Here is a 103,056-nt window from a genome sequence, read left to right as displayed (position 1 = left end):
ATGTCATCTTTGCTTTTAACTACTACTGTCCCACAGTAGTTATCTTACTTGGTGGTAAAATTGCATTGCCTTCTAATTCAACTGTCCACCTAATACTTTTCAAGGTTGTCTTTTGATACAATACTACCCAAGTACTTGAACATTAGAACACTGTCCAGTTTAGTGTCATTTATTCTGATTTGTGGTTTGTCATCTCCCCTCTGTAACATCATCTCCACCGTCTTAGCCTTGTAGATATTTAAATCATACATCTTAAACTCTTGACTCCATTTCTGCAGCTATTTCTCCACATCATTTTCGGTTTCACCCCAGATGACCACGTCGTCTGCAAAGATGAAAGTTTGCAAGTCTGCTGCTCCTTCCTTTTTAAAGCCTTTATTCTGTGCCCAGCAGACGAGATAATGTGTTATGGTGCTGTATTGAATACCCTCCTATATAGAAGATCTGTGCTGTATTTGTGACTTTATTTTGAGTGCCAAGTTTGTGATAGTGTTATCTAGTGAATTTACTCAAATTTCATAGTATTTTTGGTTCATACGTATTATTAATTTTTATGCCGTAAGTCTCAGCCATCTTATTCATTGCTTCAATTATTCCATAGATAACACAATTTAGAGAGTCACTTGACATAATTGACTAAACTACTTGCCTTGTTAACTGGCACCCATTGTGTTTCTTTGCCTTCGCTACCATAGAAACCACAAAGAAGATATGCATTCTACTTTTAATTCTTGGCATTGTTTAAATCAAAGAGTCGGCCCATAATGTCAGTCATCTTTAAGACGAGCAGTGTGAGGCGCCTATCCTCCAGAGGTGTGGCCGTAAACATACTCCAGGAACAAAGCAGGGGTTAGACATGATGTTACATAAGATATTGGGATGGGGGGGCCTCAACCCCGACACGGCGCGTCCCCATGGCTAATTGGGGAGGTTCCTGTAGATATGCAAGACAGGTGTGAATAAGGTTCGTTCAAATAAACACCCGTGGATCAATTGAAGCAAAAGAAAAGGGTCAATGGTCTCTAAAGCAGAAGAGAAAGATTCCCAATGGTTTAGAGGGCGGAAGAACCAAACTCTGGGGCAGGCAATGCCTACCCTTCCAACTAACTTCAACGTAAAGCATGATGGAAACACCTTCAGACTACTCCAGGGGGCAACCATAAACGGAAATCCCCCACCACCGTTAGCAGTGCAACCAGGCCTTTGGATTCTGGATAGCCTGGAACGTCATGCAGGGAAGATTCGAAGCTTCCCAGAACCTCCTCAAGAAAGATACAAACCAAGCAAAAACATCTGCATCTGCTCGGAACATTGAACATCAATACGCTCCTAAAAGTTGGAAAATTAAAACAACTTGCTGATGTTTTGAGAGAAAGAGGTATTTACATACTTGCACTTCAGGAGACAAGATACCTTGATGAAAATCACATGGAATCTAGTGGTTATAGAATTTACAAAGGAAAACTGGCAATAAAAAACAACGCAAATATAACAATCGTAGGTATGGCCTTTATGGTTAAAAGTAACATTCTGGAGTACATCATCAATTTCACCTCACCAGCAGAGATGATCTCATTTCTGTCCTTTAGATCTGGCAATAAAGCATACGCGATTATCAATGCACATGCGCCGATAAATGACAATAACAAGAAAAACCTGGAGAAGGATATAAAATCAGTAATTCTTGGATGCCTATCATTCATAGTTTAAGACATAAAGACCACAACATAAACACGCAGGCCGAAACTCCAATTACATAATAGCGCGGGCAAGCCCCCACTACCTGGCTGTGACACATACCTTCCAGAATTCTCACGAGACAGCCAGGGGCTTTATGTCAGCCAGAAAGGCTAGGATATAAAAGATCAGGGTCAGGGCCTCTCTTGTATTGTGACTGCTGCCTGGGAAAATGACTACCTCGGATCGAGTAGGGGTATTTTAGTCACCTTGACAAAGAATACTGCAATGTATTCGAAACGTCGGCAAACTGTACGTGATGTACAGACGACAACAACAACAACACGGTTCAACCCAGAAAATAAACTAAATAATTCTTCACACCGTGGAAGCTTCAACTCTAAGATACATATACTTTCTTAAGGATGTTGACTGTATGAGTGAGGCACAGTGATGCTCAGCAGACAGATCAGTATTATTACAAGATATTGGAATCATTCCATATTGACGGTTTTCACTTTACAATGTTTTGTATAGAATTAGGAGGATACATTTAATTTTTCCTTTGTAAAGCAGATCAGTATTACTCATAGTGGAAAAACCTTGCTCCTTTATCAGATTAGATAAAGAAATTTATTTGTTAAACTCAGGGGTTTAACTGAAATAATCTTAAACTTAGTACATGACTGGAGGAAACTTTTTGAGTCTGTATACCATTAATGGTACCTACGAAGTAGTCTTGCACACGTTGAACGTCTAATTTTTAAAGATTTGAACCTCTCAAATTACTAATCAAATTCCACAAGATTAATATGTATACTAGGCCTAAATAATATGTCCTTATAGGACAAAAATAGGGTTATGACACCTCTGTGACATAAGTCGTACAAATATTATTATGGATTTATTATGGATTTTGTCTAGCCTTAGAAACCAATCCCTGCGCAGCACAAGTGCACTCCACAATGCCCATTCCATGAAAGGCGCATTATAGGAATGCAAAGCACTAGAGGCAAAAGAGGGATGCCTCTGCCTCACTCTTAATAGGCAGAAATGCAGGGTCATAATTCCCAGAGCTGGATATATCTGCAAAATATGACATGATGGTGTGCAGTTACTGAAGGAATAGTAACTATATATCCATTAATCGAGATTCTGGGTACTGTTGGCGATCATAGGTAATACATTTCATATTAATCCATACTGAAGAGCAATATAGTGTAAAACAAAAGCTAAAGGTTTTCCACCTATTCAATACTGTTTGTTGTAACTTTATCCACTGATCTGTCTGCTGAGCATCACCGTGCCTTACTCATATAGTCAATACCCTTACGAAAGTATATGTACTCTGCTGTATACTATAGCGTTGTAATCATGTGTATCCCCAAAGGGGTATAGGTCCTAGTGTAGTGACTGTTATTTATTAGCCCAACTTTACTACAGCAATGGACCCCATGAAGATAAAAAGCAGTAAGAAGATGATTATGGTGAAAGTTAAGGGGAAAGTCTTCGAGAAGTATGGACAAGGTATACGTGTGTCTGACATCACAATATTTTACAAAAATTCTGCATAACTAATTGCACAATATTGAAGAAGAAAGAACTGAAGGGTCTGAATGGAGCAAATGGAGTCATGAGAGTATCAAGGCAATGGCCACTTGTTCTAGAAGATACAAGAAAGTTGCTTCTAGTATTGTTCTGTATATTGATACATATTTTTGGGTTGTGGAATGAATCATCTGAGTTTCAATTATTTATTATGGGAAAATTTGCTTTGATATACAATATTTTGGATTACAAGCATGTTTACAGAACAAATTGTTCTCACTGGTGATGAAAAATGTTTGCTCACATAAGCAGTTTCTGAAAAAATGTTTTTAACTGAACATTGCATGCAGGTGTATGTGTCAACATACCTTGGTTGTAAAGCCACTGATGTGAAACTATCTGAAGTTGAAGTACTCATTTAAAGAGGGCTTATACACAGTCATTGCACAGGTACTGGTAGCATTCACAAACTCCCCACAATCCTACTCGTAGCACGGAAACCCTGAGTGGGCTGTATGATTTGCAGTTCCGTATGTACTACAAGGGCAACAGGTCTGGTGGAAGTAACTTATTGTACGTATGCTTCATAAAACTTTATTCATAGTAAATGCAAAACTTATACATATTTTATGGTATGTTTACAATTCTTTTGAGCAGGTCATCTTGAGTACCCAAACCCAGTCATTGGTTACCTTAGCTTTGTCTGGAAATGTTATTTTCATTTCAGACTCAGTTATTGACCACTGAAAAAGAAAAATTACATCAATAAATTTTATGAACAGTCATACAAATAAATAACAATCCAGAAAACATTCCGACATTCTTACAAAAATAAACAATATTTTGGCAAGCTTTGAAGAGTTAAATACAAGACTAATTTGTTGTTATTTTCTGATCATTTGTGAGGAAACAAGACATATCAACCACTGACCATATACTTGAGAAGACAGAGAGAAGTGGTTGTTTTAGGATTTAGAAATATGTGTTATTCTTATCCTGGAGTGAAAATCCTCACTCAGAATGGGCACTGAATGTTTAAATGGCCCATGGTCAAACCAACAAGCTGCAGTTTTTGAGCTCGTCCGTTATACAGGGTTATATGGTTAACACTTTGCTTTGATCTAGATTATCTACATCTGTAATAAATGTAATCATTTTCTTGGAGGTCATCCATTCTCTTGATTCATCATCAAGAAATAATTGCAAGTTATGGCAATAAGGAATAATGTTTAGGTCTCCTGAATGAATGAAACAAAATAGAGGGAGTACACTTGCTTGAAAAGTGGAAATAGCATCACATTTGATTTTGCCAGTAAAGATTAAAATAAATCTTTGTAAGTTCTATTCTGTTTACAAACAAACAGAATTAAAACTTGAAATTAAACTTCTGAATACGGTTGTAATAATAATATTAATGTTATTGGTTTTTACATCTCACGAATTACTTTTACGGTTTTCGAAGAAACTGAGATGTTGGAATTATGTCCTACAGAGATCTTTTATGTGCCCATAAATCTACTGACATGAGGTTGACGAATTTGAGCCCCTTCAAATACCACTGGACTGAGTTAGGATTAAAACCATCAAGTTGGGCTCAGAAGGCCAGTGTTCTACCGCCTGACCTACTCAGTGCAGCTAAGTCATAAATGAATATTTAAATAAAGAAGACACAGAGTATTTCAAGATGAAATCCGGATGTAGAAATCAAATCAACTTTGCAAGATTAATGTTTCTGAGTGTTAATAAACTTGTGTGCATTTATTTATTTATTTATTTAATTTATTTATTTATTTATTTATTTATTTAGTAGCCTCCGTGGCTCAGGCGGCAGCACGCCGGCCTCTCACCGCTGGGTTCCGTGGTTCAAATCCCGGTCACTCCATGTGAGATTTGTTCTGGACAAAGCAGAGGCGGGACAGGTTTTTCTCCGGGTACTCCGGTTTTCCCTGTCATATTTCATTCCAGCAACACTCTCCAATATCATTTCATTTCATCTGTCATTCATTAATCGTCGCCCCAGAGGAGTGCGACCGGCTTCAGCAGCCGGCACAATTCCTACCCTCGCCGCTAGATAGAGGCTTCATTCATTCCATCCCTGACCCGGTCGAATGACTGGAAAAAGGCTGTGGATTTTCATTTATTTATTTATTTATTTATTTATTTATTTATTTATTTATTTATTTATTTATTTATTTATTTAACATCATTGTCAATATATATGAAGTTAAAAATTTAACAAAAAAACAAGAAGAATTTCAAAGGGAAATGATACCCTTGGTACCCAGGACAGAGATGGCGAATGTTGAAGATGAATGGAAAAGATTTAACGAAGCATTGGTTGGATGTGCAGAAAAGGTATGTGGTAGAACATCAGGGAATGTGAAAGACAAAGAGACACACTGGTGTAATGATAGGGTAAAGAGTAAAAAGAAGGAAAGGAAAATGGCATGGAAAACATCAAAGAGTGAAGAAAGTAGAAGAAAATATGTGGAGGCAAAGAATTTGTCCAAGAAAGTAGTGGAGGAGGAAAAGAGGAAAAGCTGGGCCTTATTCACACAGAAATTGAGAGATGATATGCAGAGCAGCAAGAAATTATTGTATGGTATCTTAAGAAACAAAAAGAGAGATCAAGTAAACACCAGATTTGTGAAGGATGAAGACGGCATAATATTAACAAAGCCAGAAAAAATAAGAAATAAATGGAGAGAGTATTTTCAGAAGTTGCTAAACATGAGAAATAATGACAGTCATTCAATGGACGACCAAGAAAGGCAATTAGTTGATGAAGAAATGGATAAAGAAATTACAATGAATGAAATTGAAGGGGCAGTAAGAAAGATGAAGAATGGAAAAACTGCAGGAGGAGATGAAATTTCAATGGAGATGATAAAGGCAACTGGAGCTGTAGGCCTGCAGTGGACATATCGAGTTCTTAGGATTGGGAGAGTAAGGAGGTCCCTGAGGATTGGCAAAAAGGAATAATCATCCCAATTTTCAAGAAAGATGATAAGAAAGTATTGAAGAACTACAGGGGAATTACTCTGATATTCCATGTTGCTAAGATAATGAAGAGGATATTGGAAAGTAGGATAAGGTTGAGGGTTGAAAGTCAGATACAGGAAAATCAGTTTGGCTTCAGAAGTGGAAGGTCAACAATAGAGCCCATTTTCATTACAAGACAACTAATGGAAAAGCAATGGGAATGATATGGTGATGACATTCATTGACATTGAAAACTCATATGACAGTGTCCCCAGGACTAGAGTTTGGGACAGTCTGGTGCAAAAAGGAATTAGACAGGGATTAATAAAAACGATCATGGCAATGTACAAGGAATGTTGTAGTTGCATGCAAACACAAGTTGGAAGGACAAGTGGTTCAAAATCACTAGTGGGCTGAGACAGGGAAGTGTTCTATCACCAATCCTGTTTACAAAAGTAATGGATGACATCATGAAAACAGCAAAAGCAGCATATGGAGGAAGAGAAATGAACATATTGTTATTTGCAGATGATATTGTGATTTGGGGAGAAAATGACATGAAGGTTCAAGAACAGTTGGATGTGGTGAATCGGAAGATCGAAGTATGTGGATTGAAAATAACTGTAGAAAAAAGTAAAACTCTTATTATCACTAGAGGGGAGAAGTAAGGGAAAGGTCAGATTAGACTTGCAGACAAGCCCCTGGAAGTAGTGGAGACGTTCGAATACCTGGGGAGTGATTTTTTTTTTTTTTTTTTGCTAATTGCTTTACGTCGCACCGACACAGATAGGTCTTATGGTGACGATGGGATAGGGAAGGCCTAGGAATTGGAAGGAAGCGGCCATGGCCTTAATTAAGGTACAGCCCCGGCATTTGCCTGGTGTGAAAATGGGAAACCACGGAAGGGGAGTGAATTAATGGAGAATGCTCGACTGGATGCTGAAATTAGTAAGAGGATTCAAGCTGGAAGCTGTTGCTATCAGAATGTAAGAAATATGTTATGGGACAAAGAAGTGCCAATGGAAGCAAAGGAAACTATGTACAAGAAGGAAAATTCAGATGTACAAAGACTGTACTAGCTGTGTACAAATTGGGGAAGGTCGATCATCATGGTTTGAGACCAAGAGTGGAGTTCAGCAAGGAAGTGCACTGTCCCCACTATTCTTCATCACTGTTATGGACAATAGAATGAAGAACGTCAAGAAGTTAGGAGAACTGAATGCAGTGGCATTTGCTGATGATATCATGATTTGGGGTGAATCAGAAGAGGAAGTACAGACCAGACTGAATGTGTGGAAATCCCAGTTCTAGTAATATAACCTCAACATCAGCAAGACCAAGACAGTGGTGATGGCAGTCAACATAGAAGGGCGTCCAGCAAGTGTAAAACTAGAAGACCACCAGCTAGAGTGTGTGGATAGTTTTCCTTACCTTGGAAGTGTAATCTCCAGTGATAATTTGGTCAGAAAGGAAATTACAAACAGAGTGCAAAAGGGATCAGAATTCTACCAACAAGTAAGAACACTTTATGGGATGACATGATTCCAAAAATAGCCAAACTGATTATGTTAAACAGCTATTTCATACCAATATTGATGTATGGTATTGAAGCATGCACCCTCACAAAAAGAGATTCATCAAGACTGCAAGCATCAGGGATGAAATTTCTTAGATTCACCATCCAGAAGACCAAGATGGACAAGTTAAGAAATGAGGAGTTGAGGAAAGAAGCCGGAATAAAGACATCCCTATTAGACTGAATCGGCACATCCAGACTATGGTGGTACAGGCATGTGATGATGATGGAGCCTACAAGAACAGCCAGAATAAATTTGGAAAGACAGGTGGAGAGGAAAAGACCTACAGGAAGACCTAAAACCCGATGGATGAGAATCAGGTAGGACAAATATACCTGACAATATTAAATCTTGTTTGCTATGTTTGAATGTTGCATCTCAAATTCAATGATGATGATGATGATGCTTGTTGTTTAAAGGAGCCTAACATCTAGGTCATTGGCCCCTAATGGCACGAAATGAGACGAAATGTAAGGACAATTAAAAATCCATAATCCTCCACTGTCCAGAATTCAAAACGTTAGGACAAAGAATGAATGGATGAATATGATGTTAAAACAATCAGTGGATCTGACCCGCAATGTCCCACATTCCCATAAACTAGCGTTAAACAATAGTATTACTGACCAAAGGACTGCTTCTAAAGCACAATACTGAATCGATGATGCTTGGAGTCTAAACAGGTCCAAAATCCAGGTCATTGGCCCCTCATAATGGTACTTATCGCTAGGAAAGTAGTATATATCTTAAAATTTAGTATTTTCTGACTTAGTAAGAGTATATAATTGTCTGACTCCTTGGCTGAATGGTCAACAGTGAGGCCTTCGGTTCAGAGGGTACCGGGTTTAATTCCCAGCTGCATCAGGGATTCTAATTGCATCTGATTAATTCTTCTGTCTCGGGGACTGGGAGTTTGGTTTGTCCCAACCCTTTCCTCTTCATATTCAGACAACACAACACACCACATTACATTACCAACCACCACAGAAACACACAATAGTGATTACACCCCTCCAAAGGGTTGGCATCAGGAAGGGCATCCAAACATAAAATAGGACCAAATCTACATCTATGCACCTGCGATCCCACAGGTGTGGGTAAAAGCTGTAGAAGAAGAAGAAGGAAGTGTATAATTACCTCCAATGGTCCATCATTCCCAAGCATAGTAACCTCTGATCCCTCAAGAGGTTTGGGAACTCCCAAAGTCAGCTCCCCTGAGGTTGGCCAGTTCAAAACATGTGCATACACGAAACATTCAACTGCATTTTCAGCTGTTGTTGTATACCTGTAAGGAAACAGAAAAATAATTTAACATATTTAAAGTATTTTATTAGAAAATTGAACTGTTTAAAAATATGCACAGGAGGGATCTACTGTGTTTCTAAGATTTCAGTTCAATGAATCTGAGTTGCAAGATACAAACCAGATCAAAAGGATTTAAATTTATCAAACAAATTTTTTGTACTTGAATCTGAAGGGATAGACAAGGAAGAGGGAAGTAAGCAGTTGTAGGAAACCACAAAAAATCACGTTGAGGATGGCTGAGGTGGGAATCGAACCCCCTCCTACTCAGTTGACCTCCCGAGGCTGAGTGGACCCAGTTTCAGTCCTCGTACTATGTTTCAAATTTCATGGCAGAGCCGGGAATCAAACCTGGGGCTCCGGTGGGGGGCAGCTAATCACACTAACCACTACACCACAGACGCAGACTATTAAGTTATATTTTAAATATATGAAATCCTGATCATAAAGAACAAACCTTTGTCGTTCTTTGAGAACGGTGACTTGGCGGAAACCTGTGTGAATACTGACAAGCGATGCTAAGAGAGTTATGTTACACATATGAGAAACAAAATGGTTGTGCCTTTGTGTGTAAAGATAAAATTACTGAATACTTAGTGACCAAAAACTTCAAGAAGTCTCTAGATGAGAAAGGAAGTAAAAGCAAGATAATGGTGGGAAAAAGTGTTGCTATATTGCATTTTCAAAACTGGCAAATGAGTCAGCCATAAAGGTCTATAAACAAAAGGAAAAACAAGTGATATGCTATGTGTGTTCGTAAGTACACGATATTAAAGCGGAGAGTATGAAATGTAAGCGAAACGATGATTTTTTTTATTAGTATTTCAGCAAATAATTCAAAAAAACTAAAGGTTACAATTGGCAATTGTGTAAAGTGCAAATAACATGTGAAATGTCGGGATATTATAAATAAACAGAGGAAAAGTAACTATAGAAAAATCTGAGTGGTGAAAGATATGTGGAAAGCAGTATCAAGAAAAGGTAAAACAAATACTTTAATTTTCAGATCAGCAAATGTACCTTGCTAAAAAGAAGTTATCATTTAAAATACAGTATATCCTACAGTAATTGAACAACAAAAGTTAAATGGTGCACTGACTGATAATGTGCTTCACTCTGACCATGCATGCCAAAATATTAATTTTATAACAGAAGAATAGACAAAAATATGTTGTTCAGTTTATTATTGAATTGGGTACAAACTTAAGCAGCATCATCATCTGCAGTTTCCAGCTATTGGCCGGGTCTGTTTAAGTATCATTATATGGAAAATTAATACAGTTTGTAATACAATCCACTTAACAAAAATCACTTATATATACATACTAGCATGTACCCGCGACTTCAGCTGCGTTGAATTTTCTTTTTTGACTTATAAAGCTTCCTTGTCAACTTCTTAAGTTTTTCTTTTTCTGTTTGCCTTTTGACTTGTTGATTGTTATTGTTGTATGTCCTCTGCTCTCTTCGCTCAGCGCCAGCCAGCCGCACACACGCAAGCGTGGATCATTCGAGACTCGACGCGCAGTCTTCGGTGCGCATGTCTGTTACGTCGTGTGCAGTATATAAGGAGCTCCCTGTCTGTCACTCATGAGAATTCTCCCCAGTGTCCTGCTCCAGAATACACTGAACGTCAAACACGGAGGCTACTCCTCTTAATAATGTGTCTCGACCAGGTGGACGGAATTCTGGTAGTATGAGGTTTCACCTTAGGTCACTACTCCACTTTCGCATTCCTTCATCCATGTCGAGCCCCGATGTTGTATGCCACACATCCCCAAGCTCACTCAAGCTCCGACACACACATTAGATTCTCTAATTGTGAACATAGCTTTCATTTAGTACAAGCCTATGAACTCTGACACTTCAAGTTAGAAGGAACTCTCTTAGCTAATCTATGCTAGTGCAAATGATAGTTTTCAACTATCACGAACTATATCTTTCCTAAGAACTATCTTTTCAAGATAACAGTGAGTGTAAATACATTCAGAGTGTACATAGTGTATAGAAACAGAAACTCTCTCAAGATTAATCATCTACTTGCTTCAAGACAATTTTATGTTTTATTCCTGTACATACAGTAGAATTCTGTGTGAAGCAAATAAATAAGTTGTGTTCTTGTAAACCTTATCTTGTTTACAACACAACTCATTGGCGACGAGGTAAAAAAAAAAAAAAAAAACTACGTGCCATCTGCCACCAACACATTTGCGACGAAGTCAAACAGTGGTCAGTGTGTTGCCCACTCATTCGAAACGAGGTAAAAAACTGATTACATTCTGTCGTCAACTCATTCGCGACAGGGCCACAAAGTCTTACAGGATATCGTCCACTCATTGGCACAGTGACACTATACTCCGTAACTATCACCACTCCACATTGGAACCTGTACGGCCTCTACCAGCAGTTAGCCTTTTCTACAGTGCAACTATTAGCCTCCGTCGAACTACGGACAGTCAGCCGACATTCCAAGGCTCTCTCTCGCTCGCAGCACCTGTTCGGCACGCTTCAGCTTGCTTGCTCTCTCACACACTCCCAGCTGTTCCGGTGAAGGTCTCGCCTACAGCCAGCTTAGTACACGCTGCTAGACAAATTCTTTTCTCTCACGCATCTCAACATGGCTACAGCCGAGCAGCTAGCCGCTGTATTGCAAGCTCTACAGCAGCAACAACAGCAATTCATGCAGCAACAACAAGCGGCATTGCTCACAGCTATGCAAACTCTTTCTGTTTCTACACAGCCCTCAGCAATTCCTCCGTTCTCTGCTTTTGATCCGGCTAAGGAAGAATGGTCAGTCTATTTCGCCCACCTACAGCAACATTTCATATGCCATTCCGTCACGGATGACAAGCGCCAACGTGCACTATTTCTCAGTTCGGTTGGCAATGCTACGTGCGAATTACTACAATAATTAAGTCCAGAGGAGCAACTCTCTGAAGTGCCGTTCGCACAGCTCTTGGCCCGTATCACTCAACACTATGCTAAAGCCCCGCACATAGTGGCCGCTCGCTACAAATTTTTTCAGAGCAGGAAGCAACTGCATCAGACTCGTGCTGAATGGATAGCGGAATTGCGAGGTCTAGCTAAACCCTGCCAGTTTATATGTTCCAAGGACGGTTGTGGTACGCCCTATACCGATTCCCTCATTCGGGATATGGTCATTCTGCATACTCCTGAGGACAAAGTTCGTTTTGACGCTGTCAAGAAGAGTAACCCTTCTTTAGAAGACGTCCAGCGTATTGCTACGGTATACGAACTTACTACCAAGACTGCGGCAGAAATGGCTTCTAAACACGAAGTTGCTCAAGTCTCTACTCCAGCCCGCCAGTCCTCTGCTACCTTGAACCGCGCAGCCAAGTCGCTCTCTGCTAAGCATTCTCGCCCGGTTCCCTCTCGTTCTTCTCCAAGGAAGCCCACTTCTAAGAGTAAGTCGCAACTCCTGCCTTCCTGCAGAGGATGTTTCAAACATCATGAACGTCGTGGCTGTCGTTTTTTCAAAGCCACTTGTGAACGATGTAATAAAGTAGGACACATCAAGACTGTATGTCAGAGTTCGCTCCGCCCTGCTAAGACTCCTGCAGCACGCCCGAAGCATATACAGCCCCGACAGGACATGGAAGTTGATCAGATAAATCTTATTCTTCCCACCAAGAATTCTCACAAGATCATCGTTCCTCTATCATTCTCTGATCGCTCTGTCGATTTTCAATTAGACACTGGATCACCTGTCTCTATCATTAACCTGGCTACATATCACGACTTAGGTTCACCTTCATGCTCTCCAGCTGACATCCAGCTTGTTACATTACAAACGGAAGATTGACATTAAAGGCCAAATCACGCTTCCAGCCAGCTATAAAGGAATTTGGAAGGTCATTCCACTCCTCGTAGTCAACAACTACACCGCATCGAACATTATGGGCATGGATCTCTTTAATTTCTTCGGCTTCCAGATTCATGACAATATCAACGTGGTATCTACTTTGCAACCTACTTCTCATATTATGGCTCTCCTCGAGCAGTTTCCTGAAGTCTTTGACTCTACGCTCGGAACCGCCAAAAACTATACAGCTCACATACAGCTGAAATCAGGAGCTAAACCGCGCTTTTTCAAAGCATGTCCAGTACCCCTGGCACTTCAAGACCAGGTCACTAAGGAGTTAGAAAGATGGGTAGAAGCTGGAATAGTGGTACCAGTCAATTCCAGTCAATGGGCCACTCCACTAATTGTAATCAAGAAACCTGATGGCAATGTACGACTTTGTGGTGATTTCCGATCTACGATCAACGCACAAATCGACACAGATATATTTCCAATTCCCCGTCCAGAGGACTTATTCCGTCGTCTAGCTGGCAGACAATTCTTCTCTAGAGTGGATCTTAAAGAAGCCTATCTACAGTTACTTTTAGACGAAGAATCCAAGCAATTTCTCACACTCAACACTCCTATCGGACTGCTCCAGCTCCAGCGTCTCCCGTTCGGCGTCTCTTCCTCAGCGGCTATTTTTCAGCGCTATTTAGCTCAACTCACCGCCTCCATTCCCGGTTGTGCTAACTACCTTGATGATATTATTGTGACCGGCGCAGATCATCAAGAACATCTCCATAATCTGCGCCTCCTTCTCACGAAGTTGAAAGACAATGGCCTACGAGCGAATCTCGCTAAATGCACTTTCTTTCAGCCGCAAGTTCACAACCTGGGACACATCCTCGATAAAAACGGCATTCAACCTAGTGAACGGAATGTCTCGGCGATTGTAAACATGCCTGTACCACAGAACATCAAGCAGCTCCAATCCTTCCTAGGCAAAGCAAACTACTATAACAAGTTCATTCCCCGCTTCACTTCAGTTACAGCTCCATTAAACGCCTTACGCAAAAAAGGTGTTAAATTTCAATGGTCTCCGCAAGGCCTGGCAAACGATCAACAAAGCCCTTGTTCAAGCTGTTCAACTCACTCATTTTCAGCCTGGCAAGCTCATCACACTAGCTACTGACGCATCAGATTACGGCGTCGGCGCCGTTCTCTCCCAGAAGGATTGTCACGGACAAGAACGCCCCATCGCCTTTGCTTCGAAGACACTTAATGAGCATCAACGTCGGTACTCCCAGATAGAAAAAGAAGCTTTAGCAATCATCTTTGGTATTCGCCGTTTCAATGAATATCTCTATGGCAACCATTTCCTGATCATTACTGATCACAAGCCTCTAGTACACTTATTCCATCCTGGTAATAAGATCCCTGAGCATTCCCTCAGAAAGCTTCAAAGATGGTCCATGTTCCTTTCGGATTATTCCTATCAGATCGCCTATCGTGTCACATCCCAGCATTGTAATGCTGATGCCCTCTCTCGCTTACCTTTCGGTCCTGATACCGCCTTCGATTCTCAAGAATCCGAATGTCTTCAGTTAGACATAGAACTTGAAGACACCGTATCCACTTTTCCTATTGACGCTACCTGCATTGCTAAAGCTACGGATAAGGACAGTACACTTGCTACGGTACGTACTTACATCCGCAATGGTTGGCCCCTTCAGAACAAACTTCCTGCCCACCTTGCGCCTTATCATCGTATTCAGCATCGTCTTACGACTCGTGCCGGAGTTATACTCCTCGAAACCGGCACCACCTTCCGAGTGGTTATCCCACCTAGTCTACAGACACAAGTTCTCGACTTGTTACACCAAAGTCATTGGGGTATATCCCGCACTAAGCAACTGGCATGTCAACACTGCTACTGGCCTGGTATTGATGCCGCCATCGAAAACCTCATCCGCCATTGTGAACAATGTCAAATTAATCAGAATGCCCCGTCTTCTGATCTAGCTTCATGGCCTCCTGCTACTTCTCCATGGGAACAAGTTCACATCGATTTCGCAGGTCCTTTCCTCAATTCCGTGTGGCTCATCGTCATAGATTCTCTATCGAACTTTCCCTATGTAGTGGATATGCATTCGACTACTACTACAGAAGCTACCATTCGTGCTCTTCAGAAAATATTTACAACTGAAGGCTTACCTCAAGTCCTAATTTCTGACAATGGACCGCAATTTACAGCTACTGCTTTTAAGAACTTCTGTACATATAATGGCATTCGCCATATTCTAGCACCGCCTTTTCACCCTCAATCTAATGGTGAAGCTGAACGCTTTGTACAAACTTTTAAGAAAAGTATGAAAAAAGCTGTCTCTTCAGGCTTAACTAAAGACCAAGCATTGTTACAACTCTTAAGCAACTACAGAACTCTGCCCGGCGCTGATAATGTCACTCCCGCACAAAAGCTCCATGGACGACCTCACAGAACTTTACTTTCTCTGTTGCAGCCTCTTCCGGCCCAGCCTAAAACCTCGCCAACAAAGTTCACCGTCAATAACAGGGTCTACATAAGGATATTCAAGTCAAACCCGCTCTGGTTACCTGGTGTCATCCGCAGATCTTTGGGCCATCGTCTCTACGAGATTCAGACTGCTGAGAAACGCATTTGCCCCCACCAGGACCAGATACGCCTGCGCTACCGTCCATATCCGGCTATTGATTCTCTTGTTAAGCCAGATAAATCTATTGCTGAACGAGCTTTAGACCATTTAATAACCATGGGTTCCTTTCAGGACGATGCAGCGCCACTCCGCCCAGTCACAGCTCCGGACAATACAACAGAGACGTCAGAAGCTCCTGCCCAGCATCGTAGCCGCCGCTTCACGCCGTATCGGCGTATTTAGGAGGGGAGGGTGTTGTATGTCCTCTGCTCTCTTCACTCAGCGCCAGCCAGCCGCACGCACGCAAGCGTGGATCATTCGAGACTCGACGCGCAGTCTTCAGTGCGCGTGTCTGTTACGTCGTGTGCAGTATATAACGAGCTCCCTGTCTGTCACTCATGATGATTCTCCCCAGTGTCCTGCTCCAGAATACACTGAACGTCGAACACGGAGGCTACTCCTCTTAAAAATGTGTCTTGACCAGGTGGACGGAATTCTGGTAGTATGAGGTTTCACCTCAGGTCACTACTCCACTTTCCCGTTCCTTCATCCATGTCGAGCCCCGATGTTGTATGCCACACATCCCCAAGCTCACTCAAGCTCCGACACACACATTAGATTCTCTAATTGTGAACATAGCTTTCATTTAGTACAAGCCTATGACTCAGACACTTCAAGTTAGAAGGAACTCTCTTAGCTAATCTATGCTAGTGCAAATGATAGTTTTCAACTATCATGAACTATATCTTTCCCAAGAACTATCTTTTCAAGATAACAGTGAGTGTAAATACATTCAGAGTGTACATAGTGTATAGAAACAGAAACTCTCTCAAGATTAATCATCTACTTGCTTCAAGACAATTTTATGTTTTATTCCTGTACATACTGTAGAATTCTGTGTGAAGCAAATAAATAAGTTGTGTTCTTGTAAACCTTATCTTGTTTACAACAGTTATAGCAAAGCTAATATTGATAGGAAATTGCAGTCTTTTGAAACCAAAGGGAAAATTCAACGGTATGATGGGAATCCATGGTATAAATACCGTCTCACCTTTTCTGCATCCGGATATAATCCGACCTTCTATAACGTTTCTTTGCAATGACACTACTCGCAATCTTTTTCTATATGCTGTTCTGTAGACTTCTGAGATTCTTGACTCATTAACAATGGATGACGGATTTTATCTAACTGTAATCATTCGTTCCTCTCAAAACTACTTTCATTCGACATACAGAAAGGAAGACAGATGGTTCGGACATGTAAAAAGAATGGGAAAGAAACAGGTAGCAAGAAATGAATTGGAAAGAGAAGTTAAGGGAAAGAGACCAGTTAGAAGACTGAGAAGAAGGTGAATGGATCAGATTTGGAAGGACATTAGAGAAGCTAGATTGGATGTAACAGAAGTAATGGAGCAGGAAAAGTGGAAGGACAGAAAGGAGTGGAGGAGGTTTGTTAACCACACCCGGGCGACTGTAGTGGGACATTGCTGATGATCATCATCATCATTTCCCCTTATTCAGCTCCTGCTGGGTAGGGGTATTTATGGCACTTCTCCATCTTCCTCTTACCTTCCACCATTTCTCTTCCATGATCTTGTCCCAGTCTAAATTTTTTTTTTTTTTTTTCAATTGGCTTTGTGTCACACCAACACAAATAGGTCTTATGGCAATGATAGGATAGGAAAGGGCTAGGAATGAGAAGGAAGCGGTCATGGCCTTAACTGAGGTACAGTCCCAGCAATTTCATCTTCTTATGCTGCTCTTTACTGATTCAATCCACCTTGTACTAGGTCTTCCTCTTGCTCTCTTGCCCTCGCACTTTGCCTCCAGCATCTCTTTACATGTCCAAATCATCTTAGTTACTTCTTTTAAATTCTCTCATTTATATTCCTATCCCAACTTCCTTCCTAACATCTTCATTTCTCACTCTCTCTTTCCTTGTCTTTCCTATCAAACTTCTTAGGAATTTCATCTCACTGGCTTGAATTCTTCTCTCTTGCCTGTTAGTCAAAGTCCAAGTCTCAGCTGCATAAGTCAGTATGGGTGCATAGTATATTTTGTACATTATCTCTTTACTTTTCTTTGGTAATTCTTTGCTCCAAACAAGTTTTCTTAGACTTTGGTAGAATGCATTGCCCTGCTGTACCCTCCTGCTAATCTCCATGTTCACCCTAGCATTCTGCCTTAATTCACTTCCTAGGTATTTAAAGCTGTCCACAATTTCCAGACACTGACTTTCAATTTTCACAGTGCCCTTTCTTTGCCTTTCCCCTCTCGACATCACCATAGTCTCTCTTTTTTCTTTCTTTTTTTTCTCTCTGTACTGATTTTCATGCCATACTTCTCAATTTGTTTGTTCAGTACATCTAGTTGTTGTTGCACTTCTTTGCTATTCTTTCCCCAGATCACATCATCATCTGCAAATAACAGTATCTTCATCTCTTTATCTCCATAGGCTTCCTTGTTTCCTTTACAATTTTGTCTATGACCATAATAAACAAAAGAGGTGACAGCACACTCCCCTGTTTTAGTCCAGTCTTATTCCTAAACCATTCTGTCTTTCCAACTGGGGTCAATACCCTGCCAACACAGTTGTATATTGCTTGCACCATTTTTAACATTTCTTTTCCAAGTCTCTTTTTAACCATGGTTTCCCAAACCTTCTCTCTGGGGACACTATCATACGCCTTTTCTATATCTATGAAAGTCATGACCAGATCCTTTCCATATTCCCAGTTCTTTTCCATCACCTGTCTCATGCTAAAGATTGGGTCCAATCTGAGTAAATCTGGGTAAAGATTGGGTCCATTGTAGATCTTCCACTCTTGAAGCTATATTGTTCCTCTTGTAACTCTCCTTCAATCTTTCTTCTCATTCTTCTTTCTAATACCCTTTCCAGTATTTTAACTACCTGCGATATAAGTGTGATTCCCCTAGAGTTACCACAAACTTTCTTGTCCCCTTTCTCAAACATTGATATTACTATCCCCTTTTCTCCAGTCTTCTGGTACACAGTTGTGTTTCCATATACACGTTAGTAGTCAGTACAACAATTATTGCATACCAACAGGTCCAGCAGCCTTGAGCATTTCCACACTGATTTCATCCATCCCTGTTGCTTTTCCCATCTTCATCTTTTGTACTGCTAACTCCATCTCCAGCATTGTTATATCATCCTCTGTTGTTGAGTCCTCACACTGAATTTCTTCTGTCTCCCCTGTACAGTTGTTCACATTCAATAACTTATCAAAATACTTCTTCCATCTTCTCTTTATCTCTTCTGGGTGTGTCAGCAATTCCCCATCTTCCTTTTCACTAGCTTTGTGATAACTCTTTCTGTCTTCTTACTTCTTATAAGTCCATACAGCATCCTTTTATTGCCACTTACATCCACTTCCACTTTTTGTGTAAATTCTTCCCAACTCTTCTTCTTTTCTTCTTCTACCACCTTCTTACATCTCCCTTTGCTGTTGAGATTCTTCCTTTTGCTTTCTTCTGTTTGATCTTGGTTCCATTCTCTCCAGGATGTCTTCTTTTCTTTCACCACTTTCCTCACTTCCTCATTCCACCACAGTGTCTCCTTTTCTTTCACTCTTGTAGATGTCCTGCCACAAGCACTCTCTGCTGCACTAACAAATGCCTTTTTAAAATTGGCCCACTCCTCTTAAACATTTTCCACTTCAGTAACTAGGATTTTTTGCTTCAATCTCTCCTGAAAATCTTCCTGTACATTTCCATACTTTTATTTTACTTTCTCTTATCTCTTCTAGTTTTTCCACCCTCGGGGGAGCCTGTTAACTCCTAGAGGGTGTGTCCCCAGGTGGCAGGTAGGGGGACCCTACCAATTTAGTAGGGCTGGTTGAAATACCCAATACAACCCACGGACCAACAGTCAGCCCAGTTCCTGGGGGCTTTAAAATACTGGGACACCCTCTCTCCAGGGATCACAAATATAGAAGGCCCAAGCCCAGGGTACGGGTGAAGATCCCAACGGCATCAGTGACAGAGAAGGTGGACTTCGGTGCGGCATCGGTGGCAGAAGAGGGAAACTTGTAGCGTCTGTACTCCAGACGAGCAGCTACAGAAGGCATCTATACTCCAGTGGAGCGGCCTAGAATAACACCTGGCAGTAAGTATAAAATGCCTTTGGAAGTGGCGACCCCATCGTAATAATAGCCTATACATGATATGGTACTGGTAGATCTGCATTGGAAAAGGTTAGGGCGTCCCCTGCAGGCAACGTGCATTTCTCAGGGTACTGGGGTAACTGTGAGAAATGGGTGACCAGTAACCAACATTAAGAGAGGGATAGTAAATCTTATGACCCTGACAGGAAAGGTGGAAGAAGTAGTAGACTTCATGGAGAAGGAGAAGGTGGAAATGATGGGGCTGAGTGAAGTGAAATGGAAAGGTAACAAAAGGAAGAAATTGAGGAAAGGATACACATTATACTGGAGTGGTGGTGGCCAAGAGACAATAAACGGAGTGGGACTAATCATTTCGAAGCAATTGGAGGAGTATGCTGAAGTGGTAGAATGTGTGAGTGACAGAAAAATTAAGATTAGACTAAATATGAAGAATGAAGTGATGGACTTCATACAAGTGTATGCACCACATACAGGAAACAGGGAAGAAGATATTGAAGGATTCTTGGAGAAAGTAGAAAGAGAAATTTCAAGTGTGGAGGTGATTATTATGGGAGATCTGAATGCACAGGTAGGAAACGAGAGACAAGGAAATGAAGAAGTCATTGGACCGTATGAATATGGGAAAAAGAATCGTGAAGGAGAGGAACTAGTGAACGTCTGTGACAGGAATGGACTAATAGTGGGGAATACATGGTTCCGAAAGAAAAACAGTAGGAAAATTATGAGATATGGGTGGGGTGACAGAAGAAGTAATCAGTAATTGACTACTTTTTGGTGGAAAGGAAAAATCATAGGAAGTTGAGGGATGTGAGTGACAGCTTCACCAGGAGAAGCATTTGATGGGAACCGTAGAGTTGTGGTGGCAACATTACGGTTGAAAAAAGGGAATTGTGCAGGGTAGTATAATCGGTCCATTACTTTTCTTACCAGTAATATACACATACAATTAGGGAACAATATAACATCAAAAATAAGATTGTATGCAGATGACATAATTGTTTATAGGGAAATAAATATGTAACCGTTACTTCAGCGGCTATAACAAACACAGTAAAGGGAGGAAAGTAAGTACAATTACACGGTACCTAAGACACTACACACCCAAGAAAACAGCTGATGAACTACGCGGAACTCCACCGATAACAACACTGGTAAATATCAGTAGGGGCAACTTGACGATAAAAACCCAGGAACGTGAAAGTAGCTGGGAACCTACCAAGGGCATGGAGATGGCTTAGGTTGCAGATTCCGGAAAATCAACCCTGATCCTTGATTTTCAAAATATATTATTTACCAAAATATTGTTTACAAAGGACTTTGCAAACGAATTCCGAACAATTTCAGTCATACCGAACTTGTGAACTACAAATTTCATGTTCCTTGAGACACACAAATTGCATGTTCCTTGACAATAGCTTCCTATAAGTTCAAAGAGTCAAGCAAATACCATACATCTAATTACAACCCAAGTCGTACAATACAATTTAGAGTGATTTACATGTTTAGTGAAACAAGGAAAGGGAATGCCTCGGAAACAAACAGGCAAGCCCAGCTGAAAAGCTAAGGCATTCGAAATAATTGTGTGGCGAGTCTGGGTGAGGTTAGAGCAAACTCCTATATGAAAAAGGAAGCGAACATTAAATGAAATTTAAGGTGGAACAGAAATCAAGAGTGCTTACCCCAAAGTGACCCATCCCGGTAGCGAAACGGCGTCAAAACTTTGGACAGTCAAGAGATAGAAGACGGACAGCCAGACAGACCACAAAATGCTGCCTCGCTCTCTTTAAAAAGGGAACCCTGGCCTTGGAGTAGCCAATCAGAACGTAGGAGCCCGCCTATCGCCACCCACATTCACAAATCACAACTCCTACTTCAGTCGCGAAGTTTAAATAATTTTCTCGAATACGCACGATCGCGAATCTTCCATTTCCAGAAGTCAGAACATACTTTCTAGAATACATAACTAACAAAGGCCAATACACCCTGTTCAAAAGTTCAAGTTACTACTTTCTGGATAGTTCCAGTAAATATAGAAATGAAATCTAGTTGTTACAAATACCATATGTTACCAAAATATTTACACTGTACAGGTTAGGTAGTTACATGGAATACAAATAAAATATTTTATCACCACACTTCAGATCATACAGTAAGTACTACTTAACAAGGTTTACAAATAAAACTTTTATTTGTTTGCTAGGGGATTTTATTTGTTTGCTAAAGCCCCAAGCCCCTAGCAAACAAATAAAACTTCAATAAACACTTTCCACTTCCAATATATTCTACACCTGTGACAAAATAACATTGAGGATTGTTCAGAATTACAAAGGGACCTTGACAGAATCCAACAATGGGTTGAAGAGAATAATATGAAGATTAATGGAGGCAAATCAACTGATACAACATTTACAAACAGGAGCTTAAAAACTAAATTTAAATATACTTTGGATGAGGTAATTGTCCTACAAGATAACAAGTGCAAATAATTAGGTGTGAGATTTGAAAGTAATTTGTACTGGAAGGGTCATGTTGATGACATTGTTGGGAAAGCATACAGCTCGTTACGTGTCATAATGAGGCTACTAAAAGGATGCAACAAAAAATTAAAAGAGAAAAGATACTTAAGTCTGGTTTGTCCATTATTGGAATATGTGAACAGTGTTTGGGATCCTCACCAGGAATACCTAATAAAAGAAATAGATGGCGTGCAGAGGAAAGCGGCAAGATTTGTAACAGGGGATTTCAGGAGAAAGAGTAATATATCAGAAATGTTAGAGAAACTTGGGTGGGAAACTTTAAGTAAGAGAAGGAAGAAAACTAGACTTATAGGATTATATAGAGGTTATACAGGAAAGGAAGCATGGGGAGAAATCCGTGAGAGGCATCAGTTGGAAAATAATTATATTGGCAGGGCTGACCACAAGTATAAAATTAGAAGGGATTTTAGGCAGAAGCAATTGGGGTAAACTTTCATTCATTGGCAGGGGTGTGAAGGAGTGGAACAGTTTACCAGGGGTAGTGTTTAATCCTTTTCCAAAATCTGTACAGATATTCAAGAAAAGAATAAACCGCAAGAGAGAAAAGAAATGTAGGAGGGCATCCGACCTGCGCAGGTTGTATATAAAGATCTTTTGTGAATAAATTAATTACATTCTCTGGTCTATGGAGATTGGACAGCCGAAGTAAGGGACTGCCTGTAGGGGTGAAGTACAGTGGAGACTTCGAAGGCCCTGGGACCGCTACGGTAGCTGTGAAGGCCCTTCAGGAACTCTGAAAGGCGGTGGCAAAAGGGGCTCTGGTTAAGACGCAGAAGGTTGTTATGCTCGTTAGGTTCCAAAATGGGTAATCCAATGTAAATTTTAATATTATAGCAGTTGTATAGTATTATTTGAAGTAATTCCACATACTGTATATGAGTTGATTATGTTTGTAAATACAGAAGATATTATGAGTAGAATTACGTAAACCATATAAATTTACTAAGGGTGAGCTGTGTGATTAATAGAAAAATTGTTAGTGTAAACTGTATAATATTGTATTTTAAGAAAATGTCTTCTCTTGTTAATTTAAAATTTAGTGCTTGATAATAATGTATTTTTGTGTACCATTTGCCACTGAGGTGACACCTCATTTGCAAATAAAGTGCTTTTGATTTGATTTTCCCTAACACCAAAATATCTTGAAGAATTCCTGATCTTCTCATGACCTAAATATGTACCACTCCATGAGCAACTGCAGTGAAGGAGGATCTGGCCTGTATCTCTGAGCCACTGGTTTAAGAAAGAAGTACTCAGGATCTGGATATGCAGGCTAAAGGATCTTCCAGAAGGAGTGTGAAGAAAACATGGTACGAAGCACCAAAAAACTGTATTCTGCATTAAGATAAAGGAGTATTGGAAATCTGGAAAGGGTGACAAGTACTAACCATGATCCTAAGAGTCTGAAACAATATGTTAAAAACATAAAGATAATAATAATAATAATAATGCAGATATTGCATGCTAAGAAAATTGGAAATCCTTTTACCATACTCCCTCAGTTATGGTGTCATTTTGTGCTTTCCAAGGTCTAGTGGCATATATTGCCTCTCCATTCACTTTCAACCAGGATCCTACATCCCGCAAACGTTCCTCGAATATGACAGGTATCATACCATCCTTCGTAGGCCCAACATTCATCAAGAGATTGCCTGAAAAAAGAAAGTCATTATGTAGTCAGCTGAAAGCAGGGAAGGTAAAAGAACATACCAGTTTCAGGGGAGTAAGATCAGTGAATAAGCTCTGCTATCCAGAACAAATCTGCTGCTTTCCTTTGGATCTTTACCAGTTCTCTTATCAAGCAGTCCCCATGTGAGTCCCACACAGTGCAACCATACTCTAATTGGGATCTTACCAGAGGCTTATATGCCTCTCCATTACATCCTTACTACAACCCCTAAATACCCAGATGACCATGTGAGGAGATCTATATCCTATCCTTAGAACTTTGTTAATGCTTATTCCCCAATAATGATGATTCCTTATATTAACACCTACGTACCTACAATGATCACCATGAGGTACTATCACCCCATCAACTGTACGGCTCCATGGCTAAATGGTTAGCGTGCTGGCCTTTGGTCACAGGGGTCCCGGGTTCGATTCCTGGCAGGGTCAGGAATTTTAACCATCATTGGTTAATTTCACTGGCAAGGGGCTGGGTGTATGTGTTGTCTTCATCATCATTTCATCCTCATCACGATGCGCAGGTCGCCTACAAGCGCCAAATCAAAAGACCTGCATCTGGCAAGCCGAACTTGTCCTCGTACACTCCCAGCATTAAAAGCCATACACCATTTCATTTACCCCCTCAACACAGTAATTAAAACATTGCTTGCACACTTGGAGCACAATGGAGAACAGAGGCCATTGAATATTACCACTGCACAGGTACCGGTAAGCAGATCTAAGAAGATACGTTCCTCCAACAACTGTAGTGAAATTCTACTCAAAGCAAACCTGGGAAAAAATCCTAGACAAGAAGCAAAAGCAGAAATTAAGCAGCAAGGATGTCAATTATTCTGCCAATTTTCCTATTTACTGTATATAAATGAACATTTCACCAAACACAACCAGAATCTCTTCTGGTTAGCCCGTAGCGTGAACAATGTCCTAGAATATAAATATGTGTGGACAAGGAATGGCAAAATATTCATTTGAATGAATACTCAAATGGTGGTGGAAGGTAAGAATAACATTACATAACGCATGTCAACATTTGGCCAAACTGACCAAAGAAGTTATTGAAGGGAACTTAGCTAGGAAACTGTTCCACATCCCCCCTATTTCCCGACCTTGAACCTACTGATTTTTACTTGATCTGCTTATGAACTTCAACTATATTTGTTTTCGGCGCAAGATAGTGATGTTCTGTTTACTCTCTTGACTGTGATTATTGTGTTTTGAACATTAACTGAATTGCTACGATATGATACAATGTTAATTTTTTGCCTGTGTTAAATATATTAGTTGTTTTAAGATCTTCGCTAATTGGCTGATGATGACACTTGAAATGTGTTGAAACCGGTCCCAATAAACAGGTTGTAACTACTTTTTAGTTCAACTTACTACGGAGTATTGAAAGGTGGATCCTTCCCTATAATATTGTACATCTTCTTACTGATTTCACCTTTGCCCCAACCCCCCCAAACCCTCTTTCTCTCTCTCTTTCCATTCAAGGAGAAGTCTTTCCTGATGATGATGTTCTTGAAACTTGGCTCAATGATACATTCAACTCAAAACTGCAGCAGTTCTATAGGCGCAGAATAAAACTACTCTTGCAACATTAGCATTCTCTCACTGAGTGATGGTCGTAGTGTAAATCAATCAACTGTGCTTGTGTTGTTATTGTTATTATTATCATTATTGTATTATTTTAATGTACATGAATAAAGATATGCTGATTTGCGAAAAACTATTAACGTGTACTCCGATCCGATAGTAATACAAATAAAATAGGAATTCTAAAAACCATAAAAGTAGTTAGTGGAATGTAAAGCCAATAACATTATTTATTAGAATAAAAATTTTGTCTGTAATTCAATCAAATTTTGTTAAAATGATATCTTTATGTCAGAGTAAGAAGGAAATGCAATTTTCAAATTTTCGTTGCGTGCGTGCATGTCACAATAAAATGGCAGAAGAGAATTTAATGATACATTCAACTCAATTAAATTGAAATAATAAATATGGTAGTTCAGCCTATTCAATACAAGTAAATAAGAGATGCAGAGATTACATTCTTATTTCATTAAAAGTGGAAATGGTACTGGTTTCGACCCCAGTCTGGGTCATCATCAGCCGATTATAACTTGAAAAACAATGCATAAGTAAGAAAGAAGTTAACGGTCAAGTCAACTCAAAACTGCAGCAGTTCTATAGGCGCAGCATAAAACTACTCTTGCAACATTAGCATTCTCTCACTGAGTGATGGTCGTGGTGTAAATCAATCAACTGTGCTAGTGCTGTTATTGTTATTATTATCATTATTGTATTATTTTAAATGTACGTGAATTGATATTGAAATTGATATTTAAGGTCAAGGGAGAAGGCTCTTCTATCTAGGCTATAAATAATTTTATTTGTCCTGGGTGGATATAAAAAAAAAGGAATTCATAAATATCTCTGTCAGTACTGATCCAATTAATAAATGCTAAATAACAAAAGTTGTAGTAAATAAAATTTCTGATCTTTTGCACTGTACAAATTCATCCTACAATGAATAATAATGGAAACATTTACAAGTTTATATTTCTTGCATCCTACCGTTGTTAACGTCAATCTTATCAAAGAATCGTTCAAAACAAAGAAAAGAATATTAAATTCTGATCTTCCATGTTTCATAAATTTTTATCAAAGTAGAAAGGTTAGTAGTCCTGATACTTTAATGTACAGTTTGTCTCAGTGAGGGCTGTGAGTGGACATCTACATGACGCGCAGTCTGTGGAACAGCCTCCGTCTTGATATTGCCATGGAGGAGCTGGGGAGATTTATAACTTTCTTTCTTTCTTCTTCTTTTTTTTTTTTTTTTTTTAATCTTGCCTGCATCATACATTTTCTGATAACTACTGGTACTTGACACATGGGTCCATCATAGTATTTGAGCTATTTGATTCATGCTATGGTATGAAAAATAATATAAAATATAAAACAAAAGCTAAAAGGTTTCCACCTATTCAATACTATTTATTGTAACCTAAAAAAGAGTTACATAAATTTGATGAAACTAGTTGTTTTATATTATATTGTCCTTCAATATGGAATAATATTAAATTTATTACCTATGACCATGCTATGGTGGCGATGATGAAAATAGGGAGTTTGCATACAGAACATAACACACATTCTTCACCATTGTGCGTTGCCAGGTCATTCCATCTTTCGCAGATCACAAGCATATAGTAGTACTGTTCATGAAAGGTGATAATCTGTGTCACTTTACATTTGATCAAGCATTCCATATGATAGCATCGGTTTTAACTACAACATTTGACTTGGAATTATATTCCGACAAGAATAGCAACATCTTTTTTATCTGAAACATCAATGCACCTGACCTGTGAAAGACAGGTACCGGTACAATAGCTAGTTTTTAATATAAATCGAAATGTAATAATTTGTATTCATGAATAATGAGTTCCTAACAAGACAATACAGTGAAATCTTATTAATGCATTCCTCATTAACAAGTTTTCTCACTTAGCACATCATAAATTCGAAGTCCCGATTCTCACTGTATTAAATCTACACTGACTGACAGAGCAAATGCAACACCAAGGAGGAGTGGTTCGAAAGGGATGCAAGTTGGGGAAAAAACAGAGACGGCACGGACGAATAATTGATGTTTATTTCAAACCGATATGCAGGTTACACAATGCGCACGGCATCGACTCAGTAGGATGTAGGACCACCGCGAGCGGCGATGCACGCAGAAACACGTCGAGGTACAGAGTCAATAAGAGTGCGGATGGTGTCCTGAGGGATGGTTCTCCATTCTCTGTCAACCATTTGCCACAGTTGGTCGTCCGTACGAGGCTGGGGCAGAGTTTGCAAACGGCGTCCAATGAGATCCCACACGTGTTCCATTGGTGAGAGATCCGGAGAGTACGCTGGCCACGGAAGCATCTGTACACCTCGTAGAGCCTGTTGGGAGATGCGAGCAGTGTGTGGGCGGGCATTATCCTGCTGAAACAGAGCATTGGGCAGCCCCTGAAGGTACGGGAGTGCCACCGGCCGCAGCACATGCTGCACGTAGCGGTGGGCATTTAACGTGCCTTGAATACGCACTAGAGGTGACGTGGAATCATACGCAATAGCGCCCCAAACCATGATGCCGCGTTGTCTAGCGGTAGGGCGCTCCACAGTTACTGCCGGATTTGACCTTTCTCCACGCCGACGCCACACTCGTCTGCGGTGACTATCACTGACAGAACAGAAGCGTGACTCATCGGAGAACACGACGTTCCGCCATTCCCTCATCCAAGTCGCTCTAGCCCGGCACCATGCCAGGCGTGCACGTCTATGCTGTGGAGTCAATGGTAGTCTTCTGAGCGGACGCCGGGAGTGCAGGCCTCCTTCAACCAATCGACGGGAAATTGCTCTGGTCGATATTGGAACAGCCAGGGTGTCTTGCACATGCTGAAGAATGGCGGTTGACGTGGCGTGCGGGGCTGCCACCGCTTGGCGGCGGATGCGCCGATCCTCGCGTGCTGACGTCACTCGGGCTGCGCCTGGACCCCTCGCACGTGCCACATGTCCCTGCGCCAACCATCTTCGCCACAGGCGCTGCACCGTGGACACATCCCTATGGGTATCGGCTGCAATTTGACGAAGCGACCAACCTGCCCTTCTCAGCCCGATCACCATACCCCTCGTAAAGTCGTCTGTCTGCTGGAAATGCCTCCGTTGACGGCGGCCTGGCATTCTTAGCTATACACGTGTCCTGTGGCACAAGACAACACGTTCTACAATGACTGTTGGCTGAGAAATCACGGTACGAAGTGGGCCATTCGCCAACGCCGTGTCCTATTTATCGTTCGCTACGTGCGCAGCACAGCAGCGCATTTCACATCATGAGCATACCTCAGTGACGTCAGTCTACCCTGCAATTGGCATAAAGTTCTGACCACTCCTTCTTGGTGTTGCATTTGCTCTGTCAGTCAGTGTATATAAAAATACCTCACTTATCGCATCATGAATTTTTGCTATTACCATTTAGTACGATCACATTTTTCCTAGGCCTGAAAATGTTACTTGTCATCCCTTGTGAAAAGAACGTGATTTTCAACTCAGGTAAGAAAGAGCCCTTGTTACAGTTGCGTGATAACGGGAAGGACCTTGAATTCCTGAACTTCATAGGATAAGTTGCACCTTCGGGGAGCAAGCCTCAGGAATGTTCAGTTTTGCTTGCCTGTTAGCAGCCAGATTGTTGAACGACACAGTGAGCCTGTTTGTGTTTCACATTCCATTCAGAAATTAGAAACTGATTTGTATTGAGTGGTACAGTGTGAGTAGCGAATATTTGTCGCCTGATAGCCCACTTCTGGATTAGGAACATAATCGTGTGGTGTTGACTAGCTTGGTACATATTTGTCTTGTGACAGCCTGGTTGTAGATTCGGAAAAGGTCATGAAATTCCTTACTAATGAGGACAAAATTAAAATCTGTCAGAAAGTGGACTGGCACTTGCATTTTTAAGTATGCAGAGATAGCACAAATGTTGAAACTTGCTCCTTTGAGTTTCGTAACTACAATATAGGTTGTAGTTGGTCTTTAATCGAAGTTTTATCAGTTTCAAAATGGTGGCCAAAGTCGCAGTCACACATGGTTGGGTGTAACTTCCAATTCGTTGTCTAAGAGTGTGACCACCTTGACCGGAAAATACAACTACCTTTTGTTTTAGGAAGACTGTGATTTGCATTAATACTTGATATTTTCTTGCCCCCCCCCCCATGTTTTTCACACCTCTTAGTGCACTGTTGTTATTTTAGAATCCCCAGCAGAAAAGGTTTTCATATTTTTTCTCTCATGTTATTCATGTCTTTTAATATTCTCCTCTCATCTTTAGAAATGGTAGATATATGAAGGGCATACTATATTGTTTCACACTTTATTTTTTCCACCCAAATGAAGCACATTACACATCAGTTGTTACGTCCACCGTCTCAACATAATCTCCTTGTAACTGTATGCACTTTTACCATCGATGTGTCAGTCTCTCCAGACCTTCCTGAAACCATTCTTTTGGAGTGCTGCGTACCCATGCCTTGACAGCTGTGTCCAGTTCTGCAAAATCCGCAAAACGACAACCTCGCAGAGGTTCTTCATGCTCCCGAACATTCGCTTGCCAACTCGTGGCACTGTTCGACATGCTTCCACTGCATCGATTGTTGTTTCATTTGTGGCTCATGGCAATGGAGCCATGTCTCATCACCAGTCACAAGCCTAGGCATGAAGTCAGCTAGATCTTGATCATGGCGTTGCAAAATTTCTCTACACACGTCCACACGCCTCTGCTTTTCATCTGCAGACAAGAACCTAGGCACCCACATGGATGACACGTTCCCCAACTGTAAATGGCCGTGCATGATCCGCTGCAGGGTGTTTCAGCTAATTCCCGTGGCCGCCTCCTTTTTCGTAAATATGATTCATTTGTTTCCTTGGATAGCCTGTTCGACCCAGTAATGTTGGCCGATGTTGACACTGTCACATTCCTTCCAGAACTCTCCACCGATGTGTGCCCTCTTTTCCACCCAGTTATAAACTGTTTTCCATGATAGCGCATATTCTCCACAGACTGCCACCAAGCGCTGATGAATTTCTGAAGTGGTCTTGCCCTCTTTCCATAGGAACCAAGTCGTATAGCGCTGTCCCTGACAGTTGCTTTCCATGTTGTCTGCTCCTATACAGACAGAGTTGTTATGAAATGGCTATGAAGGGTGCATGCATTGGCCCCTGTGCGTGTGCTGCTACCAAACGGTGGAACAAGATACGTGTTACACGTCACCATCTTCAAAAGTGAAATGTGAACCATACCCAGACATACAAAAAATGAAGTGTAAAACAATATAGTTCGCTCCTCGTAGTTTTCATTGTACCTGAGGATACATGACGTAAAATGCCGTCGTGTCAGAAAAAATCGTATCTAGTGTTCCCATATCCCTGTTGTCTAATTTTTATTTGTGTATTCAGTAGTACGTTTTCTCGCTTAATACATTATTTTTTCTTGTCCCCTGTAGAACTGTCTTAACGAAGTTTTATTGTGTATGTTACACTGTCCTGTGGTGGTTTCATTGCTGCCATCCTGCACTGCTTTTTAGGAAGACTTCTGCATCCTGAATCAGGATCCGATGTTAATTTTTCCCCATCACATCACATTTTCTCAAAAATCCTATATTACGTTTATTTTATCATATCCACTAATGCACTTCTTACGTTGTTAGGAAGAGTCCTGCTTTAATTTAGATTTCCATAGTCTTTTATTAATTTATTTTATTATTTTATTAATTCGACGTCCTCCAGCCATGATATAGATGTTGATTCCCATAGGGAAACTGAAATATTTGTCCCGAATAAGTAAATTTATAATACCAATATAAATGGTCCGTTATTGGACATATAAATTTTCCAGCTAACTCATTCCTGGTTGCCAGCATTTCACCCCCGTGTGCTAGGTTGGGCTCATCAGTTGGTACCTAGCACAACTATTAAGACGCATGGCTAGTGCAAACCGTGGAGGCCACTGCATAGGCTAATTGGAGCCACCGGCTCTGAAATATTCCCTATGGGAATCAACATCTGTATCATCTGATGGCCAAGCAGGCATCAATTTTTGGTAATGAGACAAAGTCTCTCATAGTGCACTGGCACTGCCGGTGGCTCCAATTAGCCTATGCAGTGGCCTCCACGGTATGCACTAGCCATGTGTCTTAGTAGGTGTGCCAGGTACCAACTGATGAGCCCAACCTAGCACACGGGGGCGAAACGCTGGCAACCAGGAATGAGTTAGCTGGAAAATTTATAATGTCTTCCAGCCATCTCGTAGTCCTGTATTATCATGCTCAGAGTGTAGAGCCGGCAACTATGTACAACATAGCCGGCAACGTGCGGTTTTGGCTGAGTGGCGTCATTATCTCGTTGTGCTTCGTCCGCGACAGTCTGAGTTGTGTTTTGCTTGCTAGTGAAAATAGATTTTTGTCTTCGTAAGCGTTCTATATGTAAGTGACGTACTGTGTTAATATTTTTATTAAACTTACATCTATCAACATGCCACAGCGTGGCTGAAAGAACAATCCAGATACATTCTGCTATGTATGTGGAAGTTTCATGCCGATGAGACAGTGACACAATATAACCGAGTTCGTGAGAATCGCCAACTATGCCTAGTTTGGCTTGAAACTTGGAGACCAAGACAAGCCGTGGGTACCACATAAGGCTTGTAGAACCTGTATAGAGCAGTTATGGCAATGGATGAACAGTAAGCGAACTGCGTTACCATTCGGTATTCCAATGGTGTGGCGAAAAACCCCTGACCACAGTACTCATTGCTACTTCTGTTCTGTGAATGTGAAGGGATTTAACAGCAGCAACAAAGGTAACATTGTGTATCCAAGCAATATTCGATCTGCAATTTTACCCGTTCCTCATGGCCCTGATACACCAGTACCAAAGCGTCCAGAACATTTACAGGATTGTCCCTCTTCTGAATCTGATGCAGAAATGGTGGGCACTAACTCTGACTGTGATTTCTCCTCTGAATGTGTTGAAAAAGAACCGAGACTGTTCGAGAAAGAGGCATTAAATGACTTCATTCGAGATCTTGGCCTTACAAAGGAATCTGCCGAGTTACTCGGGTATAGACTTCATGAAACGAACATGTTGGCACCAAGGACGACGTACTACTGGTACAGACATCATGAACAAGAATTTACACCCTTCTTTTCTACAGAGGGAGCCTTGGTTTATTGCAACAACATTCCGGAGGTTATCTTAAAACTAGGAGCACCACAGTATGACACCATTGACTGGAGACTTTTCATCGATGCCTCCAAGCGTAGTTTGAAGTGCATCCTTCTTCACAATGAAAACAAACTTGCATCCATTCCCTTTATCCATTCAGTTATTATGCAAGAAACATGGAAATCTCAAAATGCTGTTGTATAAATTGAAGTACCAGGAACACAAGTGGCAAGTGTGTGGTGATTTCAAACTGATAGGTATTCTGTTAGGTTTACAAGGAGGTTACACAAAGCACCCCTGCTTTCTGTGTGAGTGGGACAGTCGAGCAAAGTTACATCACTGGACTCAAAAAGAATGGCCACATAGACAATGGATTATAGGCTTGAAAAACATAAAACAAGAAACTCTTGTTCACAAGAGCAAAATACTGTTACCTCTGCTTCATATCAAACTAGAGCTTATGTTAAGGCCCTAAACAACGAAGGCGAATGCTTTCAGTACCTGTGTCATCGATTCTCAGGCATCAGTAATTCCAAAATCAAGGAGGGTATTTTCACAGGTCCAGTTATCAGAAAACTTCTTTCTGATGCTAATTTTGAAGACATTATGTGTGCTCTAGAGCAATCAGCATGGACAGTATTCCCGAATGTAGTCAAAAACGTTTTTGGAAACACAAAGGATTCAGACTACAAATAAATGGTGGATAGATTGCTTGCTTCTTTCCAAGATTTAGGCTGCAAAATGAGCTTGAAAGTGCAGATGTTACATTCACATCTGGACTATTTCCCTGAAAACCTAGGAATGCTGAACGAAGAGCAAGGAGAAAGATTCCATTAGGATCTACAGGAAATGGAACGTGTATATCAAGGGAAATGGAACAAAAACATGCTGGCAGATTACTGCTGGTTACTAAAGAGAGAAGATCTAACTACTCCTCGCAGACCAAAAACAAGGTGAAGGCGTTTCTTATACTAAGGTAGGACATTATAAAATTGAAACCGTAGACTTACCATTCTCAGTACGTTATGAGGCTTAATGCGTGTTAAATTTTGGTCCATTTGGCTGTGTTTTTCTACAGATCTGTTAACACAATACACTACATATTTTTATACCCTCCCACACATGGCACTACAGCCCTTGAAGGGCCTTGGTCTATCAAGCGACCGCTGCTCAGCCCAAAGGCCTGCAGATTACGAGGTGTCGCGTGGTCAGCACGACGAATCCTCTTGACCGTTATTCTTGACTTTCTAGACCGGGGCCGCCATCTCACCGTCAGATAGCTCCTCAATTCTAATCACGTACATATCTTTATATTATGTTCATAAGTATACCAGTGAAAGATAGGAGTGTTCAGATGGGTGAAAATAATAAGAAAGAAGCGTTCTTTACATGTGATAATAGTAATCTTGCATGTGCACGTACTGCACATTTACCAAATTTTAATTTTGAATTTGCACAAAAACCTGATATGATAGGGGAAGACTGACTTCAGTTCCAGAATCAGCATGCCCGAAATATAAAAGATCACTATGTAAACTTCATGCAATGATTGGAAAGTTTGAATTTTCAGGTCAGTGTTATTATATCTGAGAAAGATATAATCAAATATATATTCATGGTATTGAGTTGTAAATGTAAATATCCACACTCACCTCCACAGCTTACTGTCACCACCAATTCCTCGAGGAGATCGTGAGTGCTTAGGTAATCTGATAGTTTTGCATTACGTCTGTAGCCCCATGATTCCTTATCAATTGTCATACAGTTCTCCCACTTATGAGGCTGGAGGACACCTATTAAACATCAGAAAATTCAATTAGTACAATGCATAATGTTGATATAGAATGTAAGAGGGAATACAAGCAGAAGGTACACTCTCTTAGCTCCTTTTGTGATCCCTGCTCTCTGCTGAATCTGTTCCACTCAGAAATAAAGTATAATAATGACAATTTAATTCTTCAGAAAACTAATACAAACATACTGGATGGAACATGGCAGAGCAGTCTTTACCACCATGTGTTGCCAGATCATTCCTATCATAGCTTGCAGATCTGCAGATCATAAACATGTAGTAGTATCATTCATGAAAAGTGAGAATCTGTGTCACTTTACATTTGATTAAGCGTTCCATTTATTTGCAAGTAACTGTACTGAAATTTAATACATTCAGTTATGATTAACAATAAGTATGAAGGATAGCATCAGTCAGCAAGATGGTGGTATGGTATGGACTGTTAACTGTAAGCTCGCATTTAGGAGATAGTGGATTTGAACACCATCATCAGTGTTTGTTTGTTTTTTTGCACTAGGCAAATATTCAGGCTGCACTTTAATTAGGGTCAAAGCCATTACCTTTGCCAACATAGCCCAAATTTTCCAAAAACTTCTATAAATAAATGCAGTATTAAACACACAAAAAATCTTCAGTGTGAATTTCAACTGTCTTCATCCACACAAAAGTATGCCATAACTCTCAAATTAGTTACAAGTGTAAACAAAGTAAGAGAGAAGATAATGACACAAAATAACTGTTGTTTCCTCCTTACGTTGTTTAGAGACACTCATGAATTAAGAAGTGAGAGTTAAGGGGTTTGTGTATAGACATTTGTAAAATTCTATTAACTGTTAATTCATAATGGTGAATGGGTAAGAACATAAAATCTAAGAAAATAAAAAAGACAACAGACCAAATACCCTGGTATTTGCTAATGATGTGCTGTTATGGGGAGAAACAGAAGTTGAAGAACAGGAAGAACTGACTGAATGGAACAATATGTTGAATAACTTTGAGCTGAAGATGAGTAAAACAAAGACAATAGAAATGATAATTAACAGGGAAGAAACAGACTCAAACCTGTTTTTGGAAGGAACCAAAATAGAATTAGTTTCTCACTTCAAGTACCTCAGAATCACAATTTGGAAAGGCAACACTGTCAAGCAGGAAATACTCAGCAGGACATAGAAAGCATCAAATTTTTACAATCAAATCATAAACCTACACTGGGACTGCAAAATACCACAAAAAGCAAAAACAATCAAGTACCACACCTACTTTGTACCAATTCTCATATATAGTTTAGAGGCATGTACTCTACTAAACAATGACTATAAAAGAATTCAGGCAACAGAAATGAGATTCATTAGAACTATGAATCAAACTGCTTGAAAGGGCAAAATCAGGAATGAAGTAAATGGGAAGGTAGCCGGCATTAAGGCCCCTATTACCATACATACATACATTATCATTATAGACTGTTATGCCTTTCAGCGTTCAGTCTGCAAGCCTCTGTGAATTTACTAAAAGTCGCCACAATCCTCAATTTGCAACTAATGCTGTGTCCTCATTTAGTTCTATACCTCTTATCTTTAAATCATCAGAAACTGAGTCTAACCATCGTCGTCTTGGTCTACCTCTACTTCCATTACCCTCCATAACAGAGTCCATTATTCTCCTAGGTAACCTATCCTCCTCCATTCGCCTCACATGACCCCACCACCGAAGCCGCTTTATGCGTACCTATTACCAGTATAACAAAAAAGCATAGATTCAATGGCATAGGCACATTTTGAGAATGAACAGCAAAAGACCTCCCAGAAAGGACTTTGATCTTACTGTCCAAGGGAAAAGATCAAGAGGAAAGCTGAGGAATGCTGGATAACAATAAAATCAGATGTGGATGAGAGAGGTCTCAGAGGGGAAAAGAAGAGGTATGAAGACAGGAGGAGATGGCGAGTGCTTGTACACCTCACCCGGGAAACTGGAGTTGGAAAATGATGATGATGATAAATTAATCACTCCAACTATATTTTTCATTTTATATTTATTGGGACACGGAAACTGAATAACATTTATATTTAGTTTAATGTTGATATAAGACAGATTCTATGCTAATTCAATTAATATTTTACAAATGCAATTTAATTCAGTATTTAAAAACATTAAATAAAATGTTTCCATGCTACTTCAGCTAAAATTTTATATATCAAAATTTAATTCATGTTTTAAAAAATAAATAAAATATTTCCAAGCTACCTCAGCTAATATTTTAGAAACATACGTTTAATTGAATACCCTATCTAAAACAATATGATTCTAAGCTATATCAGTTTCAAAACTCAACATATTGCATGAAATTATGTTTTTTCCTTATCTATCATGTTCTATACCTTTCTATCAATGTGTTTCTTTTACTTCATCTTCTCAGACAGATTTCTCTTCATCTGAGGAATGATTACTAATATCAATGACCTCCTGGAGCAAATTTTGTGTCTAGATTCAATGTATTGAAGAAGTGATTGGATATCTTTTTTTTTTTTCACTAGCCACTGAACATAATGCATTCTACCAGCTTCTTGCAATAACCCCCTGAACAGTGCCAGATCTGTAAGATTTTGGCCCCCTTGCCATCTTTTTTTTTTTTTTTTTTTTTTTTTTTGCTATTGGTTTTATGTTGCACCGACACCCTTGCCAAAATTAATAGTAGGCCCCTTACACTGGAAGAACTTTTTTCTGTGTTGTGAAATACTGTGTTTATTTTATCCCAACACAGGATTCCTCTAAAAGTTGGAGAACATTAACAAATACCTACCGGCAATAACGAAAATTTCAGCAAATATTATAATGAAACTCACTTCTACAGACAAAAGAAGTATCCTTGCACAGACCAGTCAAAATCATATTTTCTTGTTGAATTTCTTGATTTTTGACTCCTTTTATGTCTATTAACTGTCCCACTTTTTTTTTCTGATGTAGCTTTACAGAGATACACTTTTACTTATAACAAATACTACATGAAATTTCATAGAACAGGAATGAAAAATAGAGAAGTTTATTTTACATCCAGAATGGCCAGCATACAGCCTATTATCCAGGAAAAACAGTGAAACTATCACAAAACAATTGATGTGAACTCCAGAATGATCAACCTACCATCTGCCATCTGGAAAAACAGGCATTAAAAATTCAAGCTAATCAAAAGTCATTGATATTAACCTCCCATATTATGCGTTGGGGTCTCAAACACACCCACAACCATAGTGTAGTGTTTTGCAGTCCATAGATCCAGACTTGCTCGTAAATGATCAGCAACTATAATGTTCCATTCCACAATCTATATTATTAGTAGAATTGTATAGTTAAAAATATTTGTTTACATATATAGCAGCAATAAGAGGGGATCAATGATCAAAGGTATGGAAAAGCTCCTTAATCAGATCTTGCAGCAAATTCCTCAATTATAGTTACCTCCAACTTTCCCACACACCACAGTTTTTTTTTCAAACACATGTAAGTACATAGGACTGATGATTACTTAGGGCCTATACCTCTAGCTTTTAAAATTAATCAGCAATCAACAATTGAAATAAGCCATAGAGTTAGAACTCCCTTTGGCATTAGATACATTAATATTTAGTATGTCACATATTACCATGTCCCTTTGACGACCATCTATGGAAAGATTGGAAAAATAATCGATTCCGGTATCTTGGTGAATGGATCCACCCCATCTTAGACAGATGTGCCAGACTCAATGCAGCATACCAACTGTTGCAAAAATGTTACAACAAAAAGTGCATTTCGAAGAACGCCAAAATATGCCTTCACAAAATTGTTGTCAGAACCCAGTTCTTATATGCTGCTGAGACCTAACTAATTGACAGGAAAGGCACCATGGACGACCTGGAAAAAGTCAAAAGACATATCCTCCGGAAAATTCATGGGCCAAGAGTGCTCCTGGATGGAACCTACCGACTGGAAGTGAACTCTGAACTGGACCAACTAGCATGTGACATACGTGGCTGACGTTTTACAGGTACCTTCTGAGAATGGACAACAGCAGGCTTACAAAGAAAACCCTTTCACTCATCAAAAGCTACATGACCGGAAGTATGTAGCTACATGAAGTAAAAGAGACTTAGCTTCCTCTTTGATTTCTGTTACTGATGTCTCAGACCACCCCAAATTTTTTAAATTGGTAAATTTGGGTCTCCTCTACCAAAGGTTGTTAAATCTCACAAACCTCTTTCACAGGAAAGAAATGACAAATTAATGGTAGGACTCAAGAGGTATTGTGAACGAAAGTGAGCATCCAAAAAGAACTAGTCATATGTGCTCCCTAGTAGGCTTCAATCACTAATAAATAATAACCATGTCATATCATTTCAATGTTTCAATAAATTACCAACAAGGTGAACAACTCAATGTGGGTGAATGGTCTCCTTTTTAACAATCTAGTTTAAACAAATACTATATAACTATAATGCAAAGTTTGTTTCTTACCTGGATTGTAACGATCAGAGCAGGTAAAAAAGTCACCATGTTTACAGAGTATATTTTTTCCCCATCGATCATTTACAACAACTGTATCATTGACAGGACTCTCACTGTAAAGCCAAGCAAGGAATTCCTTAGCAGTCCAGTAATCATCATTTGCTTCCCATTCTCCATCTGACCAAATTACTTCTGGCTTGTATTCCATAACCTGTGAAAAATTAAGTTCCAATAACTAAGATAAACCAGTATATCCTTCCATAAAAATCAAAATTTGATTTCTTCACATTAAATTTCAAAAATTTACAATCAAAAAGAAAGAAAAAAGGAAGTAAAAGAGCATAAGAAGAAAAAGAAGATTAATAAACAAACCATCAAATACTTTTAAATATGAAACACATACAAACACAAAAATATCTGCTCTAATAAATAAACTCTTAACACATATTACTGGCAATAGAAACTATAATATTTTTTTTAAATTGAGAAGAAAATTAATATGATAAGGATTTCATTTCATCACCTAAACAATGACTTCAATTATTATAATTTACGATGTATATGTATAAGCTTGCCTTTGCTGGCAGGACCTAGTGTTTCCAGTGCACTATGTCTTCTGGTGTAGACTAGAGCAATTTTGTCACTTTATTTGATCTGTCTCTGTCTTATCCTTGGCTTTGACGACATGAAAGTGACTGAGGTATGAGCGATGCTAGTGATATCATTCCTTATGCAGCCAGTCCTTGCTATGAATGGTGTGAAAATGTTGCTCATAGGGTTGGTTGGTGCATGCATTTCAGTGGGATTGGCAGATTGATATGCAATAGCAACTTCTGGCTCAGTGAGGAAAACAATGGGAAACTACCACACTCCTCATTTCCTAGTATGTCTCTTCAGCGATGCCTAGGCTATCTATGACAGTTGATGGCAGAACTGTTGAGAATCCAACCACCTTAGAGCTGAGGACTGAAAATACATATGCATAAGCAGGCCTTTATTTAGGTACTTTTATACCTTTGGAGTAAAAAAAAACTTAAACTTGATGCTCCTCCCAAACAAAGGCACACGGAACTAAAATCAACTGATCCTTTTATGTATTCCTATACCCAGCGGAGTGGCCACGTCAATGCATTGTGGGTTAGGGTAAGCCTTCGCCTGCAATTACTGGAATGATCATTTAATGATTTCATTTTATGATTACTCAAAGTTGGCTGAACTTAGAGACCTATTAATGTCTCATGATTCACTGGCAGGTGATTCCAAAGAGAGTAAAACAAAAATGAAGCAAGCCAGTCCAGTAGAACGGACAGATGGATTTGCCAAAGCTGTTTTTAGTAAACTCATTTAATGTATAGATGTATCATCATAATCATGGACAAGTGGCTGATTTACAGTGGTAAAAAGCAATCCCAAGAAAGTATTTTGTTGGATACCTGTTTTCTCACGAAAATACGAAATAAAGAACAGGATGTGAATTTAGTCGTGTGTTTGCCTTCCATATCTACGTCAGCTCTCGCTGGTACGGTTAATGATTCAACAGCAACAACAACAACAACAACAACAAGCGCGCAAATATCTAGACAATTATCTAAAACTAGGTTTTGTAACATTCTTGTGCATAGTCAGGAATGACCACAGTATGTTCTTTGAATATTTTAGCCAATGATAGTTTGAAACCTATAAAACTTACAAGACACTTGCATACAAAACATCCATAATACGTGAGTAAACCCAATGGCTTTTTTAAGTGTCATGAGTAACTATTGAAAGTAAGTATCAAATTCTTAGAAAAGTATGCTGTAGTTCCTAAGAAAGCACTAACAGCATCCTTAGAGGTTTAAACTGGCATTATTTGCTGGAATTGATAAGGTTTCAGAGGATATACTAAAGACAATGAGTTGGGATATAGTACCATATCTGAAGTACTTATTTGATTTTCGTTTGCATGCAGGAACTTTACCAAATGAATGGAGAGTTGCTATATTAGCCCCTGTATATAAAGGAAAGGGTGATAGACATAAAGCTGAAAATTACAGGCCAGTCAGTTTGACATGCATTGTATGTAAGCTTTGGGAAAGCATTCTGTCTGATTATATAAGACATGTTTGCAAAGTTAATAAATGGTTTGACAGAAGGCAGTTTGGGTTTAGGAAAGGTTATTCCACTGAAGCCCAACTTGTACGATTCCAGCAAGATATAGCAGATATCCTGGATTCAGGAGGTCAATTGGACTGTATTGCGATTGACTAATCTAAGGCATTTGATAGGGTAGATCATGGGAGACTACTGGCAAAAATGAGTGCAATTGGACTTGACAAAAGAGTGACTGAATGGGTGGTTCTGTTTCTAGAAAATAGAACTCAGAGAATTAGAGTAGGTGAAGCTTTATCTGTCCCTGTAAAAATTAAGAGGGGAATTCCTCAAGGCAGTATTATTGGACCTTTATGTTTTCTTATATATATCAATGATATGTGTAAAGAAGTGAAATCAGAGATAAGGCTTTTTGCAGAATGATGTTATTCTGTACAGAGTAATAAATAAGTTACAAGATTGTGAGCAACTGCAAAATGACCTCGATAATGTTGTGAGATGGACAGTAGGCAATGGTATGATGATAAACAGGGATAAAAGTCAGGTTGTGAGTTTCACAAATAGGAAAGTCCTCTCAGTTTTAATTACTGCATTGATGGGGTGAAAGTTCCCTTTGGGGATCATTGTAAATACCTAGGTATAAATATAAGGAAAGATCTTCATTGGGGAAATCACATAAATATGATTGTAAATAAAGGGTACAGATCTCTGCACATGGTTATGAGAGTATTTAGGGGTTGTAGTAAGGATGTAAAGGAGAGAGCATATTTGTCTCTGGTGAGACCTCATCTTGAGTATGGTTCCAGTGTATGGGACCCTTACCAGGATTACTTGATTCAGGAACTGGAAAAAATCCAAAGAAAAGCAGCTCGATTTGTTCTGTGTGATTTCCAACAAAAGAGTAGCGTTACAAAAATGTTGCAAAGTTTGGGCTGGGAAGACTTGGGAGAAAAGAGATGAGCTGCTCGACTGAGTGGTATGTTCTGAGCTGTCAGTGGAGAGATGGCGTGGGAGGACATCAGTAGACGAATAAGTTTGGATGGTGTCTTTAAAAGTAGGAAAGATCACAATATGAAGATAAAGTTGGAATTCAAGAGGACAAATTGGCGCAAATATTCGTTTATAGGAAGGGGAGTTAGGGATTGGAATAACTTACCAAGGGAGATGTTCAATAAATTTCCAATTTCTTTGCAATCATTTAAGAAAAGGCTAGGAAAACAACAGATAGGGAATCTGCCACCAGGGCGACTGCCCTAAATGCAGATCAGTAGTGATTGAATTGAATTGAACAACAACAATAATAATAATATTAATGTATTATTAATTTATTAATAAATTATACTACATTATTGCATTTATTATTACAGTGGACTCTGGTTAATTTGACATTGAAAAATTTTAAAATTGGATAATTCAAATAAAAGTTTATTCCCCTTGAAATTCATATTGTAATCAGTGCAAGAAAATACCATTTAATTAGTATTTTTGAAGCTTAAATTTGGATAATTTGAAGTCAGGATTTTATCACAAGTTCATTCTGTAATAGTTCCACATATTGAAGCCATCAAATAATTCCCAGGATGTTTTAAAGCTGTTAAAAGTCTTCCAGTACAGTACACTACACTACACCAAAAGGCAAACAAAAAAGCCTGGATAACCCGTGAACTTTTAAAAATTAGCTTCTGGTGCTGGATAAAAAAATGTATATAGCTGACAAAAACATTTTGCTCTTTGCTGATCACTGCACAGCTCATAACAACACTCCTAAACTCAAGAGCATTAGGATAGTTGTGCAGCCAATGTATCAAGGAGTAATAAAAAATGTTAAACATTTTTATCAACGGCAGGTTGTTATGAAAATCCTGGATAATGTCACGAAGCAAACTAAAATTGCTCTGTTAGATGCTACTTGTACGTGAACAATGGAATTAGTGTATTTGTTACATCTGCTAAATTTTATGTAAATGCTGTAAATGCTGTTGTTTTACTAGTGTTTATACAATACATTTTCAGTTTCATGTGAAAACATTTATCTATGAACATGCTATGGCAGCTGTTAAAGTACAGTAGAATGCATAATACTTTAAATAATTGTTCTTTACAATGAATTAAATTTATGTAATTATACATTACTGTACTTACGATTAATTCTTTTTATGTACGAAGGTAATCCCAAAAATAAGGTCTCCTGTTTCTTTATAAAGACATAGACCTGTTTATTTCCACAATGGTTTACATCATTTTACAGCTTGAACATTTAGCTACTTTACTACATAATCACCATTTCGGTCGATGCATTTTTGTAGACCCTATGACAGTTTCTGTATGCCCATATCATACCAGCTTGCTGCCATGCTGTTCACCTCATCGTCGGTGCTGAATCCTTTTCCAGCCAAACGTTCTTAGGGAACAAATGATAGTCTCTGGGTGCCATGTTGGGACTATAGGGTGGGTGGGTGATGATGTTCCACTGAAATTGTTGCAGGAGAGCTAGGATTTGTCGGGCAACGTGCGGGCGAGCGTTGTCATGGTGAATGTTTACGCCCTTGCTTAACATTCCTCTTCTCCGGTTCTGAATTGCCCATCTGAGTTTTTTCAGGGTCTTACAGTACCTGTCAGCATTAATTGTGGCCCCAGCAGGCATAAAGTCAACCAACAATACCCCTTTTCGATCCCAAAACACAGTTGTCATGACTTTACAGGCAGACTGTGTTTGCTTAAATTTCCGTGGCTTTGGTGAAGAGGGATGCCGCCACTGGCGTGATTGTAGCTTGATCTCTGGTATAAAGTGGAACGCCTAGGTTTCGGCACCCATGACAAATAAGTCCAAAACCGTTGTCCTGTTAGGCTGAAAAGCGTTGAAGAAATGCGTGGGAAGAGTCAACTCGTTGCCGCATGTGGTCTTCAGTCAGCATGCGTGGCACTCATCTTGTGCACACCTTCCGGTATTTCAACTCTTGTTAAAATTCTGCGAGCGGCGCTTCGGGAAACCTCAGGAACTGAAGTGCAGAGATCATCCAGGGTGATCCGCCGACCCTCACGCATGATTTGCTCAACCTTCATGACTCTCTCAACGGAAATTGATGGTCTCCTGCTCCTTTGTTCATCGAGAATTTCAGTCCAAACGGCTGCAAACTCTCTACACCACTTATGAACATTTTTGAAATCCATGCAGGACGCACCATAAACTTCCGTCAATTGGCAATGGATTTCAATCAGTTCAGTACCTTTTGCATTAAAAAAAACGGAATAACTGCGCGCACTTTGCACTTGGCGGTAACATCCAACGGGAGCTCCATTCTCAACGGCTGCCAAGCCAAGACTGAGTGCTTCAGCGCAGCCTCTGTATGTTTATATGCGAGTGTGGGAAACACTCTTCACAATATTGTGACTAACAGCACACGAACAGAGTTCTGTATTTATAAAAAAATACGAGACTTTAATTATGAGATTACCGTCGTATTTATACAGTACTGTACTATATTTTCATTAAAATAGTCATTTTTAATTAATCTGAATCTTAGATAATTCAAACTTTATCCGATTCCCCTTGGAGTTCAAATTAAAAAGAGTCCACTGTATTATTATTATTATTATTATTATTATTATTGTTATTGTTATTGTTATTGTTATTATTATATTATTATTATTATTATTATTATTATTATTATTATTATTATTATTATTATTATTATTATTATTATTGATGTGAAGAATGCCTTCAATTCGGCAAGATGGAGCGACATGTTGGTAGCTCTTGAAGAAACTTTCAAGCTACCACAACATCTTATGCGCATAATGAGAGATAACTTCAAAGATCGCACTCTGTTGTATGATACGGAAGATGGGGAAAAGACAAAGCGTCTGACGGCTGGTGCAGCGCAGGGATCGATCCTTGGTCCAGATCTTTGGAACATAATGTATGATGGCTTGTTACGTTTGGAGATGCCAGAGGACACGAAGCTTGTGGGCTACGCTGATGATGTGGCCCCCTTGATAGTAGCTCGTAATGTTGAAATGGCTCAAATTAAACTGAACCAGGTGATGCGGCGCATAAAAGAATGGATGATGAGCCACAGTTTAACATTAGCCGAACACAAAACGGAGATAGTTCTTCTGACGAGGAAAAGGATCGAAACTCTTGTACCAATGACTGTTGGAGAGTTAGTGATAGAAACATCTGCGAGCACAAAATATCTAGGAGTGACACTTGACTCCAAGCTCACATTCTGGACTCATATTCAGAGAGTGACAGACAAGGCAGTAAAATACATGACTGCACTTAGCAGACTAATGGGAAATATTAAAGGTCCGAAATCCAGTAAACGACGTCTTCTCATGTCGACGGTTCAGTCAGTGCTTCTATATGGTTCTGAAATCTGGGCTGAATCCTTGAGATTTGCTTGGTATCGGAGAAGGATAGCTGCCGTACAACGAAGAGCGGCTTTACATATTGCATGTGCATACCGCACTGTTTCCGAACCGGCAATCCTCACGGTGGCAGCAATAGCCCCAATAGACCTACTTGCATTGGAGCGGCATGAAATCTGGCGTACCAAAGGAGAGCTGGGAAAGAAATGTGCAAAGAAGCGCGCCTTCAGTCAACTGATGAGGCGATGGCAACTCAGATGGGAAAGTGACCCTCGAGGCAAATGGACCAAGCGACTGATACCACGCTTGGATATCTGGGTTGAAAGGGTCCATGGTGAAGTAAATTACTACCTCACGCAGCTTCTAACAGGACATGGATATTTCCGGAAATTCCTGCATAAAGTGGGCAGAGCGAGTGACGCAGCATGCATATACTGCGATGATATTGACGACATATATCACACCTTTTTTGTATGCGGCCATTGGACAATTCAGAGAAGATGTGTGGAAACTGAACTAGGAGAATTGACAACAGATAATGTTATTTCGGTGATGCTGCGAAACCAGGAATCCTGGGATCGCGTGGCAGTACATGTGGAGGACATCCTTCGTCAGAAGAAGAAGGATTTGGAAGCATACGAACGTTCGTAAAGAAGAAATGAAGAAAGAAGACGTCTGAAAGACAAAGCACGATATCACCCTGAAGTAATGCGAGAGCGGTTCCGGGGTGATGACTCACATCGTGGGAAAAGGGTATGTGGTTTTTAGTGGGTAAGAATCCCACACACTTGTGGAGTGCGGACCCTTCACAAGTGTCTTTTTGAAGATTTTCCACAATCCCTCGTAAAAAAAATAAATATATATTATTATTATTATTATTATTATTATTATTATTATTATTATTATTATTATTATTATTATTATTATTATTATTATTATTATTATTATTATTATTATTATTATTATTCACACCAATGAATGGTAAGACTTATATGGATGTTTTGAGAGAAATCTGGAGTAAAGTGAAGCTGGAAGGACAGATATTCGGTCAATTCATGAAACAAGCGTGGGCGCTGTTCTTTTGGACTTTAATAAAACCACGCAAAATGAGAACAGGAACATCTTTAGTAAATCTTTGAGAGATGTCATTGGACAAGATGGTGAAGTGAAAGCTCTGATCCCCAAAAAAACACTGGAAATTTGGGATATGGATGATGTTACCACTGCTGTGGATGTAGTATATGCTGTAAGGTGGGATTTGGAGAATTTCAACGGAGAGATAAAAATTTTAAAGTCACAAAACTGAACAGCAGGGGGCAAAAAGTCGCCATGGTAGAGCTGGAAGACAAAGCAGCTATGAAACTTCTGGAAGCTGGTCTAATTAAAGTAGGATGGCTCTGATGCAGGATTCGAAAAAGAATCGTGTTACCCCATTGCTTTCGATGTCTTTCTTACGGGCATCATGCGTGTATCTACAAAGGCCCAGACAGAAGTAAACTTTGCTTCAAGTGTGGAGAAACTGGACACAAGGCAGCAGGCTGCAAAGCAAATCCACGATGTGTAATTTGTACAAACAGGAGCGTAGAAGAGAAGAAACAAAATCACATTCCTGGCTCAGGTGCCTGCATTGTATTTTGTCAAGCGATTGAGGAGGTTAAAATCAAAAACAAATGATACGAATTATTCAGGCAAATGTGCACAGAAGTTGGACAGCAAACAATCTTTTGACTCAGCTGACCTTTGAGGAAGGAGCAGATCTGCTATTACTCAGTGAACAGCATCATGACAGGGATCACCCAGGTTGGTTCGCAGACAACCTTGGGACAGCTGCAATTTGGATACCAGATCTGAGAAAATTTACGGTTAGAGATTATGGGTGTGGAGACGGATTTGTTTGGGTTCTGATTGGCAGGTTAACATTTGTTAGCTGTTACTTCACTCTGAAAACTAATGGGTGGTGGTGGTGATTATTGTTTTAATAGGAATTAAAATATTTTTCTTGCCATGTGGACAGTTAGGACAGGGCCTGGACAAGACCAGTGATATGGGGACAAGCAAAGGGAGTTTGGGGACATAAGCCCCCAGGTTAGAGCCGCGAAGTGGCCTTAGGCCTCTAGTTTCCTGTGGAAAGGCCTTTGGTCTGAACTGGTTAGGGTAGGGCCCGTTTTTTTTTTTGCCAAGAGGATGGTTAGCGTAGGGCCTGGACGAGTGTCTTGCCATGCAGACGGTTAAGATAGAGCCTGGACAAGACCAGTGATATAGAGACAAGCAAAGGGGGTCTGGAAGCGTAAGCCTCCAGGTTAGAGCCGCGAAGTGGCCTTATGTCTCTAGTTTCCTGTGGAAACACCATTGGTCTGGACTGGTTAGGGCAGGGCCATGGACAAGGACATATTCTATGTGGCCTAGTGGTTGGAATGGTGAATTACATTGTTTCCTTCCAATGTTCCTTTTACTTCTGCTTTTATTGTGCCGGGATTGGTGACAGAATCTCATTATCGTAATTGACGGGAATAATGTCCCTAGCCATATTACACTGGCCAATAGAAATGCAAGTAGCTACTTCAGCAATAAAAATGGCGTGTAATGCTCTTTATTGGGTTATAAAAGTAAATGTACCGCTGGGGGTGGTTTGGTGGGTTCCTGGACATTGCAATGAACACATTTCTCCTCTGAGTTGCATTCCAAGTAGGATTTCATTAATTTCCACTTACTTATAATGTTAGAAAAATCTTGTGACAAGATGTCAAATTTTACAGTATACAATGAAGCAAACTCTTGTACAAAGGTATTCCAGAGGTAATATAGTCCCCCAGTTAGATCTCTGGGTGGGGACTGTAGGGGATGTTGCCTTGGCAAAATTGAAGATGAGAACAAAAAGGAGAATTGGGACTTGAAATATCCAAACATTACTATAGTGTGGCAAACTCGGAAACCTCAAGATGGAGATGGAAAGAATTAAATTAGATGTGTTGGGAATGAGTGAGATGAGATGGCCTGACAATGGAGACTTCTGGATTGGGGATTACCGGGTAATCCGCACAAGCTGCATAGAGATGGACCGGGAATGGGAGAAGTGGGCATTGCTCTGAACTGAACAAAGAGTTTGGAAGAAGAGTGGAGTGGAGTGGAGTGGTATGTACAACTGAATGGATGTATCATTCTAGTCAAACTTAGTACCAAACCGAACAAGACTATCATAGTATAAGTGTACAATGATGATGAGGTAGAAAAAGTTTATGAGGATAATGATGCCCTTCTAAAAGGAATAAAGGGAGAGGATAACCTTATCATTATGGGTGACTGAAATGCTACGGCTGGAGAGGGAATTGACGGGCATGCAGCTGCTCCTTATGGACTTGGTGAAAGAAATAAGAGACAAGACTCTGTGGTACAATTCTGCACTCAGCATCATCTGATAGTGCATCAAACATGGTTCTAATACTATCCACAAAGGCAACGTACATGAAAAGCTCCAGGGGACCTCAGGCAATACCAGATAGACCATATTTTAGTCAAACAGAAGTTTAGAAATGATGTGAAGGACTGCAGAAGCTATCCCGGCCATGACATCGACAGTGATCACAATTTACTTTTAAGTGAATGCAAGAATTTGCATAAGAACGTCAAACAGAGATGGGATCTAAGGAAGCTGAAGATTGATTATGTTGAATTAGGTATACTAAGAAAGGACAAATTCAGCTACAATAGATCAATAATTGGAGAGCATTGAGGAAAAGTGGGGAGTTTTGGAAAAAGGACATTTGAGAGCTGGTGCAAGAAATACTCGGGAAGCAGAAAGCACAGAAAAGGAGATAATGGAGAACTGAAAAAATAATAGGAAAAATAGAAAGAAGAAATGATGCTCAAATTGGACATATCTGAAGATTTAAGAAGACAATACAAAGAACTTAGGAATGAGATCAACTCAGAATTAAAAAATAAAAATCCCAGAAACAAATTCCTGGATGATGCATGTAAAGAAGTAGATGACCTAATCATGGAATAGAAAATGGAAAGAGCCAACAAGGAAGTAAAAATGTTCTTTGGATGTCGCAAAATAATGTGCAATGGAATAGAGATCAAGGAAGGTTTGTTACTGTTTGAGCAAACTGATGTGGCAAACTGAGAAACTGTATGGTGAAAGACAGAACAGCAATCAAGAGTGGGATATGGAAAACGAGGAAGTGATGGATGTTAACGAAAGAGATGATTGCATACTTCAAGATGAATTTGAGTTGGCTATGAGATGGAAGGGCTTCAGGCATTGATGAGTTAGTAGTAGAACTCTTGAATTTTGCTGGTGACAAGGTTCATTAACAATTGTTCAACCTAGTGAAAAATATCTATGAAAAAGGACATCTTCTGTCAGACTACAAAAATGTGTTATAATCCCACTTCCCAAAAAGGTGACAGCAAATAAGTGTGATCATTACTGGACAACAAACCTTGTAACTCATGCATGCAAACTGCTTACTACAATAATTCTGTGAAGAATTGTAAAGAATGTAGTTGCAGTACTTATGGAAAATCAGGAAGGTAGGGAAACTTGAGAAGGAATTTTAGGTCTAAGAATGATTCTTGAAAAGTAACTGAGGAAAGATCAGGATACATACATTGCCTTTGTCAATCTGTAAAAAATGAAATGGCGTATGGCTTTTAGTGCCGGGAGTGCACAATGACAAGTTCGGCTCGCTTGGTGCAGGTCTTTTGATATGAAGCCCGTAGGCGACCCACACGCCATGATGAGGATGAAATTATGATGAAAACGACACATACACCCAGCCCCCATCCCAGTGGAATTAACCAATTATGTTTATAATTTCTGACCCTGCTGGATATTGAACCTGGGATCCCTGTGACCAAAGGCCAGCATGCCAACCATGGAGTCTGACAAAAGGCATTTGATTAAGTTAACTGGAAGGAGCTGTTCATGATTTTGAAGGGAGTGGGTGTAAAATACAAGGACAGGAGAATAATACAGGAGCTGTACAGGTATGAGGTAGCTGTGGTGAGGTGTGATGAATATTTAGGAGGAAGCCATCATAAAATAAGGAGTGGAACAAGGTTGCCCAGTCTCCCATTATTTGTTCAGTGATAAAATCCAAAAGGCCATGGCAGGGTAGACTGGGGGAAAGGGGAGGAGTGAGAAAGAAAGTACCTGACTGAGAACTGTAGATGACATCGCTGTGTTGACTGAAAGTGAACAGGAAGTGATAGCGATCCTATAGGAGATGGAGGCTTCCTTTAAAGTCTTTAACATGAAAATAAGCAAAACCAAGACCAAAATACAATTAGCCAAACAAGTTGGCCATGCAGTTAGGGGCGTGCAGCTGTGAGCTTGCATCTAGGAGATTGTGGGTTCGAACCCTACTGTCGGCAGTCCTGAAGATGGTTTTCCATGATTTCCCATTTTCACACCAGGCAAATACTAGGGCTCTACCTTAATTATGGCCATGGCCGCTTCCTTCCCACTCCTAGGCCTTTCCCATCCCATTGTCACCATAAGACCTATCTGTATCGGTGTGATGTAAAACAAATTGTAAAAAAAAAAAAAAAAAAAAAAAAAAATACTAACAGGAAGCAGACACAACACACACAGGAACTGCATGCTGGATAAGGAGCAGCTGGAGAATGTGGAGACTTTCACAAATCTCGGAAGCAGGGTGATATAAGATGGGATGTCAGACTGAAATTTAAGCTGAATACACCAGGCTAAGAATGCCTTTAATAGAGGTGTAACCTCTTCATCTCAAACAGCATAGACATTAGCCCAAGACAGAACAGTGGAGAGCTGCTTGCACCACCACAAACCAATTTTAGGATCGATAATTCAAGAAGAAGAATTAGCTGTTGAAAGGGAGCATGATGAAAAAAAGGTTTAAGAAAATCAAGAGAAAGACATATTTATGCTAGAATTACAGTAGAAGGTGCTGTGTGGATGATGAAGTTTGGCAAAGCATCTGGAATGGATGAGGTAACTACAGAGATGATAAAGGAAGCAGACCTAGTAAGAGTACAATGGTTGTATAGACTACTTAGAGCAGTACAGAAGAAAAGAACAAGCCCAGAAGATTGGGGTAAGGGTCTAATGAACCCTTTATTCAGGGAAGGTGATAAGAAGGAATGTAACAACTACAGAGGAACCACCTTTATTTCAATGTAGCCAAGATATTCAAGAGGATTTAGGAAGAAAGACTGAAATGAAATTGGAAATTAGAAAAGAAAATTGAAGAACAATATGACTTTAAGAAAACAGATCACCAAGCACAGATCTTCAAGCAAAGGATGGAAGTTTGAGAAAGATTTGCTGATGACATTTATAGAACTCGAGAAGTGTACCAAGGCAGTTGATTTGTGATGGAGAAAAGTACTGGTAGACAGAACAGAAGTGCAAACGGCAAAAGCTTCGTACAAAAATGTGTTAGTAGTGTAAAGACCAAGACAGGACAAACAAAATATTTGTTGGTTTCCTATTTTTACTATTTGCTTTATGTTCCATCAACACAGACAGATTTTATGGCAATGATGGGAGATAAAAGAGGGCTAGGATTGGGAAGAAAGCAACCATAACCTGAATTAAGGTACAGCCGCAGCATTTTCCTGTTGTGAAAATGACAGTGAGGTTCGAACCCACTATCTCCTGGATGCAAGCTCACAACTAAATGACCCAACCCACATAGTCACTGATTCAGTGAAACAACATGGTTTTTGATGTGGAAACAGGTCTTAGGCAGGGAAGTGTAATGTCCCCCACACATTGATGAAATCCACAAGTGTATACAGGAAAACAGAAGATAGGATGGCATAGCAAAGGCCCTACTGTTTGCAGATGACAGAGTGATACAGAGAGATCAGTTTCCACCTCATGTGGCCGGCCGCAAATGGAATGGTGAGAAATCTGCACTGTCAACTGGTAGGGGATGTTGGGGCCTTCCTTTTGGCACCCACGGATAGGGCCAGTCGTGTCATCACTGGAAGGGTGCCCTTTTTCTCACCAGGCATGATGACATGGCCAGACAGTAGTAGTAGGGCATATGATTAATTTTTTTAAATTTTTTAAATCTTATTTTCTTAATATCCAGTGGAGACGATGGACGTGGCATGCAGGGACTGAGGATGACTACTGTGGGGACCCTCCCGAGGAAGTGTCACATTTCCGGAGTATCTGATGGACCTCATGGCATGGCCAAGGAGTCTCGTGTTTTTCTTTTCGTTGTAAGTTGTTTTTGCATGTAACCGGGCATTGTGAACATGTATCTGGGCTAAATGCCTGTAAAGTTCAATAAATACTAAATACTAATAAACATAGAGAAGAGTAAAACAGTAGTGATGATAAGACGTACGAAGGAAGGACAATAGCGGTGATTGGGTGATTCCATTTCGGCTGGCTGAAACTAGGAATTATTAAGAAAAGCAAATTGTTTCCTTTATTTTCTTTAATTATTAACAACATTTTTAGTGGAAACACGCACAAAATGTCGTTTGTTGCCGCTAACCAATTTGTACAGTGCCACAGCAAGTAGTGGAGATTTTGCATGTGCTGTGAGGAAGGGTAGCAGGGGTATATTTTTTGCCAAGGTCATGGACACTGAGGTATGATTCATCCGCTTGTTACACGCATTCGTCAGTCTGGTAGTCTCTTTAGTATCTGTTAGTTCCTTAGTGTGTAGTCAAATACTAAATGATTTTTAATTGTACTGTATAATCACACCATAATTCCCAATTGTAATACATGTACAGTACGCGCACCTTTTACTGATACATGCACACCCTAGTGCTGAATCGGTCGACCTTGTTTATCTTCGAGATTCATATTGGCAACCATTGAAACACAAACTATAAATCGCTTATGCTTCACAGTGCGACATCTGGTGTACACTTTATGTACTAGGGCTGTTGTTGTTTACACAGCAAAGCCAAACTATAGAATTCATGCTAGGAACAAGGTTCGCATCAAAAAATGTTATATAATGTTAAATAATTTATGTGTGACACAGTTGTTGGCGTAAGATAATACATGTTTAGAAAATTCATAATGATCGATCATATTATCGATTCAATTCAGATTTCATTTCCATTCAGTTGGCAGTATACCCGGAACCGGGAGAGATCCCTCCTTACTCCTCAACCCCGTACAAAGTAACATCGCTAAAAGGTGTGCGGACTATACGTAGGTCGAGTCATAAGTCATGGCAACTATTTTTTTTCCTCGCGAACAGGAGATAACGTGGAAAATCTAAGATATGCATTTGGAAACGTATGGTATGTACCTGCGTATGATGCCACTAGATGGTGTGTGTAAACAACAGTGTGGGTCTAAGCATGCCCCCAAGTTCAGTGTGTGAGTGAGAGCATCACAAAATGGAAGTCAACAAGCAGGAGCAACGATCGTATATTAAAAGAGCAGTTCTCCATGGCAGAAATGCACACCAATCCCGAGCAGAGCTCAGGAAGTATTAGGTGTGAACAGTGGCAAGGTGGGTGGAGACATTCCTGGCATACAATGTTCAAGGTCTTAGAAGTGAAGCTTCCACGGTGTGAAGAATTATTTAATTTATTTTCCGGGTTGAACCGTGTTGTACTTGTACGCATATCACGTACAGTTTGCCGACGTTTCGAATACATTGCAGTATTCATTGTCAAGGCGACTGAAATACCCCTACTCGATCCGAGGTAATCAGTCTCCCAGGCAGAGTTACAATACTAGAGTGGCCTTGATCTTGGCCTTTTATATCCTAGCCTATCTGGCTGGCGTAAGCCCTGGCTGTCTCGCGAGGCTTCTGGAAAGTTTATGTCACAGCCAGGTAGTGGGGGCTTGCCCGCGCTGTTATGTAATGGGGTTGCGGCCCGTGTGTTTATGTTGTGGTCTGTATGTCTTAAGCTATGAATGATGGGCATCCAAGAATTACTGATTTTGTATCCTTCTTCTAAATTTATGTTATTCGGATGTTTCTTGATTTCGATAGCCTCGCGGATTTTTCTTTCCAGATTCCAAGGGATAGCTGCTAGGATCTTGGTCTTGTCAAATGATATTCCGTGCCTAGTTTCGTAGGAATGCTTGGCTATTGCTGAAATATCTGTGTTTTGGTTCTTGGTGTGACGGATATGTTCTTTTAGGCGGGTGGAGATCAGATGTTTTGTCTCACCTACATAACAAGCTCCGCAGCTACATTCAATGTGATACACTCCAGGGGCCTGTAATTCTATTGTGTCTTTTACTGGTGGTAGATAACGGGCTAGCTTACGGTGAGGTTTATAGATAGTTTTTATGTTGTATTTGTCCAGTATCTTGCCGATCCTGTCTGTAGTGTTTTTAATGTATGGCAGTATCGCTGTTTTCTGGCGGGTCAGTTCTTCTTTCCCGTTGTTTTCTCCTGCGGCGGTCTTTTCTTTCTTCTCTTCTGATTTTTTAAGGACTCGTCGGATGTTATTGAGCGAGTAGCCATTTTTCCTAAGGGTTTCCGTGAGGTGTTCTTTTTCTTCCTCGAGGTGCTCTGCGTCAGATATCGCTATGGCCCTGTTTACTAGTGATGTTAGGACAGCCTGCTTTTGTGATGGGTGATGATGAGACGAGGCGTGTAGGTACCTGTCTGTGTGAGTGGGTTTCCTGTATACTGCGCGACTCAGCGTCCCATTGGGGTTACGTATTACTAGCACATCCAGGAACGGTAGTTTTCCGTCTACTTCTATTTCCATGGTGAACTGAATATTTACGTGTATGGAGTTGAGATGGTCGAGAAATAGCTGTAGGTTATTGCTCCTGTGAGGCCAGATTACAAAAGTGTCGTCTACAAAACGGAGAAAACATTTCGGTTTCAGGGCAGATGTAGCTAAGGCTTTCTGTTCGAAGTGTTCCATATACATGTTTGCTATTATTGGAGAGAGTGGCGACCCCATCGCGGCCCCTTCAGTCTGTTCGTAGAACTCCCCGTTGAAATAGAAGTAAGTGGCGCTAAGGCATTCTTTAGCTAGTGTTGACAGGTCTTCTGGAAGTTTCTGATCTAATAGCGGAAATACTTCTGTTAGCGGCACCTTGGTGAAAAGTGACGTGACGTCAAAGCTTACTAATAGGTCCGTACTTTCAATTGATTGGTCCTTAAGGAGCTGGATGAAATGTCGGGAGTCCTTCACGTAGGTTTCAGTGTTTCCTGTATGTGGCTGAAGTAGTCCAGCTAGGTAGCGGGCGATCTCGTGCGTGGGAGAGCCTATAGCGCTCACGATAGGTCGCAGAGGTATGCCTTCTTTGTGGATTTTAGGCAGGCCATACAATTTTGGAGGTATCGGGTCCGAGGATATCAGTTTCTTCTGTATTTCGGCTGGGATACTGGAATTTTTTACTAGTGTGTGGAGTTTGTTCTTAATGCGGTTGGTAGGGTTCCTAATTTTCCTGTATGTAGAATCGGTGAGTAATTGTTCTATTTTCCGAGTGTAGTCTGTGCGTGTCATTATCACCGTAGCGTTGCCTTTATCTGCGGGTAGGATAATTGTTTCCGTATCTTGACGTAGTGTTTTTAGGGCATGAATTTCTTCTTTAGTCAAATTGGATGGGGGCGGCTTTGCGGATCTCAGTAGACATGATACATCCTGTCTGATCTCCTCTGCAGATTCGGTAGGAAGGTGCCGGATTGCAATTTCTACTTTGCTAATTATTTCTTCTACCGGTATACTATTCGGAGCTACTGCGTAGTTGAGTCCTTTTCTCAAGACCGAGGTAGTGGGTTCACTGAGTGGCTTATCTGTGAGGTTTACTATTACATTCTTCTTCAGTGGAGCAGGTAGTTTCGGTTTCTGTTTTTGTAAGAGGCGGTTGAATTTCTTGTTTTGCTTTGCAGTGGCTAGTTCCAGTGTACGCTGGGATTGTGTGTTGCTAATGCTGTCTAACGTGGTCCAATCATTGAGCGACAGAGTGCTGGCAAGTTGCAGGTGGAGATGAAATAATTTATTGTTGAGGTAGTCCAGAGTCTGTCTTGTGTCACTGATCCGTTCTCTGAGGAGTTTTATGCTGGTTTCGTGAAGAATACGGTCAGTCCGTCGGTTCTTGGTGTGATATTTCAGTCTCACACATGCTGGTATAATGCTGTTGTCCCTGCAGCGTTTCAGAAAGGCGAGTCGAGCCAGGTAGTTACTCATTTTCTTCCGAAGGTTGTCGAACTGCCTAGTAGCTTTGAGAATATCCTCCCCGTAAAGGTTTCGTATCTTAGAAGTGAAGCTTCCACGGTGTGAAGAATTATTTAATTTATTTTCCGGGTTGAACCGTGTTGTACTTGTACGCATATCACGTACAGTTTGCCGACGTTTCGAATACATTGCAGTATTCATTGTCAAGGCGACTGAAATACCCCTACTCGATCCGAGGTAATCAGTCTCCCAGGCAGAGTTACACTACTAGAGTGGCCTTGATCTTGGCCTTTTATATCCTAGCCTATCTGGCTGGCGTAAGCCCTGGCTGTCTCGCGAGGCTTCTGGAAAGTTTATGTCACAGCCAGGTAGTGGGGGCTTGCCCGCGCTTGCCGCTAACAGAAGTATTTCCGCTATTAGATCAGAAACTTCCAGAAGACCTGTCAACACTAGCTAAAGAATGCCTTAGCGCCACTTACTTCTATTTCAACAGGGAGTTCTACGAACAGACTGAAGGGGCCGCGATGGGGTCGCCACTCTCTCCAATAATAGCAAACATGTATATGGAACACTTCGAACAGAAAGCCTTAGCTACATCTGCCCTGAAACCGAAATGTTTTCTCCGTTTTGTAGACGACACTTTTGTAATCTGGCCTCACGGGAGCAATAACCTACAGCTATTTCTCGACCATCTCAACTCCATACACGTAAATATTCAGTTCACCATGGAAATAGAAGTAGACGGAAAACTACCGTTCCTGGATGTGCTAGTAATACGTAACCCCAATGGGACGCTGAGTCGCGCAGTATACAGGAAACCCACTCACACAGACAGGTACCTACACGCCTCGTCTCATCATCACCCATCACAAAAGCAGGCTGTCCTAACATCACTAGTAAACAGGGCCATAGCGATATCTGACGCAGAGCACCTCGAGGAAGAAAAAGAACACCTCACGGAAACCCTTAGGAAAAATGGCTACTCGCTCAATAACATCCGACGAGTCCTTAAAAAATCAGAAGAGAAGAAAGAAAAGACCGCCGCAGGAGAAAACAACGGGAAAGAAGAACTGACCCGCCAGAAAACAGCGATACTGCCATACATTAAAAACACTACAGACAGGATCGGCAAGATACTGGACAAATACAACATAAAAACTATCTATAAACCTCACCGTAAGCTAGCCCGTTATCTACCACCAGTAAAAGACACAATAGAATTACAGGCCCCTGGAGTGTATCACATTGAATGTAGCTGCGGAGCTTGTTATGTAGGTGAGACAAAACGTCTGATCTCCACCCGCCTAAAAGAACATATCCGTCACACCAAGAACCAAAACACAGATATTTCAGCAGTAGCCAAGCATTCCTACGAAACTAGGCACGGAATATCATTTGACAAGACCAAGATCCTAGCAGCTATCCCTTGGAATCTGGAAAGAAAAATCCGCGAGGCTATCGAAATCAAGAAACATCCGAATAACATAAATTTAGAAGAAGGATACAAAATCAGTAATTCTTGGATGCCCATCATTCATAGCTTAAGACATACAGACCACAACATAAACACACGGGCCGCAACCCCATTACATAACAGCGCGGGCAGACCCCACTACCTGGCTGTGACATAAACTTTCCAGAAGCCTCGCGAGACAGCCAGGGCTTACGCCAGCCAGATAGGCTAGGATATAAAAGGCCAAGATCAAGGCCACTCTAGTAGTGTAACTCTGCCTGGGAGACTGATTACCTCGGATCGAGTAGGGGTATTTCAGTCGCCTTGACAATGAATACTGCAATGTATTCGAAACGTCGGCAAACTGTACGTGATATGCGTACAAGTACAACACGGTTCAACCCGGAAAATAAATTAAATAATTCTTCACACCGTGGAAGCTTCACTTCTAAGATACGAAACCTTTACGGGGAGGATATTCTCAAAGCTACTAGGCAGTTCGACAACCTTCGGAAGAAAATGAGTAACTACCTGGCTCGACTCGCCTTTCTGAAACGCTGCAGGGACAACAGCATTATACCAGCATGTGTGAGACTGAAATATCACACCAAGAACCGACGGACTGACCGTATTCTTCACGAAACCAGCATAAAACTCCTCAGAGAACGGATCAGTGACACAAGACAGACTCTGGACTACCTCAACAATAAATTATTTCATCTCCACCTGCAACTTGCCAGCACTCTGTCGCTCAATGATTGGACCACGTTAGACAGCATTAGCAACACACAATCCCAGCGTACACTGGAACTAGCCACTGCCAAGCAAAACAAGAAATTCAACCGCCTCTTACAAAAACAGAAACCGAAACTACCTGCTCCACTGAAGAAGAATGTAATAGTAAACCTCACAGATAAGCCACTCAGTGAACCCACTACCTCGGTCTTGAGAAAAGGACTCAACTACGCAGTAGCTCCGAATAGTATACCGGTAGAAGAAATAATTAGCAAAGTAGAAATTGCAATCCGGCACCTTCCTACCGAATCTGCAGAGGAGATCAGACAGGATGTATCATGTCTACTGAGATCCGCAAAGCCGCCGCCATCCAATTTGACTAAAGAAGAAATTCATGCCCTAAAAACACTACGTCAAGATACGGAAACAATTATCCTACCCGCAGATAAAGGCAACGCTACGGTGATAATGACACGCACAGACTACACTCGGAAAATAGAACAATTACTCACCGATTCTACATACAGGAAAATTAGGAACCCTACCAACCGCATTAAGAACAAACTCCACACACTAGTAAAAAATTCCAGTATCCCAGCCGAAATACAGAAGAAACTGATATCCTCGGACCCGATACCTCCAAAATTGTATGGCCTGCCTAAAATCCACAAAGAAGGCATACCTCTGCGACCTATCGTGAGCGCTATAGGCTCTCCCACGCACGAGATCGCCCGCTACCTAGCTGGACTACTTCAGCCACATACAGGAAACACTGAAACGTACGTGAAGGACTCCCGACATTTCATCCAGCTCCTTAAGGACCAATCAATTGAAAGTACGGACCTATTAGTAAGCTTTGACGTCACGTCACTTTTCACCAAGGTGCCGCTAACAGAAGTATTTCCGCTATTAGATCAGAAACTTCCAGAAGACCTGTCAACACTAGCTAAAGAATGCCTTAGCGCCACTTACTTCTATTTCAACGGGGAGTTCTACGAACAGACTGAAGGGGCCGCGATGGGGTCGCCACTCTCTCCAATAATAGCAAACATGTATATGGAACACTTCGAACAGAAAGCCTTAGCTACATCTGCCCTGAAACCGAAATGTTTTCTCCGTTTTGTAGACGACACTTTTGTAATCTGGCCTCACGGGAGCAATAACCTACAGCTATTTCTCGACCATCTCAACTCCATACACGTAAATATTCAGTTCACCATGGAAATAGAAGTAGACGGAAAACTACCGTTCCTGGATGTGCTAGTAATACGTAACCCCAATGGGACGCTGAGTCGCGCAGTATACAGGAAACCCACTCACACAGACAGGTACCTACACGCCTCGTCTCATCATCACCCATCACAAAAGCAGGCTGTCCTAACATCACTAGTAAACAGGGCCATAGCGATATCTGACGCAGAGCACCTCGAGGAAGAAAAAGAACACCTCACGGAAACCCTTAGGAAAAATGGCTACTCGCTCAATAACATCCGACGAGTCCTTAAAAAATCAGAAGAGAAGAAAGAAAAGACCGCCGCAGGAGAAAACAACGGGAAAGAAGAACTGACCCGCCAGAAAACAGCGATACTGCCATACATTAAAAACACTACAGACAGGATCGGCAAGATACTGGACAAATACAACATAAAAACTATCTATAAACCTCACCGTAAGCTAGCCCGTTATCTACCACCAGTAAAAGACACAATAGAATTACAGGCCCCTGGAGTGTATCACATTGAATGTAGCTGCGGAGCTTGTTATGTAGGTGAGACAAAACATCTGATCTCCACCCGCCTAAAAGAACATATCCGTCACACCAAGAACCAAAACACAGATATTTCAGCAGTAGCCAAGCATTCCTACGAAACTAGGCACGGAATATCATTTGACAAGACCAAGATCCTAGCAGCTATCCCTTGGAATCTGGAAAGAAAAATCCGCGAGGCTATCGAAATCAAGAAACATCCGAATAACATAAATTTAGAAGAAGGATACAAAATCAGTAATTCTTGGATGCCCATCATTCATAGCTTAAGACATACAGACCACAACATAAACACACGGGCCGCAACCCCATTACATAACAGCGCGGGCAAGCCCCCACTACCTGGCTGTGACATAAACTTTCCAGAAGCCTCGCGAGACAGCCAGGGCTTACACCAGCCAGATAGGCTAGGATATAAAAGGCCAAGATCAAGGCCACTCTAGTAGTGTAACTCTGCCTGGGAGACTGATTACCTCGGATCGAGTAGGGGTATTTCAGTCGCCTTGACAATGAATACTGCAATGTATTCGAAACGTCGGCAAACTGTACGTGATATGCGTACAAGTACAACACGGTTCAACCCGGAAAATAAATTAGATGTTCAAGGTGTTCTTGTGTGTCATCCAGTGCGTGAGGGGCACACTGTCAATGCAGTTTATTACAATTCCTTTTTGTTGTATGAATTGCGCCGTGCAGTGCGAACCAAACATTCAGATCTTTTGGACAACGCCATAATCCTACACAATAACGTGACAGCCCATATGGCAGCCATCGTTCAGTGTCGCTTACAACAGTGGGGATGGGAGGTTCTTCCACAACCGCCTTATTCGCCTGATCTGAGCCCATGTGCCTATGATCTAGTCCCCAAAGTCAAGATGCCATTACGTGGACAATGGTTTGCTACCAAAGAGGACATCGTAACAGCATTTCAGAGAGAGGTAGCACGAGTTAGCGATACACATGCAGCAAATGGTATTCAGCACCTGCCCCACCACTGGCAACACACAGTGGAAACCTTGGGTGATTATATGAAGGTCTGTAACCAGTAGAGACCAGTCCTTTGTACGTAGTCTTGTGTATTTGCTGTCTATACCATGTTTACCAATTGCCCGTGTTCTGTCACTTTCCTACGAGAATCTCCTGAAGTCAGAATTTGCCTTCAGGCACTATGCATAAGTACATGTCCTAGATTTCCAAATGCATATCTTAGATTTTCTGTGTTGTCTCCTGTTCGCAAGAAAAAAAAAAAATTAGTTGCCATGACTTATGACTCGAACCTTGTATAATACTGTTCCTTTGGTGAAAGTTTTATTGTGTAATATTGAATCAAAATCTCAGAAGCTATTATTACTGCACTTAAGGTGGTAAACTGTAACCTTTCTCTCTCAGACAGCATCAAAAATTCACCATTCTTTAGCTTTTTTAAAATGAAAATTCTTCATATTCACGTTTATACTTTTTCTGAATAGATTCAGTAGTTCCCCTTTCATTTTTTATCATATATATTACCAAAATGTAGGTTTTCATAGAGACTAACTTACTAATTATTCAAGTCATTTTCATTCTCAAGTGAAATTAATATGAAAGATAATAATTTATTCTTACCAGTTCGTGAAGTTCAGGAATAGTCTTCTGCTTCACGAACAGTTGAGTTTCATAGTTATTCTCCTTATCATATAAATACAGAGGGTTAAACCACTCATATAAGGAATGATAGAGGCCAAATTTTAGATCTGTCTTCTCTCGAATTGCACGTGCTAGATCTCCTGTAAACAATCAAGAAGTGTTTTCAAAATACTAGTAAATGTTTTTCTATGGTTAAAAGAGTTCTCCCAGGATGGTAATATAGTAAGTGAGATTGAATCAAGGTGTAGTAAAACTAATACAGGGAGTTCACAGTTGCTATCAACAGTATTCTGTAAGAAGGAAGTCAGCTCCCGGACGAAACTATCTTTACATTGGTCTGTCTTCAGACCAACTTTGCTTTACGGGAGCGAAAGCTGGGTGGACTCAGGATATCTTATTCATAAGTTAGAAGTGACAGACATGAAAGTAGCAAGAATAATTGCTGGTACAAACAGGTGGGTACAATGGCAGGAGGGTACTCGGAATGAGGAGATAAAGGCTAAGTTAAGAATGAACTTGATGAAGCTGTACGCATAAACCGGCTTCGGTGGTGGAGTCATGTGAAGCAAATGGAGGAGGATAGATTACCTTGGAGAATAATGGACTCTGTTATGGAGGGTAAGAGAAGTAGAGGGAGATCAAGATGATGATGGTTAGACTCAGTTTCTAATGATTTAAAGATAAGAGGTATAGAACTAAATGAGGCCACAGCACTAGTTGCAAATAGAGGATAGTAAATTCACAGAGGCTTGCAGACTGAAAGCTGAAAGGCATAATGGTCTATAATGATAATGTATGTATGTAAAAGAGTCTTAACTTCCAGTGCAGGAGAGGGGGATAGAGTGGTCAGAATTTTACCTTGATCAGTCCTAACTCCCGAAGGAACCAACCAATGGAGGAAATACTTCCATACTCATTTGAGTAGCTGTTTGCGTTGAACAAGACTTGCCTAATAGATAAGTATAATTGATTTATATCCATTAAACTCAGTAGCGTAGTCAAGATCGGCCGATGGTGGGAGGGGTTATAGTTACAAAATGCTGATAGAACATAATGAGGGGAGGGGGGGGTTGTTTGTGTGTGTTTGTGGTGCACGACTTGTCATTAAAACAACACTGATACAAGTGAATTATGTTGATATTCAGATTGCAGCATACTAGAAAATCTTACATTAAAATACAGAACAAGAACAATATGGTCAAGGTCAACAGTTTTACAGCGAATTGTATGTTCAGTTTACAATCTAAAATCTAATTTTTGAGGCTTCATAGAAAATAGATTCAACAGATCTGTTGGTTTTACAATTATGTCTCTGAATGTTTGTTTAGTTTATTGTTAGTTTCTGTTTATTTCCTTTTTGTAAAAATTATATGGGTAGGTGGGGAGGGTTCTATTCCCAGGCCCTCCCTGGCTATGCCCCTGATTAAACTATGGATTAAACCTGATCTTTCCAGTTGGAAAGCTCAGTGATTAATACATTCACTCCCATAGACGCGTTGAAGCATTTAAGAGCAGCCTATTTGCAGGACCTTATCCGAGTTAAGGTGTTTAAGGTCGCACGATGTACACGTCGTTTCAAATTTAGCGCTAAATTTGTACAAAGACGTAGTTCATGTTAAAAATGATGGCTGGTACATAAATGAACAGTCCCTTGCCCTGGCTACCTGAACAGACGATACATTCCAATGTTTTCTTTCCTTTTTTCTTTGAGTAAACACAGACCTAAGCCAGTTGTGGCATTCTTGTGAGGGTGTGTAGTGAGGTAAGAAAGTAATTTATTGAACATTACAGACATTTAGCCCAGATAAATGTTCACAATTCCATTACATAAAACAAAGAACCATTAAACCCAGTGAAACTGAACAATTATAGACAGAACTAAAAACACACCAATTAAATTACTAGACGGATGACCAGTCCACATGTAAGGGCTAAGTGTAGTGAGATGAGTTATTGGTGTTTGTTTTCTTTTGCTTTACGTCACACTGACACAGATAGGTCTTATAGCGACAATGGGACAGGAAAGGCCTAGGAATAGGAAGGAAGCGGCCATGGCCTTAATTAAGGTATAGCCCCAGTATTTTCCTGGTGTGAAAAAGGGAAACCATGCCAGAAAACCGTCTTCAGGGCTGCCGACAGTTGGGTTTGAACCCACTATCTCCCGGATACGAGCTCATAGCTGAGCACCCCTAACCACAAGGCCAACTCGCCTGGTATGTGAGTTATTGTGTCGCGATAACATGATGAGTTACAAGCACAGTATATGAAGTGAGGAAATTGAAGACATACTTCTGAATGATGATTCGTGATGAATTCATCCCTGATTTCAGTGATAGCAAAAGCAATTCTGATGATGATATACCAGACTCTGGGCAAAGTGACATTCAGCCACATTCAAATAACCGATACACATTCGTCTTATTGCCCGTCTGCAATCAAGTTGACTGGCCGGGTAGGATTAAATGTTGACATCAGAAATAGCAACGAAATTATGTCTTTCATCAATTTATTTGTAAATGACAATTTTCTTGAATATGTATGCCATCAGACAAATCTTTACGGGGAACAAGTTATTAGTGCAGCACCGCATTCATTCACTAAATAGGCATATTCTATTTTTCAAGCGTGGAAACTGGTCGAAGTAAATGAGATGAAAAAGTTTATAGGACTAATGTTTGTAACTGGAATAATTCAAAAACCAGATCTGAAAATGTACTGGACAGAGGACACTATTTTCGGCTCGCAAACATTTTTCGAAAACCATGGCACGAACCCGGTTTGAAAACATATTGTCATTCTTGCACTTTAACGACAGCAGTCATTATGAGGGTAATCCTGATACGCTGTACAAAATTAGGCCAATTCTCAAAAGGCTCAGCGACCAGTATTCGTACAGTAACATTTGATGTAAAATAGTGCACTATATAGATGAGGGGATTTTAAAAGGCTAGGCTGGAGGTTTAAATCACCTTCTGAGGAACTGGTAGTCAACGTGTTAATTCAGGCCACGACCGCTTCCTTCCTACCCCTAGCCCTTTCCTATCCGATCGTCACCATAAGACCTATCTGTGTCGGTGCGACATAAAGCAGCTTGTGGAGAAATGAAAGAACCCTTGGTTCAAGTGTTCTGGCCACTACCAGAGGGTGTGAAAAGGGTCCATCCTCATCTAAGAAGATGTGAACGCTGCCCAGGAAATATTCCGCATGTGATTGGTTGATTGATTCCCCTGTTTTGGAAGGGTGCCATGTGCAGACTGGTAGTGGTGGGGTTAATATCCTAAGACAGGAGTTAGCATCTTGTATTCTGATCTTGATTCTCTGTCAAGGCAGATGTGTCCATTCTGAGTTCTTGTTCCACCCCAGGAGTTCCGGCCTAGGTAACAGGATAATGTAAATTGTACTTTCTTTAACATGTTTTCAGTTGCAGGAATTTTGTGGGGCAGTCTTGCATCTTCCATGAGCTGTACAAGGCCATAAAATGAATCAGAGGTGATGGGAACTTGTTTATCATGGAGAACTGGAATTCTGCTGTAGGAGATGGAGCTGATGAGAGTATGGTGGGCCATTTGAGACTTGGAACAACAAACAAGCATTGAGACTGTTAGTGGAGTGTGGCACCAGTAACCTGCTGGTGGTGGCAAACACTTGCTTCCTATACCATCATAGAAGATGATACACCTGGAAATCCTCTGGTGATCTCAGACATTACCAAACAGACTACATTCTTGCCATAAGTAGATTTAAAAATCAAATTAAGGACTGCAGGGCCTATTCAAGCTCTGACATAGGCTCAGACTACAACTTGGTGCTAAGTGAATGCCATCTTAAATTTAAGAAATTTTTAGAAAGATGAAAGGACAAAGAAAGGGACTTGGACAAATTAAAAGACATGCAGAAAAGAATGCTGTTTGTGGAGTTAATGGAAGAGAAAGTGATTGACATAGATGGTATAAAGATAGAGGAAAAATAGGCATGGATCAAAAAACGGACTAACCCAGGTGGTGGAAGATTTCTTGGGACTTCAGAAGAATGATAAGAAGAAGGACTGGATGACTGGTTAGCTGATTAAGATTATTGAGTGTAGAAGGGAACTAAATGTAATTGAGATGGAGGAAGGAAGAAAGCAGTGCAGAAAAATTAAGGAATGCCATAAACCAGAAAGCAAGGAAATGCAAGGAAAAAATCACTGTAGGATAGTTGCAAGGAATTCCAAGAGCTAATTATGGCTGGCAATCTGGAAATGGCCTACAAGAAGGTGAAGGGTAGTGAGTGGTGTGTAATGGCCTCCAGAAAGATGACAGCACCCAAGTGTATGAATAGGATGTGGTCACAGTGGTATGTTGTATGTAAGCCTTCCTACCTAATGCTTGTAAAACCTTCAATTATTTTTCTTAATGTATTTTAATTATCTTTTATTAAGTTCTAAGTATAATTATACCCTGTAAATACGTATTGTACATTTGTATAAATTCAAATATGTATTGTGAATATGTGTAACCTCAAAATCTGTGTAGTCAAAAACAGTAGAAAACTCTATAATATTCATTTATTGGGTATAATCCACCATCATTCTGATACATATTGAGATTTCTGGTAACTTACAGTAACGATTTGTTATCCAGACACATGTAGAAACGTTAGGAATGTTATACAAAGACTTAATAACAATAATGTTATAGACTTGTCCATATGTGTTAATTTTTTGCTAGTTGCTTTATTTCTCACTGACACAGATAGGTCTTATGGTGACGATGGGACAGGAAAGGGCTATGGGTAGGAAGGAAGTGGCCATGGCCTTAATTAAGGTACAGCAGGTAAGCAAGGAAATGCAAGGAAAAAATCCCTGTAGGATAGTTGCAAGGAATTCAAAGAGCTAATTATGGCTGGCAATCTGGAAATGGCCTACAAGAAGGTGAAGGGTAGTGAGTGGTGTGTGTGAGATGTATTATTTACAGTGTACTATGTCTTCTGGTATGGGCTATATCAAATTTGTTACTTTCATTGATCTGTCTCAGTCTCATCCTTGGCTTTGACAATATGAAAGTGACTCAGGTATGAGTGATGCTAGTAATACCATTGCTTATGCAGCCAGTCCCTGTTATGAATGGTGTGAATGGGAAACCATGGAAAACCATCCTCAGGGCTGCCGACAGTGGGGTTCGAACCTACTATCTCTCGAATACTGGATACTGGCTGCACTTAAGTGACTGCAGCTATCGAGCTCAGTTCCATATGTGTTTGTATGTTGTTGTATGTTGGGTATTCAGCCCGAAGGCTGGTGTGATCCTCTGCAGCTCCGCCAACAGTTGTCATAAATAGCCTAGGCGTCACTGAAAAGGCGTACTAGGGAAATGAGGAGTGAGGTAGTTTCCTGTTGCTTTCCTCACCAAGCCAGCCGTTGCTATTACATATCAGTCTGCCAAGCCCGTGCGTGTACCAACTGACCCTATGAGCGATATTTTCACACCATTCATAACAGGGACTGGCTGCATAAACAATGGTATTACTAGCATCACTCATACCTCAGTCACTTTCATATTGTCAAAGCCAAGGATGAGACTGAGACAGATCAATGAAAGTAACAAATTTGATATAGCCCATACCAGACGACATAGTGCACTGTAAACACTACATCTCACCAGCAAAGGCATCCATATGTGTTTGTAAACCATAATCGAACATTCAAGTTTGATCTACTCCAATCAAGAGGGCGGTTGATCGATTGTTCCTTGTATGTTTGGATGCGTTCCATTTAGAGTGTTGCAAGAACATTTCCAGAAGTCTATATTGCTAGACTGTTTGTTGAACAATATATATATCGAGCTGACAGGCCGAGAGGTCAGTCGGTCAATCAGTGAGACAGTGGAGTAAGAGAATGTACAGTGTGGGTTAGACTGAGTGTTACAGTGAGCTGAGTAGTTGGTTGATATCTGAAATTGTCAGAGTCAACTTCAGTAAAAGGGTAGTCAGTCTTGCCTTGTGATGGTAAAGTGAATAATTAGTGAGTGGCCTTGTGAATATCTGCACTTTTCAGAATCGACTATGTGATGGTGAAATGAATGACAGTGTGAGGATTTGTTGATATCTGTACTTGACAGAATTGACAGTAAATTGCTTCAGTGTGTTTCCTTTAATAATGTTGTGTATAATTGTATGTAACTGTGTGTTGTTAAGAAATAGATGAAGCGACAATAAAGTGGTTTTATGCACGGAAGTGAACCTATCTCGTGTGATATTTATTTACACCAAAATAGAATTGCGTTGAGAACGATACATATGGAAAGGGGCCATCCCACTCTGTATGGCAGTAAAGCAACCACAGGAGTAGTTAATATTGAAGATGAAGATTTAATTGATCCAGATGACCGATGATGCTTTTTGCTATTGGCTTTACATCGCACCGACACAGATAGGTCTTATGGCGACGATGGGACAGGAAAGGGCTAGGACAGGGAAGGAAGCGGCCATGGCCTTAATTAAGGTACAGCCCCAACATTTGCCTGGTGTGAAAATGGGAAACCACGCAAAACCATCTTCAGGGCTGCCGACAGTGGGATTCGAAACCACTATCTCCCAAATACTGGATACTGGCCGCACTTAAGCGACTGCAGCTATCGAGCTCGGTAGACAACATTTTATGTGTAGAAGTCATGCAGGCAGCTCAAGTGATGAAAGACAAGAAGGAGGTAGGAACTAATGGGCTTCCAACTGAGTTGATCAAAGCTGCAGGGAATGGAGTGAAGAACACCCTATTCAACTTGGTGTGGACCATCTATGAAACTAGACGGCTGCCTGAGGACTTTCATCGACGTTGAAAAAGCATGTGACAGAGTGGAGTTGTTTCAGGTGCAGATAGAGGAGTGAAATTTAAAGACAGGAGGTTAATTTAGCACCTCTACAAAGACGAAGGGGCTGTTAAAAAGAAAAAAAATGCAGTGAACATCAGGAAGAAGCAACAATAAAGCAACGGGTGAGACAGGGCTGCTCACTGCCTCCCAAGCTGTTCACTGTGTACATCCAACAAGCTATGGAGGAAGTAAAAGAGAAGTGAGGAGATGACGGCAGAGTTTGGGTTCAGGGTGAATAGCTGGACATGTTGTGCTTTTCAGGTGTCCTAGCAGTCCTAGCTGAGATTGACATGCAGTTAACATTCATGCCGAATGATCTGGAAGCCACACTCAGTACCAGATACAACATGACCATAAACAAGGGCAAAATCAAGACCCTCACAGTGAGCAGGCACAAAAATGGAAGAATTACAGTTTTAAAAAGGATTAAAGTTTAAAGTATTTCATAATGTTTAATTATTACCTAGAAGATCACGATGAGCACCTACATCTGCAGAATTCCAGCTGAATGAGTATTTGGAAGGCCACAAAGTGTATCCCTCATGATGCTTACTAGTCAGCACAACATACCTGAAAGTTATTGAAACACATTTATAATTTTAAAGGACAATACATTAAATATTCAAAAAACAATACAGAGATCTTGTACACTGTAAGTCAGTTTATCTCCACCTTACTAGAAAGAGTGATTAGGATACCCAACTTGTGCTGAAGAAGGGTTTTTATTTTTTTAAATGTATCTTATTTTTCCTATATAAACTGCTGTAATACTACACACTCTAATTTTACTTCCTGATATGTGGATTCTTAATTAGATTTATTTAAAATTGGAATTATTCTCCTTGTACAGAGGTATTTTCTTCAGTTACAAGAAGGACTATAGAAGAGTATTCAACAGTCTAGTATGATACTTGCCTTCCAAACTGTTCAAGTCTGCCCTGCTTTGCAGAACCTGATCAGCCCTAAACAGAATGCACAAGAATGCATCATTCTTAACTACGTTCTCCCTGCAAGCTGCATTATTCTTCACATTACCAATGCAGTTTGTTTCTTTTCCATGTCCAGATCATATTACGTGCTGTATTTCGAAGAAATGTTTGTACGAGCATGAGGCATTCTACTGGCTCTACTTTGGATAGAACCACAGCAGGTGTGGTGATATCCTCCTCAACTGGGAAAAAATATCATTGCCAAAATGTGACTGTGCAGCTGATAGGCAGACCATTCACCATCATGGTTTCGAGGGGACCGTAACCTATGGCTTTATTGGGAAGCAACTCCAATACAAAAGTGATATCTCTAGACAGCAGTAATATACAAATAACATTAATAAAGTACAGATGCGTTAGGGAACAGAGTCTTGTTTCTGGCTGTCCAGTATAGGGCTGGTTTGTGTGGTCCTGTGTATATACTTCTTTTTGTATGTGATTGTGTATTAAGTGTGTGCTAAATGTTTTGACCATAGCGTAACAGGTTTTTCTTTTTCCTTTTTTTTTTTTTTTGCTAGTTGCTTCACGTTGCACCGACACAGATAGGTCTTATAGCAACGATGGGACAGGGAAGGCCTAGAAATGGGAAGGGAGCGGCCAGGGTCTTAATTAAGGTACGGCTCCAGCATTTGCTCGATGTGAAAATGGGAAACCACGGAAAACCATCTTCAGGGCTGCCGACCGTGAGGTTCAAACCCACTATCTCCCGGATGAGAGCTCACAGCTGCGCGCTCCTAACCGCATGGCCAACTCACCCGGTTAGCGTAACAGTGAGCGCTATTAGCTGCCATCCTTGGGAGGATGGGTTTAATTCCCGGTATTGCTCGCAATTTAAGAATGGTCAACATATGGTTAAAATGGTACATGTGCCTGAAAAGAGCTGCACCACCTCGGAGTGAGGACAAGAGTTTACTGTTTAATTTAGACAATGTGTAATGATTCACTGTAGTAAGTTAGGTGCCATAGTTCAGTAGTTTAATTATTCTGCAGTCCTAAGAAAATAGTTATGAGCCTATGTGTGAACAGAGCACCAAAATAAATTTCCCTTGGTGTTATAATAGCCAATGGAAGAAAAATATTTTTACATCAGGTGAGAGGACAATGATTCTCTGTCATTTCCACAACAGAAGCAGCATGCCAAACTTCTGGAAGTTTGTTATGGTAGCAAGTCCATGTTCGATGTATTTTTGTATTTCTATGATTACTTTTCCATTCTCTTGTGACTTTATTTTCTAAGAGAATTTTGCAATGATCCTGAATATCGCATTGATACTTTCATAGATTACATATTTCTTAGGTGTCATGTGTATTAATAATGTTGAAATTTCCATTCTTAACTAAGTTTTCCCTGCATTATTCTTCAGATTACCAATGCAGTTTGTTTCTTTTCCATGTCCAAATCATATCCTGTGCTGAATATGGGATAAATGTTTGTACAAGCATGAGGCATTTTACTGGCTCTACTTTCGACATTATTTAACATATTTACCATTTGTTAGCTTGGGCACATTGTTTGTGTATTCTAAGGAATGTATACTATAGAAAATAGGCCTTTTTGAATGAATGTGGACATAAACTGAAGCAACACAAGCTGCTTTAATTTAGTTTGAGAAGTGTATTTAATGTCACAGTTACTGTGATGTCACCAGGGCCAAATTTAACTATTGCAATGCCTCTGGGCCTATATAATTTTGCCTCCCACCCCTCACTCTCCTTAAACTTGACAAGACAAAATTGCAATTACTATTATATTTATATAATGAATAAAATAATACAGTAGAATACCTACAAGGTAAAATATCAAGAGACGGGGAAGTGAGGAGGGGGAGGAGTAACAACCTCGTTAAAAAACCTGGGTCCATCTGGCTCCGGGTGGTAGCACCCAGTAAGGGCCCCTGCCTAGGGTTACAGGTGAAACCTGGCCAACGGTCTTGAAGGCGGAAGAGGAACTCTGCTTTAGTTCCGAACGGTAGAGAGAGCGGAAGAGCCTAGTGGAGTGAACCACGAACAAAAATCAAATTTCGGACTAACAATCCGATCTTATCCTGGAATCTAATTCCTCACTTTGTATTTTATACAATTTCAATTGCAGTATGGAAAGTCCGCTGAATGCAGGCACTACCCCAGGTGGTAACTCGAAAGAGAAATCCACCATTGCATCATGCAATGCATTGGGACTAAAGGTTCTGGGGAGTCCCAACAACTGCAATCAGAAGGTTGAGTCGGAGCAACCTTGGAATCCTTCTAAAATAAAATTCAAAAAGGAATCCTTTTTTGGCACTTTAAATGTAAATTCTCTACTCAAGACTGGTAAACAAAAAGAACTAGAAATACTTCTAGAGAAAAACAAAATTCAAATTTTGGCAGTTCAAGAAACTAGATTCCTAGATGAAAATGTAATAGACACTTGTAACTACAGGATCTTTAAAGGCAAACCAGCAATCAAACTTATGAAGGGGATGCCACTACTTGGTACAGCTTTCTACATTCATAAAAGTATAATAGGAAATGTAACAGAATTTAAATCCAACTCAGAAAGAATATCTCTCCTATCAATTAAATGCAAAAACAAAACGTACACACTTGTTAATTGCCATGCACCAATAAATGAAGACAATAGGAAAAACCCTCAAAAAACAGAGGAATTCTGGGTTCGTTTGGAAAATGAAATATCCAAAATTCCGAAAATGAACACCACATTACTATTAGGTGACTTCAATGCACAAATAGGTAGAGAAAAGAAATTTAGAAATGTAGTAGGACATTACCCAGCCCACAGAAGAACAAATACAAATGGTATTAGGCTAATCAGTTTGTGTCAAAGCTATCACCTGAAACTAATGTCAACCTTCTTTAGAAAACTCCCCAGAAAAGCTAAAACGTGGATATCTCCAAACCCAATGTTAGGAGAGTTTCAGTTAGATCATGTGGCTGTTTCAAAAAAAAGTACAAAAGAAATTATGAATGTGAAAGTAGTAAGGAATGGTGAATTTGATTCCGACCATTATCTCTCTAAAATTAAAGCCAAACTCCTACCTAATAAAGAACAAAGAAAGCCACAGATGTTAATAAAATATAATGTAGACAGACTTACTATAACAAAAGAATCAATTAAAAACTACCAAGATGAAATTAAAGTGGCTAAACAAGGCAACTGGCAAGAAATATCCAAAGCAATTAATTATGCAGCACAGAAAACATTTGGGCCAATAAAAAATAAAAGGAAAATATGGTGGAATGAAATATGTGAAGAAGCTTTAGCAGAGAGGGCTAAAACATGGAAAAAATGGAAATGCTCAAAGAAAATTGAAGATTTTGATCAGTTTAAACAACAAAGGAAGGAAACAGCAAGGATAATCAGAAGTACTAAACGAGCCTTTCAAAAGGAGAAACTTATAGAAATGGACAAAATCTTTATAAAAAATAACACCCGTGACTTTTATCAGACTTTTAAGAATGAATTAAAGGGGTACCAAACTACAAATGTTAGTTTCAAGGATGAAAACGGCAGAATTGGACTAAGCAATACTGAAAATTGTGAGATATTAGCAAGATATTTTGATCAACTTTTGAACTGTCCTGAACCAAGTCATAAATTAGAATTTCAAGATATTGATGAAAGTTTGGAAGAAGACATACCACCAACTATAAAAGAAATTGAAGAAGTAATTAAAACCCTCAAAAACAACAAAGCTAGCGGAGAAGATTCTATTAAAGCAGAACTTTTGAAGTGGTCCTTGCCAAATATAGCAAATGAGCTACAATTACTCTTTGAAGAAATCTGGAAAACTGAAAAAATTCCTGAGGAATGGAAAGTAGCCTTGATACATCCACTCCACAAAAAAGGTAATAAACAGGACGTTAATAACTACAGAGGAATATCTTTATTAGCAGTGGCATATAAAATATTTTCCAAGATTTTATTAAACAGAGTAGAAACAACACTAGACAATCATTTAGGTGAATATCAAGGTGGTTTCAGGAAAGGAAGATCATGCTCAGAATAAATATTTAATCTTAAGTCAATAATTCGCCACAGGTTACTTAATTCAAAGGACATTGTAGTCATGTTTGTAGATTTCAAAAAGGCTTTTGATTCTGTTGACAGAGAAACTATATATAAAATAATTCGAGAATTTGGCATAAAGTCTAAACTGGCAAATCTAATCCGTGAAACACTTACAGACACAGTCTCTAAAGTGAAATTTCTGGGAGAGATATCACAGCCTTTCAGAATAAAAACTGGTGTACGACAAGGCGACGGACTATCCCCAATTCTTTTTAATTGTGTCCTAGAGAAAATAGTGAGAATTTGGAACGAAAAACTTATTGAACTCAACATTTTACCGATAAGGTTAGGAAGAGGAAACAAAAGGACTGAAATAAATTGTCTTGCATTTGCAGATGACTTTGCAATACTTTCTGAAAATATGACATCTGCTGTAACCCAAGTAAATGTCTTGGAAAGAATTGCCAGCAGAACTGGCTTAAGAATTTCTGCAGAAAAAACAAAATTTTTAACAAATATTTGGGATGCACCAACATTTCTGAAAACAGATATTGGCCAAATAGAGAGGGTAAAAAAATTCAAATATCTAGGGGAAATAATCCAAGAAAATGGTTTAGAAAAATCTGCAGTAGAGGAGAGGGTACATAAAATAGAGAGAGCTTATGGTGTCACCAAAGATATCTACAATAAAAGATGCCTATCCAAAAGTGCAAAAATAAGGCATTACAACACAGTAGTGAAGCCAGAATGCCTATATGCAAGCGAGTGTCTGGCATTAAACTATAATTTAGATAAACTAGAAATACTACAAAGGCGAATCATGAGGAAAATATTAGGCCCACAAAACACAGCAGAAGGTTGGAAATTACGAAGTAATGCTGAAATATATCAAAAAATAGAAAATATATCAGATGTAATGAGGAAAAGGAGACTTATGTTTTTTGGACATTTATATCGAATGCAAGATAGTAGATTAACCAGTAAGATTTTCAGATATTTGTGGAGTAAGAAATCAACGACAAGCTGGGTCAATGAAGTAAGAAAGGATTTAGAAAAAAACAATATAACAACAGAAGAAATAAATAATAGAGAAGGCTTTCGGGAAAAAGTATTGAAAATAGAAGGATTCCAAGGTAGGAAAGTAAAAAAGACTGGTTCAAATTGGTCTGAAGACAGAAAGAAGAAACATAGTGAACAGATGAAAGCGTACTGGAAGAAAAGGAAAGAACAAAGAAGAAGGAATTGAAATTGGCACGTGGTCCTCTGGTGGCCCATTCGAAAGAATAATAATAATAATAATAATAATAATAATAATAATAATAATAATAATAATAATAATAATAATAATAATAATAATAATATCATCATCATCATCATCATCATCATCATCATCAAGACTGAAACCAGCTGGAAACTTTGGAACAACAATGAAGTCTACAAAAATGTGGAGAAAATTTCAGAGACCATGAAAAAGAGAAGCTTATCATTTCTCGGACAACTGTAAACCAGGCTAACCAAAAAGTTATTTGACTACCTGTGGAACAAAAAGACAATGATGGCATGGATTAAGGAAGTTTGTAAAGATCTAGAGAAGTTCAGATGTTAGGCAGGAGATAATTTTGGACCAAGATTCAAAATTTGGAAGGGTGTCAAGTCAAAATAACTGCCAAGACAGGAAGAGCCTGGACAGATGAACAGAAAAAACAGCATAGCACCCATATGAAGGAGTACTGGAGGAAGAGGAACCCTCAGACAAAGAAAAAATGAAATTGTAGCAGTCAATTCATAAATTTAAAAAAATAATAATATTTCAGCTGAGAGAGCAGACACCTGTCAACTCTGCACATTTCACTACCATGTCTTTTAAACAGTAACATGTAATCACAATGAGAGTGGAAATTCTCATGTTCTGATAACTGCTGATTTTCGTCCTTCCAATCGAAGACAGTTGTTGCAAATTGGGATGTCCCTCCAAAAAGTTTACAAGAAGCACAAAAACAGATAGTTGGTTGCACGAATAAACCAGATACGTTTCATAATGTCTCCATTTAAAAGCTTTCTTTGAAATGGCACTTTTGTCAGAAATCGCTATCTGTAGAGCATAGTAGTCTCTAGTAAAATTATCCATAAGCCAAAAATAAGGGTAATTGTTTGGTTTAAAAATATCTTCTCTTGGTACTAGATCGTCTTCACGAATTTCACTTACAGTTCCAACAGCAGATCAATGGAAACGCAATTAAACTGGGCGTACACTCGTCAAAGTTTTCTGTCAAAAACATATCAGATATAAAGCTTTTCAGGCGTTTGCTCTATTAACCAGCGTTTTGTCTTAGGTCTGACACTAGACTTATCAGAGTGGGATGTGTCAGACCCTACCCACTGACGCTGGAGTGTATGCAGATGAACCTATCAGAAGCCTTTATAAGAGGCACAGTCTGATAACTGCATATGGGAGATTAATCTCCACAATGGAATTATTGCCCGCCTAGCAATTCCGAATGGAAAATTCTAAATTCCCTCTCCCCTCGACTCCCCCCGTGGCTTGCTGCTGTATATTGGATAGGAGCAAGGTAGGAGCGGGGACCAGGGAGATAGCTGAGCTAGGCTTTGGTCCGTAACATCACCAATGCTATCAAGCAAGTGTTACTCACCATATATACTTCCTCACCTCATACTTCTGACTTAATTAATAGACAATAGAGTGCTGGTATTTCATTCCCGTTTACTTCAACATCCTTATAGGAAGACACTGCAGGGCTGCTGTTAAAGGAGCAAAATAGTTTTCTTTTTATTGGCAGATTTGCTAAAATGAAATGCAATATTTCAGGTTTAGTGTTCTCTTTTGTTGGTTGGAATCGAACCCATGATAATGGGTCGGACACCACCACTGATCTCCCGAGGAAGCTAATTAGTTAGTGAAGGGTGCGTACGACCGCTGTAAAATTCAACATGTTTGTGGGTTACTGTAGTCACGTCCTAGTTCGTGAACCATGGGCAACGGCTGAGTGGCCTAGTAAGTGGTCCTGAGAGTCGGGATACCAGTTGCTATGGAATGGGAGTGGGCATCTCGGACATATTCTGAGTCGTGGCCCTCCTTGTGCTCAGGCGGCTAGGACTATACAATTCACCGGTGGTCCATAACCCGTTAGAGGAGAGATCCTCACTTGGACTATGTGCAAGTAGGGCAGCATCCTGCTTCATGAATTTACCGAGCTCAGAACACTTTAAGCAAGCCTCGGACCTATGGGAGTAATGGAGTCCCACTCCCATTTGACAGGCGAGGGACTCCTTGGAAACAACTTGGCGAACGAAATGGAATTCGATGGGGAGCTATCAACATTAATGGGGCTTATGGAAGAAAGAAGGTAGAACTGGCTGAGTCAGCAAAGAGGATGCATCTGGATGTGCTAGGAGTAAGTGATATTCGGGTAAGGGGAGATAAGGAGGAAGAGATAGGAGATTATAAAGTGTACTTGACGGGTGTTAGAAAGGGAAGGGCAGAGTCTGGGGTAGGGCTCTTTATCAGGAATACCATTGCACGCAACATAGTTTCTGTTAGGCACGTAAATGAGCGAATGATGTGGGTAGATTTGTCAGTGGGAGGAATTAGGACAAGAATTGTGTCTGTGTTTTCACCATGTGAGGGTGCAGATGAGGATGAAGTTGACAAGTTTTATGAAGCATTGAGTGACATTGTGGTCAGGGTCAACAGCAAGGATAGAATAGTGCTAATGGGCGATTTCAATGCGAGAGTTGGGAATAGAACTGAAGGATACGAAAGGGTGATTGGTAAATGTGGGGAAGATATGGAAGCTAATGGGAATGGGAAGCGTTTGCTGGACTTCTGTGCTAGTATGGGTTTAGCTGTTACGAATACATTCTTCAAGCATAAGGCTATTCACCGCTACACATGGGAGGCTAGGGGTACCAGATCCATAATAGACTATATCTTAACCGACTTTGAATTCAGGAAATCTTTTAGGAATGTACGAGTTTTTCGGGGATTTTTCGATGATACAGACCACTATCTGATCTGTAGTGAACTAAGTATCTCTAGGCCTAGGGTAGAGAAAGTGAAATCTGTCTGCAAACGAATAAGGGTTCAAAATCTCCAGGACGAGGAAATTAGACAGAAGTACATGGATATGATTAGCGAGAAGTTTCAAACAGTAGACAGTAAGCAGGTTCAGGATATAGAAAATGAATGGGTGGCATACAGGGATGCTGTAGTAGAAACAGCAAAGGAATGCCTAGGAACAACTGTGTGTAAAGATGGGAAAAGGCGAACATCTTGGTGGAATGATGAAGTGAGAGCAGCCTGTAAACGTAAAAAGAAGGCTTATCAGAAATGGCTCCAAACAAGGGCCGAGGCAGACAGGGATTTGTACGTAGATGAAAGAAACAGAGCGAAACAAATAGTTGATGAATCCAAAAAGAAGTCATGGGAAGATTTTGGTAATAACCTGGAAAGGCTAGGTCAAGCAGCAGGGAAACCTTTCTGGACAGTAATAAAGAATCTTAGGAAGGGAGGGAAAAAGGAAATGAACAGTGTTTTGAGTAATTCAGGTGAACTCATAATACTGTAGATCCCAGGGAATCACTGGAGAGGTGGAGGGAATATTTTGAACATCTTCTCAATGTAAAAGGAAATCATCATGGTGGTGTTGCAAACAGCCAAGCTCATGGGGAGGAGGAAAATGATGTTGGTGAAATTATGCTTGAGGAAGTGGAAAGGATAGTAAATAAACTACATTGTCATAAGGCAGCAGGAATAGATGAAATTAGACCTGAAATGGTGAAGTATAGTGGGAAGGCAGGGATGAAATGGCTTCATAGCGTAGTCAAATTAGCGTGGAGTGTTGGTAAGGTACCTTCAGATTGGACAAAATCAGTAATTGCACCTATCTATAAGCAAGGGAACAGGAAGGATTGCAATAACTATCGAGGTATCTCATTGTTTAGTATACCAGGCAAAGTATTCACTGGCATCTTGGAAGGGAGGGTGCGATCAGTCGTTGAGAGGAAGTTGGATGAAAACCAGTGTGGTTTCAGACCACAGAGAGGCTGTCAGGATCAGATTTTCAGTATGCGCCAGGTAATTGAAAAATGCTACGAGAGGAATAGGCAGTTGTGTTTATGTTTCGTAGATCTAGAGAAAGCATATGACAGGGTACCGAGGGAAAAGATGTTCGCTATACTGGGGGACTATGGAATTAAAGGTAGATTATTAAAATCAATCAAAGGCATTTATGTTGACAATTGGGCTTCAGTGAGAATTGATGGTAGAATGAGTTCTTGGTTCAGGGTACTTACAGGAGTTAGACAAGGCTGTAATCTTTCACCTTTGCTGTTTGTAGTTTACATGGATCATATGCTGAAAGATTTAAAATGGCAGGGAGGGATTCAGTTAGGTGGAAATGTAGTAAATAGTTTGGCCTATGCTGACGACTTGGTCTTAATGGCAGACTGTGCCAAAAGCCTGCAGTCTAACATCCTGGAACTTGAAAATAGGTGCAATGAGTATGGTATGAAAATTAGCCTCCCGAAGACTAAATTGATGTCAGTAGGTAAGAAATTCAACAGAATTGAATGTCAGATCGGTGATACAAAGCTAGAACAGGTCGATCATTTCAAGTATTTAGGTTGTGTTTTTTCCCAGGATGGTAATATAGTAAGCGAGATTGAATCAAGGTGTAGTAAAGCTAATGCAGTGAGCTCGCAGTTGCGATCAGCAGTATTCTGTAAGAAGGAAGTCAGCTCCCAGACGAAACTATCTTTACATCGGTCTGTTTTCAGACCAACTTTGCTTTACGGGAGCGAAAGCTGGGTGGACTCAGGATATCTTATTCATAAGTTAGAAGTAACAGACATGAAAGTAGCAAGAATGATTGCTGGTACAAACAGGTGGGAACAATGGCAGGAGGGTACTCGGAATGAGGAGATAAAGGCTAATTTAGGAATGAACTCGATGGATGAAGCTGTACGCATAAACCGGCTTCGGTGGTGGGGTCATGTGAGGCGAATGGAGGAGGATAGGTTACCTAGGAGAATAATGGACTCTGTTATGGAGGGTAAGAGAAGTAGAGGGAGACCAAGACGACGATGGTTAGACTCTGTTTCTAACGATTTAAAGATAAGAGGTATAGAACTAAATGAGGCCACAACACTAGTTGCAAATCGAGGATTGTGGCGACGTTTAGTAAATTCTCAGAGGCTTGCAGACTGAACGCTGAAAGGCATAACAGTCTATAATGATAATGTATGTATGTATGTTATTTAATAATAATAATAATAATAATAATAATAATAATAATAATAATAATAATAATAATAATAATAATAATAATAATAATAATAATAATAATAATAACCGTGCCCGGTCAGCTTACGTGGGGGTTTAGCTCTGAATTTAGTAAGAGCTAGGCATAACCCTGCATAAGACACTGGGATGGGGGCCCTCAACCCCGACACGGCGCGTCCCAATGGCTGATAGGGGAAGTTCCTGTAGATATGCAGGACAGGTGCGAAAAAGGCTTCGCCAAATAAGCACCCGCGGATCAACTGAGGTGTCAGGAAAAATGGTCAACGGCTTCAACAGTGGAAGAGGACATATCCCAATGACGGAAAGGGCGGAAGAACCGACCCAAATCCACTTTGCGTCTGACTTGCAGCAAGCGGCAAAGTGGTCAGTGTCTGTCTCCAATGGAGCGGCTGAACATCACATCACCTGGCTGTAGGTTATAAAAAGCAAAAATCAGCTATGAAGAGTTCTAAAACTGTGCCTCGGAAAATGCCGCTGCCTGGGGTACGCCAGGGCGTCTATGGAGCCACCGCTAGAGATGACAGCGTGCGAGCCGGTGGTGGTGGGAGCATAAGCTGCTGGCCTCCCATCGGGTCACCCGAACAAGCTACAGTAGCTCAAGACGATCATGGCGGAACACAAGAACCTGATTATCATACCGCACCTGGTGCAAGTGCTTTTGTGCCAAGTACGACCTCTCGTATCAGTAAGCCCAAAAAACGCATTAAACGGAACAATGATATGAATGAATTTATCATGCAGGCATATCTTCGAATAACTCGTCTTGAAACTGAAATTGCAGGATATAGGCAACAACTACACACAGCCTTTACAAATCAGTACCCAACAATGAAAGTTACTGAACAGCGCATTGCAGATCAACGAAGATCAATCATCAAGAACAATTTGATCCCGGGTCCTGTTCTTAGTAGAATAAGACAAGAAGTAACACAAGAACTCTTTCCACATCTTGAAAGTACCAAGTCTGACTCAACGGTTAACAGTCCACCTGATACTGATATAACAGTACATACAAGTACTCCTGAAGTGATACTTTCAGATAACCCTGACCTCCATGACAAGACACATGTTGAATTCTACAAGGCCCTTCTAGAATATTCTGGTACTGATCCTACACAACAACCCATACTGCCAAGGCAGCAATCATCCAAAAAGTTTGGAAAAACCATTGAAGATCTTAATTCGATAGTCTTTTCCAGAATATCTGAAAGAGCATCAGACGTTCCCTGAAGTACATACTGCTATATACTGAGCAGCACTTGCCGCAGTACGACTGAACAATGGAAAGCCATTTTTGCCTAACAATAAGTCTGTCAAGAAAAAATTGAGAAAACCATCTTGGGCAAAACGCCTGAAAGAACGCATCATCCAAATCCGCCAGGACGTGAATCGCCTGCAGCAATACAAGAATGGAGTAAGAGGGAAACGCCTAAATAACAAAATTATTCGAATTCTGAAAATCAGTTCAAGGCAGAGTCTGGAGGAACCTGGAAGCACAGTACTACAAGAAACCCTCGAAACCATGAAGCAAAAGTTGGCCGCATTATTCAAGCGCCTGAAAAGATACCAAAACATCACAGAGAGAAAATCACAGAATGCAATGTTCGAAAGAAATGAGAAACAGTTCTACAACAATCTGAACGAGAGTACACAAGATGCAGCACAAGATGGAAATACGCCCAGCGAAGAAAAAATTCACAGCTATTGGTCGGGAGTATGGTCGAACCCAATAGAGTACAATGCGGAAGCCCATTGGATCAGTGAACTGAAAGATAGAACTAATGAAGTGAAGCATATGGCAACCAAGGCTGTTGAGATCGGAGAAATACAACAGAGCATCAAGAAACTGCAGAACTGGAAGGCCCCAGGCATTGATCGTATACACAATTATTACTACAAGAAATTTACATGTACTCATTTCCTTCTGACTCAACATTTCCAGAAATTTTTAGACAACCCGGCAACATTCCCAGCTTTTCTATGCACTGGCATCATATATCTGAAACCAAAGGATGAAAATCTGCAAAATCCAGTGAAGTATCGGCCTATAACATGTTTATCTACTCTATATAAGATATTTACATCTATAATAGCCAACAGAATTCTGAAACACTGCGAGGAAAACCACATCATTGCCGAGGAGCAAAAGGGTTGCAAGAAGAATACCAAGGGGTGCAAGGAGCAACTGATTATCGACACTGTGGTCCTGGAACAAGCACACCATAAATCCAGGAACCTATACATGTGCTTCATTGACTACCAAAAGGCCTTTGATTCAGTACCACACACTTGGCTCATACATGTTCTGGAACTATATAAAGTTGACCCCTCAATCATTCACTTCCTGAAGACGGTAATGGCAGACTGGAACACCTCACTTCACATTTCTCTAAGAAACTGCAGTGTTGCAACAAGACCCATACCAATACGACGAGGGATCTTCCAAGGGGACTCACTGAGTCCATTATGGTTCTGCATGGCATTAAATCCACTATCCTACCTACTGAACACAAGTGGGTATGGATTTAGCATTAAGAATAAGCAAGAAGAGCTATTCAAAATCACCCACCTACTCTATATGGATGACATTAAGCTGTATGCCTCTACCAAACTCCATCTCCAACATCTCTTCTCAATTACCAAGACGTTTTCTTCAGATATAGGCAAGCGGTTTGGATTGGACAAATGCAGAACCCAAACTGTCATCAGAGGATCCTACTCAGCACAAGGGACACCTTCGAGTTTAAGCGACGAATCCATACAACAGCTGGAGGAAGAAGAAATGTACAAATACCTCGGTTTTCATCAGAGCACTCGTATGAAACATTCCAACATCAAGAGAAATGTCACGCAGCAATATATAACACGTCTCAACAAGGTACTATCATCAAAACTGACAGCTAAACATCTTACCAAAGCAGTCAATACGTACGCCATACCACTGCTCACATACTCCTTTGATATCATAAAATGGACCCAAACAGAACTTCAGCAGTTACAAACGAAAACAGCAGTTTCACTCACCCAGTACCATATGCACCATCCTAAATCTGCAACCGAACGTCTTACACTCCCGAGATCAGAAGGTGGTAGGGGCTTCTTATCCATTGTCAATTTACATAGCAATCTGATATCAAGTCTAAGAGAATATTTCCACTCGAGAGCTGATATATTGTGTCTTCATCATGCTGTTTGCAGAGCTGATATAAACTATACACCTCTCAATCTGTCATCGCCAGAAATGCCTGTTTCTACCCCACTTACAAAAGAGATTAATATGGCCATGTGGAAGCAAAAACCTCTTCACGGGAAATACCCCCATGAACTGGATCAGCCTCATATTGACAAACCTGTGTCGCACGCTTGGCTGACCTACTCCGATCTTTTCCCAGAAACAGAAGGATTTGTTCTGGCCATCCAAGATCAAGTAATTGCTACACGGAACTACCGTAGATTTATCATGAAGGATCCAACAGTTGTCTCAGACAACTGCCGCCGCTGTTCCAGAACTACAGAGAGCATACATCACGTAATCTCTGGTTGCCCACACTTGGCCAACACCAATTATAAGCACCGACATGATCAGGTAGCAAAAATCTTTCACCTGAAACTTTCTGTAAAATGTGGATTTCTTCAGTCATCAACTGCATATTGGAAATATACACTCCACCCATTCTCGAAAACTCTTCATATAAACTACTATGGGACCGAGAAGTCATAACCGATGTCACGCTCAGCAACAATAGGCCAGATATTATTGTAATTGATAAATCAAAAAGATCCACATCCCTTATAGAAATTGCTTGTCCAAATACCTCCAATCTGCAAACAACAATAGCCACAAAGATATCAAAATACACAGAACTGGCAATAGAAATACAACGCCTGTGGAAACTAGAATCAGTCACCACAGTTCCAATAGTAATATCATGTACCGGTGTTATTCCAAAATGCTTGCACAGCTCTCTGGCCGCATTAAACCTGCATCATCACACATATGTAGAACTACAGAAAGCCACCCTCCTGAGCACTTGCCACATTGTGAGAAAGTTCCTAGGAACAACTTTTCCTCTGACTCACGCCAAACAGCATGAAGTTCCAGGCCGCAGTTCCAGTAATACTGAAGAACAGATTCTCAAAACAGGGACATAAGAAGTCTGAAGTTGTTTGTATTTATTGTATAAATGTATATGTTGTAATTATTTCTGTTGTAAATATTTGTACATATATGTACCTGTAGTTTCATAATCAAGAGGGTGACTCCTTGCTTAGGCCGAGTCAGCCCATTATGTTACCGGCACAAGCCGAGCCTGCCTAAATTGACGACGACGACGACGACGACGACGACGACGACAACAACAACAACAACAACAACAACAACAACAATAATAATAATAATAATAATAATAATAATAATAATAATAATAATAATAATAATAATAATAATAATGGTGCTTGACATCTGTTTAGGCTTGGAGGTGACTTAATGAGAATAAAATAAATGGCAAAGACGTCATAAACACCCAGTCGCCAAGCTAGGGGAATTCACAGAATGAGGGGGTTGATTCTGAAATTTGTGAAGCAGCCTTGACAACACAGTAGGCTTCTCCTTTAGCTATTGGCTTCAGCTCAAAACGCTGAAGGCTTGATGCACTAAACCAACCATCGAAAAGTGGTAATATGAGTCACTGATAAGCCTAGAATATCCTCTTTCAAAAAGCATATAAGTCAAAGGTCAATGACAGCCATCAGGAGCATCTATGACATTGAAAATTCTTCCAGGCTGTCACTTGACACAGCGATGACTCTATTCTATACCAAGGTACTCCCAATACTAACCTATGGGTTACAAATATCTGATATCTGATATCAATTGCATTAAAAATGTGAAAGCTGGTTTATAGAAAGGACTTTAGGCATATCAAAAATGGCATCATCTTGATAGACCACCAAAACTAACATGAGAAACTTCCTTGTAGAACATCTGAGGCTGAGATTGGCACTGCCAGGAGGAAACAGGCAGAAATATTATCTGGATTTCTACTCTATTGATGCAACGTTGTATAGGAATTGGACTGGACCAAACAACATCATGAGAGGTGCACTGAATAGACTAGCTGTTCATGGCTTTCACCATAATTATGATGTGTACACGATCAGGTTTCCATGATCCATCTATGGAGAGAGAGAGAAAGAGAGAGTGTGTGTGTTGCAAGCAGTGTCAATGTTACCATTTCAGTAAACGCAACAAAAGAACAAAAGTAACAGCACAGTAGGAGACCATAGTATGAATAAATTTAGGTTTTATGTCATGGCTTATGTTATGTATATACTTTACATTATTTTGTTTTGCCGGCCCCGTGGTGTATGGGTAGCGTGTCTGCCACTTACCTGGAGGACCCTGGTTCGATTCCCAGCCAGGTCAGGGATTTTTACCTGAACCTGAGGGCTGGTTCGAGGTCAACTCAGCCTACGAGATTAGAATTGAGGAGCTATCTGACAATGAGATAGCGGCTCCGGTCTAGAAAGCCAAGAATAATGGCCGAGAGGATTCGTTGTGCTGACCACATGACACCTCGTAATCTGCAGGCCTTCGGGCTGAGCAGTGGTCGCTTGGTAGACCAAGGCCCTTCAAGGGCTGTAGTGCCATGGAGAGGTATTTTGTTCTGTAATTCCTTATGATTTTGCCACTAAGGAAAATACCTCATTTGCAAAATAAATATATTGATTCAATGACACAAAATTTAAAACAAAGTAATGAAGTTGGTGTAAGTTATTATAGCAAAACAAATGACACACACAAAAACCACAACAAAGAGACAAATATCATACTCATCACCACCACCACCACCACCACCACCACCATCATCATCTTTGCATTTTCCCATTCATGTGAGGTCTGTCTTCTTGCAATGTTTCCTCCATTTCAATTGATCCATAGCATCCCGAGGGCTGAGTTTGGTGAACCGCATGTCATCTCTCACCCTATCCAGCCAGCATGTTTGAGGTCGCAACACTCCAGGTTCATTTGAAGGGCAGTCTTTGCAACTGAGGTTTCACTGCTACGGAGTACATGCCCGTACCACTGCAGACGTGATTCACACATTTTCTCAGTGATTGGGGCAATCTTGAATTTCTTCTGCACAGCATCATTCCTGATATGGTGTAGTCAAGTCAAGCCATTGGACAACCGCAGCATCTTCATTTCCACTGCGTGAAGTGCCTGTTCGTGCTTTGAAGTTATAGGCCAGCATTCAGGTCCATAAAGGGCCACCAGTCTAATCACTGTGCAGTAGACTTTAGATTTTAGATGCAATGGAATTTTCTTATCACACACGACCACAGTAACTTGGTGCCATTTCATCCATGTGGCACTGACTCTTGTCTTGACATTAGGAATCGTACTGCAGTCTGAGGTGGTGCATGACCCAAGGTATCTGAACTGGGTCACTTTATTAAGTTGAACCCTATCAACGGTGATCGTGCCATCAGTTTGGTCACCGCATTCCAGGTACTCCGTCTTCTTCAGATTTAATTTCATTCCAGATCCTTCAAGACACATCTTCTACTCTTGTACTTGCTGTTCGAGGCCCTCATGTATCTCATTAGCTAACATGACATCATCCGCATATAATAATGTCCATTGATGCCTGGTCTGGATGTCATTTGTGATGGTGTTCATGCAGAGTATAAAAAGCAACGGGGACAAGGCTGATCCTTGATGGACACCAACATTGATTTGGAAGGTACCAGACATTCCTGCTGCACACCGTACTGAACTTGTGGTCTTTCGGTACAGAAGTTTCAGCCAGTGGACATTCAGATTCACTGTGTAGTCTCATTGCCAGCCAAATGAGATCTGTGGTACTCTGTCGAATGCCTTTTCCAAATCAAGGAAGGCGAAGTAAACTGTATTCCTTTTCTCATGGTGTCTTTACATCAATAGATGAACATCACACTATCATAATGTTAATACAAAGACACACTAAACTGCCCAAAACCACAGGAAAACAGGTTACAATAAAGCATTCAAAACAAACAGAACCCTTGACAGATCTCAATCCAAAAACAACATCCAGCACATAGACATGTATATGCATGTATATATGGAACAATGGTAGAGTGTCAGCCTTGAGATCCCAAGATCATGGGATCAAACCCAGCAGAAGTAGTTGGATTTTTATAGGGCAGAGAAAAGTTTATTAGACACTCCATATTGTACAATGCCAGCATGTAAAATATCTCTGGTGACATATACAGTGTTTATCTGACAAAACCATTTAAAATCTCAGCTATAGGTTGCCTAGTATTTCCGGTTTCGTTGGCATCTAGTAGTGTAAAACGGAACATTGAAAATGGCATGCAGGCAGCCTAAATGGCATCAAATTAAAAGTGCATACTGTAGCTGAGGTTACTCAATTATTATTATTATTATTATTATTATTATTATTATTATTATTATTATTATTATTATTATTATTATTATTATGCTACAAACTGAAATACCCCAAATTCATTGGATAAACTGGACTAAACTAGAAAACACAATACAGAGAACATATCGGAACACTATCTGCACTGACCTACTAGACACAGGACACAAATAAGCAGGCTTCGATGAGAAGCTGCCTGACACTTTGGGTCAAGGGTCTGTAATAGCCTTTGGTTCAGAGGGCCCAACGTTTGATTCGCGGCTGGGTCGGTGATTTTAATCCTGAATGGTTAATTCCCTGGGTTCAGGGACTGAGTGTTTATGCTGTCCCCAACATCCCTGAAACTCATACATCACACATCACCACAATAACACATATTTTCCCATACACAACAAATTCTGTTGGGGGGGCGGGGGTCTTATGAGGGTTGCACTAGGCTAGCAATAACTAAATAAAATTAAAATTATTATTATTATTATTATTATTATTATTATTATTATTATTATTATTATTATTATTATTATTATTATTATTATTATTATTAATGTTGTTTTACATCCCACTAACTACTCTTTTACGGTTTTCGGAGACGCCGAGGTGCCGGAATTTAGTCCCGCGGGAATTCTTTTATGTGCCCATAAATCTACCGACACGAGGCTGACGTATTTGAGCACCAGGATCGAACCTGCCAAGTTGGGGTCAGAAGACAAGCGCCTCAACCATCTGAGCCACTCGTCCCGGCATTATTATTATTATTATTATTATTATTATTATTATTATTATTATTATTATTATTATTATTATTATTATTATTATTATTATTATTATTCAAAGCTTGGAAATTCTCCACATGTCAGCCCCAGAGGATACTCAATCTAGTGATACAATGGAAAGCCTAAGTGTTTTACTGTCACATCACACAGAAATACTTTTCTGACCACAAGTGTTCTTGCCTCAGTACTCAGTTTCTAAGGGTAATCATACTCACATAGCATAAAACAATCCAACAAGGTCATTAAATTAAGAGTCGGCATAATGCTACATAATGATCTCTTCGGTTTCTAGTCTGCAACATTAAAGTCAAATAAACCTATAATACTTCAAAACGGAAATGTACTGAAATGAAATGGCGTATGGCTTTTAGTGCCAGGAGCATCCGAGAACATGTTCGGCTCGTTAAGTGCAAGGCTTTTGATTTGATACCCGTAGGTGACCTGCGTGGCATTATGAGGATGAAATGATGATGTAAACAACACATACACCCAGCCTCTGTGCCAGCGAAATTAACTAATGATGGTTAAAATTCCCAACCCTGCCGGGAATCAAACACAGGACCTCTGTGACCGAAGGCCAGCACGCTAACCATTTAGCCATGGAGCCGGACAGAAATGTACATATGCATCTCGAACAGCAATTAGTCAATAGTTTTATTATACTCACTTAAAGTAGATAATCTGATAAACTTCTAATAATTCACTTTAGTTTTCAATTTATAACAGCTTTCCAGTCAAGAAGAAAAACTAACTAAGAGAGTTATTGTATTATAATGTATTATATTTTATTTCGTCCAGCTGATCATACAGTGATATCTCCCATTCATGTTGCTCTTATGAGCATAGTTACAGTTCAAACTCTACTGTTAACTTACTTGGCTCCAGAACTTTGAAAAATTTCTGCCCATTCCTCAGGATTATAGAATTCAGCAGTAAACTGTGGTCCAAAATCTTGATAAGTAAATCCTGGTGGATAGTTGCTTTCCATAAATGATATATAGTTGCTGTTATTGGTCCCTGAAATTGAAATAATGTTATTATGGAAAAATCACTCATTTCATAATGTGTCATGAAGATACCTTAATACACATATGGTTAGGCAAGATTAAATTCACTAACCACCATTCATTAAGAGTATTAAAGATCTGTCAAATTTTGAATTATGCTGTACCAAGTATTTATCATGCATTTTGAATAAGTATAAGTTAATGTAAGTATGCCTAAGTTGCATTAGTTGCTAAACTAAAATTGAGGTTAGGGTAGAAAACAAACAATATTTTTCTCAAATATATGGGAAAACTTCCTAATAATATGGAGAAATATAGAAAATAGCATAAGAATGGCATAAATGACATACCTTTCCAATTTTGCCAGAACCATTCCGAACCAAAACTGGGGACAGAAAACACTCCCCAGTGGATGAAAATTCCAAATTTGGCTTCATCATACCAAAGTGGTAGAGGTCTTGAATCTAAACTCTCCCATGTAGGTTCATAATTTCTCTGAGATATAGCTGTTCTTGATATTAATAAACAACCAAGAGCTGGCCACAACCAGATACATGACATCTTGACCTCTGACATACAGTACCTTTGCTCCCAAGCAGAGCTATCCAGATTTTGGCCTAAACACCACAGAACATACACACTTCAGGAGAAGTGTGACATTCAACTCATTTATATAACACAAACATGAACTGTAATTTTAATGAGTAGATAATTTTCTCTTATATAATACAGGATGTTTTTTTTATCTACTCAAGGCTACCCCTGATGATAACTTTAACCTTGTGTATTTCTTTATCATAATTTCACTTTATTATACCTGAACTGTTCTTCAAGTAAGTACTCCACAAAAATAACTGATTACTTTTTCCAAGTTTTTACCTATTAAATGTTTAATATTAATTTGGTATTTTACCTAATGATTGAATATTTTTCATTTTTCCAAAAGTTGACTTTTCAATTTTTTATTCATCTGCTTAAACTATATCATCAAACAATTGAGAATACATTTAAAATGTTAGAAATGCACATGTTTAGCAGTATTAAAGTTCCAGAAAAACAATAAAAATTACAATATCCTCATATATCTATGAAAGGAACTATCCATTAGCCTTCACGGTATTGGCTTGCAATGATAAATATTGTATATTAACTATAACAGTTTTACCTGGATACTTCTAATGGTACCGAAACTTGTTCCAGTACTGTACCACACTCTACAAAGAAGATGGCTACCCGGTATATCAACTGCTTCTTAAAATAAAATCTGCTTATGTTATTTCTATAATCAGTGAGATGCCACATACTGTTTAATTTTTGTTATGGTAAAGACTTCACCATCCAAATAGTGGCCTTTATCCCCAGAGAAAGCCTTATAATGAAGAAAATTCCATAATTGATTGACTGCATTCATTGAAAATATCTAATTTTTAACTGCCTTGAAGATGGGGAAACAAAGTGAAAATATTTACTACTATATGCCTTTGCTCACAAGACCTAGTGTTTACAACACACTGTGTCTTCTGGTATGGGCTGGATCAAATTTGTTTTCATTGACTGGTCTCAGTTTCATCTACGGCTTTGACGATGTGAAAGCGACTGAGGTATGAGCAATGCTAGTAATGCCATCCCTTATGCAGCCAGTCCCTGTTATGATTGGTGGAAAAATCTTGCTTATGGGGTCTGTTAGTATGTAAATTTCAGTGGGCTTGGAAGACTGATATGTAGTAACAACTTCTGGCTCTTGGGGAAAGCAATGGGAAACTACCTCATTTCCCTAGTATGCCTATTCAGTGACACCTAGGTCATCTGTGATAACTGATGGCAGGATCAAACCAACCTTTTGGCTGAATACTCAAGATACATACATGCATAACACATGGTACATACATACATATACCAGACATAGAATCTTGGTCCTTCCAGTCATGATGAAGAAGAATAAGAATGTTAAAGTCAGTGGTAATGGAATTGTGTATGGCTTTTATTACCAGGAGTCTCCAAGGACATGTTCGGCTCGCCAGGAGCAGGTCTTTTGATTTGACTCCCGTAGGTGATCTGCACTTAGTGATGAGGATGAAATGATGATGAAAACGACACATACACCCAGCCCCTGTGTCAGCGAAATTAACCAATGATGGTTAAAATTCCCAACCCTGTCAGGAATCGAACCCGGGACCCCTGTGACCAAAGGCCAGTATGCTAACCATGTAGCCATGGAGCCGGACAGTCAGTGGTAATATACAGTGTCATTATATTAATGCAAAACCACAGATGACAGCAAGCTAGGGTGACTGCCTGATAAATTCCAATGTGCTTAAAAGTACTCACCCCTAATTTCTTGTAATGAAGAGGTTCATCACGGATCAGATTAGGTTTTTCAGCACTCCAGTATTGGCTGTTTTGAGAATTTATGCACACACATAAGTTAAACTACACTTTTTCTAAGAAGAGAATGAGTTTGGGATCAATATTTCTTTGTCATACACTTTATTCAAAATCCATTCACTAAATCTAATCCTACACTCAAGATCACCTGTTCAAGTTCTTGCACCACAGTACATTTATAGGGTTTTAACTATGTACTGTAACTTCATAGCGCTTTGTACAGAACTACAAGAAATTCCTGTTTGCTCCGAAAGTTAAGAGAATTTTTTAGGATAATTTTTCAGGCATTGTCCAATGTCTACAAGATTTTCTTCTGCTAGCACTATACATCACCTTCTTTACTTGTTATAATTAATATTTCCCATTTCCCAAAATTTATTAACTAATCTATGAACCATCCCACAGCTTGGAACATGAACACTTGGGAATTTCTCTTGAAGTAATCTCCTAACAGCACAAGCAAATTGTGTATGAACATATGAATCATAAATAAACACTCAATGTGGAATAGAATAATTATGCCTATAATTATTATTTTCCTATTATTCTCACTTCACTTTGCACACAAGGGTTCCTCTCACTAAAACATGAAACAAACTACGTTGTGAGGCAAGCCACAACCGGTAGTCCCTGCATGCTCTTTTCCCTTTCCCGGAGCTGTTGGCCTAAATGCTTCCAGCTGCCACTCTGGTTCCAAGATGATTGGATGACTCAGTATTATGCCTGCTCATGTTGTCTGCCTGTTATCCAGAGATTATGGGTTTGATTCCAGACCATCCAGGGAGGTTAATTCTGTATTAAGAGCTGGAATGGGGTTCACTCAGCATCATGAGACCAACTTAGGGGCTGTCTGATATGAGTGGCAGCGGCTTGGTCACAAAAGTCAAACAATATAGTTAAGGAAATCATCACACTCTTAACTCTGCTGGACAAGGCCTTTAATTACCTGTTGAACTATGAGCCTTTTTCTTTTGGTTATATTAGCAGCTGTGACTTGCATCTAAATATACTGTCCATTTCCCTTCAGCAATCTTCTTTGTATTCATTTTAGTTTACAGATATGCTTGCAATGGCTAAATAAAGTGATTATTCCATGAAATCAGGGTCCACATAAATGGCACTGAATAGATAGTGGAGAACTCAGTTGAGTTTCACAGAACTTTCAAGTTTGTCACTTAGCTTCTTTGTGTCAGCAACATTCTTCTTCAAATATAATAAAGTTGGGCTTTGTAGTACTTCGAAGGGGCTCCTTTATGTCTCATTCTGCAGCAAAATTCACCATAAGGCAATCCGAGTATCATTCATACAATGTATATACACTAGCCAATGATGGTGGTTTCTATGCTTTGGATATGCACTTTCTTGGGAACTTTACGTTGGTGACATCTTCCTCCCATTTGAAGTTCAAGATGGATCTAAGGTTTTGCTGGTGGAAATGCTCATGTTTTATGATGTTACGACAGTAAGTGGCCCAAATTTCACAGCTGTAAAGTAGCATTAAGACTGCAACTACTTCGTACACCATTGGTTTGGTATGCACTGTTAGATCTCAATTCACGAGTATACAGTGTGTTAAACTGAGCAAGTGGCTGTGTGATTCGGGTCACATAGCTGTGAGCTTGCTTCGGGAGACAGTGGGTTCAAACTCCACTATCAGCACGGCAGCCCCAAAGATGACTTTCTATGGTTTCCCATCTTCATACCAGGTAAATGCTGGGGCTGTACCTTAATAAAGGGCACAGTCTCTTCCTTTCCACTCCTAGCCCTTCCTACTCATCGTCGCCATAGGTCCTATCTGTGCGGCATAAAGCAGATTGTAAACAGTGTGTTAAATGTCCAGATGCTACATGGGCAGCACCAATTTTCTCCTGCACATCTTGTCTGTAGATATTGCATAGCTCTTGTACTTCCAAGCTGTGAAAAATGTTCTACATGTTCCAGTGTTGTATCCAAGATGGAGATGTTGAAATCTGGGAGTGATTTACCAAGTGAAGGTTGAGCAATTACTTTGGTTTCTGAACAATGATAGAGAGGCAAAAGAAATCATATGCATTCTTGAAGCAGTTGACTGATTTTTGCAGTTTTTTAATTATAAAAGCATGTGATCATCTGTGCCTTGTATTTATATACTGCAGTAACCTGTTTCAGCTTTTAGGGGCAAAGTCTTGCTAGGATGAAGAATCCTCCATCAAAAGAATACCTAATGTTTACACCTAGGTTATCTGTTGTTGTTTCTGGAAGCATGGCAGCCAGATATAGAGCAATGAGTGTTAAGAGGCAGTATATACCAATGTTTTAGACCATAAGAGATTGGAAAAGCCTCTGAGATATTATTTTGACAAAGAACCTTCCCAGACATGCTATCATGCATAGCCTGGGTGAGATAAATACTTGTTTAATACCCTTTGTGTTCACTGCATTATTTTCCAACTGGTCACGAATAATATTCTGGAAATGCACAACAATTAGATTCATTTAAGCTCTATAAGATTTTAGGCTTTCTCAATCATCAAATTATGTAATTATTAATCAGATACCACCTAGTTCAATTAGTAGACTTTCAACTAATGATAACATCAAGAGGACATCACAACAAGTGGATAACAGTGCACACTGAAGATTTTAAATAACAACCTTATAAGAGCATAAACTTTTTCTTAATAACATTTTAACATTCTCAACATCATTCTTACTTCAGTTTTAAATGTTTTCATCTACAATATGTAATGTCAATTTTAGCACTCTACTGAAGATGATCCAGTTAGGATTGAAACATGTATAGCTTGTCTGTAAGTACCTAGGTGTTAATATAAGGAAAGATCTTCATTAGGGAAATCACATAAATATGGTTGCAAATAAAGGGTACAGATCTCTGCACATGGTTATGAGGGTATTTAGGGGTTGTAGTAAGGATGTAAAGGAGAGGGCATATAAGTCTCTGGTAAGACCCCAACTAGAGTATGGTTCTAGTGTATGGCACCCTCATCAGGATTACTTGATTCAAGAACTGGAAAAAAAAATCCAAAGAAAAGCAGCTTGATTTGTTCTGGGTGATTTCTGATAAAAGAGTAGTGTTACAAAAATGTTGCAAAGTTTGGGCTGGGAAGACTTGGGAGAAAGGAGACGAGCTGCCCAACTAAGTGGTATGTTGATACAGATGTTCATTGTTATAGTGAATTAAAGAATATTGGTCTAACATTGAAGTCTGAAAGCTGCAAAAGCTTGTCTGTGTTTGGTAGCTTGGTGTTAGTTGCAGTCAGCTGGTTATAACACTGGTTCTTTACATCATCTTTGGCGTCCAAGGCCGCTATTAGCCGTAGGTGACTAGTGGCGCAACTGAGCAGCTAGTCGCCAGCCACCATCTGAGCTGGCAATTGCTCTGGCGACTTTAAGTTGCTCAAATGCATGATGGGGCATTGCAGTAAAGGTAGCCTATTAACCGTGGGCGACTAGTGGCGCAACTAGTCGCCTAATGTACCTGCCTGCCTGCACATACGGAAACGTCACTCAAGTTTGTGTTCTCACACCAGCTTGACGTAATGCGGAAAATGGAACGCAATTGAGTCAGCGATCCGCCTAAGCATTGTCTTTCTTCATTACCTTGTTTGGTCTCGTGCTGTGGTAGAGTTAATATTTTACTTATTGTGATAATTTATTTATTGAACATAAAGACATTAAATAATTTACAACAGCAAATGAAGGGGATGGCAAAATTATTTGAAAGTTGAATAAATACTGAAGACTTCATTTTTGAAGTAGAAAGAAAACAGGCCATTTGGGATTCCAGAACTGAAGCTTATGCTGACAAAATAGAAAAGCTGAATTCTTGGTACAGCATTTTAAAGAACTTTATTCCAGAATTCGAAGCAAAACCCATAAGTGAAAAGAATACTCTAGGTGAGTATTATAAAATGTTTACTACTCTTATATGGAAATATGTACTACCCATAAAAATTCTATAATCGTTTACATGTAAAAGTACCATTGGTCCATTATAAGGCTATATTAGTGAATTACAGCTCAACTGGGAAACACTTGTTTAGTCCTGTGTCATTTCTCATTATTTCTTCTTTTATGTAGCTGAGCAATTCGTAAAATGATGACTTTGACATGCGCAGGTAATTGAAAAATTTACTGCCATCCTCATTTACATAATCAAACAATGTATATTATAATTCTCTAGTCAGTCGAGAAACAAATATAGGATGTTTCCACATTTTCCTAACCCTTCGGTTTTTCCTTTTTACATTCAAATTACAAAGTATACATTTATTGTTCACCTATTCAATACCTACTGTACCACGTTTTGTGGTTAAATAATCATAAAAGGTTGAAAAGTTGTGGACATGTTTCGCCCTTCTTATTGGGCATCATCAGCACATTAGTTAATCTTAAAACAAACAACTTTCTAAAAAAAAAAAAATCGATTACATTATTGTTTATGAAAAATTGAGATGAGATATGTTGTGATATTAAAAAAATGTTTCTATGATACAGTAGTTAAGAAATTTGACATGGGAAAGACGAGCACATGATAAAATTATTGTAGTATATTTTACAATATTGTCTAAAAATTAATTGTAATGATAAGAGGTTTATAAAATCAGCATGTACCTGGAATTGAAATGGATCCTCTTAGTGAAAGTCAATAATATTTGCCGCGATCGCTGCTAAGTAGATCAAAGGATGAATTTTGTTAAAAATTATATATTCCAACTGTTAAATTTAGGTTGAAAAGAAGCAATTGCTGTTGGGTTGAATTGATTTAAGATACACTCTGACAAAATCGTTGAAATGGAGTATAAGTTGGAGATTTATCTGTGTTTGATAGTTATGTTGATTTTCATATATAAGAGTAGTTTTCCAGATGTTATAGGAAATCTTGACGGGTAGAGTGTTGTTAAATCAAATGCTGTGTGAGTGTTTATCTTGTTTTGTTAGCAGCGTTGATCTGACTCACTTGAGTCACCAATTGCTTCTTTTCAGCCTAAATTTAACAGTTAACTAACGTGCTGATGATGCCCAATAAGCAGGGCGAAACATGTCCACAACTTTTCAACCTTTTATGATTATTTAACCACAGAACGTGGTACTGTAGGTATTGAATAGGTGAACAATAAATGTATACTTTGGAAATTGAATGTGATCACTGTAGTCAATACGGATCAAAAAATGAGATTAATGACTTGTTTTCTTTTTTTAATCGAAGAGCAAGGAGAAGAAGTTCTTCGTAGGACGTCATTCTCTCAACTGATTATTCCCCGGTGTGGACTGAGCAATTATTCACAAGTTGCGCCACTGATCGCCCGGTACTTAAATCTTCTGACAACTAGTGGTGCAACCAGTTGTGCCACGGCTAATAGCGGTCTAAGGTTGGTGTATAGGCAGAGATGAGACACATAAACCTATCTCCTGAGAGTAGAAAACAGAGAGACATGCGTCTTTTGCTGATTTGCAGCAGGAGCAAGTTAGTCATCATTGACCAATTTTGCCTTCACAGTGAATATTACACCATAAATTTGGTGCTCTCCCTCATCCTTTCCCTTCCAAAAGATTGAGTAATCTGAACTGAACTCAGTAATTTTAGCTTCTCCGGATAGTCTGGTTTCAGTCAATGTCAATGCAATATCAATATTCAGTCTGGAAAGCTCGTGAGTAAAAAAGGCTGTTCTTATTTCAGGTCTGTCACTCTCTGTCTTTTATGCAAATAGTGATATTCCACGTACCTTTGATTAGTTTTTGTTTAATTTTGTTATTTCAACCACATGCAAAGTGACCCACTGTTCGCAGAAGAGTATGACTTTCGATGTTTAGCCCACCTTTTCTCAGGTCTTCCATGTGTCGGGCGAGCAGGTGTGATCCTCAATAGGTCTGCTCAAGCACAGATGAAGAACCAAATTCCTGAGTAGTCATGGGGCCTCAGAAAGATAACCATCACACATCTGCAGCGACATGCAGGTCTGAACTAGGGGCTTCTAATTCCACCCGAAAATCTGCGTCCAGCATCCTTATGCCATCCATTGTTTGACTTGCATCACATCTTATGTGTTCAATGCTTTGTACTTCCTTGAATGACAAGCAATGCCTAGCTTTAAAAGATATAAACCAATCTATTCCAGGCTACTGGTCTTTAAACCTATATTTGATGTTGTTTTGTCTATATAAAGTTGTACTAGGTCCAAAACTTCATGTCACCGAGTAAGTGGCTGTGCAGTTTGGGTCACACAGCTATCAGCTTGCATTAGAGAGATAGTGGGTTCAAACCCCACTGTCAGCAGCCTTAAAGACAGTTTTCCATGGTTTCCCATTTTCACACCAGGCAAATGCTGGAGCTGTACCTTAACTAAGACCACGGTCGCTTCCTTCCCACTACTAGCCCTTTCCTATCCCATCGTTGCCATAAGACCTATCTGTGTCAGTGTGATGTAAAGCAAATTGTAAATACAAACTTCAGGTCTTGATAAACCAAACCCACTTTTGTCCATTACTTTTAAGCAGTTCACAATTTCCTTTTCTTCAGCAGTAGACAAGAAGGATTGAACACTGCCACCTTTTCCTTCCTTTGAAGTGTATCTTTTATTACATGTGCATGATATTTTAGTGTGAATCTTGGGATGTTGTAAAATGCAGCTATTCCTCAGATGATCCTATTTTCATTCTTCATATCACTGATGGCTTTTTCCAGGTCCTCTTCAGACTAGGTTGAGCCAACTCCCCTCTGAGTTTTTCCTGACATAAGTTCTCACCATTGTCTGAAGAAAAAACAACCACCACAGCTTAAAATAATTTGAAGTTAGATTTTTGTAATATAGGTTTGACAATCGGGTTTAGTTCCTTATGGTTAGATTAGACAGAGTAAGTTGAACACAGGTATGTTGGCATTGAGGTTAAGATAATTTTTGTTCACATTAAGCCAAGATTATTTTGTAAGTCTTTTTAAAATAGTGAAAAAATTCATAGGCATTGCTTGGTGCAATTTGGCCCTATTGGTGTAAGTGGGTCTGAGGCAGGCTCAGTTACTGCTAAGCAGTGGCCCATTTATCCCCTTTCCCTTCTTTTTCTTTACAGCATGGGTGGGGGGGTTAACTGGACCATCCCCTATAACCAACAAACTATACAAGAAAACATGCTTGAAAAAGGATTTTGTCTTTACATCATGCTCAAATGTTTTGTTAAACTAAAAGTTAGAATAGTAATACTTATCATAACTTTGTAGACAATGTTTAAAATGAGGATTACACCATGTTATTTTGGAAATTTTCCAGCACAAAATTGAAAAATTCACCACATAGCAGCCATTACACATAGAGAGGTTAAAACAAACGAGCACAGAATGATATAGAGTCACCAATACACTGCCTGAGTTGAAGCCAGCAGATAAGTGCGACTGTCACGCTGGATGTACCAAAACATTGGAGACTAATTGTTGTTAAACTTGCTGTCATTGTGTGGCTGAGGGAATGGGCCATGCCATCTATATTTTCTCCTTTCCCCAAGTATCTGTTACCAAAATCAAAGGATAATTTCTCTAGATTTTACCCATTTGATGTGAGAAGCACGTCAAAGTACATATTTAGAGAGTACTTCTTCTTCTACCGCTTTTCCCACATATATGGGGGTCGTGGGTGCAAACCATGTTGCACATGTGGGTTTGGTCCTGTTTTATGCCCAGATGCCCTTCTTGATGCCAATCCTACGTGGAGGGATTTAATAACCAATGTGTGTTTCTGTGGTGTTGGTAGTGTGGTGTGTTGTGTTGTGTTGTGTTGTGTTGTGTTGTGTTGTGTTGTGTTGTGTTGTGTTGTGTTGTGTTGTGTTGTGTTGTCTGAATATGAAGAGGAAAGTGTTGGGAAAAAACACAAATGACCAGTTCGTGAGCCAGAAGAACTAATCAGACATGATTAAAATCCCTGACCAGGCTAGTAATTGAACCCAGGATTGTCTGAATCGAAGGTCTCAACACTGACCATTCAGCCAAGAAGCCACACACATATCTAGAGAGTACTATTTTAAAGATTTATTTTACAGGAGAGAGGGTCCCTACAATTACTCCATGAACTGTAGAAGTTGTTTCATTAGACTCCTCTATGGCAGTAGAGGAAATACCTGATGTAGAACGTTCTGTCTTTAATAAAAGTGGAGAAACTTGTGTTAACATTCAAATAGACCAATTGAAGGAAATTTTTTATACTGGTGTTGTTGTTTTGTTGTTTAAGTTATCAGTCCATAGACTGGTTTGATGCAGCTCTCCATGCCATCCTATCCTGTGCTAACCTTTTCATTTCTACATAACTACTGCATCCTACATCTGCTCTAATTTGCTTGTCATATTCATACCTTGGTCTACCCCTACCGTTCTGACGACCTACACTTCCTTCAAAAACCAACTGAACAAGTCCTGGATGTCTTAAGATGTGTCCTATCATTCTATCTCTTCTTCTTGTCAAATTCAGCCAAGCCGATCTCCTCTCGCCAATTCGATTCAGTATCTCTTCATTTGTGATTCAATCTATCCATCTCACCTTCAACATTCTTCTGTAACACCACATTTCAAAATCTTCTATCCTTTTTCTTTCTGAGCTAGTTATCATCCATGTTTCACTTCCATACAAAAATGTCTTTCTAATTCCTATATCAATGTTTGAAGTGAACAATTTATTTTCTTAAGAAAGCTCTTCCTTGCTTGTGCTAATCTGCATTTTATGTCCTCCTTACTTCTGCCACCGTTAGTTATTTACTACCCAAGTAACAATATTCATCTACTTCCTTTAAGACTTCATTTCCTAATTTAATATTTCCTGCATCACCTGCCTTTGTTCGACTGCACTCCATTACTTTTGTTTTGGACTTATTTATTTTCATTTTGTAGTCCTTACCCAAGACTTCGTCCATACCATTCAACAGCTTCTTGAGGACTTCTGCAGTCTCAGATAAAATAACAATATCATCAGCAAATCTCAAGTTTTGATTTCCTCTCCTTGGATTGTGATTCCCTTTCCAAATTCCTCTTTGATTTCCTTTACTGCCTGTTCTATGTAAACGTTGAAAAGGAGGGGGGACGAACTGCAGCCTTGCCTCACTCCTTTCTGGATTGCTGCTTCTTTTTCAAAGCCCCTGATTTGCAGACTGATTTTTATACAGATTGTAGATAATTCTTCGTTCTCGGTATCTGATCCCAATCACCTTCAGAATCTTCAATAGCTTGGTCCAATCAACATTATCGAATGCCTTTTCTAGATTTACGAATGCCATGTATGTGGGCTTGTCCTTCTTGATTTGATCCTCTAAGATCAGGCGTAAAGTCATGATTGCTTCACGTGTTCCTACATTTCTTCTGAAGCCAAATTGATCTTCTCCCAACTCAGCTTCAAACTTGTTTTTCCATTCTTCTGTAAATAATACATGTTAAAATTTTGCAGGCATGAGATACTAAACTAATGGTGCGATGGTTTGTCAGCACCGGCTTTCTTGGGAATAGGTATAACAACATTATGCCAAAAATCGGATGGGACTTCTCCTGTCTCATACATCTTACACGCTAAATGGAATAGCCTTGCCATGCTAGTTTCTCCTAAGGCAGTCAGTAATTCAGAGGGAATGTCATCAATTCCAGGTGCCTTGTTCCTATTTAGGTCACTCACATCTCTGTCAAACTCTGATCTCAAAATTGGGTCTCCCATTTCATCAGCATTAACAGCCTCTTCTTGTTCCAGAACCAAATTATCTACATCTTCGCCTTGATACAACTGTTGGATATGTTCCTGCCATATTTCTGCTTTGTCTTCTTTCCCTAGAAGTGGCTTTCCATCTGAGCTCTTAATATTCATACACCTATATTTCCTTTCTCCAAAGGTTTCCTTGATTTTTCTGTATGCAACATCTACCGTTTCTAGGACCATACAACCATCGACATCCTTGCACTTCTCCTTCAGCCAGTCTTCCTTAGCTACCTTGCACTTTCTATCCACTTCATTCTTTAATCGCCTGTATTCTTTTCTGCCTTCTTCGTTTCTAGCATTCTTGTATTTTCGTCGTTCATCAATCAGGTCTAGTATCTCCTGAGTTATCCACTGATTCTTAGTTGATCTTTTCTTCCTTCCTAACATTTCTTCAGCAGCCCTACTGACTTCATTTTTCATGACTATCCACTCTTCCTCTATTGTGTTTCCTTCAGCCTTTTCATTCAGTCCTCTTGCAACATGTTCCTTGAAACAATCCCTCATGCTCTTTTCTTTCAACTTGTCTAGATCCCATCTTTTTGCATTCTTTCCTTTCTTCAATTTCTTCAGCTTCAGATGGCATTTCATGACCAACAAGTTGTGGTCAGAGTCCACGTCTGCTCCTGGAAAAGTTCTGCAATCCACACCTGGTTTGTGAATCACTAATCATAATGAAGTCAATTTGATACCTTCCAGTGTCTCCAGGTCTCGTCCACGTATACAGCCATCGTTTGTGGTGTTTGAACCAAGTATTGGCTAGGACTAAATTATGATGAGTGCAGAATTCAACCACCCGACTTCCTCTTTCATTCCTTTGTCCCAATCCGAATTCTCCTACTGTATTACCTTCTTTTCCTTGGCCTACCACTGCATTCCAGTCTCCCATCACAATTAGATTCTCGTCACCTTTTACATATTGTATTAAATCTTCTCTCTCTTCATGTGTTCTTTCGATTTCCTCATCATCCGCTGAGCTAGTAGGCATATAGACCTGCACTATTGTGGTGGGCATTGGTTTGGTGTCTATCTTGACGACAATAATTCTTTCACTATGCTGGTCGTAGTAGCTTACCTGCTGCCCTATTTTCTTATTCATTATTAAACCAACTCCTGCATTTCCTCTGTTTGATTTTGTGTTGATAATTCAGTAGTCGCCTGACCAAAAATCCTGTTCTTCCTGCCAACGTACTTCACTTACACCAACTACATCTAACTTTAGTCTATCCATCTCCCTTTTCAGATTCTCTAATCTACCACAACAATTCAAACTTCCAACATTGCACGCTCTGACTCGCAGAATGTCAGTATCCATATTCCTGATGATCGCCCCCTCTCGTGTAGTCCCCACCCGGAGATCCGAATGGGAGACTAGTTTACCTCCGGAATATTTTACCCAGGAGGAAGCCATCAAATGAACATCATTCATACAGAGAGA

General features: G+C 39.9%; 1 protein-coding gene and 1 pseudogene across 1 annotated transcript; one reads left to right on the top strand and one right to left on the bottom strand.

Annotated features, from left to right (window-relative positions):
- Positions 1–3,803: 3,803 nt before the first annotated feature.
- On the bottom strand, positions 3,804–90,197 carry LOC136872395 (alpha-L-fucosidase). Its single transcript, XM_067146210.2, has 9 exons — positions 89,868–90,197; positions 89,386–89,527; positions 69,448–69,554; positions 62,116–62,276; positions 38,984–39,185; positions 34,356–34,496; positions 23,735–23,897; positions 8,922–9,069; positions 3,804–3,968 (listed from the first exon to the last, which is right to left on the bottom strand). Exons 1-9 carry the CDS (start codon positions 90,091–90,093, stop codon positions 3,864–3,866), a joined length of 1,395 nt encoding a protein of 464 aa, XP_067002311.2. The 5' UTR covers positions 90,094–90,197; the 3' UTR covers positions 3,804–3,863.
- On the top strand, positions 48,199–48,875 carry LOC136872079 (craniofacial development protein 2-like; annotated as a pseudogene).
- Positions 90,198–103,056: the final 12,859 nt, after the last annotated feature.

Source organism: Anabrus simplex, chromosome 4 (genome assembly GCF_040414725.1).
Source record: "Anabrus simplex isolate iqAnaSimp1 chromosome 4, ASM4041472v1, whole genome shotgun sequence".
NCBI classification, from domain to species: domain Eukaryota; kingdom Metazoa; phylum Arthropoda; class Insecta; order Orthoptera; family Tettigoniidae; genus Anabrus; species Anabrus simplex.
Note: the sequence above shows the minus strand (reverse complement) of the source record. Positions and strands in the feature narration are given on the sequence as shown.

Coding starts and splice junctions, on each gene's coding strand:
- LOC136872395 (XM_067146210.2), bottom strand. CDS start 90,093: ATGTCAGAGGTCAAGATGTCATGTATCTGGTTGTGGCCAGCTCTTGGT. Junction 89,528..89,867: donor GTTCTGGCAAAATTGGAAAG/GTATGTCATTTA, acceptor TTTCAATTTCAG/GGACCAATAACAGCAACTAT. Junction 39,186..62,115: donor TTCCTGAACTTCACGAACTG/GTAAGAATAAAT, acceptor AATTTTTCACAG/GTTATGGAATACAAGCCAGA.